The sequence below is a fragment of the Tetrahymena thermophila genome, assembly GCF_000189635.1.
Source record: "Tetrahymena thermophila SB210 genomic scaffold scf_8254359, whole genome shotgun sequence".
Taxonomy (NCBI): domain Eukaryota; phylum Ciliophora; class Oligohymenophorea; order Hymenostomatida; family Tetrahymenidae; genus Tetrahymena; species Tetrahymena thermophila.
Genome location: NW_002476143.1, coordinates 1 through 144,179, shown reverse-complemented (window position 1 = coordinate 144,179; position 144,179 = coordinate 1). Strand labels below are relative to the sequence as shown.

Here is a 144,179-nt window from a genome sequence, read left to right as displayed (position 1 = left end):
GGACATTCCAGGATGTAAACTGAACCATCCTCAATTTTAGCTACTTAGCACAATGCAAGCGGAAATGAGGCTACAAATAACCTTTATTAAATGACATTTAACAGTAGCAAGTATAGGAAAGAATAATAGTTAAGCTAATAATCATAGTTTTAGAATCATACTTAATTGATTAACAATTAATTTAATTTTACTGGATAAAACCACCAAATATCCAAGTAGTAGTAGCAAAGTGCTGTCAATACAAGTGCACAGAATACCAGTAATTCAGGAATATAGTCTAATTAATAACAAAATAGTAATGCCTAAATGTAGTAACAGCAGCATACTTCTTAAAATATGTGTTCTACTCATTAAGGATAATAACAATAATAAGCTAACAACAATTCAAATGTTACCATAAACTTAAATTCTTAAAAATCATCTTCTAGAGTTAGAAGCAATCACTCTTACTTGAGTGGCACATAACAGAGCGCTTAGATAGAGTCTTCAGTGAATTAAGGCTAATCGCGCTTCTTTCAACCTGCTTATGATCTTTTCTTTGAGATTCAACGCAAATTAGACAAGGTAAATATTTTAGTGTTGCAAATCAAAGAATTTTGAAAGCATAAAGAAAGAGATAGTATAAATTTCCTTGGAAAGAAAGCTAATCAATTGAATATATAAAGAAGTTTTGCGCTTAATTATAAATAAATCATTCACATCAACAAAGATATTATTTAATTATTAAGAGGATTGATTTATAATTGTGGGATAATAAAATTTGAATTTTAAATTACTTGAATTCATTTTTAAACAAACAAACAAAAACAATATTAAATAATAAGCACGAATCGTCTCCAAAAAATTATTAACAGATTTAATTTCAATTTCAAATCTATTATTAAAATGTTTGTTTTTCATTGATATTTTTAAATGAAAAATAATATAATTAGATTGATGACTTTTTTTTAATTTAAAGCATTGTTAAAATTAATTTAAAATTATTTTTTATTAAATAAAAAAGGATTTAGCTGAGCGACTCAAAAGACAAATACCAATAGAAGAGAAAAAAGAAAAAATATACAAGTACGAAGCAGCAAATATCATAAGTTTTATAAAGATAATGTTTGAAGGCATCCTTGCTTAAAATTCAGATTTAAAAGTTCAAATTATTGAGTTATAAAATGCAAATAAAATAATAAGCGCTTCTTTGTCAACCACACACCATAATACTACAAATTAATCAAATGGAAACATGATTTGTGAGGAAAATAGTGTAGAAATTACTTGTAAATACTGTAAGGAGTATGAACAACAACTTTAGAAGCTTGAAGGAGATATCAGGCAGCACATTAGAGTAAAATAATTTTTAATGATATATATTTTTTAATTGGAATATTAATAAATATAATAGATACAACAATAGCTGAAGATCAGCATAGAAAATAATTAAAGTAAAATTGAAGAATCTGACAGGGATAGTATTAAAATGACTGAAAAGATAGCTCAGATAACAAAAGTAAATTTATTAAAAAATGATTTTTATTAAAAAAATATTTATTTGTTAAATAAAAAAAAGGAATATGAAGAAATTAAAATAAAGTTAGAAGAAAAGACAAATGAGATTTAAGTGAATTAAGTTCAAAAACAAAATTTGGAAAAGCAATTAGAGCAACTTTATGAAAAAAATAAATTACTGGAGAATAGATTAATTAGTGGAAGACCATCAACTTCTAATCTGCACATTAACATGAGTACTCTTCCCTCAAATCAGCAGTCTTCTCATTAATCATTTATAAAGACAAAAAGTGTTGTAAATAACAAGCACATTCTTGATTCTTTTGTTGATGATGGCCTTCTCCATGAAGTTGATAAAAGCTCTTCTTCAAAAGCAAATTTTAGTAGTCTCAGCACTGCTTAATAGCTTTAAAAATCCTAAGAACTACAAAAGATGCATACATAGTCTGATTCTTAAAAGTCAAACTCAAACTTAAATAACTTCTTGTAAGGAAAGTAAGCAGTTTAATTAAAATGATTAAAAATAAGCTTATTAAAATTTTATATAGTAAATTATTTGGAAATGAGGCATTTACATTCGACGAGAGTGGAATTAGACGCGTAAATCCTCAATAAGAAGGGGAAACTTTATAAAATAATATTTAAAACCTAAGTACCAATAGGTTGCCTATTAATCATGAGTTTGTTTCTAATGAGAACGAACACCTAAGTTGTGAGAACAAAAAGGATAAATAGTCAGAAGAACTTATCAATATTTAAAAAAAACTGAAAAAACTTTAAAAAATATCAGAGTCAAAACTATAGAACTAGCAACACTCTCACTCAATATCACAAAATTATTAAAATAACTTATAATAAACTTCTTAGGACATCTCTTTATAGTAAAAATAATTCAAATTTTTAATTTTAAAATAGAATTTCATTTAAAAAAAGGAAACAATTAACAGAAAGAAACGGCTCTGTAGAAAAATACTAAAAACCATACTAGCTTTCATCAAATACTTAGCGCCTTAATACAATAAGCAATCTAGTTGGCATATCTAGAGAAATACCATCTAATAAACAACCAGAAGAAAAAAATACTTTGAATTCATCTCATTAAAATCTTAAAATGTAGAATAATAGCTTCAGCACTTTGAAGAATTAATCAATACAGTAATAGTAATTATAGTAAGCTCTCTAAGGAAATACAAGTTAAATGCAATCAAACGCTTATGGCACTATAAGGAATGTATAATAACAGTTAAACAGACCTTCCTCCACATTAGGATAAAGAGATATTAATAACATTAGCAATAATAGTATAACAACCTCTAAACCTTAAAATATAAGCTAGGCTTAAATTTAATAAAATGTTTAACAGTAATAAAAATTAAATAATAAATCAAGTAGTTAAATCTCCAATCATGCATCAATAAACAACGATAAAAATTCATAAAACACTAACAAAACAAAAATACCTAAAGGCAACAGTAATTCATAGCAATTTGTTTGTAATATAAACATAAACTCATAAAATTAAAATTCATCTCAATACAATATAAATCAAAATCATTAGAATACTCAATAATCTTTATCTTCGCACCAGCATTAGAAGCAATCTTCACTAAGCAAATAAAGTTCCTTGTAGCTAAAATAAAATGATAGTGTCTTAAATAGAACTAACACTTCTGGAACAATCAATATTAATAATTATGTTAATCCATCATCATAAAACTAAGCAACAGGACAATCACCTTAAAAAATTTTTTCGGGAAGGTAGAACTATACTGGAACAAACAACAACTGTGATACAGACAGAGAAAGAAATACATCTAACCAAAGATAAAATGGCGTAGCTTAAAATCATCAAAGCGTTTCTTATAATAATAATGGTCACAAAACATTAAATAATTAAAAATCATATGAAAAACTAAGAGCATTTATGAACTCTCCAAAATTTAAAACAGATGAAGTAAAATAAAAAATTAATTAAAAAAATTATTTGAAAATTAATATTTGTTAATTAAAATAGGATGTTTAAAGCAATACAAGAAGCTAGAGTATGGATGGGTAATCTAGTTACCGCAATATAAATTAAGTGTAAACCTAGAGATCTAAGCACAACATCCCTATCTAAAATCAAAGCAAACCCGTTCAAAAATTATAAAATCAGTCAAGCTCAATTCACTACTAAATAAATTTGAGCATGAATAATAACAACAATAATATAAGCTAATTGAACAACTCAATTCATAATAGAAGTCATTTTTGAATTAGTATTTCAAAGAAACAATAAAGATGTACTCTAAAAGTAATTTAAAATGATTTAAAAATACTACTCAATATGTTGATTATCACCCTACAGATAACTTACTTACTTACTAACTAACTAATAAAAAAACAAATAAAAAGTTTTGAAAATTGTATAATTGCTAACTAATAACTAAAATATTAAATAAAATAATAAATTAATTATAAAATTTATAAAATAAAAAATAAACTGTAAATAATAAATAATTCATCTTATATAAAAATAAATAAATAAATATTCTTGTACTTTGAATGTAATTTTACTTTAACACTAATCAAATATGAATGCTTGAAGAAAATTATCACTTTCTAAAAATATTTTATATAATAATTTCTTTTAGTTTAGTCAAAAAAAATGTTTTAAAATTATTTATTTTTAGTAATTAAATAATTATGAAATTATTAATGAATTTTCCTTTATTTTTTGATTAAAAAAATCAATTTTTTATATAAATTAAGCTCAAAAGAAAAATAAAATAAATATTAATTTAATAATTTAATTTAATAAAAATATTAATTTTATTATTATATATTTAGATTGCGCGAATGGAAATAAAATAAATAAAACATATTTGCATTTTATTGATTTAAATGGGGTAATCAATTATTAAGAAGGAGAATACAGTGAAAATGGCTGATTAATTAGTAGGAAATATTAAAAAATAATAGCAAGGATAAAAGTGAGTGGGTTGAATTAAATAAGAAAAAAAGTGGGAGAAAAAGATATGGAATGAAAGAGAGCTGAAGAATTAATTTTATTAATAAGACGAATCTCCTTGTATTGATAAAAATAATCAAATACGAAAATAATTTAAAGAAAAAAAAAACAATCAAGCAAATATTAAAAATCATATAAAATATTAGAAATGAACTCTGGTAGAGCAAATCAAAGAAGCAAGCCCATGACCGGTTTGATCAATGACAAAAAGGAAAAGATCGACGCTTATCTCCCCAGAAAGTGTGACTGGAGCAACAAGCTCATCTTCTCCAACGATCAATCTTCCGTTCAAATCGCTATTGCTGAAGTATATATCTTATTCATTTAAAATGATAGCATTTAGAATAATCAACCATATTTTCAAAATCATCCTTCTATTTTCAATTTCAAGCAAACTTAAGCTCCGAATTTTTGTTGTGAGAAGCGAATTCTTACAATTTTATTATGAAAGAATTAGTCTTTGCATTTTATGAAAGTTTAATGACTGCTATTGGTTATCCAGAATCAAAATATATATGAATTTGGTAGAGAAATAACATATTCAGAGTAAAAAACGAATAAACTTGATTAAAGTTATTAAATGTCAATTAAATCTCAAGATAAATTAATAGGGAATCTACAGCTTTAAATAGTTTGTGTATTCGGGTGTGATCAATTTATTCTTAACTTTTAAGAATGAGCGTGTTTTTGCTTTTAAAGTAGGAATTAGTTGACAAATTCAGAATATTTATAAAAATAGAGATTAAATAAAATTATGAATAATTAGAAAGAAAAGTTGAACGATAGAAAATAAATATTAAATATATGCAGTTTTCATTAAATGTTTTAACACGGGGTTTAGGTTTAAAATCAATTTTAAGTGAACTTATTCTATTAGATTGTAAAATATATTGAGCAATATAACAATTCATATTAAAAGTAAATAAATAATTCGCTTTTTAGAGATAATAGAAAAATTCGAACTTATCTTATTATTTAAAATCGAACATCTACAAAAGTTAATAATAGAAATCTAGTAACCAACATAATTATATATACTTGGAATTATAATAAACATAAATAAAAATTTGGTTTGAAATATTCATTAGAATATGATTGAAAATTTGATTGGATGATATTTGTCTACATACAACTTTTTAAAATATTCTTTATTAAACTTATATTTTTATAATAGGTTGGTGAAAATGGTCAAGCTACTGGATCTAAGACCAACGTCGTCCTCTGCGGTTCTGTCAGATCTAAGGGTGAAGCTCATATTGCCTTAGAAAATATCCTTAGAGAAAGAGGTCTTTACCCCATCTAAGAATGATTAGACTAATCTACTTTACTTTAAATTTAACAAAAATTAACAATTGATAAATATATAAATTAATTTTAAATGTAGATTTATGTTTTTTGAATTGCAATTTATTTAAATATGCTTTAAATTTATACTCTTCAAAAATCTTTGAATGACTCTTCAATTAAATAATGAATACATAAATAAATAACTTTATAAATAAATAAATGAATTTATGTTTGTATGAATGTATATTTGTTTTATATACTGTTAAATATTTTGCTACTGTTGTTTTAAGCAAAATGACTGTAAAATGAATTAGTATTGACTGCATATTAATTAATTAAATAAATAAATAAACAAAGCTGATTTATTTGATTCTTGCACTTTTCATTGAATTAAATTTAATTTCTCATACTTAAGGAAAATTGATCAAATTTGTATTATTTAATTTTATTTAAAAATTAACTTTTACCAAATCTGAAATATTTAAAAATCTATTATATTATTTTCAATTAATTACATTTATTAAAAAACTAAAAATATATTTATTTATTTTAAAAATCTATTTCACATATAAAAATATGTTTCAATTGATTTTTATATTACATGCTTAATATAAAGTAAATTCTATATTCAAAATACAATTTTATGCTTTTAAATTAATTTGTTCATTCTATAGCTTCATTCATTTAAACATATTATTTTTATCAAATTTCAAGAGAATTTTCTAAATATCTAATGTTTTTTCTCAAATTTTCAGTGTAGGAAGGGTAAAAAAAATTTTATACATATCTATACTCTAATACAAAGAGAGGTGTCCAAAAAAAGGTAGTATTCAAGAATGCTTGCAATATATAAATTTATTAAGTTTATTATTTACAATTAGATTAAATAAATATCTTTGTACAGTGATCAAGGAGTATTTCTAATTTTAATGAGATATCAAACAGAATATATTCAAACATTCTGACTGAAAATTATAAATTTTAAATTCGTTTTTTTGAATAGAATATTTTAGAATAAATTGTAAGAGATCAATTATTAAAACAAACAAAGAATTAAAATATTTTATTTTGATAAAAAATAAATTATCAATTTTCTAGCTATCTTGAAGGGAAAACTACATTTAGTTGCTAAGCTTGAGAAATGTTTTGTTCATGTTCAATTTATATTTCGTAATCATCAAATTCATTTAGTCTTGATGAATTAGTAATAATATTGCTTTGATCAATCTGTTTATTTAGGCAATCAGTAATTTTTTAAATATTTTAATCAGTAGTTTATAGAGGGTTTGTTTAACTGTGTAAATTGTAAGACTTCTATAAAGAGTCTGAAATAGTAAATTATTGAGAAATCTGATTTTTTTTATAGCAATGCTAATTAGTGCTGATGCTATTAGATTATTATAAATGCTTTTATAGTGTAGTAATTCCTTATTAATCAAAGCCTTACTTTTCAATAAATTGACTAGATCTTTTACCTAATAATGCTGATTAATTAACTTTTTAAGGTGAAAGCTTATGAGGTAATTTGATATTAAAAATAGATTTCCTTCTAAATTAAGATATTCCTTTTTAATTTTATTTATAAATATCCTTATAGATTTTATTATACTTATAAATATACCATTTTTTATCAGACTTAGCCAGATTTAATGTTTACAAAATAAAATTTAAATTATTTAAAGGAAAGTAATATTCGAAATTTCTAAATACTTCAAACTGTTCTTATATACTTTAGTTAAATTATAAATTGTTTAGAAGAGTTTCTTTTAATAAGAAAAGTTAATTTTCGAATTGGTTGGCTTAATTATTAGTTAAATTTTCTTGTTTGATTTATGAGCTAAAAATTGATGACACAGCTTTACTGTGGCTTTTTATTTAAAAGCTTCCTCTTATTTGAGGAATAGACATAATTTTTTTTAAATTTTAATCCTAAATTTTTTATTGAGAACCTATACACTATGATGAATCAATCTTATTGAGGGTATTTTTATATTGTTAGAAAGAAAACTCAGATTTTTCTGCTTAATCCTCAGAAGAAAAATCATTTACGTTTAGTTTGCTCTTAAAATATTTTTTAGAACTATCCATCTATTCAATGTTTGAGTAAATTTCTTATAGAGGTGCTTTAAAATCGTCTTTGTCTAGTTTACTATTTTAATTTTAATTTTATAGATCTAATTCTTTTGTCAAATTGTTATTTGTAAGATTCTATTATGAAATATTCCTCATCTCATTTTAATTTGGTTAAATTGCGTCTTCAAGATTTTAGAAAGAAATTTCATTCCTTAAGGAATATGGCAAATATGTTTTAATATAATAATCTTCCAAAAAATCCTTAATAAAGAAATAAATTAAAATGTGTATTTAAAATAATAAAAAATTTACTTTATTATTATTTTAAAAGCATAAAATTGAAAATTTTTCTGGATTTATACCTTTAATTTTATAAGAATAATTTTTTCTTTCAAATTCATATCTTTATTTTAAATTTTAATGATTAAATCTAGCAATTATGTGTTCTTTGTTAGGGATATAATGAGTATCAGGACAGAACTGCAATTAGTGAGAAGTACTTAGGCAAGACAAACAATCTTTTTTTATTAAATCTAAATTATCATATAACATTATATTATCTTTAATATAGCAAAACTTCTCATAGTCGCTTTGATATTCTTTTAGCACTTCTAGAAAATCTTATCTTTTTATAAAAAGAAGTTTACAAAACTCTTTACTTCTCACTGTATAACTTTCAGAAAAACCAGTAAAAAACCCAACCATTCCAAAGCTTTTGCCTTTACCTAAAGTTGATATAATTTTTGGTTTTTAGTATATTTTTTATTTATCTTCATCTTCTCCTTCCATAATAATATCCACTTCACCTATTAAACAAATTTAATTTAATTATGAAAAGTAATGTAAATCAAAATAAAAATATTTATTTTTCATTTAATTAAAATTGAAAAAAATACCAAATATTTTTGAAAGCAGACATTTAGTTTTTTTAAAAGGGTTTTTATGTAATTAAATATATTTATCTAATATTTGTTATTACTTTATTTTACATTTTGTTTTTAATTTAGTTAAAAAATGTTAAAAGAATAGAGTAATTGAGATAAAGTATGATTAAATGATAATCCTCTCTCAGATTATTATATGGAATAGAAGTATTCTTCTCAGAAAAAATTGCTTATGATTCAGACCTTAGATTGGAATTATATTAAATTATTTAGTCTTTATTACTTTGATAATTTTTATTTTAAATTACTTGTTTATTTTTTTTTAAATTTTATGATTGATCATTCTTCCAAAATTAAATTTATTTATTTCTTTATTTCTTTCAATTTTGGGTGTTTTTATATTCAAAAAACCATAATTTTATTTAATTTTAAAAAAATTTTTTCTTTGAATTTCAAATAATTATTCAATTTTTTACTAAATTTTTATTTTTGTTTTAGAAAGGATTAATTAAGCTTTTTAATATTTTTAATAATGAATATCAAGCTAATAAATAAATAATACCTTTTTCTATAAAAAATATTTATTGCTATATATCTCCTCTTTTAAAAATTTTCTCTTCAGGTGTACATGTTAGTTATTGTATTATGTTTAATGTTTTAGTGATAACGTTTGAGCTGAAATTATGCTTAAATATTGGTGAATCTTTGAGTATTATTCTATTAGAATCCATTAAGAGTTACTCTCTTAGCTATTTGCTTAGCTGTTAGTTGATTATATTTTCTTGTTGCTTGGAATCATCTATATCATTTTCTTACCAGTAGTATTCTAGATATTCTCTTATTTGATATTTTAGAGCTTTGTTTACATTCTTTTTTATCATATATTTGTTAATTAAATATATTTTATTTTGTGTTTCCTAATCTTTTTTAGAAAATTCCCTTAATAATTATCCAATCGTATTTATTGAATACGCAAACATTTAACTTGACATTAGAATTGAAAATAAGCTCCAAAGAAGTTCTATTTCAGAAATAGGAGTTATATCACCATACCCTACTGTTGACATAGTAGCTAATATTAAGTATTTTATAAAAATGATATTTATTAAAATTCATAATTTTAGCAAACAAATAGACAAGCAAATGATAATGATTTAACATTTTTAATAATTTACTTATAGAATAATAAAGAGCGTGAAGATAAATATTTTAAATTGGTTAATCTTGTAAATTAGCTTTTGTTAACCAATTTTAGTTATTTAAATTGTAGTTTATCTGAATCTTTCCAAGTAACACCCAAGAGCAGGCAAACAAATGGCAAACAAAAATCATAGTTGCTAGCAGTTTGCATAAAGAAATAAAATTAGTTGTATTTGGGGTAAGTAGAATCCTATTTTATTATAACAATAATAATAATAATTTATTCAAAGCTTTATGTTAATTCAAGAATTTTGGGAAGGGAAAAAATTGAGGAAAATATAAATTAATTAATTAATTAAGCATATAAATAAGACTAACTAATTATGAAGTTTTAATTTTTAATTAGCAATATAAAGATAATACATTAATTAAAACAAGTTGTTTCAGTCTATTCAACGCTTGTTAATTAATTTTTTACCTTTCTTGAATTTTGTTAAAAGTTCTGCTAAATTGAGTCATTTTTAAGAGACATAGCAAAAGCAGAAGCTTGCCAAATGAAAAATCAGTTGTGCCAGTATTTCCATTTACAAAATGGAAGTGCACAAAAATAGGAAGTAAGCTAATTAAGTCAATTAAGAAGCTCGATTTTAAATAATTATTTAAAATTCTGAGTTTGTCGTTGATATAGTGACCTTATTCAAAATACCCAGTATTAATATTAATAATTATATCAACAATAGACATTATTTTATATAAAAATACAAGGTAATCAGGAAAAATAATATTAAACTGAACTCCTGATGCAACATAAAAAGGAATAACTATTGATATTACTAAGTTAATCATAAGCTAAATTAAGTCCCAAAAAATTTTAAAGTGACTAGAAGGATCAAATATAGGTATTCTTTTAAATAACTTTAAAGCTGCCTAGCCTATTTATTATAACTTCTATATGAATAGTAAGAATAAAGATAGAATAAAACTATAAATCAAACGAATATGATTATACTAATAACTTGACTTCTAAAGTTACTTTTTGTTTTTTGAGTCTCCATTCAGTTTATCTTAATGCTTTTAAATAAAACAGTCTTCTAATTTCTATTTCTTGGAATCATAAAATATAGATTGATCATTAATTATATTTATTTATCTCCACTGAATAAATTTAAGCTTTCTATGTCTTAAATTATTTATTATTTACTATAGATTCATTTTTAACTTTAAAAAGCTTAGTAAGTTTGTCATAACAGGAGATTTTTCATTTTATAGTTATTAATTATTAGTTTCAAAGCTATTGAACACATGGTTCTTTTATTTTTCATTCTGAGTTTCTTAAATTTATTCTTTACAAATTACAGAAAAATTAATAGATTAGCTTTTTTTATAATCAGTTGTCATATGAGTCAATTTATTTTTAAAAAAATTAATTCTTCTTGATTTTATTTATTTATTTATTTATTATTAATTTGTTCTTACTTAAGATTAATAGTTGCTAAGTTTAAAACCAAAGCTAATGTTGATCAATAAATCAACTTTTTTAATTAATTTTTTGTAAACGAGTGAATTAATAATTACCACATCTAATCAGTGAAAAGTGCTTCTCGTTTTTTAACATAACCAATATTAATTGAAACAAAAATTTACTGTAGGGCATTATTTTTGTAATTTTTTTTTTACCTTTTTTAAATTTTTTTACCTTTTTAAAAGTTTATCCTTCCATAACAATTAAATAATTTAAAAATATTTTTGATTCATAATTATTTCATATAAATTATTACTTATTATTTTGGCAATTTTTTTATTTTATCTTTTTTAAATATTAATCCTAAACTTAATTTAATTAATTAAAAAAATATTTTTTGAATAATTATTTTTAAATAATTAAATAAAAATTCTGATATCTAAAAAAATGTTTACAATTCTTGTAATTTTTTAAATATAATTAGATCTTTCTTGTATGTACTTTTCTAAATAATAAAAATACAATTTAAAAAAAAAGATTAAAATCATATTTTTATTTGCAAGTGATCATAACAAAAGTTTATTATTAAAGTTAATTAAGGTAGCTAAAAAGCTATAAAAAGAAGGGAATTTTATTATTCTAAAAAATTAGCTATTTTCTTTAATTTTAAATCTTATTTTTAGTTATTTTTTTAATATTTAATATTTATTTTAGTTTCAATAAAAAATAAAAAATAATTTTTTGAATCTAGTTTTTCATAAATTAATTTTATTTTATTTTTATAAAATCTTTTTCTGTTTTAAATAAGATTTTTCAAAATAAAAGATATTAATAAAAAAACAAAATAGACAGACAAATTATTTTAATTTCAAAAATTTTTAAATATTTGCTTTCATAAATAATATCAATAAAAATTTTGTTAATAGTAAATTTGAAAATATCATTTAAATATCTATAATTTTTATTTGTTTTTTTGATATTTTATTTCATTTTGTTTTGTTTGTTATTTTTAATTTTTTCTTTCATTAATTTATTTATTTATTTAATTTTATTTATTATCTTTTTTTTTATTTAATTTATTTATTTATTTATTTTTAATTTGTAAGTTTTTTCTCTTTAAAATTTAATGCCATGATCTCAATCCTTCCTTCCTTCTTTCTTTCTTTTTTCTTCTTTTGTTGAATTTCTTCCTAATAAAAAATATTTTTATATAGATAATACTGGGTAATAGAAGAAGCGGAATAAGAAGGATCCGGGAGTAAGAAAATCCTCAAAGGTATTTTCAAATTAATATTTATGCTTTTGAATTTTAAAAATTAAGTTGGAGGGATAATTTATCATTCTATTAATCTATTAATTATTTGTTTATGGCTCAAGATTTCAAGTAGAATGCTAAACATCAAAATCACGAGGATGAGATTGATTGGATGTTAAAAACTAGATTAAAAAGCATAAATATTCTGCAACCATTTTTAAAAACTTAATGCTCATTTTTAAAGCACTTTTTTAAGAAATAGGTTTTTGTTAGTTTATTTCTTTTTCCTTTATTTATTTGTTTGTTTTATTTATTTATTTATGAATTTTATTATTTCCAAAAATTCAATTTTCTTCTTGCTATAATTTCTTATATCACAAAAGAAATTTAAATTTTTCAAAGAAATTTTTTTATAATAATTAAAAATAAAATAAAATTCAAAATTAAAGAAAAGAAAGAAAAGGAAAAAATTTAAATTCTCTTCTTCTTAAGAGTTTCTTATAACTTAACAAAGAAAAGATTAGCAAGTTTTTAAATTTGGTAAAAAAGGATATTCCTTAAAAAATAGATTCTTTATTTAAAATAGTTTTTAATATCCCCTTCTATTGTTAGTAACTATATAGTAGTTTCAAAATTTACTCTATCCATTTCAAACTTTAACCCATTTTGTTTGAAATATTAGAATTAGTTACATCAATAATAAATAAGATTCCATAAATTTTTTAGTATTCAAATAATGAATCTATTTAAAAATCCTTCCCGGACCCTTCTCTTCCGCATCTTCTATTACCCAGCATTTCTTGAATAAATTATAAAATATATTAAAAAGGCCTTTCCTTATAGTTCTCTCAATTAACCTCAGCCTATAGACCTCCTAAGAATAAATATATTTAAAAAACTAAAAAAAGCAAATAAATAAATTAATGAAATATTAATAATAAAATTTAAATTTAAAAAGTTAAAAATAAATAAATAAATAATTGAATAAATCAACATAAAGAATATAAAAATAAATAAAATATAAATATAAATAAAATAAATAATTAAAGAAAATAAAATATAATAAACGATTAGATAAAATAGAAATAAGTTTTTTTTACTATTCGGTTGCTTATTTTTAATTTTTAAAATATAAAATAAGGGATCTTGTTATAATAGAGGTATTGTTTTAATAAAAAAAAGCAATTATTTATGTTGATGGCTCAAGGAAAAGGATTTAATGAACATAATATTTTAAGAAAATTTCTATCTAAATATAAAAGCTATTAAATACAAAAATATAATTTTTTGGTTGAAATTAAAAAATAAAAATGTAAATATGGGTTTCTTATCTTTTATGAATGATATCAAAACTGCCAAATAAATTCTTATTTGTTAAAAAAAACATTCATTCTTTGCTTTAAATAATATTTTAGAGGTTAGATAAAAAATAAGTTTTGTAAAATGAAATATTTTGATTATTATTAAATCAATTCAGTTATTAAAATTTTCTATTGAATTGAAAATATAAATAGATAAATTTATATATCATTCTTTACTAAACAAACTGCATGAATAACTTAATATGAAAACTAATAAATAAAATGTAACTAAATTAAAATATATTTATAAATTTAATATACCTATGAATTAGTTGATATATTATTAAGTTTATATTTGTTATTTATTAGCGTATGAATATAACCACCATAGAAAAATGGTTTTTTTGAAATTTTTGATTCATCAATTACTATAATTCATAAAATTTATCTATGTCATTTTATTTTTTTAGAGAAATAAAATAATTTTCAAAAAACCAACATTTTATGATTTAGATATAAATATACAATTTTTGCTTAATTAAAATCTTTTGATTTATTGTGGTGTTAAAAGTAGAAAATTTTGTTTTGATAAAGTTTTAATTCAAAATTATTTAATACTAATTAATATATTATGAAATTTTTAGTAGTGTCCAAAAGAGAAGATATCGAAATGAATACTTATTTATAAATTAATTAGTAATTAAATAAATAAATATATAGATAGATTATATAAAGTTAAATAGAATTTTATATTTATTTCATAGATTATTAAGCATTTTTTTAATTGCCTTTTCCATGTATTTGTATAAGTAACTATATTGCACGTTTGTATAGACCATACCCCATCTTTATTCTCTTAATCTCCTTACAGTACCAAATATACTTATCCTGAATTCATCCTTTTGTTTATCAGTAAGCAATTCAAGTTTTTAGCTAATTGGACCAATTGCTTCTATAGCATTATAGTCATGTTAGTTAATATCCAACTATTTTAGAATCAACAGTTTTATTTAATTTGCAAAATATTACAACGTCATAGTTAAATTCACTAAACTTAAAATTGTTCCTGTTCTTCCTACTCCTGCACTAATTTTTAATAAAAACAAAAAAATAAAATATTCCATAAAATAAATTTATTTTATGAGCATTTAACACCAAAAATTACTTCAATTTTTTTATATTTATAACTTTAATATCAATTAATTTATCATTTTTCCACTTCATTTTTGAATGAACTAAATTCTATCCAATCAATTTCAATTTATTTTTTTTAACTCAATTATTTATTTGACTTGTTGATAGTTCATGAACACCAAATTATTTTTAATTTAGGTTAAAGTTTTACCTGCAATGTACTACTGTTCTCTTTCCTAAATTGGCATTTTAGATCATAATGTCAATAATTTCTTCTAGAGTTTCATAGCTGTCGTCGTCAGGAACGCCATGATCGGGCCATCCAAGCCACTAATTTGATTTTATTAAAATTAAACTTAAAAATATTTCCTGCTAAATATGATTTACGTGATATTAAATAACAATCTTAGTTTTAATTTAATCATCTTCTTCTTTAGAAATATTTAATTTTCTAATTATGAGCTTGTCTTTGGTTTATTCATCTTCTATATTAATTGTAAACTGTCCTATATATAATGGTTATCTCTGCTCTTCTTAATTATCTGGCCAATATTAATCACACTCCACCTTTTAATAATTATTTAGATAGGATAATTATATACTTTAGATTTATTGATCAAGCTCATTTTAGATAAAAGCTTTATAAAATTAAATTTATCATTGATTGATTACCCTTTCTTATTCCTATTTTATTTTATTATTAAATTGAATATAATATCTTTTAAAGAATATTTTACTATCAAGCGACAAAGCATCACTACAGACTTTACATCAGAATACCACACCATTTTCCAAAAATTTGCTATTGTATTCTTCATAGGTCCTTACGTTGCTATAAAGATTTTCTTTCTATTGAAGCAATCCTTGCATAAAAATAATTTTATAGATATTGCAAAGGTAAGAAAAATAAAGCATTTTAAAGAAAAATAAGTTTTATCAAAGAATAAGTAAATTTAGTTGTTACATTGATGAAATTTGCATTTATATATGTACTTGCTTTTGAAGGCAACCCATTTAGTCCATCTATATTTTATACTTCTGATAGATCATCATCCTAATCAGAAAAAGAGTCTGGAATATTTGATATAATGCTATGTTTATCTAATAGTTAATAAAAAACAATTGAGTTCCAAATTAATGCTATTTCTATAACTTTTAATTTTTGCTATCAATTTTAGTTGATTCATAATCTAAATTTTTTATTTTACAGGGTATTATATTGTTGTATCTATTATGCTTGTTTGTCTCAGGAGAGTACTCTTGTAGTAGGTTGTTATGAAAAACCGTCTCTGTTATTTTTCTAATCACCTAAATAAAATAAACAATTTTATTGATATATCAATTCTATCTTTAAATTAGATTAGTAGCTAAACAAAATATTCAACACAATCATAAATGAAATCTGCTTCATAAATATTAGTTTAGAAAATTTAATTTTGCAATTTTTCTTATTGAGCTAGATAAACAGAATAATATTTTAGTCCAAGTTTACTTACTTTAAAAATATAGTAAATAATATTATTTTTACGCGAAACTCCATATCTTGTTTTCTATCCTTGATTCCCTCTGCAAAATTAAAAATAGGAATACCCTTTTCAAGCTTGTTGATTTCTTACATCTAATTTACCCATTCATAAGAAAGATCTGAATCTGGTTCTTTTCCTTCTATAATAGGAGGTTAACTATTGCTAAAATTATTGTTTTCCATTTTTGTTAATTGCTTAATTTAATCTTAAAATAAATATATCAAAGTTTGTTTTTGCAAATTTAATTTATAAATCTCTACAATTAGCGCATTTAATTAAATCAATCAAGATAAAATGCTTGCATAGGCAATAATATTTTAGTTAAATTGTGCAAGATATTGTAAATATTATCAACGCTAAATTAAAGCTAATTAATTATTATTAAACCTTAATAACTTTCATTTTTGCAAATATATTTTTTTAAGCTTCAATTTTGTTTATCAATAATTTTCAAAAATAGGTGGATGGATGGATGGTTGGTTGGTTACTCAGCTCATTAACTAATTTTTTTACATTAAAATAAATTAAATTTATTATTTAATTGTGCTTAAACTACCTTTAAAGTTGAAGTATTTTATAAAATATATAGATAAATAAACATTTAGGATATGACTTATAAAAAATTCTAACAAATGAGTGATATTAATTTTTAACAAAAGTACAATTGCATGTAGTCTCCCATACTTATGAATTAAAATAGTATGAAAAAAAAAAAAATAAGCATAAAATAAATAGCTGATCGAACTCAAGTTAAATATCTATAGTTTAAGAAAATACTTTATTATTTGATAAAAGTGATAGAACTTTATTAAGAATACTTATTTATGTATGACATTTTATTTTATTATAAGAAACTTAAAATTGAATTTATTTAAATTTAATTCAATTTATCAATAATTAATTCAATTCCAATAAAACTAAATTTTGGAGAATAATTTAATTGAAATAAATAAAATAATCTAATTTTCAAAAATAAAAAACAAAATTTCAATTATTAGTGTTTCTTTTTGTTAAATATGAGAAGAAATAAATAAATAAATACCTTATTCCTTCTATTAAATTATTTAATAGTATTATTTTAAATTAGCTAAAAATTTTTAAAAAATTAAATATGGTCTTAATTAATGATGATTTAAAGTATTTCAGAAATTCATCAGTGAAAATGAATCAATACTACAGACAGACTATATTTTATTGTTTTATACAACTACTGATAAATTAAATTCATTTAGAAATAAATTTAGATTATTACATCTTTACTTATTAAATTTATGCTTTTTATAAAATACTTTTATTAAACGATAAAAATTAAATAATGAAGAATAATTCTCAATTTATTGAATTTATTAGAAATTTATTAGAAATATTTAACTTTTAAGAATAAAGATGTGTGAGAATAAATATATTTATTAATTAAAATAAATATATTTTTTTGTTTGTTTGAAAAATTTCATAAATAAAAACATATTTAATTTGTTTTTAGCATTTAATAGAATTTAAATTAATTAAATAGTTTATTTGATTATTATAAAATTGTTAATATTAAAATAGATAAGAGTTACTTAAAATAAAATATAGAAACAAGTAATAAGGTATTATTTATTTATTTATAGATTAATAAATTAACCATAATATTTTTTAATTTATCTTAAATTAGAATTTTAATAATATTATAAAATCAAATAAGATCAAGCAAATCAATATTTTTTTATTAATTTTATTAAAATGAAGGCTATTATGGCTACTGCTACGGTGAGAAAAATTATTACTGTTGCTGACAAAATTATTATTGGTTGCTTTAATTGAAATACTATTATTATTAGATATTTTACTGGTTAAAATTAGGTTACTAATTCTATTGGTTTTGTGGAGACTTAATAGTGTTAAAGTTGTTATATTGATTTTAGTAATTAAATTATTATGGAGTAAATTACTAATTTGGTACGCTAAAATTCATATCATTCATCTAGCTTTAATTGTATACATTTGGCTATTAAAAGCCTTAGTTGAATTAATTTTAATAATTGATATTTTATGATGGATAAAATTGCTGCAAATCTTAGGTACTGTACTAGTTGTTTGTTTAGCAATTAAATTAATTATTATTATTCATTTAATTACAGTTGTTATTATTATTGTAATTCATATTTAAATTATTTTACTATTAGTTAAAGTTATTATTTTATTGTTAACTAAAGTTATTATTTTGCATATTACCATTATTGCTAAAATCACTAAAAAAGTCATCAAATGGGTTTTAGGTTTACTATGCAGATTTTGAGTGATGTTAATGATGATGCTAATCTTAAATTTACTTCTAAGATTATGAATGGTGATTCATATTATTCTATTAATTAAAATCTGAAACTTGCTTAGGATCATAGCTCTAATACTGATTTTGATTATATGTAGGCGATTAAAATTCAAGCTGTTTGTTAGCTGATCTATCTTAGTTGTTATTTTGGATGGGAGTATTATTGAAAGAGCTGAAATCAGCAAATTATTTTTACCAATAGTCTTCATTTTAGTTAGAATTACCTCTAACCTATGGTAAAGAAGCTCTTTTAATCTGAATTTAGCTAGATTTATTATTTTCTTTATCAGATTTTTAAGGTACCTAATTTTACTATTATTGTTACTATTATTGATTGAACTAATTATTGTTGTTTTAAGCATTCCAAAAATTAAATGGGTCATTGCTATTGTTTTAGGTTTTTTAAGTTTTCTACTCTTATTGTTTACTGTTTTCTTATTATTCTGGTTTGAATTATTAGAAATTACTTTTATTTTATGTTGGTTTCTTATCTTAAAACGGTTATGTAGGAAAGCTTCCATCCGCAGACTTAAAGCACTGCATAAAATTCTCATCAAAAGGATCTGGTGATTTAGATACATGGTTAAAACTATTGAATTATGATGATTTCGATTCCAAGTTATTATCAGATCCACCCTACAAACTTTAATTTTAAGGAACTTCCAATTCATTTCTACTTTAAGGTTAGCTTTACTTTTTAGTGTCAGAATTCTTGTTCATGAATTAACTCATGTCCCACATCATTTAAGCATTATTCTTTGGTTTTTAATTTGAGTTATTAACTACTGCGCTAGGCTTTTAGATAGGAGGTGGTTGAACTCCAATTTGATATTACTTTGAAGGAATCTTATTAGAAGGATAATTTTTTTATTACTATTAAGGATTTGAAGTTTTAGTAGGAGAATTATTGTTTAATTACTAAAAAAAATCAAATTATCCTGGGCTCGAAGAAGGAATATTGCTATTCGCTCTTCTTTTATCAGGTGAATCTCCTTAAGTAAATCCTTAAAAGTTGTTTCTAGAATTAGGATTTTCTTATCTTTTTATGATAAAATTGAATAAATAAATGCATGGATTTAATTAATTTAATTTGTGAATGCTTTTTAAAAGAATGTTTTAAAAACAGCTTAACATAATAAATAAAGAAATTATGCTTGTTTTAAAATAATTTATTTGATAAAAAATTATTTAAAGGTTGAATAAAAAGATTCTTTTTTTGGATAATTCTTAAGAATAAAATTTCAAGTTAAAAATTAATTCCTATTTGCGTTGAATCATAATTGATTTTCTTGTAGATATTGACTAGGCTGCATTATTTCTGATATAGTAAAATTGAAAAATTATATAAATAGTTTGTTTGTTTATTTGTTTTTTTGTTTACCCTTTTCCACTTTTGAAGAAAATTTCACCTGGACTTGGATCTTTTTGGTTTTAGACATATCGCTTTTCAAGATATTTCTATCTTACAAACTCTATTTTATTGTCTAATGGACTATCTTAACAAGGTTTTATGTGAGTATTTTTCAACTTCGCTTCATAATATTAATTTGCTAATCTATTTCCTACGCTAAAAAATACATTTGTATCTTTTTCTACTAAAGAATCTATTTTGTAGCTTCTAATTCTGCTAACTGTAGGCCCTAATCTTCTATGCCCACCTTTTTAAATTAAAATATAAATTGATAAAAATGATCTAGTAGCTTCTTTATTTTTTAGCTATTTTTCACAATCTGATTGCTATTTAGATTTTTTACTAAATTAGTAAATAATTTAAATTGAAACAAATGTCTTAGCTTATTGAAAAAATAAGATTTACCAGAACAGTCTAAACAAACAAATACACCTAAATCTAAAGAGCACCAAGTAGGATTTTTCATTCCACAGTCAGCGCATATTGTGTTTTCAGAATCCTGCTCAATAATTTATTTAAATAGCTTTTGTTGCTAAACTTCACTAAGCTTGTTCATTTGATAGAGTTTGCCCAAATAAAGAAGTAGAAAAAACAGCAGATAAAATAATACTTTAAATAAATTGAGCTTGACTATTGTTAATTTTATTATGGTTTGTAGAGCTTGACGTTTAAAATGATTTATTGCTATAAATGAATTTATTTTAAAAATGCTATTCTCCTTTTATTTTTTTGTTAGGTGGATGGATTGATGATTTCTAGTTTGAGATTAATTTATATAAATTAATATTATGCAATTATTAAAAATAATTAATAATTATCTAAACAGATATCAAAAAAAGCTTTAACTTAATGCTAATAATAATATCTGTGTATCGTGATATTCAATAAATAACCTTTTGCTTCTAAAATTTTACAATATTATATATTTTGCATTTGATTGACTGAATAATCTGTGGATTTTTTTGCTTATATTTTATTTAGATAAACATAAACTAACTAAATAGAATTAAAAGTATCAATTCTATTTTATATGAATTAGAACCAATAATCTATAAATAGTATGGTCAATTACTTTTATAAAAGTCGCAACTAACTCTTAAACTCACCATTAACACAAAATATATTAATATAGATAAATTCACATATATCCTTACAATATTTAAACTGAAATAAATACTTCGAGATGCAAATTCATTAAATAAAACATCAGTAAAATTTCTTAAAGCTATTAATATATCTTATATCTATCTTATTATATTAATTCTTACTTTCAAAATATTGAAATTCTTTAAGGTAAACTATAACTTAATTTAATTTATCAATCTATCGCTTGGGAAAAGAAAAAGTTTTTTTATAAATTATTTAGAATTAGATTTAGAAAATAAAAAGATATTTATTTATTTACTTTCTAATCATAATAAATAAATAGCATCCATCATCATCATTATTTAATTTAAAAGCATTTCAATTTAATTTATTTAAAATGGCTATTTTAGCTTAAACTGAATTTATTAGAATTGCGTCCTCGTCTTACTGCTCTGATTATGAAAATAGTTGGTTTCTTTTGTTTTATTTAGCTAAATCTCTCATTTGCTGCAGTTTAGTATCCAAGTATTAAACTTTTTTTGAAATTTTTATTATTTTTTATTGGTCGTTAAGTAGCTCACTTTCGTCTATTTTTTTCCAATCATCGATCTACCTTTCTAATTTATATTTTTATTTAACATCTTTCATATAATCTTTGTATTTTTTTTGATTTAATTAGTCTAATTTAGAGCTCTATAATTCGTCATTTTAATTATGGGTTATTTCACTAGCCGATCTACCAGATTTATTCTTAATCTACTTAAATTATTTATATAATTGTTAAATTTATTCGTTTTCTTGTAGTTATTATTAAGATTATTGCACATTCTCAGACTTTAAGTTTACATTATTTTATGATTTTAAATTTTGCTAGGATCTAGCTTTACTCTTAATTATATTTTCAGGTGAGCGTTTTTTTCTTTTTGAAATTTACAAATTTTATTCATCTGATCTGTCTTAAATTTCCTCGAATATTTAAATTTCTGGAATATTTTTGTTTTTTTCTGTTTACTTTTTTTAATTTTCTTCTTATTTCTCAATTCTCTTCATATCTAAATGAGCGTTTTGTCTTGGTTATTATTATTTATAATTTAACTTTTAAGGATCTTAATGCTCTTTATCATCTTTTTAATCAGTTTTAGAATTCAATTATTTTTGATTTTATGTTATTTAATTTTATTTTACATTTTTATTTGCTTCTTTAACTTCTTACTAGAAGTGAGCTGTTGCTGATGGTATATTTTAACTTTTTTAGTTTTAATCAATATTTTAATTTTTTTTATCAGAAATTTGTGGTTTATTCGTCACTGCTCCTTAATTTTAGAAAGATTCTAAATCTTTCTAATGAGATATATTTAATTTAGTCTATTCTATTACAATATTTTTATTGTTTTAGATAAAATTGTTTTCACTTTTTTAAACTTCCAAATTATCAAATGAATTTTTAATTTTTTCATTTTTTTATTATTTTTATTCTGTTATAATATTTTTATTATTTGGAACTTAAATGTTTGGAGTTTTAGTTCTATTATTGCTCAAAGAAGTTTATTCATTGTTGTTATTTAAATTGAAATCATTTCTTTACTCCTAATGATCTTTATGCTTTTATATCTTTATAGGACTGCTTTTTATAGCGTTACTTGATCTAGAGCTAGTTTAGTTTATGTTTGTATCTTTACTATCTATTAACTAAGAGTTATCATTTTTTTATTCTTTTGCGTTTTGCTCTTATTTAGTTTTATTAATATTTTAGTTTTAATGACTTACTTCTTATTTCTATTCAACATTTATATCAAAAGCAGATGTAGTAATTTGAGGTTCTCTTCTGATTTAAATAAGATCCTAAGATTGGTTTTCTTTGGATATTTTTTTCTTCTCTGAAGAGTAAAGATCATCTGTGACGAAAACTTCTGGAAGTGGCGAATGCTCTCCATGAAATTTTTAAGTTAATATTTTCCTCTTTGATCGCTTGTTGATTTACTATTCGATACTTGTTTATTTATCTGAATTCAATGCCAGCATAATTTCTGAAAGAGATTAATCAATTGATCCTTCATTTGTTTTAAAAACTTTTTCTTTATTTGCTAAGTCTTCTTTATGATTATCTATCCTCATAAGTTTTTTTTCTTTTTCTGTCAATTATTCATGATTATTGGAGGAAATATAGTTAATTTATGACTATTTTTTATTGCTGTAATCATTATAATGTAAATTTATACTCTAACTAATTTCAGATGAGGACTGTGATCTTTTCATCCTTGATGAGTCTGAAATGCTAGGAAAATAATTTCTCTGCTTTTAAAGAAGCACCTTTTGCATAATTTCTTTCTTTTTCTAATTCTCTTTTTTTTAGTGCTCTTCGTTGAGCACCTTTACATAAGTTTGACTTTAAGTGTATCTTTCTTATGAATATTATCTTATTTCTTACTAATTTTTAAATATCTTTTCAGCTCTTTGCTACTCTTTTTCCTCTTTTACTCCTTCATACATCTTTTCATGATCTTTGAAAAGTTTGATAGGATCCATTCTTTTTCTGTAGAATTCACTTCTTTATTTTATTACATCATTTCTTTACTAGATTTCAGGTAAAACGACACTTGATTAGTATTTCTCCTCCATTTTAACATAAAGAGGCTTTTGATTAAATGTATACTGATCTTAAGAATAGTATTAGTTAGCATCCTAATTAAAAGGATTTCTTTCTTCGCTGTAAAACAAGGACTCGTCTTCATTATTCTGATCACTGATATTTGAAATCATTTATTCTGATTTTTAAAAACTGTTAAAATTATGAACGTTTTTTTATTCCTTAAAACCAGAATTTTGTTCAACTAAATTCATTTTTTAAAATAAATCATTGTTCTAATAAGAGCTATTATGTTTCTTTAATTAGGACTCACTTATACTTCCTTAATATTAATAAATAAAAAAGTAATATATATGTTTATTTTATAAGACTTTGTTAAATTTTATTTACTTTTTTCTCTTTTCGGCTTCTGTTTGATTTAGCTAATTTAAATCTATTATTGGTTGTGCAGAATATTATGCTTCATTTTAAGCAAATCTGCTATCTATTTATGCATTGAATTATGATATTCTTGCATCTCTTCTCTTTCAATTTTAGCTTTTTCTTTAATTTCTTTTTGGGTTTCAACTATTTCAATTCTTAATAAATCAATGGTTTCATCTATTTTTTAAGCATCTTAATTTAACTTATTTTGTAACTTGTTTAAGTTTACTAAAATCATTTTTTATCTTCTTTGTTTTCCATATTCTATACTGTTAATAGATTCTTATCTCAAGTTATCATGATTAGAGTATTTTTATGGAATCTAGGATACTTTTTATTCGCTTTTCATTGGATTTTCCTTTTGATATTCGTCTACTTCTATTTATTATTAGCTTTACTTGTACATCTCTCTTTCTTCTTACATCCTTTTCCTATGTTTTTCTTTGAGTCTATCTAATTATCTTTAAGTTTCTATAGGAATTTCTGTGATAAAATGCTCTTTTTAAACTTCATTTTACTAGTTTTGCAAATCATTGGCTTTAATTTAATCCTTTTTAAAGTTTTGTTAATGATCTTCAGTTTCAAAATGCTAGCTTTTTATTTAGATTTATTTTGCTTAGCTTCTCATTAAAGTGAATTACTAAAAGTAAGTTGAAAAAAATAAAAAAAATAACTTTAACTTCAACCAAATATTTATTAACAATTGATTATTTTGATTTACTTTTTGCAATTGAGTAAATAATAATCATCCGTTTAATAATTATTGACAAGACTAATTAAATAGTATATTTAAATTATTATATTTGACATAAAATTAAGCAAAAATATTCTAGTTTTAATAAAAAGATTTCATTACTAAATAAAAATAAATTTACTAAACTTTTTTTATTTTATGAAATATAATAAATCTTTTATAGAAAAAAATAAATTTTAAATTAAATAAAATATAATTTGATCTATAATTATTAAAAAACATTCTAATAAATGAAGATCATTTTTAGATAATAATTTAATTTATAAAATCCTCTAATTTGTTAAAATATTTTCTTAAATTCCAATTAAAATTTGCTAAAATGAAAAAATCTAATTTAATTTCTTTAAAAACTTTCATTATTTAAAATGCATTGTTAATATGTTTCATATAAAGCTAATGAAATTATCCTTTTTATCAAAAAAATTGAGTATTTATTTTTTTGAAAATTTTTTTATTTAAAAAAAATATTTACAATCATTTTTTATCAAAATAAAATATACATTTTAATTGAAAATATTATAATTTGACTTAAATCACTACTAAGTACTAAAAAGTAATTAAATTAAAAGTGAAATATAAAATTTACAACTCTCTAACAAATATTTTTAGAGAATTAATTTAATTAAAAAATCTCTAATTTGTTAAAATATTTATTTAAATTCTAATTAAAAATTGAATTAATTAAATAAAAAAAACTAATTTATTTTCTTTAAAACTTTTCATTCATATTCATAGATAATATATTAATAATATTTTTAATATAAAATGAATGGAGCTTTCATATTTTATCATAAAATTAGTTTATTATTTTTTTAAATAGCTGATAAGGTAAATGATAAATAAATAAATATATGTGATTTAAGAATTAAATCTACTTTTTAAAAATTTTTACTTTTTAGAAGTGCTTATTAATAACAAATATCTGATTAATAAATACACTTTTTTTTAAGTTTGATTTAGTGGCTTTAGAATCTAATTATCTTTTTTAGTTGATTTACAAAAAATCAAATAGAAAGCTCATTTATAAATTATAACGAGCTAATCAAATAAGAATTTTGATAAAGAATTTAAACTTCTTGAAAGTTAATTTTTCAATAGTGATTAAAATAATTAAGGTCACTACCTTATTGTTTATTTATTCAAAATGAATATTAGGTCTCAACGGCTGTAACCTATGCAATATGAATTTTATGATAGTAACTAAAGATAAGAGTCTGCTTTGAAATAAAATTCATTTTCGAAATTTAACGAAAACAATGATGAAGATGAATTAGATTCTCTTATTTAATTTTGTAGTTCTTTGAATAAAAATTCAAATAATGTTGCTAAACTTCCACCTAAATTGATCCCTGTGAATTAAAATATTGTTAGATACTTATAATTTAAACCTTGGAATGGTGTTTTATAAGATAATGTTTAAGACAGTGGCTATTATTTTAAGTTAAACAATTGTAATATTAAACTAGTAAGAGGGCTACTAGAAGAAAATGGATTTAGAGTATTTTTTAGCTTTCTTTAAATGGCAATTATTTTAATAAAAACTAAATGATTATTAGGAAACCATTGACAAAGATTGGACAATTATGTGGGTCGTTGGATCTATAAAATCGGAAATATATCAAACCATGATGGCATATTAAAAAGTAAATATATTTTTTGTTAGTTTTATCAATATATATATTCGGGGATATTTAAGAAAATCAAATTAGAATTTGAATATTATACTTTAATAAATCAACAAAAATTTATAGTTTGAAAAGACAGCATTAAAAACAGCAACAACAATGCAAAATATATATTATTCAAATAGGTTAACCACTTTCCTAAGAGTATTGAAATTACTAGGAAAGATTTGATGAACAGAAATATAAGCAAGATGTAAATAAGATGTGGGTTATCTAACTTTAATTTTGTTCCTAAAACCTACATTCTACCATCAGAGTAATCTCTGCTTATAGAAGATTTTGAAAAGATTAAATCCACAAAGTAATTATTTATTGTTAAACCTTAGAATGGTTCATAGGGAAAGAATATATTTGTTACTGATAAGCTAAACGATGTAATAATAATGTATTTTTTTAATTATTTACATTAAATGATTATTAAAAGATTCTGAGAGCAAATGTCGGAAGCGGTTTAGTTGTCAGCCATTATGTAGCGAATCCTCTTTTAATTAACAATTTAAAATTCGATTTGAGAATATATGTTGCAATTACTTCTATTCATCCTTTAAGAGTATATATTTATGAAGATGGGCTGGTTAGGTTTGCAACTTAAGAATATCATGCTGATATTGATCTACTTAAAGATAAGTAATGATAATATTAATTAAAGTAGTTTTAATATTTTGAAAATGTATAAATAAGGTACGTCCACTTGACAAACTATAGCATTAACAAAAACAGCAATAATTTTGTTAGTAATAAGGTAAATAAATATTGCTTTCATAACAAGCAACTGATTCAATATAATAAATTATTTAGGATGCTTAAGAAGATTTTAAAGGAAGTAAATGGTCACTTGCATCTCTTAAAGATTACTTAAGAGTCAATGGGATTAATGTGGAGCAACTATTTGATAAAATAGAAGACATGATAGTAAAAACAATCATCTCAATTGAGGGATAAATTTTCAGTTCTTTTGAAATGCAAGTTCCATATAGAAATAATTGCTTTGAAGTATTAGGTTTTGATGTTTTGATAGATGACACATTAAAACCCTACCTGCTTGAAGTTAATTTGAATTCTTCTTTAAATACTGATAGTCCTTTAGATTTAAGAATAAAAGGTGAAATGTTAAGCGATTTATTTACTTTAGTTGGGATAGTTCCCTTAGACTAAAGGTACTCAATCGATTAGTCTTTCAACTTTACATTAAATAGTGCAATAAATGAAAAATAATATGCTAACATAGTCAATTCGTTGACATCTAATTGGGAGTAACATAAGAAACAATTAACAAAACTTGAAAGGGCAGTTTTAAAAGAAACTGAAGACGAGCTCAAAAGGTAATCTAAACCACTTATCAAATAAATGAAATTAATTAAAGATAAATATTTTTAATTATAGATGTAGAAAATTCAAGAGAATTTATCCAGGTGAAACGTGCTTTAAATATAAAAATTACTTTGAATAAGATAGACCTTTTAATATTTTATTGAGAAATTGGTAATAATCATTTTTTTATGAAAATACATTTAATATAAATATTTTATAAAAGGGAAATGGATAAGGCAAAGAAAAATAATATAAATCAAAGTTTAAACAATCATAAATACAGTGCACCTGTGAGTAGACAAGCAAATCATAGTTCTGCACAAAAAACATCACCATCTAACACAAGCTATTACTAAAAGTAATCAAATTTAAATTTTTTAAAGATATAAATAATCTAATATAAATTCAATAGTACTTCTTTTAATAAAATTGGAGCCTCCACTTTAGGATAAAGAAATAGTTCTTTACTTAAATCAGTAAATATAAAAAGAAACTGAAATTAATTAATTAATTCACTAATCTATTTAAACATTTTATTAAAATTTAACTAAACACTTAATTAAAAATGCTTCTATATAAAATAGTAAAATATAAAAAATAGCATATATATTTACATAGATAATTAATTAAATAAAAATTAAAATTTGAAGATCAAACAATTTAATTTATTATTATATTATTTAACAAAACATTTATTTGTATAAAATTAATTCGTAATAAAGTTTACAAATTAAATCTTGTATAAGCAATTATTTTATAGTTTGTATAGTAAATTCTGAAAATCAACCTAAAAAATTAATAATAATTTAAATAGGTTTTTAGTGTATTTTTTATTGATTATTTATTGAAATTATTTGTGGCTTTTTCAGAAAATTCCTTTAATAAAATTGAATACTCCACCATAATACAAAAGAAATAGTTCTCTTTTTAAATTATCTCATTAAAAAAGGAACTTGAATTCATTAAATTCGTCTATTTGAACATTCTCTAAATATTTAACTAAACTCTTAATATATAATGCTTTAATAAAAAACAATTAAATATTAAAAAAATAATAATAAAATTTAAAAAAAATAAAAAATAAATGATTAAAATTGAAAGATTAAACAATTTAATTTATTTTTTTGTAAATTAACAAAATATTTATTTACATAAATTGAATTTACAAAGATAACAATCACAAATAAAATTTGTATAGAAGTCAGATTTTTTTATGAAATAATAATTAAAAAATAAACATAACAAATTTATATATTTTAAATGTATAATAATCATGTATTTATTGATTACTAATCTAAATTATTTTTCATACATTAGGCTGTTTTTAGAAAAATGTATAATTTACATATTACTTTTATTAATTATTAATATATTTAAAATATTTTGCTTTCTATTATTTTAACTTATATTTGATTTTTTTGATTCTACTTTCAAAAATACAATAAGACATTAAAATATATATATATATATATTCAGTCATATATATAAATTACTTAATAATATTTATTAAATAAACTTCGAAATTAATTGTTGCAAAAATTAAATAAGTAATATCTTTTTGAATGTCTAGTTAAGAACAATAGTTATAACAACCTCCATCTCAAATTTAATAATAAATCAAAGATAACTCAAATATGTTTGGAGGATTTACTATGAAATAAGACCCTTAGCAGTAGAAGTACAAAAGTATGATAAAAATTCATTTTAAAAGTATTTCGCAATTGATTAAAATAATTTTTTTATAAGTAAGATACTCCTAACTTTACTTTACAAGTAGAAAATGGATTTCTCAATGACAATTACAAGCTTAAAAGCAAAGTGGATTTATTTGTTAAAGTTTTTATTGAAAATTAGCATTTTAGAACTCATATTTCTGTGGATTGTGGTAGAAATCCTGTTTGGGGGAAGGAAGCAACTTTTCCTTTTTTTGAAAATCAATTTGTTGAAAAAAATTATCTGATGTAGGTTGAATTATGGAATTATGAAACGGAATTAGGGGATGTTTAACTTGGTATAGGAATGCTTGATTTAATGGAATCTTTCAACAGTAGTCTAAAATTAAACAAGATCCCCATTTATGATTCTAAAAATATGCAACAACAAATAGGGTTTATATCAGTAATCACAAAATTTGCTTATAATTTTATAGGAAAAATAAAAAAAGAATAAAATGTAAATACTTATTTATTTATTAGTTTTTTTATTAGAAAGCTAGTGTCCTCATATTACTTATACTTTAAAATTATTTAATAAAAAGAAATATGGTTCTCCTTTAAAATTCACTAAACCAGTGATAATTGAAGGAAATAAAATTACAAAAAGTGATGTTTAAGAGAGGCAGATAAGCTTCGAAGAGAGGATGAAAAATTTAAAAGAAAAGTATAATATTTAATAAAGTAAAAAAGATACAGTAAAATACATGGACATAGAAGTAGGCAAAGATATTTATAAAGCTATTCATTAAGGGATGGTTTTAATTGGAAAAAACAGGTAAAATAAATAAATAAATTTTATAAATTATAAATATCAATAAAATTATTTTATTAATAAAGACCTGAAAATCCAATAAGAGAGCTAGGATTGTTCCTTTACAATTACTAAGACTAAGTTTAAAACTGAAGATATTATTTTAAAGAAAAATAAATACAACTTTTTATGGTTTATATCACAATTATTTTATATTACTCTATATGATAAGATGAAATAATAAATTATAATTTTTCATTTTTTTTAAGACGAAACATTATTTTTCAATTAACATCACATCTCAACTTTCACAACTAATTGTACTTAATGTATTACAATATTTTTAATAAATAATCACAATATACAACATAATCTTTTTGGTATATCTTCAAATATTTTATTAATAAAAACAACACTAATTAATATTAATACTAATACTTAGATTTGCATGAAATCTCTAATTTTCAATGAAAAAAAGTTAAATATTTTCATTAGTTTTTGAATGAGAAAAAAATGCCATAGATTCTTCCTTTCTCCTCTGATATTCGATAACTGATTTTCCTTGTCAGGTTTTGAACTTAACGAAGCTGTTTTTTTGGAAGAGTGTACTCTCGAAACTCAAATTTTGGCTAAAAAACATGATAACATTTATCTTCAAGTTGGAAAAGAAGAGTAGAATAATTTCATTCCTCCCTAAAAACTACATATATTTATTCCAGGTTTCAAATATTTATATAAAAAATGATTAAATGACAATCTACATGTTTTTTTTTCTTTTTAAATAAAAATTTATCATATTTACCTTTGTTTTAAAACAAAGTAGGGTATTTTAATTTAATTAAATTTTTCAATTATGCCATTTATTTTCAAAAAATTTTTGGGTGTGAGTGGCCTTAATTAATGAGGAATTACAGTAAATATATAAAACAGATTTTTTATTCTTAGATAATTTTTTGATATATTTCAAGCTTGATGAATATTATTTGGTTAATAAGAATTTAGTAAATAGATTATCTCAATTTAAGGTAATTAATAGTTGAATTATGAAGTAACAAAATCAATTATTCTATAATTTTAAGCATTTGAAAAAATAAGGTCACTAAAAACCAAAACTAACAAAAACGATAATATTTATTATATATATATATATATATATATATATATATATATATATATATATTACATAATGAGATTTATAATTTTATTATACTCTATTTTAGTTTTTTAAAATCTAATGAGCAATCCTTTATCTAAAAATAAAATAATAGAATATTTAACTTTTTGCTTAAAAAAATATTTGATAAAAAAAATGATGCAATTTAAATAAAATATGTTAAAAAAATTCAGCTATCGAATTATATGTCTTGTCAATTTTTTTATAAATCGGATCTAAGCAGTCATGGATTAATAAAATCAAAACAAATTAAGTAAATGTGTCCATTTATTTTTCTGAAAAATTATTCCACTAAATACAATTGCCATACTTAATAGTTAAATTAAGAAATAGATCCAATAACTCACCTTTTGCGTGTAAATACAAAATTGAATTGATTTTAATCCATATTGATAATTTTCATTATAAAAATGCATTACGAAACATAAATAATATAAAAATAAATAAAAAAATAAGCACATATTTTTCATCTTCTTCATTAATCATGATGAAATAAAAACATATCTCCACTCTTTTTAATTTTGCTTAAAATATTTTAATGCACTCATAAAATATTTGATTGAATTTGTAAGCAAATTTTAATTATTTATAAAATTTTTTATCAATTTTAGTGCTTAAATTATATAGAATAGTATCAAAAATATATTTAGAACTCTACAATTTAAGGAATGTTAGATGATAAATATGTTTTTTAAATATTTAGAATTAAAATAATTTATATTCATTTTTTATAATAAAAAAAATTAAAAATAACAAGTATTGATATTAATAAAATAACAAAAGAATAATTAACTGAATAAGAATAAGAATAAGATTTAATAAAAAGGGTTGATAATAAATTAAATATTTAACATAATTTAAATAATTTATTCATATGTAAAAATAAAGGTTGTAATAAAAAATTTTAACAGTCATTAAATAAAATTCCTCAAATAGCAAAACATATTTAACAAAAGAAATCAGAAAATTTATAATAAATATTTTTAAAATTAAATGTAGAAAAAAAAAGAAAAGTAAGTAAGATATTTATATGATTTTTGCTAAAAAAAATATTTTTTATTCAATAAAAATTACTAAATATATTCTTATATATATATTAAAATTTAATTATATATTTATATTTAAAGTCAGAAAATTATTAGTAATTTTTAGCAAAATCTGTTCAATAAGGGAAACAAATAGCTCCGAAACATTTTCCTTCGCAGCAATCACTCGTATATTTGCAGCTTTCTTCTAATATTTTACAATAAAAAGGTATTTTTAAAGTAAAAAATACCAAATAATTATTGCTAGAGAATTTAAATAGGTAGTATAAAAAATATTTATCTTAGTTGGAATAATATATTTTATATAAAAATACAATTTTTACAAAATTAGCTTAAAAATCATAGCTTTTTCAATATAGATAAATAATAACTAGATATCCATACTCATTTTTTGAATTTGAGATATGTGTTAAAAATCAAACTGTTTCGTTTTTAATTTAGATATTTTTCACTAAGCTGATTTTTATATTTAGATCTAATTCAAGCATTTACTTTGTTTACTTAATTTAATATTTTTTAGAGTAATTTTAAATAGGAATTATTTTAAAAGTTAACTTATGTGTGAAAAGGGTTTTATTTTTTCTTGTTTATTTTTAAAAAGAAAATATAAATTTCCAGCCAGAATAAAATTATTTTTATAATTTTTGAATCATTAACAAATTTAATACTTTTATTCATATATAATCATGAAGGTTTATAAGAAAGTAAATTTAAAAACAATAAAATATTAAATTGAGATAGCAATGATTTAGATACTAAAAACTTAGGTTAATAATTATTAATAAAAAACGTACTTTTTTTATAAAAGATTAAAACCAAAATAGAAATTTTTTAAAGAATCTTTTTAAGCTTAAAGTATATTTGTTTTAATTATAATATATAAAGAAAAGTGAATGCAGGCGAAACCTATCTTTGTAAAAATTTTTTTCTTTTTCAGATAGACTTAAATGTTTTAAAAAATATACCTATTAGGCCTCCTGTGGGGATCTGTGGATAGAGCTATCATTGATGATATTTTTGATGAATAATATTTGGTTAGAAAGAAATTTATAAATAATATATCTCAATTTAAGGTAATTAATAGTTAAATTATGGTGTAACAATTTCAATTATTCTATAATTTATAGTATTTGAAAAAAATAAGGTTACAACAAGCCAAGACTAACAAAATCATAATATTTATAAAATATATTACAAAATATGAGATTTACAATATTATACTACGTTATTTTAGTTTTTTAAGATAGATCTAATATGATATCCTTTATCTAAGAATAGTTTAATGGAATATTTTATTTTTGCTTTGAAAAATACATGATACTATTAATGATGTAATTTAAATAATCTATGTTACAAATATTAAGTTATCGAATTATACGCTTTAAGTTTAAAATCAATCTCACATATCTTTTCGAATTTTTTATAAATCTGAACTAAGCTGTCATAGACTAATAAAATAAATTCAAATTAAGTAAATGAGTCCATTTTTTCTCAAAAATTATTCCGCTCAATACAATTGTCATGTTTAATTGCTAAATTAAGAGATACATCTAATAACTCACATTTTGCTTGCAAAAGCAAAATTGAATTGATGCTAATCCATTTTGATAATTTTCATTATAAAAAGCATTTCGAAACATTAATAATATAAAAATTAGAAAAAGATTAAGTATTTTCTGTAATTATGAGTGCAAAACTTTCTTCTTCTTCTTCTTCTTCTTCATTAATCATGATGAAATAAATAAACCTCCTCTTTTTATCTTTCCTCTTCAAATATTTTTAACATGCTCATAAAATATTTGATTGAATTTATTAGTAAATATTAATGATTTGTAATATGTTTTAGTCAATTTAAAGCTTATATTATATAAAATAGAAAAAGTATCAAAAATATATGTAGAACTGTACAAATTACTAGGAATTTAAGATGATAAATATGTTATTTTCATTTTTAAAATTAAAATAATATATATAATATCTATATAATGTAACATAGGTAGTTCCGCACATGGCTCCTTATTTTACCCTTTACTTTTAATTACAAAACTTATTGAAGACTTGCAGTTGATTTCTTTTTGTGTGGGGATCTGGGGATGGATCTATTATTTTATAATATATTTGATGAATATTATTTGGTTAAAAAGAAATTAATAAATAGTTTTTCTCAATTAATGTAATTTATAGTTAAATTATGATGTAACAATATCAAATATTCTATAATTTAAAACATTATAAAAAAATAAGGTTACTAAAAGCCAAAACTAACAAAAATCATAATATTTATTATATAAATTATAAAAAATAAGATTTATAATACTATTCTATGTTATTTTATTTTTTAGACCTAATGTGCTATCCCTTATCTAAGAATAGCATAATGTAATATTTTATTTTTTGCTTTGAAAAATACATTAAACAATAAATAATGTAATTTAAATAATCTATGTTACAAAAATTAAGTTATCGAATTATATGATTTAAGTTTAAATCAATCTCAGATATCTTGTCAAATTTTTTATAAATTCGATCTAAGCTGCCATAGATTAATAAAATCAATTCAAATTAAGTAAATGAGTCCATTTTTTCTCAACAATTATTCCGCTCTATATAATTTTCATGTTTAATAGCTAAAGTGTCAATCTATTTTGATAATTTCAATATAAAAATGCATTTTGAATAATTAAAAATATAAAAATTAGAAAAAGATTAAGTATTTTCATTAATTTTGAGCTTAAAAATTTCATCTTCTTCTTCATGAATAATGATGAAATATATACATCCATCTTTTTATTCTTTCGCTTGAAATATTTTTAACAAGTTCATTAATTTATTAGCAAATATTAATAATAGATAAATATGTTTTAGCCAATATAAGTGCTTAAATTATGTAAAATAGAAAAATTACAAAAAATATATGTAGACCCTTTCAAATTACTAGAAATGTTAGAGGATAAATATATTGTTTTAATTATTTAAAATTAAAATAACTTATATACTATATATATAATATAAAATAGGTGGTTCCGTACATGGCTCCTGATTTTACCCTATATAGATAAATAAATAAAATTCCTCAAATAGCAAAACACATTTGGACAAAAGAAATCAGAAAATTTATAATAGATATTTATTAAATTAAAAAAAAGAAAAGTAAGTAAGATATTTATGTGAATTTTACTAAAAAAAATATTTTTTAATTTATAAAAATTACTAAATATATTCTTATATATATATTAAAATTTAATAACACATTTATATTTAAAGTTAGTAATTTTTAGCAAAATCTGTTCAATTAGGAAAACATAAACCTGCGAAACAGTTTCCTCCTGAGCAACATCTCTAAGATTTGCAGCTTTCTCCTTATTTACTACAGCCATGAATAGATTGTTCTTTAGTGCTTTATGTCTATGATTTTAGTGCTTTAGCTTCAACTTAAGAAGAGGGGTTGGAGCAGATAAGAAGTACAAAGACTAATAAAATCAATATTGCGTTTTTGAATTGCATTTTATCAATTTTTTTTTCTTTTTTCAATTTTTCAATTTTTTGATTTATTATTTATTATTAATTTTTTGGGGATGTAATTTAATATTTAAAATACATTTTAAGACTATTTACAAATTCATTTATTTTAAATTTTGATCTATCTTATTATCTGGTTAATAAAATATCAGAAGTTTAAGATTGATAGCTAATTACTTACTTTGATTATAGATATAAGATGAGATTCATTTGAATTTTCAATCAAAATTTTGTTTTATATAAAGCTATGTGGCTTAAAATTATTTATATAGGAATATTAAAAGATTTAAATTATATTTTGAGGAGTTTTATATATATAAATGACTATGATTTTCTAATATTTTACAATAAAAAGGTATATTTTTATAATAATTAATACCAAATAATTATTGTTAGAGAATTTAAATAGGTAGCACAAAAGATATTTATCTAAGTTGGAATAATATCTTTTATATAAAAATACCATTTTTACAAAATTATCTTAAAAATCATAGCTTTTTATATATAAATAAATAATAACTAGATATCCATACTCATTTTTTGAATTTGAGATATGTGTTAAAAATCAAACTGTTTCGTTTTTAATTTAGATATTTTTCACTAAGCTGATATTTATATTTAGATCAAATTCAAGCATTTACTTCGTTAACTTAATTTCATAGTTTTTAGAGCAATTTTAAGTAGGAATTATTTTAAAAGTTAACTTATTGTGAAAAGGATTTTTTTTTTTCTTGTTTATTTTTAAAAAGAAAATATAAATTTCTAGCCATAATAAAATTATTTTTATAATTTACAAATCATTAACAAATTTAATAATTTTATTCATATCTAATCATGAAGGTTTATCAGAAAGTAAATTTAAAAACTGCAATGATATACATACTAAAAGCTAAGGTTAATAATTATTAGTAAAAAACGTACTTTTTTTATACAAGATTAAAACCAAAATAGAAATTTTTTAAAGAATCTTTTTAAGCTTAAAGTATATTTGTTTTAATTATAATATATAAAGAAAAGTGAATGCAGGTGACACCTATCTTTAAAAAAATTTTTTCTTTTTTCAGTTCCAAGTTTAAAAACACTCTCCAGTGAAGTAAATTTATAACTAAACAGAAAGATATTAAGATAATATATATTTTTCATTTAAATATATCTAAAATAATCAAATTTACTTCAAAAACAATATTTTAAAACTGATTTTTTAATTTAAGGTAATTTTTTGATTTATTTTAAGCTTGATGAATACTATTTGGATAATAAGAAATTAATAAATAAATTATCTCAATTTAATGTAATTAATAGTTGAATTATGACGTAACAATATCAATTATTCTATAATTTAAAGTATTTGAAAAACTAAGGTTACTAACAGCGAAAACTAACAAAAACCATAATATTTATTAAAATATATTACTTAATATGAGATTTATTATTTTATATTAAGCTATTTTAGTTTTTTAAAATCTAATTTATAATCCCTTATCAAAGAATATTATAATTGAATATTTGAATTTTTGCTTTGAAAAATATTTGATAATATAAATGATGTAATTAAAAATAATCTATGTAACAAAAATTCAGTTATCGAATTATATCCTTAAAGTTTAAAATCAAAATCACATATCTTGTCAAATTTTTTTATTAATCGGATCTAAGTGTCATGGATTAATAAAATTAATTCAAATTAAGTAAATGAGTCCATTTCTCAGGACAATTATTCCGCAAAATACAATTACGATGTTTTATAGCTAAATTAAGAAATACATCTAATAACTCGCATTTTGCTTGCAAATACAAAATTGAATTGATGTTAATCCATTTTGATAATTTTTAAAATGCATTTCATAACATTAATAACATAAAAATTAGAAAAAGATTAAGTATTTTAAGTATTTTTTAGCACAAAGTTTTCTGCTTCTTCATAATCATTATGAAATAAATACATCTCCTCTTTTTATTTTTCCCCTTCAAATATTTAAACACATATCATAAAATATTTGATTGAATTTGTAACCAAATATGAATTATTGATAACATTTTTTTGCCAATTTAAGTGCTTAAATTATATAAAATAGAAAAAGTATCAAACATATAAAGAGAACTCTACAAATTACGAGGAATGTTAGATGATAAATATGTTTTTTAAATATTTAAAATTAAAAATAATTTTTATAATTTTATTTATTTAATATAAAATAGGTGGTCCCACACAATGCTCCTTCCTTATTTTACCCTATATATTTCAATTATAAAAATTGTTAACTCTTTATTTTAGAAGAAAATTTTTTTTTATTAATACATAATTAAATTAACATATATGTATTTTTCTTAATTTAACAATTTTATTTATCATATTTTTTTCCATTTATTTTAAAAAATATTTATTTATTTTGAAAGATAATCTATGAATAAAAATAGTAATATTACATAATATTTTATTTATAATTTTATACTATTTTATTTTAGTTTTTTAAAATCTAATTTTCAATCCCTTATCTATGTGTAGTAAAATGGAATATTTTATTTTTGCGTAGAAAAATACTTGATTATATAAAAAATGATGTAATTTAAATAAACTATGTTACAAAAATAAATTCAGTTATCGAATTATATGCTTTAAGTCTAAAATCAATCTCATATATCTTGTCAAATTTTTTATAAATCAAATCTAAGCTGTCATGGATTAATAAAATAAATTCGAATTAAGTAAATGAGTTCATTTTACTCAACAGTAATTCCTCTAAATACAATTATCATGTTTAATAGCTAAGTTAAGAAAAGCATATAAAAATTCACATTTTGCTTGCTAATACAAAATTTATTTCATTGGCGTTAATCCATTTTGATAATTTTGACTATAAAAATGCATTTCGAAACATTAATAATTTAAAGTTAGAAAAAGGTTAAATATTTTCAGTAATTTTGAGCTTAAAGCTTTCTTTTTCTTCATGAATCATAATGAAATAAATACATCCCTCTTTTTTATTTTTCCACTTCAAATATTTTTATTAAAATCATAAATATTTGGTTGAATTTGTAAGCAAATATTAATTATGAATAATACATTTTAATCAATCTAAGTGCTTAAATTATATAGAATTGAAAAAGTATCAAACATATATGTGTAACTCAACAAATTAATAGGAATGATAGATGATAAATATGCTCTTTTAATTATTTAAAATTAAAATAATTTATACTATCAATATAATATAAAATAAATAGAGTTTATGTAATAAATCTTGTAATTGAAATAAATAGGGTAAAATAAGGAGCCAATTGCAGAACCACCTCAAAATCAACTTATCACTATTGTAATTTTTAAAAATATTTCAAAAATTTTAAAAAACTCTTCAGTGAAGTAAATTTATAATTTAAACAGAAAGTGATTGAGAGAAAATACATTATTTATTTAAATATCTGCCTAAACTAATCAAATTTATTTCAAAAACAATATTTAAAAACAGGTTTTTTATTTTAAGTTAAGAAATTAAGAAATATATTATCTTAATTTAAGGTAATTAATAGTAATTAATAGTTGAATTATGAAGTAAAAATATCAATTATTCTATAATTAAAAGTATTTGAAAAAAATAAGGTTACTAAAAGCCAAAACTAACAAAAATTATAATATTTATTATCTATATTACATAATATGAGATTTATAATTTTATAAGACATTATTTTCGTCTTTTAAAATTTAATTTGCAATCTCTTACCTAATAATAGCCTAATGGAATATTTTATTTTTTGCTTTGAAAAATACTTGATTTTTTTTAATGATTTAATTTAAATAATCTATGTTACAAAAATTCAGTTATCGAATTATATGCTTTAAATATAAAATCAATATCATATATCTTGTCAAATTTTTTATAAATTGGATCTAGCTGTCATGGATTAATAAAATCAATCCAAATTAAGTATATGAGTCCATTTTTCTCAACAAATATTTCTCTAAATACAATTATTATGATTAGTAGCTAAATTAAGAAATGCATCTAAAAATTCACATTGTGCTTGCAAATACAAAATTTAATTGATTGATGTTTATCCATTTTAATAATTTTCATTATAAAAATACCTTTCGAAACATTAATAATATAAAAATTAGAAAAAGATTTAGTATTTTCAGTAATTTTTAGCATAAATTTTCTTTTTCTTCAGTAATCATGATGAAATTAATACATCTTGTATTTTATTTTTTCCGCTTCAAATATTTTTAACTCGTTCATAAAATATTAAATTGAATTTGTAAGCAAATATTAATTATTGATAATATGTTTAAGTCATTTTAAATGCTTAAAATATATAGAATAGAAAAAGTATCAAAATATATGTAGGACTCTACAATTTACTAGGAATGTTAGAAGATAAATATGTTTTTTTAATTATTTAAAATTAAAATAATTTTAATACTATCAATAAATTATAAAATATGTGGTTCCACACAATTGACCTTATTTTACCCTATATATTTCAATTATAAAATTTATAACATAAACTCTATTTCAAAATCAGCTTAAAATAGAGAAAAAATAAAAAATCACAACTTGATGGGTACTTACTTGCTGAGTTGAGACAATATTTACAAAATGTGTAAAAAAATTTTATAAAAGATTTTATTCAAAATAAAAGTATTTATTCTAGTTGCTTACATTTCATTGATTTTATTCGATTTGCAAAAATGCTCGCAATAACAAAAAAAATTTGATTTCATCAAGGAAAAGATACCATGATATAATATATTATGGAAATAAACCTAAAAATTAATAACTATTTAAATGTTTTTTTTGAAATTTTTATTGATTATTAATTGAAATTATTTTTATATTTTGAGGCTATTTTCAGAAAATTCTTTTAATAAAATTGAAGACTTACTTCACAAAAATACGAAGATATTGTTCTTTACTTAAATTAGTAAATATAAAATAAAATGAAATTTATAAAATTCATTTATCTAAACATTCTATCAAAATTGAACTAAACACTTTATTAAAAATTATTTGATAAAAATCAGTTAAATATAACATAAATATTTATTTCATTGATAATAAAAATATTAAACAATTTAATTTAATTTTTTGTAAATTAATAAAATATTTATTTGTATAAATTCAATTTACATAGATAACATTCTCAAATAAAACTTGTATTCAAAACATATTTTAATATGAAATAGTAATTTATAAAAATGAACATAACAAATTTAAATAATTTAAGTAAATTATTATAGTGTTTTTTATTGATTATAAATCTAAATTATTTTTAATGCTTGAGGTTTTTTTTAGAAAAATAAATAATTTATTTATTGCTTTTAAAATTTACATTATTTTTAATATATTTTGCTATAATTTTAGCTTATATTTGATTTTTTTGATTCTACTTTTCAATATCAAAAATTGCAATAAAAAACTAAATAAATATATAAATTTTCAATCATATATTACTAAATATTTATTAAATAATATTTGAAATTAATTGCTGCAAAAATTAAAAAAATAATATCTTTTTGAATATCTAATCAAGTAGAATAGTTATCACAACCTCCATCTCAAATTTAATAATGAATAAAAGTTATTTTTGGAGGATTTACTATGAAATAAGATCCTTAGCAGTAGAAGTACAAAAGTAAAATAAAAATTAATTTCAAAAGTATTTCGTATTTGATTAATAAAATTTTTTAATAATTAAGAAACTGAATTTATTTTAAAAGTAGAAAATTGATTTCTAAATGAAAATTACAAGCTTAAAAGCAAAGTGTATTCATTTTTATAGTTTTTATTGAAAATTAGCATTTTAGAATTCATATTTCTGTAGATTGTTACAGAAATCCTCTTTGGGGGAGGAATTAATTTACCTTTTTATGAAAATGAATTTGAAGAAAAAAATAATCTGATGTAGATTGAATTGTAGAATTATAAACAAAATTAGGGGATTTTTAACTTGGTATAGGGATGCTTGGTTTAATGAAATCTTTCAACCGCAGTCTAAAATTAAATAAGATCCCTTTTTATGATTCTAAAAATATTCAACAATAAATATGGTTTATATCAGTAATTACAAGATTTGCTTATAATTTTTTTGGAAAAATAAAAAAAGAATAAAATATCAAAACTTAATTATTTATTGGTTTTTTTATTAGAAAGATACTTTCCTCATCTTATTTATACTTACAATTATTTAATAGAAATATGGTTGTTCTTTAAAATTTACTAAATCAGTGATAATTGACGGAAATAAAATCACAAAAAGCGACTTTTAAGAGAGGTAGATAAGCTTCAAATGAAAAATTTAATCAACTAAAAAAGATACAATAAAATAAAAGACATAGAAGTTAGTAATGATATTTATAAAGTAATTCATTAAGGAGTGGTATTAATTGGAAAAGACAGGTAAAAAAAATAACTTTTATTAGTTATAATTATCAATAAATTATTTTATCAAAAAAGACTTGAAAATCCAATAACAGAGCTAGGGTTTTTCCTTTACAATTACTAAGACTAACTTTAAAACTAAGGATATTATTTTAAACAAAAATAAATATAATTTTTCTGGTTAATATAACAATTAATTTATTTACTGAATATAATAAGATGAAATTCTACATTAATGATAATATAGCTTAAAAAATATAACTCTTTTAGTATCAAAAATTATAAAAAAAATCTAATGTAAAACATAAGCATTAGTAATCTAAATAATAGATACCTCAAAGCTTTTAATTTCATCATTATTTATTGAAATTGAAAGTAAAACTAAAATTGATTTATCAAAAACTAAAAACCTCGGTCGTATTATGCGAGATATGAGATACGAGTGTGGAATTACTACGGTGTTTGTTTTTTAATATGACCGAAGAACAACAGAAATTATTTAGAGCCATTCATGTTGTTTTAAATTTTAGATCAAATACTATAAAAAAATTTCAAGTGTGAAGATCGTAATCACCATGTTCTCATTTTTCAGATAATGTGCTAAAAAAACCCATTAATTTATGAAATTATTGATAAATAAAACAATATCTTTTTAAAATGTTTAAATATGTGACATCAAATTTAAATACTCAATAAATATTTATTCTATAATATGAATTAATTTTTATTCAATAAATCTAAAAAAATATTTGTTTTCACTTTTTTATGGGTAAAAAAATAAACAAAATAAATTTTTATATGTTTTTTTTGATTTATTTAATTCATTTAAAAATAAATTACAATTTATTTTATTGATTATGAAATAATAATTATTGATATGTGAAATGACAATATATTTTTAAATAGATAGTTACAAAATGATTTAATAAATTTAGCAAGACCTTACATTCAGAAGTCTTAAATGCCTTTCTCGAATAAACAAATAAAGCCAAATTAACATTACAGCTTGCTGTTGGAATTGCACAGTTTTTACTTAAAAATTCATAATTCTGCTTTAATTACCTTATGATAAACTGATTAAGAGTGGTTAGATCAGATCTAAAGATCTAAGTACTAAAACCAATAATATTAATTTTGGATTTTTGAGTTTCATTTTATTAATTTTTAAAGAAAATATATTTTCTTTTTTTGTTGTTATTATTAAAACTTTTAGATTTTTAAGATTTAAATCTAAATTTGCGGTGGTTTAATAACTATTGCTAAATCAATGTGCATGTTATTATCCATTAATATTTAAAATAAATTCTATTTCAAAATCAAAAAAGCATATTATATTTTGTCTTTAACATGATTTATATCAAAAAAAATCAAACAAGAAATTTAGTATAAATTAAAAAAAATATTATCAAATTCAAATATACATTAAATCATATTTCGAGGTTCAATTTCTTTTCTGAAATATTTTTATTATATTATAAGAGGACTTTATTCAAATTTTTTTAGAATTTAATAAATAGAAATAGAGTGAAATAAATAAACAAAAAAATTTTAAAATAGAAAAAGAAATTTCTCATAAATATCTTTAAAAGTTTAAGTATTTATTTTTCACAAATCGTTTTTTATCCAGTTATGACTTCTAAAATAGAAAAAATTTGGTAGATAACCCTAATGTATTTATTTTAAAATTAAAACTTGAGTTTTAAATTAATTTTTACTAGATTATTACATTTAGCTATGGATATTTTTGCATAACATAACAGATTAAATAATATCTAATTTATGCGTTATTAAATAAAATTAATAATCGTCTATTTAAGACAAAAATAAATAAATAAATATTTTTATATTAGTTTATTAATTAAAATTAATTAATTAGTTAATATGTTAATTAATTATATTAAATACTTTTAGCATTTAATATTATTTTATGATATTCTAATTCAATAGATTATGCATTTGTATATATACGTAAGTATTTACTTTAGATCCTCGTATATTAAGGCTTTTATATTTCAAGCCGATTAATTGAAAATTGAAAAATGTAAACCTCTAGCAGCAAAAAATTCAGTACACGCAGTGAGGGACAAGGTTGAGAGGCAATACGGAATTATATTAAATAGTTATAGGTGTAATTATCACTATTTATCTCTGTATTACCAAAAAAAATCAGCAATTATAAATAAATGTAGAAAAATAAGAAAAGTAAGTAAGTAAGGAAGATATTTATGTGAGCTAAAAAAATATTTTTTATTTAATAATAATTACTAATATATTCTTATATATGTATATAAAAATTTAATTATATATTTATATTTTTATATTTATAAAGTCATTAAATTATTAGTAATTTTTAGCAAATATGTTCATTCATATCACACATCTCTTAAATAAGCAATGTCCCATGCAACATCTCTAACTTTTGCAGCTTGCTCCGATCATACCACAACCACTAGATTGTTCAGTGCTTTATGCCTATGATTTTAGTGATTTAGCATAAACTTACGAAGAGGGATTGGAGCAGATAAGAAGTACAAAGACTAATAAAATCAATATTGCGTTTTTGAATTGCATTTTACAATTTTTTTTATTTATTTACTTTTACAATTTTTTTGATTTATTAATTATTATTATTTCTTTGGTGATGGCGTTTAATATTTAAAATAAATTTTTGATTATCTACAATTCATTTATTTTAAATTTCAATTAAATTTTTTATCTATACTGTTAATAAATCAGAAGCTTAAGATCAATAACTAATTACTATTTTAAATAATAGATATAAGATTAGATTCATTTGAATTTACAATCAACATTTTGTTTTATATAAAGATATATCGTTTAAAATGATTTATCTTGGAATATAAAAGAATTAAAAACTTATTTGAAGGGTTTTATAAATCAAAATAACTTTTATTTTTTAAAATTGTTACAATAAAAAAACATATTTTTAAAATAATTAATGATAAAAAATGATTGGTAAAGGATTTAAATGGTAAGCAAAAATGAAATAAATAGATCTAAATTGGAATAATATGTTTTATATAAAAATACAATTTTTTACAATATTAGCTTAAAAATCATGTCAAATTCGATATAAATAAGCAATAAGTAGATATCCTAACTCATTTTTGAATTTTAAATTTGCGTTTTAAACTCTAATTATTTGGTTTTTAATTTAGGTATTTTTCACAACGCTGATTTTTATATATAGAATCAAATTCAAGCACTTTTTTGCTTAACTTAATTTAATATTTTTTAGAGCAATTTTTAAAGAAATTATTTTAAAAGTTAACTAAGTGAAAAGGATTATTTTTTTCAAGCATATTTTTAAACAGAAAGTATAAATTTACAGAATAAAATTATTTTTATAAATATGCAATTCATTAAAAAATGTAATAAATTTTATTCACATCTAATCATGTATGTTTATTAAAAAGTAAATTTAAAAACGTTAAAATATTAAATTGAGAAACCAAAGATTTAGGTTTAAAAACTAATGTTAATAATTATTAATTTATAAACAAATATTTAATAAAAAACCAACTTTTTTACAAAGATTAAATAGCAAAATTTATTTTTAAAGTATCTTTTTTAAGCTTAAATTTTATTTCTTTAGTATACTCATAAATTCGTATATTTTCATGTAATTCGAAAAGCCTTTAATAAAAAATATTAAGTGTGCAGATAGATATATAGTAACTTAATTAATAAGGCTCTGATCTAGTCATTTACTAATTTAATTATTTTTAATTAAATATTTTTTTCCCTTCTATAAATAATAATCTACTTTGAAAAAAATGGATTTAACATGATGAAAATTTTAAATTTTTAATAATACAGCATTTCAGCAATATTTAATTTTATAATAGTATAAGTTAATTTCAAATTAAATATAAGTATCTTATTTAGATTGACTATAATTATTTACAATTATAAACTATCTAAAAATATAAAATCAACTATTTTAACTCAATGTGATTAAATTAGCGTTAAAAGTAAATCAAAACTCAAATTATTTTTATAATTTTAAATTTCAACTCAAAAATTTGCCAGGATTGATTGATGCTAGATGACTTTATGTTCTAAATTTTTCTAATATAAAATAACATTATTCTTAAATAGTTTTTTAAGAAAATTAGAATAGCTTTTTTTATTTGAAATTTTGATTTGCTAATTAATCAAAAGAAAATTGTCAAATTAAAAATATATGACTAATTAAATTCACTAAAATTCGCATCATCTATTCTCAATATTGCTTCTTTTATTCAAATTTTGAATGAAAAAAAAATAAATCTATTCTGTTTAAATTCATCAATTTTACAAATTCAATCTATTAAAAATTATAATTTTAAATAAGTAATTACCATAATTCCTTCCTCTAAAATTGCCCCAACCAGGAAGTGAGGAGTTATTAATTTTTTTGAAAAATAAGTAAAATTTCTCAAAAATGTAATATATATTTAACAAAAGAAATCAGAAAGTTTAGAGTTAATATTTATTAAATTAAATGTAGAAAAATAATAAAAATATGTGTTTTTTGATAAAAAAATATTTTTTATTTAATAATAATTACTAATATGTTCTCATATATATTAAAATTTAATTATATATTTATATTTATACAGTCATTAAATTATTAGTAATTTTTAGCAATATCTGTTCATTCATATCACACATTTGTTAAATAAGCAATGTCCAAGACAACATCTCTTAGATTTGAAGCTTTATTCAATTACACCACAACCATTAGATTGTCCAGTGCTTTATGTTAAGGACTTTAGTACTTTAATTTAAACTTAAGAAGAGGGGCTGGAGCAGATAAGAAGTGCAAGGACTGATAAAAATTTTTATTATCTACTATTCATTTATTTTAAATTTCGATTAATTTTATTATCTATATTGTTAATAAAATATCAGAAGCTTAAAATCAATCAATAACTAATTACTAATTTTAACGATAGATATAAGATGAGATTCATTTGAATTTACAATCAAAATTTTGTTTTATATAAAGCTATGTCTTTTAAAATAATTTATCTTGTTATATTAATGAATTTAATTGATACTTTGAGGGGTTTTATTAATGTAAATATCTTTGATGTTGTAAAATTTTACAATAAAAAGGCATAATCTTAAAAAAATAATTGATAAATAATTATTGTTAATGGATTTAAATAGGAAGCACAAAAGAAATTGATCCTAATTGGAATAATATATTTTATATAAAAATATAATTTTTTACTATTTTAGCTTATAAATCCTAGCAAATTGGTATAAATAAACAATAAGTACGTATCCTAACTCTTTTTTGAATTTTAAATTAGCGTTTTAAACTCATATTATTTGGTTTTTAATTAGGATATTTTTCATAACGCTAATTTTTGTATAAAGAATAAAATTCAAGCGTTTTTTGTTTAAATTTATTTAACACTTTTTAGAACAATTTAAGGTAGAAATTATTTTAAAAGTTAATTTAGAAATGATTATTATTTTTAGTTTATTTTTAAACAGAAAATATAAAAAAATTCTTGTATAAACTTATTTTTTTATATTTTAGTCATTAAAAGATTGAATGAATTTTATTCAGGTCTAATCATGAATGTTTGTTTATAAGATAATAAATTTAAAAATGTTAAAATATTAAATTGAGATATTAATGATTTTGCTATTAAAAACTAAGATTAATTAATTTATCGAAATATACTAAGAAAAAACCAACTTATTTTACTAAAAAAAACAAAATAAAATAGATATTTTTAAAAGAATATCTTAATCCTAAAATATATTTGTTTGTTTTTATTTTACTCACAATTTCTTATTTTTCTGTAATTAAATTAATGATCTTGTTTTTAAAAACTAAGGTAAAAGATTATTAACTTATATAAATAAACTTAAAAAAAACCTACTTGTTTTATTAAATATTACATAATAAAATGGATATTTTAATAAATCCTTTAAGCCGAAAGTATATTTGTTTTTACTCATAACTTCGATTTTTCTGCAATTAAAAATCTTTAATAAATTAATATTTAATTTAGCTGTTTTTATCTTCTATAAATATTTTAATAAAAAATAATACAGCAGGATGTATAAAATAAATTTTTGAGTTTATCTATTATACTTTTAATGTATCTTAAATATAATAAGAGTCAATAAATTTTATATGAAAATTTATTTCAAATTTAATATTTATATTTTTTTGGGTTTATTTATAATAAAAAATTTATACTTAATAGTTATATCTGCTATTAATTATGATTTTTATATGGTAAAAAAGACAAACATACATACAAAAGGATATGTTTTTAATAGCATAAGATTCATTATTAATCTTTTATTTGATTCTGAGTTTTATATTATTTAAATAACTCAAATTTTTATATCAAAATGAATTCAAGCATTTAATCAAGGTAATTTTTTAATTTAGCTTTTAAAGATAATAAAATAAAACCAATTACAAACACTTATAAATAACACTATTACTCAATATAATGTAGTTTTATCCACATATTTATTTCAAAAGTAAATTACTTTTTTCCTATCTATAAAATTCTACTTTAAATTATAAAGTAAGTTATGCAGCCATTTTTACTCTAAATTAATATTAAAATGAGAGAAAGTCGATTTAAATAAAAAATCATTACCAAATATCAACTTCTTAGTATTTTAGCATCGCATATATCTAATCCTCCTTCCAAATAATTTATACTTTTATTCAAAAAATAAAATGTAATAATTTTTAAAAAATATTTCTTAAATTTTTGAAATAAGCAAACTAAACAATTCATTTTGTTTGCAAAACATTTCATTTTTAAAAACATATAATTAAATTAAATTTATTTAAAGCTTTGAAAAATTGTAATTTATTTAATAAAAAATAATAATTTTTCTGACTAAGTAATGAAATTATGAGAGTTACTTTGAATAAACAATTTAAATTAAATTTCATTAAAATATCAAATAAAATATGATATTCCACTTGATGGATATTCTGATTCATTTAGTTATAAAATTTTATTAATATGACAAGATAATTAATTAGTTTTAAGGGATTATAGCAAAATTAAATTCAATTAAGATTACCGCCAATAAAGAGATAAGACATGAATGATATTAAAGAAAGAAATATAAACTCTTATCTCAATTAATATCAAACAAACAGATAATATCTTATTATTATTTTTTAAAATCGAGAAATATAAAGAAAGATTTAAGTTGATAAAAAGATAAAAAATTAATGAAATTTAGATTAAAAATATTAATTTAAAGATCAAAAGAAAAGATAATCGAATAAACATTTTTAAAGTTTCAAGAAATTTTACTAATGTACTACGATTATATATCATATATAATATATTTTTTATTTTATTTTATAAAGTCATAACGTAACTAGGAATTTTTAATATTTGCCTTGTTCATTCAGACTACAACACATTTTTTGAATAAGCAATATCCAGCACAGCATGACTTAGACTTGCAGCTAGTATAAGGTAAGGCACAACTAGCACTAGATTGTTCTTTAGCGCTTTATGCATATGATTTTAGTGCTTTGGCTTAAACTTAAGATGTAGGATTGGAGCAGATAAGAAGTACAAAGACTAATAATATCAATATTGCGTTTTTGAATTGCATTTTACTTTTTCGATTTTTTTTTTTTTCAATTTTTTTGATTTATTATTTGTTATTAATTTTTTGGTTATGGTATTTAGCATTTAAAATAAATTTTTTTATCATCTATAACTCATTTCTTTTAAATTTTGATTAATTTTATTATCTGATTAATAAAATATCAGAGGCTTAAGATCAATAGCTAATTACATATTTTAATAATAGATGTAAGATGCGATTCATTTGAATTTACAATCAACATTTTATTTTATAGAAAGCTATGTCTTTTAAAATAATTTATATAGGAATATTAAAGGATTTAAATGATATTTTGAGGGATTTTATAAATGTAAATCGTTTAATATGTAAAAATTTACAATAAAATGACATATTTTCAAAATAATTAATGGATAAACTAATATCGATAAAGGATTTAAATGGGTAGGATAAATGAAATTGATCTATATTCGAATAATATGTTTTATATAAAAAAATAATTTTTTACTATTTTAGCTTAAAAATGTTAGCAAATTATATATATAAATAAACGATAAATATATTTCCTAACTCATTTTTGAATTTCATATTTGCGTTTTGAATTATTCAACTCAAATTATTTGGTTTTTAATTTGGGTATTTTTCATAACGCTGATAAAGATAAGAAACAGATTCAAGCAATTTTTAGCTTAACTTAATTGAATGCTATTAAGCAATTTTAAACAGAAATTATTTTAAAAGTTAACTTATATATGAAAATGATTATTATTTTTTGTTTATTATTAAAAAGAAAATATAAATTTTTCAAATAAAATTATTTTTATACATTAGGAATCTTTAAATTATTGAATAAACTTTATTCATGTCTAATCATGAATGTTAGTTATTCAGAAAATAAATTAAAAACGTTAAAATACTAAATTGAGATATAAAGATTTATATTTTTTAAACTAAGGTCAATGATAATTAATTTATGAAAGTATACTTAATAAAAAACCTACTTGTTTTATTTAAGATTACAACGTAAAATATATATTTTTAAAGAATATTTTAAGCCTAAGGTTTATTTATTTTTATTATACTCATTAATATGTATGTATTTTTCTGTAAATTAGAAAATCCTTTAACAAAAAGTATTAAGTGTATTAATAGATAGATATATAGTAACTTAAATAATAAGGCTCTGATCTAATGATTTACTAATTTAATTATTTTTAATTAAATATTTTTTCATTTCTATAAAGTAGATGACTTAAATATATTATTTTTTATTTTAATTTTAATAATAAAATCTTTTTTTTTTTATGATTTTTTAATTGAATTATGTAATTTCAGATATTAAATTTTAAATCTATAATAGATTTTTATATTATAATATAATACACTTAATTATTTAAAAGAAAATATTAATTATTTAGTTTGCAAATAAATTCCAAATATATTTTTGGGACGGATGATTGTAATATATATATTTAACATAAGAAATCAGAAAATTTATAGTTAATATTTTTTAAATTAAATGTAAAAAAAAGAAAAGAAAATGATGAAAGTAAGATATTTATTTATGTGATATTTGATAAAAAAAATATTTTTCTTTATTATAATTTCTAATATATTCTTATATATATATGTATATATATATCAAATTTAATTATACATTAATATTTATGTATTAAATTGTTAGTAATTTTAGCAAGTCCTGTTCACTCATACCCATGGCACACATATTTTTTTGTAGCATTTTCCATCGCAACATTTCGAACTTTTGCAGCTAAATCCAAACTTAGCACAACCACTACTAGATTGTTCTTTAGTGCTTTATGCCTATGATTTTAGTGATCTAGCTTAAACTTAAGAAGAGGGATTGGAGCAGATAAGAAGTGCAAAGACTAATAAAATCAATATTGTGTTTTTGAATTGCATTTTACCAATTTTTTTTTCTTTCCTTTTTCAATTTTTTTGATTAATAGCTTATAATTAATTTTTGATGATGGCATTTAATATTTATAATAAATTTTTTGATTCTCTGCAATTCATTTATTTTAAATATCGATTAATTTAATTATCTATTCTTTTAATATAATATTAGGAGGTTAAGATCAATAACTTATTACTAATCTTAATAGTAGATATAAAATGAGATTCATTTGAATTTACAATCAATAATATAAAGCTATGTTTTTTAAAATGATTTATCTTGGATTATTAAAAAGTTTAAATGATTTTTTGAGAAGTTTTATAAATCTAAATATCTTTAATTTTGTAAAATTTTACAATAAAAAGACATATTTTTAAAATAATTAGTGATAAATCATTATTTTTAAAGGATTTAAATTGTGGCACAAAAGAAATTCATCTAAATTGGAATAATATTTTTTATACAAAAATATAATTTTTTACTTTTTTAGCTTAAAAATGATAGCAAATTAGATATAAATAAAGAATAAATAGATATCCTAACTCATTTTTAAATTTCAAATTTGCGTTTTAAGTTATTCAACTCAAATTATTTGGTTTTTAATTTGAGTATTTTTCACAATTCTGATTTTTATAAAAAGAATCCAATTCAAGTATTTTTTTTCCTTACTTTATTTAATACTTTTTACTGCAATTTTAACTAGAAATCATTTTAAAAGTTAATTTATGTGTGAATAGGATTATTATTTTTAGTTTATTTTTCAACAGAAAATAAAAATTTCTAGAATAAACTTATTTTTATGATGTAAGAATTATTAAAATAAATGGAATAATTTTATTCACGTCTAATCATGAATGCTTATCAGATAGTAAATTTAAAAAACGTTAAAATATTAAACGGAGATATTAATGATTTTGTTATTAAAAATAAAGGTTAAAGTTATGAAAATAAACTTAAAAATGACCTACTTGTTTTATTAAAAATTAGATAATAAAATAGATATTCTAATAAATATTTTAAGCCTAAAGTATATTTGTTTTTATTATACTCATAATTTCGATTTCTCTTCAATTAGAAAAACCTTTAATAAATTAATATTTAATTTAGTTGTTTTTATCTTCTTTAAATATTTTAATAAAAAACAATCAGCTGGATGTAAAAAACAAATTTTTGAGTTTATCTACTTTTAATCTATCTTAAATATAATAAGATTTATTAAATTTTATATGAATATTTATTTCAAACCTGATTTAATTCATGAGGTAAAACATGCTTTTAAATTAGAACTTTCTTTTTATTAATTGGTGGGTACTTAAATATAGTCAGGTGACAGTAATTTATATTAAAATAAAAAATTATTTAAATAATGGTAAGGATTCAAATAGTTATTAATATTTTTTATTTGTGCATTTTTATTTGATTTTCCTCAGTAATATATTTGATCATGAGAAATATAAAAACTAAAGTTGATAAAATGATGAAATAAATTAATGAAATTTAGAATAAAAATATTAATTTTTATATAAAAGAGCAGAAGAAAAGATAAAGAAATAAACATTTTTTAGTTTCAAGAAAATAAATGTACTAGCACAGAATTTTTTATCATATATATTATATTATATTTTTTTATTTTATAAATTCATAACATAACTTGCAATTTTTAATATAGTTATCTGCTCATTCAGCCATAAACACATCTTTTTAATAAGCAAAATCCAATACAACATGGCTGAGACTTGCAGCTAGCATAAGGTTTAGCACAACTAGAACTTGATTGTTCCTTACTGTTTTATCCTTATACTTTTAGTGCTTTTGCTTAGACTTAAGAAGAGGGGTTAGAGCAGATAAGAAGTACAAAGACTATTAAGATCAATATTGCGTTTTTGAATTGCATTTTATCTATTTTTTTTCTTTTCTTTTTTTTAAATTTTTTTGATTTATTATATATTATTAATTTTTGATGATGGCATTTAATATTTTTAAAAAATTTTTTATTATCTAATATTCATTTATTTTAAATTTTGATTAATTTTATTATCTGGTTCATAAAATATCAGAGGCTTAAGATCAATAGCTAATTACTTATTTTAATGATAGATATAAGATGAAATTTTTTTGAATTTACAATTACCATTTTGTTTTATAGAAACTATGCTTTTAAAAATGATTTATCTTCTAATGTTAAAGGACCTAAATGACACTTTGGGGGATTTATTAAAAAACTTTTTATTTTATTACAATAAAAATACATAATTTTAAAGTGATTAATAATAAATAATTATTGTTAAAGGATGTATGTAAATGGGTAGCACAAAAGAAATTGATCTAAATTGGAATAATATGTTTTATATAATAATACAATTTTTTACTATTTTTGCTTAAAAGTCATAGCAATTTCAATATAAATAAACAATAAGTAGATAGATAGATATCCTAACTCATTTTTGAATTTCAAGTTTGCGTTTTAAAATTATTCAATTTAAATTATTTGGTTTTTAATTTTGGTATTAACTTTATAGATAGAATCAAATTCAAGCATTTTTTTGCCTAACTTTACTATTTAGCAATTTTAAGTAGAAATAATTTTAAAATAACTTATGTATGAAAATTATTATTTATTATTTTTATTTTATTTTTAAAAACAATATATAATTTCTAGAATAAAATTATTTTTAAAATTTTAGAATCATTAAAAAACTGGATAAATTTTATTCACATCTAATCATGAATGTTATTCAAAAAGTAAATTTAAAAACTTTAAAATATTAGATATCTAATGATATTTAGTAAAATTATAATTTTTTTTTTACATCTAATTCTGTCTGTAATTTTTTGTAATAATCTTAATTTCCATGGAAACATCTCTTCATTCTTTAATATATTATGAACGGATGGATACTTATGAGACTCTAGAAGAATTACTGATATATGAAAATGACAAGATATTTATTTATACATTAGTTAAAAAATAATATAAGAAGTTTAAAAGGACTTCAAATTTAGATGGCGACTAAAATGAATTTTTTGAATAAACAAATAGAGCAAGGGTAACATTTCTCATTTTTATAGTTTGCATTTAGAATTGTACAATTTGTACTTAACTATTCCTTATTGTTTTATGAATCTGTATTAATTACCTTAACATAAAATGATGAAGAGTATTTTGTGCAGATCAAAAGTATTAAGGCCATTAATATTAGTATTATGTTTTTGAGTTTCATTTTCAATTTTTAAAGAAATATCCGCTTTTTTGTTTTTTTGTATTCTTTAAAAGTTATGGTTGAAAATTATTGCTAAATTAATATATATGACATTGTCCATTAATATTGCATTTCAATATTTTACCAAACAAACATAATATATATTTTCTTATACTTTATTTGCATCAAAAAAAATTAAAACAAGAAATTTTATATTAATTAAAAAAATACTATCAAATTCTGATATACATTAATTAGATCATATCTCATATCTCGAGGTTCAATTTATTTCCTGATATATTTGTATAAAAAGGACTTTATTTCTAAGTCTAACACATTTTTTTAGAATTTATTAAATAGAAATAGAGTGAAATAAAAAAAATTTTAAATTAGAAAAAGAAATAATTAATTCACAAGTATCTTAAAATTAATTCTTAAGTATTTGTTTTTTTTACTAATAATTTACTATCAAGTTATGTTTTCTAAAATAGAAAAAACTTGATAGATAATCCTAACGTATTAATTTAAAATTTGAATTTGCGTTTTAAATTAATGTTAATTTATTATTTGGTTTTTAATTTTAGGTTATTTTTGCATAACGCTTCAGATTTTAAAAAAAATATCTGATTCATGTTTTTATTTATAATAATAAAATTAATTATCTTCTTTTTGAGATAAAAATCAATAATTAAAATTGTAAACAAATTTATTAACAATTTTAAACTCAAAAAAAAATTATTTTTTTTATTAGTTTATTGATTAGAATGAATAAATTTGATATTTTGTTAACAATTATTTTAAATTATTTTAGCATTTTATTGTAAATCTGTAAATAATGTATTTGTATTATATATACCTTAGATCTTTTATCATATTTTAAGACTTTTTTTATTACGGAAGATTTTTTGAAAATTAAAAAAATGTTACAACCTAAATTTTCTAAAAATTTGAATTTTCCTTATTAAAGAAGGTAAAATTAACTTCAATGTTAAAGCATTTAAAAAAGATTATATCTGTAAGAGAAAAAAAGTTGTTGACACAAATTTATTAATGAAAATAAAGAAAATACAGTGTTAGTATTCAATTTTTACAAAAACAAAAATCATTAATTTTGTTATTTATCTAGTTACACTACAACCACTAGATTGTTCAGTGATTTATGCCAAGGACTTTAGTGCTTTAGCTTAAACTTAAGAAGAGGGGTTGGAGCAGATAAAAAGTACAAAGACTAATAAGATCAATATTGTTTTTTGAATTGCATTTTACCAATTATTTTTTCTATTTCTTTTTTATTCAATTTTTTTTCTGATGATGATGTTAAATGTTTAAAATAAATTTTTTGATTATCTACAATTCATTTATTTTAAATTTCAATTAATTTTATTATCTATATTGTTAATAAAATATCAGAAGCTCAAAATCAATCAATAAATAATTAATAATTTTAATGAAAGATATAAGATGAGATTCATTTGAATTTACAATCAACATTTTGTTTTATATAAATAAGATATATCTTTTAAAATGTTTTATCTTGAAATATGAAAGAATTTAAATGATATTTTGAGGGGTTTTATAAATCTATTTATCTTTGATTTTGTAAAATTTTACAATAAAAAGGCATAATCATACATCATTATTGTTAATGGATTTAAATGGGAAGCAAGCACAAAAGAAATTGATCTTAATTGGAATAATATATTTTATATAAAAATATATTTTTTTACTATTTTTGCCTATATCCTATCCTAACAAATTGGAAATAGATAAGCAATAAGTATGAATCTTAACTCATTTTTGAATTTTAAATTAGCGTTTAAACTCATATTATTTGGTTTTTAATTTGGGTATTTAAACGCTAATTTTTGTAAAGAGAATAAATTTCAAGCATTTTTTGATTAATTTAATTTAACACTTTTTAGAGCAATTTTAAGGAGAAATTATTTTAAAAATGAATTTATGTGTGAAAAATATTATAATTTTTAGTCTATTTTTAAAAAGTAAATAAAAAGATAGAATAAATTTATTTTTATAATTTTTGAATCATTAAAAAGTTGAATGAATGAATTTATTCACTTCTAATCATGAATGCTTATTTAAAAACGCTAAAATATTAAATTGAGATATTAATGATTTTGTTATGAAAAACTAAGGTTAAAGATTATTAATTTATCAAAATATACTTAAAAAACTCCAAATTGTTTTAATAAAGATTACATAATAAAATATATTTTTTTAAAGGAATATCTTAATCCTAAAATAAATTTGTTTGTATTTTTTATACTCACAAACCATTTCTTACTTTTCTGCAATTAGAAAAAGTTTGCCTACTTTTAATGTATGTTTAATATAATAAGATTTATTATATTTTATTTGAAAATTTATATCAAACATGCTAATCGATGAGGTAAAAATAAGCTTTAAAAAATAGTCTAAACTATAAATTTTTTAATTAAATAATATTGGTTAAAAAATTTTAAATAATTAGTTTTAATGGATTGTAATAAAATTAAATTCAATTAAGCTTACTAGCGATAAAGAGAAAGACAGACATTAGTTATTAAAGAAAGAAAGAAATCAGATATATAAAATGAAAGATAAAAAATTAATGAAATTTAAAATAAAAATGTTAATTAATAAATAAAAGAGCAGAAGAAAAGATAAAGAAATCAAATTTTTTTTAAGTTTCAAGAAAATTGACTAATCTACAATATATATCATATATATATATTTTTTTTTATTTTATTTTATAAAGTCATAACATAACTAGCAATTTTTAATATAGTTTTTTTGCTCATTCAGACAAGAACACATTTTTTTACTACGCAAGCTGAGCCAGGGCAGCATGGATTAGACTTGCTGCAGCTAGCTTTAGGCTAGCCACAACTAGAAGTTGATTGTCCTTATACTTTTAGTGATTTGGCTTAAACTTAAGAAGAGGGGTTGGAGCAGATAAGAAGTACAAAGACTAGTAAGATTAATAGTGCGTTTTTCAATTGCATTTTAACAGTTTTTTTTCCTTTTTTTTTTATTCAAATTTTTTGATATATTATTTGTTTTTAAATTTTTGGTGATAGCATTTAATATTTAAAATAAATTTTTTGATTATCTACAATCTATTTATATTCAATTTCGATTAATTGTATTATCTTTTCTATTAATAAATTAGAAGCTTAATATCAATGTAAGATGAGATTCATTTGAATTTAAAATCAACATTTTGTTATATATAAAGAGAGATATGTCTTTTAAAATGATTTATCTTGAAATATCAAAGAATTTCAATGATAATTTGAGGACTTTTATGCATCTAAATATCTTAGATTTTGTAAAACTTTACTTTTAAAAGGATATTATTCAAATAATTAATGATAAATAATTATTGTTAAAGGATTTAAATGTCGCACAAATGATTTTTTTTTAGATTGGAATAATATGTTTTATATAAAAATACAATTTTTTACTATTTTAGCTTAAAAATCATAGCAAACTCGATATAAATAAGCAATAAGTAGATATCATAACTCAATTTTGAATTTCACGTTTGTATTTTAAAATTATTCAACTGAAATTATTTGGTTTTTAATTTAGTTATTTTTCATAACGCAAATTTTTATATATAGATCAAATTCAAGCATTAGAAATTTTAAGTAGAAATTATTTTAAAAGTTAACTGATGTATGAAAATGATTTATTTTTTATTTACTTTTAAAAAGGAAATATAAATTTCTATAATTATTTTTATAATTTAATACTCATTAAACAATAGAATGAATTTTATACACACCTAATCATGAATGTTATTAAAAAAGTAAATTTAAAAACGAATCTTTTAAATCTAAAGCTTATTTGTTTTTATTATGCTCATTAATTTGTATTTATGTACTTAGAAATTCCTTTTATTAAGTATATAGAAAGATAGATATATAGTAACTTAAATAATAAGACTCTGATCTCATCAATTACTAATTTAATTATTTTTAAATAAATATTTTTCCCCTTCAATAAAAAGGCAGTTCGAGTCATTAAATTCTTGTGGACATATCAACACAAAAATTTAATGGCTGGATTTGCTAAAAAGTAGATTACTTAAATATATTATTTTATTTTTATATTATAATCTTTGTTTTAAGATTTTATAATTTAATTTTTTAATTTAGATAATTAAATTTTAAATTAATAAGAGATTTTTATTTTATAATATAAAATTTTTAATTATTTTAAAAGAAAATATTAACTATATGGGTAAAATGCATTTTTTGAATAAAAAAATATAGCCAGGGTAAAATTTCTCAATTTTATAGTTTGTTATTGTAATTGCACAATTGGTACTTAACTATTCCTTATTGCTTTATGAATTTGTTTTAATTTCTTTGGAAAAACTGATGAAGAGTGAGTAGTCTGAGCAGATCAAAAGCACTAAGGCTTTAATATTAGTATTGCGTTTTTGAGTTTTATTTTCAATTTCGAAAGAAATTATATATTCTACTTTTTTTTATATTCATTAAAACTATAGATTTATAAGATTTAAATCTACATTTTCTTTCTGTAACTTTATTTGCATCAAAAAAAGTCAAACAAGAAATTTAGTATAAATTAAAAAAATACTATCAAATTCTTATAAACATTAGGTAATATCTGAAGGTTCAAATTTCTTTTCTGATATATTTTTATTATCATATAAGAGGACTTTATTTCTAAGTCTCTCAAATTTTAAAAGAAATTGTTAAATAGAAATTTAATGAGTATCATTCTTAAACTCTAAATTATTTTATTTTTAGAGCAAAATAAAAAAAATTTTTAATTAGTAACAGAATTAACTCATAAGTATCTTAAAAAGCTTAAGTATTTGTTTTTTAAGTAATAATTTTCTATCCAGTTATGATTTCTAAAATAGAAAAAGCTTGATAGATAATCCTAACGTATTAATTTAAATTTTGAATTTGCGTTTTAAATTAATGTTAATTTATTATTTGGTTTTAGTTTTTGGTTATTTTTGCATAACGATTCAGATTAAAAAATATCTAATTCATGCTTTTATTTAGTAAAGTTATAATTAAAAAAATAAACCAATTTATTAAAAAATTTAAACTCAATAAAAAATTAATTTTTTTATTAGTTTATTGATTAAAATGAATAAATTTAATATTTTGTTATATAAATACGTTTATTATATACTTTAATTCCTCATATTTTAAATATTTTAAGACTTTTATATAAAGGCAGATTTTTTGAAAATTAAAATAATCAAAAATATATTTATTTTTGAAACTCTTAAGGTTTTAATTAAAAACCGACTATTTTCTTGTATTTATTAATATAAATAAATAAATTGATTTTCATCGTTATTTTAAAATAGAAAAATGGTATGTTGTTTATGGCTATTAAATAAATCTGAATTAGAATTCCAGTTAATCAGTTAATGAAGAAAATTATAAAAATATTTTGATAAATTATTTTAAAAATGATTTACATTATTTATTTATTTATTTACTTATTTTATAATAAGATATATGAAAATATATTAGCACACATTTAATATTTAATTCTTTAATGATATCTGCAATTTTGCAAAAATATTGTTTTAATGTTTATAATATTTTTAAGTTAATGTTTGATTTTAAAATTTATTAGTATGTATTATCTTTCTATTTATCTAAGAATGTTTCTATCTATGTATATTTGTAAAAATGTTTCTCAAATCTTTTACTGAAATTTATTTCATTGAGGATTGGCAACTTCTTCTTTTTAACTTTCTTCTTTTTTAATTTCGAAATTAATTTCTCTAGGTTCTTTAAGGAATTACTCGAACTTCCATTCACCTTTTCCATCAAATCTTAAAATATATTCATGGTACTTGAATAAAGATAATCTATGAGAGACTGTGAAAAGAGTGATTCCTAGTAACTTACAGTGAGAGTATAACAAAGCTTCAATTTCGAGGGAGACTGCAGATGTGCACTCATCTATTATCATTTATCAAGACAATTATATTATATATTACCAATAAATAAAAAATTTACCTAAAATAGCGAAGAGAGGCTTGTGGTAGAAAAGACGAGCCATAGCAATACCTTGCTTTTCACCTCCTGCTAAAATATTACTCCAATCTTCGACTCTATCTAAACCACCAGGCTTATCAGCAATGTAGCTTAATTAAACAGTGGCAAGAAGTTAAAGTAAATGCTTATTTTAATAATATAGAATTTTAATCATTCATTCATTCATTAGTTATAAATAAATAAATTGATTTTACTTAATCAGTTATTTTTTTTCTCAACATAGTCAATTTACTGTGAGGATAAATAATTTAGTCACGAAGGGTACCTCTTGGAAGATAAGGACGTTAGGGAATATAGAAGAGTTTGTCACTAGGAGGACATACTAATTTTCCTTCGAAAAGAGGCCATAATTCTCCTAAAATTCTGAAAAGTGATGATTTACCACAACCATTAGGACCACTAATAACTACATTCATTCCAGGTTAGATTGTAATGTTCATGGGCTTAACCAATTTGTCACCATTGGGAGTAACAATTGGTAAATTGACGAATTAAATGTAGTCTTTGGTAGAATCTCTCTGTTTTAATTATTTTGAATTTTATTTTTAATTAGCTAATTATTATTCAATAATTGTTTGTTTTATTTATTTACTTCTCCTTGTTGTAAGTTGATGATGCTACCACCGAAATGACTAACACTTTCACCATATACTTCACTTCCAGAAATCAAATTTCTTTGATATTTGCCTGTTAATTTATAGCAGAAATAAATAAATATATTTTTTAAATGATTTTAATGGTGTACCTTAATTGAGATCTTCAAGGGAGTTACTAATTTCAGAAACAATAGTAGTGTAACCAGCTAATTGTTATATTTCTTTGTAACTAATAACTAATCTACCAATAGCTTTAGCTAGATTGATCAAGAGGGAAGAATTTCTTACATAATCTCTTGTGATAGCAGATGGATCGTTGTCGATTTTCTTAAGATATTCTGCTGATCCAGGACCGAAGACTGGTAAACCAACAACGGCATAACCAATAATGACTGCACCATATTTAACAAGAAGACTGTCAAAAGTACCCATGAATAAACGCTTAGACATAATATTTTCAGTGTGAGTAATTAAATCTTTGAAAGAAGATAAAATTCTAGCTTTTTCCCAGCTTGTTCCTTTGTAGAATGCTATTTCTTCAGCATGGTGGGAAAGACTAGTATGGCAGGCTCTGTATTCACCTTCAAGCTTTTGAGCTTAAGCTGTTAATTTACCGAAGGCAGGAGAAACCATCTTGATGATCATACCAGAGAAGAAATACCTTTTTTTTAAATTTTTAAAATTGCATTTTAATAATATTTGGTTAAATTTTATTTACCAAGCAACAACAATAGTTGGTCCCATCCAACCTACAAGCTCAGCTAATTTTTTGGAGAAAAGTAATATATCAAGAACGGGTTTAGTAAAGTTAGAGTAGATAAGAGAAAGAGAATTAGCCCATTTTTCAATATCTGCAGTCATTCTTTAATCAGGATTTTCGACACGGTTATCAAGGTTAGTTAATTGATAGAAAATCATATCCTTCAAGTAAATTTCAGTTAAATGAGAAGTAAGCTTAGATCTAAAGTAAATAGCAAGCTTCTTGTTCAAGTATTCGAGGAAAGAGTTAACAAAAGAAGCAGGGACAGCAATCATACCAAGTTCAAGAATCTAATTATAAAAGTATAAGTATTTTAATAAATTTAGAATTCAATATTGATAATAAATGACGCAATTAGCATTAAAAAATTTTAAAAATTAAAGTAACGCTTTTACAAAAAGTGAAAGGATATTTACAATTAATTCAAAGTTGAGGAAATTTAAATTTTAATATTATGAAAAACCTAAATAAATTATAATATAGTAAAAGCTAATAAATTTATCCCAATTTATTCGATTTGTTTTAAATGCAAAAGATAATATTATTAAAGTGTATTTTTTAAATTAAAAAATATCTAAATAAAATTGTATCTATCTATCTATTTATCTATCTTCTAAATTAAAACTACTTAGAAGTAAATATTCGCTTTAAGCTGAGTATTTAACTCAATTAAATTTTCAATTTTGTTTTTTATACCACTATCTCCTTCTGATAAAAATAGAAAAATAGAATGTTAATAACAAATTTTTATTGATTGATTGACTGAAGTTGACATATATATTTTTAAAAATTCCAAAGTGGTTTTATCCATTTTTTACTAAATAATAATTGCATAACTTGCTAACAAATATTTACTCTTTTTAAGAAAGCCTTAACATCTAACTTGATAATAGCCTTAACAATACGTCCATTTGCTCCTGCAACCCAAATTGATAAATAAGTTCTAAAAACTAAAAAGACAGTCAAGAGCACTATATCAGCCATTGCAGAGCACTTCCAAGTAGGAAAAACAATTTTTAAGAGCTTAAAGATTCTTTAGAAGAATACAGAATCTACATTACCTTTTCCCTATTTTAAAACAACAATAAATTGAGACTTGTAACTTTATTTCAACAATTAATAGTTTAAATAATAATTTTCATTATCTTTTAATGGACTAAAAGAATTTATTGAAATTTGTTCTCAAATAAAAGTATTGAAAACCTTTAATTTGCATATTGATAAATTTGAAATTAAGATGTACATATTGTTGATTTATATATAACAATTTAATCTTTTACCTTCTTTTATTGTTCCTTTTGTGCTTGAGCATTTGAAGGAGCAGAACCTCTCAATCTTCTCTTAACTAAATAAAGAATGACAAGAAGGAGTGATCCACCAAAAATCTTTAAATTTTATAAAAAAAAATAGGTTTTTTTTCTGATTTTTTATAGAATGCATAATCTCTTTAGGCTGATTTAAAAATAATTTAATAATGGCACTCTAATGCTCATTATAATTGAGTCTAAGTTTTAAAATCACATTTATTTGGATCCATTTCTTTTATAAACAATTAAAATCTTATTGAAACAAATTGTCAGCCTAACTAACTAAACTTGACTTAATCTAAATAAAAAATAAAGAGCTAATTTTATACGGTCTTCTTGCTATTCTTAAATAAAGAAGAGAAGAGATTTAACCACAATTGGTCATTTTATAAAACTTTTGATTAAACTGGCGCCATTCGTTAAATCTAGTTTTCCCCTCAAACTAATGCTTTTAATTTTACTTTTTTGTTTTATCTTTATTTCTTTAAAACAGATAAGACTTGCAATACTTGAAATTAATTAATTTTAAGAATACGCAAAACAAAACAAGAGTAATTAATTAGATAGATTTTTAATTAATTTAGGTATTTGCATGTAAAATCTCTTTAAATTTTAACTTCTATTTCTAAAATGATATTTCATCGAAAAAATCATCCAACCTATTATTTGATTTAAGTTTTTCTTTTATTTGATAGCTTTTTCAATACCCCGCAACATTCATGACCTCATCTGAATCATACCCTCTACTTTTAATATCTTGTTTGCATATTTTTAAAATTCACTTTTGCTGATGTTGATCTTCACTCACCAAAAGATAGCTCAAAATATGACACCATCAACATCTTACTATCTAGATTGTATTTTTTATATGTCTTTTAGTTCTTAAATAAAAAATATAATAAAATAAATTTTATTTTTTTATAAATAATATTATAATTTTTAAATCTTTTTTGAAATCTTCTAGAATTTGAGAAATAATTTATGCAAAAATTAAATCAAATTAATAGTAATAGCTAGAGTTTTATTGAAAATACAAATCTTTACAAAAAGGATTTTTAGCAAAAAGATTTTATATATTTATATAAAAGTTGATTAACTTTAAAGTAATTGGAATTCTCTAATAAAATCTTTTACTCTATCAATTATTATTTTTAAATTTTTAATTAAGAGAGTAACAAGCGAATATAACTTATATGAAATCAATAAGAGTATACATTATAATTCTTTCTTAGATTTAGACAAAGAATTAAAATAAATTAATACTTTGTTCTAAATTAAGGGAGAAAAAGCAATAAATAGTTAAACCGATTTTGATTTTTTCAGCTTTTGATTTTGTGAAATAAAAGTTAACCTTTGATAAAATAATGATTTGAAAATGGTAAAATTACAAAAAAATGATAAAATTTTATAAAAATAAATTTTTTTAAAATCCGTTGTGTTCAAATAAAAGCACAAAATTTACACTCTAAAAACACATTTATTTTTATAATTAAATAAATAAAAACAATTTTGATTTAATTGAGTGATAAAAAAATATATTTTTCAATTTGGTTTTAAATTAGAATTAATTAGAAAAAATAAATGTTCTCTAAAAGTAGATAGATAGATAATATTTTAATATGAAAGAAGAGTAGATATTTTTTAAAAATGTAAATGGAATTTAAATATTAACTGAAAAGAAAATTATAAAAATTGATAATTAGAAGCTTAAATAATAAAAAGCATGCATGAAATATTAAGTTAAAATATAAATAAAATAATAGAAAATTAGATTATTTTAAAATATAAATAAGTAGAAGAAAATAACAAGTTAATTGGATATAAGTGACTTGGTATTGTGTATTTAAGTATATTAATAATTTATTTAGATGTATAAAAAAGCCACTAAAATTTGCTATCCCAAATATCTAGTTAGCACTCCAAAAATTAATAGAATATAAATTAAGTTGATATTAAACCTTTAGATAATTTTCAAATTATTTTGTTTGAAAGATGAGCTAAGATAAACATAGTATAGACTGGGATTAAGATTAAGAGGAAATTATTAGATTTTTTCTATAAGATCTTTAAAGTCAAATCCATATTCCATTTGCTTAAAAAAGAATCATTTAAGGAGTTGAAGAGGATCCTGAAAGTAATTATAATATCATTTAGTTTTTTTTTTTGAGTTTAAAATTTTTTGTTTAAAATATTAGTTGAGCTAAGGTTTGCTGTTTAAGAGGTCATTCAAAGGGAAGAACAAATAAAATGCCTAATTGAAATATCTAGTAACAAAAGATATAATATAAAACATATTACAAATAACTTAGCAATATTTTGTAATTAAAAAAGATAGCTTATTGAACAAAATTGACGAATAAGCTCTAAAGATAGAAGATATACAGCATAAGCTAGATAGTCAAAATTAATAAATACAACTCTAAATTGAATATGTTATTGAATTATAAGTAAATTGCTTTTCTTAATGAGCTTTTATTTACTTTTAATTTTGTTTTATTCTAACAAAATTCATTTATCTAAGAGGAGAGTAGACGAATAGCGAGATTAATATAATTAACTGGAAGAGAAATTTAATTACACAGAAAACGAGCTTTGTTAGAAAAAGATAGAATTAGTAACTGCTAACAGCAGTCTGTAAAAGTTAGAGAGAATAGAATAAAAATACTCTGTAATTTATTTAAGTTATTAAAATGCTTGTATAAAATAATTTTTATTTCAATTGAATAGGAATTTGAAATAAAAGAGCAATATGACACCATCACTTTATCTATGTACAAAGTTAAAGTTGATTAAATTTAATAAATAAATTAGTCCATTGCTCATAACTTAGAATTGACTAAGCAGTAAATGATAGACTAAAATATTATCATAGAAAATCAAAAAGATTAAATCAAACTATTAGATCTTCAATTAACGAGTATTAATTATTTAAAAAATTAAATCTCATTGATTTCAAATACTTATTCAATTATGCTATTAATAAATTTATTTATTTATTTATTTAGATGAAAGACAATAAAATAAAATTTTGAGCAGCTAAATCGTAACACTTGAATCATAAATAATCAATTAAAGCCATGATTTTGAAGATCTTTTGGAAAACCAAGGTGAAATATTTAAAATAATTAATTCAATTTTAATTGACTAAATTATGAAATAACTCTAGCTGAGTAAATCTAATGCTAAAAAATATAAGGCGAGAGAATAGATAGATTATAGCAAAGATCCAATTCTTTAGACCAGAGTTTAAAAGGTTATAGCAGTTAAAAAGATAATAACGAACTTTTTAGAACAAACGAGAAAAAGATATAATTACTCAAACACAATACTTCAAATAACAAAAAAAACATATGTAATTCGTGCCTTAAAAGATTTCAAGATAACTTTAATTAGATAAACTCAGAAATAGTTCAAAACAGTAATAATAGTAAATTAAATAACAACAGTGGTAATGATTTTTCTAGAAATTATGGAGGACTACTCAGCGAGTTAATTCTTGAAGATATTAACTTGTATCATGATAAATACTCTTCATCATCTAAGAATTAACAAACTTTCTTAAAATAAAATTACAAGAATCACATTGACAAATTTAATTTTAGACTTAAAAAGAAAAAATAGCTAATAGAGAGAATATCTGGAAATAAAAACTCAATGTCTGTACCAACCGATGATAATTAAGGGTTATATTCTTCTTAAGGGCTCACAAAAAGTGCATCAGCATCACACTAGGAGATTTCTTTAAATGAATTCAATGAGAGTAATTTAGCATAAAACGATGAGCATACGAAAAGTCATAGCAATAAGCATTATAGATAAATTTTAGATAAATTTAAATCTGATCTGTAATATGAACACTCTATCAAAAATAGACTTCAGAAAATATCTGAAGTTTATGTATCTGATTTTTCTAGTTATGCAGATAATTTAAATCAATTATAATAAAATAATAATTAATCATTTGAATCCATAGTCGTAGTAGATTCCAAACCAGAAATTAAAAATAGGTAAATGAAAGTTATTCTCATGCTAATATACGTTTTAATTAAACACCCAAAGTGCTTACAATTGCTAACTACTAAACTTTTTAAGGGAATAGATTTGCAAAGTAGCACATAAATACCTAAGAATCTTTTTAAATTTAATTTACCATAATAGACAGCTCATTAAAATAATAGTTAATTTTAACTACAATCCTTCATTCTAAAATATATTAAATATATAATTTACTACTTTATCTTTTAAATGTTCTCTGCAACATTTAGAATTTGATTTAATCATGAATTCAAAGCCAATATAAACAAAATGACCTAAATCATTTATCAATCTATTAAAAAATTCAATTAATAATTTATACGCTTAATTAATAAAACAAAATGAAAATATTTTACTATTAAGTCTTAATTATTTGTAAATATCAATAATAATTTTACACTCATTTTATATTATTTATTTTATAATTTAATTAATTGTTTACTCTATAAAATCCAATATAATTAATTTTAATGGACTTCAAAATGGTTTTTACCTTGCCATCAAACTATATATATTCATATTTAATTATTTTTTTAGATTATCTTAGCTAAGTATAAATAAGAAAGTTCAAAAAGTAATTCAATTTAATTGAATAAAAATAAAAAATGGAAAATTATACAAATGAAATAGTGACATAAATTAAATTTTTTGGGCTGGTCTGGGTAGGTCATAATAAAATTTCGGGCTCAATAAATATCAAAATCTTCCCCAATTAACTTACCAAAATATGATATTTATTAAAAAATAATAATAAATAATCTACCTATCTATATTTTAGGTTAATTTATCCAATTACAAATATAAAAAATAAATCATACTATATTAAAGTATTCAAATATATTTATATTTATCTGTCCTTTTTTCACAACTATTTTATCATCAACTTTCTAATTTTAAGGCAACTAATCTTATTGACTTGAAACAATTAATTTTCAATTATTTTGATCTATAGATTTGGTTGTTACTTTTAATATAAATTAGTGTAAATTACTAAAAAGAAATAAATAGAATAAAATTTTAAAATAAAATATTTTATTTTAAATCAGTCAACAAAAACCTTTAGCATAATAAAAAATAAAAAGAAAGCTAATAAATAAATAAATGAAAAGAGTTAGATTTATTATTTTTAAATCCATTTTTATATTCAAAAATATCATAATTTAAAATAAAACAAATAAAATGTTTTTACGAAAGATAAAGTGCCAAATTTTAGAGATTAGTGCACTTTCCTAAACCAAAACTAAAGCCTGATGCACCACTTGTACCAATTTTATTAAACCTTTTTAAATATTAAAGAAAAAATATATTGTTAATTAGTTAATTAGAAGGTAAAAAATATGAAATAAATAATAAGAAATGATTTAATTAATAATAAAAGCAAAAGTTGAAAATAAAAAAATGAATTAAATTAACAGAAAAACAAACAATCAAATAAATAAATAAATAAAAAACACAATCAGAATAAAATATTAAAATAAAATAAATCAATAAAAAAGCAAATAAATAAATGAAAAGAGTTAGTAAGGCATATTGTTTTAAATTCATTTTTAGAATATAAAAATATCACCACCCAAAATAAATCAACTGTTTTTACCTTAAATCAAGTGTAAAATTTAAGAGATTAGTGCACTTTCCTAAACCAGAACCTAAACCTGAAGCACCAGTTGAACCAATTTTATTAGACCTTTTTAAATATAGAAGAAAAATATTTAGTCAATAAGTTAGTTAGAAGGAAAAAATTAAGAAAATATATGAAATAATAAAAATGAATTAATGATAAAATCAAAAGTTGAAAATGAAAAAATGAGTTAAATTAACAAACAAACTAAGAAATAAATAATAAAAAAAACATGATCAGAATAAAAAATAAAGAAAAATAAATGAAATAAAATAAATAAATTAAAAGAGTTAGTTCAATTGTTTTAGATTCATTTTTAATTCAAATATATCACAATCCAAACAAAACAAATAAACTGTTTTTACGAAAGATGAAGTATCAAATATGAGAGATTAGTACACTTTCCTAATCCAGAACCTAAGTCTGATCCACCAATTGCACCAATTTTATTAGACCTTTTTAAATATTGAAGAAAAATAAAATAATTAATTAGCTAGTTAGAAGGAAAAAATGAAGAAAAAATATGAAATAATAAGAAATAAAATTCTTAATTAATTAACTATAAAATCAAAAGTTAAATGAAAAAATGAGTTAAATTAACAAACAAACAAACAAATAAATAAATAAATAAATAAATAAATAAATAAAAAACATAAGCAGGATAATAAAAAAAATCGATAATATATAGATTAAAAAACTTATTTACATTATTTTAAATGAATTTTTATATTAAAAAATATAACAATCAAAAACATATAAACTATTTTTACGAAAGATGAAGTGTCAAATTTGAGAGACGAGTGCAATTTCCTAAACCAAAACCTAATCCTGAAGCACCTTCATCACCAATTTAATTTCCACTTTTTGAATATTGAAGAAAAAATATACAGTTAATTTGTTAGTTAGAAGGAAAAAATGAAGAAATAATAAGAAATAATAAGTAATTAATTAATTAACAATAAAAGCAAAAAATGAAAATAAAGAATAAGTTAAATTAACAAATAAACAAAAAAAATAAATAAATAAATAAAAAACACAAATATAATAAAAATAATAAAATTAATCAAATAAAAAGCTAATAAATAAATATAAGAGTTAGTTATATAATTTTAAATTCATTTTCATACTCAAAAATACCACAATTCAAAACAAATAAACTATTTTTACGAGAGATGGAGTGTCAAATTTGAGAGATTAGTGCACTTTCCTAAACCAGAACCTAAGCCTGATGTGCCTTCTTCACCAATTGAATTAAACCTTTTTAAATATTAAAGAAAAAATAAATAGTTAATTAGTAAGTTAGAAGGTAAAAAATATAAAATTATAATAAATAAATTAAAAATAAAAGCAAAAGTTGAAATAAAAAAATGACTTAAATGTATAAACAAAGAAATAAATAAATAAATAAAAAAATACATGTAGAATAAAAAAAAAAATATAATATAAATCAAATAAATAAATTATAAAAGTTAATTATATTGTTTTAGATTCATTTTTATATTAAAAAATATCGCAATCCAAAACAAATAAACTATTTTTACGAAAGATGAAGTATCAAATTTGAGAGATTAGTGCATTTTCCTAAACCAGAACCTAAGGCTGATCCACCAATTGCACTAATTTTATTAGACCTTTTTAAATATTAAAAAAAAAAAAATATTTTTAATTAGTTAATTAGTAAGTTAATTAAAAGGAAAAAATAAAAAAGTATGAAATAAAGAAATGAATTAATATTTATAAAAGTAAAAGTTGAAAATGAAAAAATGAATTAAATTAATAAACAAACCAACAAACAAAATAGTAAATAAATAACAGAAGAAGAATAAAAAAAGAAAGATAAATCCAAAATAAGGCTAATAAATAAATTAAGGGAGTTAGTTATATAGTTTTAAATTCATTTTGATATTAAAAAATATCATTATCCAAAAAAAATAAATTGTTTTACTAAAGAAAAAGTCTCAAATTTGAGAGATTAATGCACTTTCCTAATCCAGAACCTAAATTTGATGCATCTTCATCACCAAGCTATTTACCGCTTTATAAATATTGAAGAAATATTTATAATTAATTAGTTATTTAGAAGGAAAAAATGAATAATAAAATAAAATAAAAAAATAAATTAATAATGAAAACGAAAATTGAATGAAAATTAAGTTAAAATAATAAAAAAATATTTGTAGAATTAAAGTGAATGAATATAGATTATAATTTTAATTAGAAAAATAATATTGGTAATTAGAAAAAATAGCAATAATAATAATAAATCAAATATACCAATTTTTCAGATCAATAAGGAGATCCTAAAACTATTAATGTGAAGAGCTTAAAAACTTATTTTATTTATAAAAATAATTTAAATAAAATTAATCTAAAAATAAATATTTACATGTTCTAGACTGTAAATTTATGAATTCTTTTATATCATTTATTTATTTTTCAAAAATATCTAATATAAACTTATGGATATTTTATTAATTATAAGTTTTTTAATAAATTAATTTACGTTTATTTATTTATTTCAAATTAATTTTTGTAAAAAAAACAAATAAATTTTAATAATCAAAAATACAAATTTATAAATTTGCTTTTAGGAGGAGAAATCAAAAAAATTTTAGTGTAGCATTAATTATTAAATCTTAATATTTCTATTAAAAAATTAACACTAACAAAAATAGCAAGAAATAAAGATAGGTAGTCATATATATGCTGATAAAATTCTATAAATTAATGTACTTAAATTTTGATGAAATAATTATAAGTTATTAGATCTTTCTTTTTTAGTTTAGTAAAGAGGCGAATTTTAATATATGTATGAAAAAATTTTTAATACATATTTAAGAAATTAAAAGATTTAAAATATCTCAAATTATTCTAAAATTCTATTAGTTTTTTTTTCCAAGAATAAGTTACTTAGGTATATATATAGGTTGTGTGCACCCAACCAAATTAGGGCTTTTAACATATTTAGATAAATGTCTAATAATTGATTAAATATTAAAATAATTTTTTTAAAGTTCTATATGCCTACTGTACATATATACATTAACTGTTAAATAAAAATATATTATTTTTGAATAAAATAATAATTTAAAATAATTTAAACAAAATTGGCATAATATTTATTGTTTAATAAAAATAAGCAAAAATATCATAAGATAATTTCAATTCTAGATTAATTCTTTAAATTGCTATTTAAATTTCATAAATATCTCAATAAATAAATAATTAACTAATTTTTATTACTTTAAGATTAAATTTTTTATTTTATAAATATAATTTACACTAAAAAATATTTTGTAAATACATTAATTAAGTTTAAGTAATTTAATTAGAATAAATATTTGAAATTGCAAGAAAGACAAAAATTAAAATTAGTTTTCATGAAGTAATATTATTTTTATTTATTTATTTATTAATTCTTTGATTTTGTATTTTTGATTGTTTTTTGCTTACTTGTATTTTGTTTGTATTTGCATTTGTTTGTTATGTGCTTTAGGATAATTCAATATCATCTTATTTATTTTTAAAAGTAGCTTTGATTGTTATTTTACCCTATAGAATTGCTGTTAAATTAAGAATTGTGTTAATTAAATTACTGGTTTTCACTTTTTTAGTTAAAATTTTAATACAAGTGGTGTTATTATGGTTGTTGCTGGCTTAAATTATTTATATAGGCTACCTATTATTAATTAATATTACTCTAAAGCTCTTTTTAAAGAGCTTATTGTTATTGTTGATAAGAATATTAGACTGCTTAATTATTAATTCCATTGTTAGGATATTATGATGTGTTATTTACAACTTAATTTTATTATTTTGTGGGGTACTTACTTTACTTTTATTTTAGGTAATCTCTAATTTTTTAGATTTAGTCAAAGCTTTATCCACTAAGCCTATTTTAATCGTTTAGATCGCTAGTACTTTATTCATTTGTACTTCTTAAATTAGAATGGATTATATTTTATTAGTTCATTAAAGGCTTAACCAAATTGTCTGCATACTTGACTTGGCTATAAGGGATTTACTAACCTTAATTTAATCCGTTATCTTCAGTTTTTTATTATAAATTATAGGAATTATTAATCATTAAATTTTAGAGAGCTTAATTTTAGCCAATTTATTGTTGCTTTTGATGAATATAGTTCTAATTTTACTATTATATAAATTAATAATCTCTTAAATTTGACTTTGAACTGCTATTGTCTTTCCTTCTTGAACTTGATTTATTATTTAGCAGACTTTTAATAAAAAAAAATTATTAAAAATACAAAAAAATTTTTTATTTATCTTTTTACCTTTATTTTGATGGGATTTTTTAAAGAGTATTCAGACGGTTATTTAAATAATGAATATCGAAATCATCATCATTGTTTGAGGGTTCTGTCTAAACCCTTGAATTAAGGGCATTTCCCTTTTAACTTTATATTGAATCTCTCACGTTAGAATTTGTAGAAACTCTAACCTTGGAATAGTTGGTTGGATTTAAATTGTTGATATTTATGTTTGCATTTATAATTGAAGAAATTTGATTATTTTGAAGAGACTGTTTCACCTTTGGATCATTTTTGATTTAGCTGTTAATACTTGAAGGGACATTAATCAAGTTTGAACTACTTGAGCTGGATAACAACTTTTTTTTACTGTTTGAGTTTATGCTGTAGTTAGAAACTATTGTGCTCTTGTTGTTAAGGTTAGTTGTTTGTGAAGTTTGGATGGAGGAGATATTGCTTGATTACGCATTTTAGTGGAAACTATTAGCATTTCTTCCTTTTAATTTAGCAGCATTTTAATAACTTTAGCTATTGACTTTGTTTGAAATACTTTAATTCATTGATATATTTTTGGCAACCTAAAAAGAATTGTTGGTATTATTATTATTATTTAAATATGGTCCTTTACTGAGTAAATTCATTATGTTTTGTTAACCTGTTGGAGCCTTTGATGGTGCTTTTTCATCTCTTTGCTTTAGTGTAGAATTTTTCCCATTGTCAATCTTGAAACTTTCTAAATTCTTTGAATAGCTATTTTATAATATTATTTTTGTTAAATAAATTTATAAAAATATAAAATAAATAAATAGTTAAATAAATAAACAATTTACTTCATTGAATTTGCAATGTTTTGCTTCTGAGTATTGTTGCTCAAGGCAAGTTTATTGTAATTTGGAATTGAAGAAGTTACTGAAATACTTGTATTGTTTTTATTTGAATTCGATCTTTTTCTGCTATTATGCTCTTAAGTAGGATTAATTTGATTTTATAAAGTTTAATTGATGCTAGGCTATTTACTAGAAAAGTTTTCTATACTTTAGTTGAGATAATTCCCACTTGGCTTTTTAGCATGATTTCCTATTTGAACAGTAGAATTACCATCGTAGTTTGTATGGGAGGTTTTGCTAGATTATCTAACTTTAGAAATATTGTTGTTATCTTATGGTTGTAGTGTGTTTCTGTTTGAGGATTATTGATTAGGCTGATTTACAGAACAATTTTAAGACGAGTATAGATTTTTATAGTAATTTGATTAACTTGTGGTAGGACGAGATTTGTAAGTTAAATTTTTAGTAACAGAGTTACAATTTATGGTTGCAGCTGCAGCAGCGGCGGCAGCTTATTATATTTAGATCTGGAGAGTCTAGTGAGTAGAATGCTAACTAGGATTCTTCTTCTAATTATTGTTAGTCATAGAATTTGTAATCTGATTGCTGTTACTGATTGATGTCGATTGTCTGCTGTGAGAGTTTTTAGAGTTCTTTTCTAAAATTTCCATGATATTCTTATAGTTTTTGGAGTTAGAATTCTCTTAGTTAGTATTTTATGATTTGGATGTCTGGTGATTATACGATTTGTTGTTATTTTTAGGTGGAGAGGCTGTTTATTTATAAGATTAAATTTTAATATCATCTAATCTGGCCACTTCACCTGAGTCATTGTCTGAGTCGTCTTAGAGAGCTAATTCAAAATTCTCTATTGTTTCGTCTTCCTCTCCATCTTCGTGTTAATAATTGTGTTGAGTATGAAGATGATGATTGTGGTTATTTAAATTTTGTTAATCGTAATCAATATCGTTTCCCTCTGTTTTCATTCTGCGACCATTTCCATTCATCTGAATTTTATTTGTATTTTAAATATTTTGCTGCTTGTTCAATAAGATATTCTTAAACTTTTAAAGCTATTGCTGCTTTTAACTGTTTTATTTTTCTGCTGAGAAACTATCTTTCATGCCTTGGTATAGCAATTATTGTTATTTTTATTGCAATTATGCTTTTTTATTTGAGCCTGAGATGTTGTTATTGTTTTAATTTGCTATATTATTTATACTTTCTTCTAACTTATTTTTCAAATTATTTTAAATTTTAGATTGCTCAATCATTTCTTTTACTTTTTAAGACTGCTTTTAGTTTTGTGCATTTTATGTCAAAGTACTCCTACCAACACTGTCTGAATCATATGCCTCCGTTTTAACAACTTAAGATGACATATTAATATTATGATTACCAGGTTACTTCATCTGTAAAAGAGTATTCTGCTGTTATTAGAATTGCTGGCGTAATTGCTAGATTTATTCATTTTTCCTTTCCTAATTTTGCTTTTCATACGAATGCTATATATAAACTTGCTGCTAAACCATTTTTTATTAACGTAGCTGATGCTGTAATCTTTCCTTTTCAATTATTTCTTCTTCCTCTTTCTCAAGACGTAATTGCTCTTGTGCTTTAAATTTTTCCATTTGATCATTCATTTACTCTTACATTTGCATATATTCTCTTTAATAATTTTTCATATTTTAAGCATGCAAATTGTAAACTGTGATTCCATCAACGGAAAGTAAAGAAGAATTATCTGAACTTTATCCATCTGTATCTTAATCATATTTAATTATTTTGTGCCTTAAATTGTTTCTAGGAAATTAAAAATTTCGGTTACAATCGCTTTTTAAAAATCTATTTTCAATTTCGATGCGAAAATCGCCAGGCTATAAAGATGCCAAGTACTATTACTATATTAAATATTGTTGCTATTCCTATAACTGCAATGCTTGCTGCTAATCATTTATGTTGATAGAAGAATCTTGCTCTTATTGCTACTAACTAATCCTTAATTCTTATTTATTTCTTTCATATTAAATTAATGCCTCAAATTCCTACTGAAGAATCAAATCTGTGTCAACTTCTTCATCAAAATCCTAAGCATCTTTGTCATTTAATTCAGTATCCAATCTCTGGCATTAATTGTATTTTTATTCAAGAGTGTCAGATTAGTCTGCTTGAGTTGCACTTCGTTAAGCATCTCTAAATTCTTTCAATCTAGTTACAATATCGCTAGATTCAGATGTATCTGTGTTGCCATTTTATGCATATTGGTCTTTCAAATTTTATGTTAATTTATTCGTTAAAAATTGAAATACCAAAGAATCTTAATCAGCTCCACTAAATTATTTTTCTGCCTCATACTTGCTATTATCATTTATATTTGCACCTTAGCTTATTTTTTTCAACTTATTGCTCATGTAATTCCCACTTTGGGTTTATTAGCTAGTTAAATCTGCATTTGGATTATTCTAATTCATGTTGTTATTGTTGAAATTAAGTGATTAATTATTAATTCCTCCTTGAGATTAATTTGAAAGATGATTGTAACTCTCTGAAGATTTGTTAAGGGAATCTTTCAATTTTTTAGTTATCTAGTCTTACATTTTAATAAAATAAATAAATTTGTAAAATCACACTCCTCCTTTGACTTTTAAGTGCTTAAACTGTGCCTATTTGTGTAAGCTTTTATTACAAATTTTTGAAATTAAATGTTTCCCTTTTGATTGTTTGATTGTTTGTTTTTTGGTTGGAGTGTGCTTGCTTCTTAATATATAAACTCCTTATATTAAATATAAAAGCTTTGATATTGATTTGAAATTAAAGAATTATCAAAAAAATAATAAATTAAGACAACTTGAAAGGTAGGTACAAATATTTATTCTTTCTTCTTATTATTATTATTAATTAAGTTTTTTCTTCTTTTTTATTACTTAATAACTACTAACTAATTAGTTTTTGTCATTATCATTTGATTTTACCAAACAAACAATCAAACAAAAAAACATACATATAAACTAACAAGCAGACAATCAAATCAATATTTTAAACAATAAATTGAATTAATTGTTAGATTATTTATTTATTAACTTTCAATTTCTTATTAATCACCATCATCCATAAATGTTTGTTTGTTTTTTTGTTTTTTTATATAAAATAAATAACATTTTTGAATTATTTTTTCAAAAAATGAATGTGTTCAAATTATGCTTTCCTTTAATAAGTAATCTAAATAGATATCAATCATTTATTGCAAATGCTTTAATATTCACTTATTAATAAATAGATTTCATAAATTTTTTGTGAAAAGATAAAATATTGTTAACGAATCCTTTAATAAACAAATATTCTTATAACTAACTAACTATCAATCAATCTAACAATTTATTCACCCTAGTGAAAACCAAATACACATACATACATACACATTTATAACTATCAGATTTTTTATTAATTTGAGATACTCATTTTTTTTACTAATAGCCATCCAATAATAAATTAAATTAAATAAAAAAGTTGAAATTATAGCATTACCATAAATCATACAGTTACTTACTTACTTAAAAACATACATACAAACATCTAGTATCTATCACTTATATATTACATATTTTTTCAAACTAAAACTACTTTTTGATAGTTTTTTAAAAATTTATATTTAATATTAATTTTTTAAATATTTTTAAATCAAAAATTTAGTTGAAGAAAATAATTAATTAATTAACTAATGAATAATGTTGTTTATAATATTTATAAAGATAATTGCCAAAAAGTATTTATGGATGTGATTAAAGGTAATATTTTTATCTTTAGGTTTCTATTATCTTTTTAAAAAATCTAATATAATAACTTAGTTAAAATTTGAAGAAGTAATTTTTGTATTTAATGAAATAAAAAAATAAAAAAAAACTTTGAACAATAAAAAATTTTTTTAAATTCTATATAAAACAGGATTTATTAATTGATAATAATTATCAAAATAAACAAATTATATTTTATCAAAATTATACTGAAAAATAATAGTTAGCAAGTAATAAACAATAAAGCAGTAATCTTTTTTTAGTATAAACTATGTAAAATCAATACTGTATGTATTTTACTCAAAATAAAAAATTGTATCCAATTTTTCTATTTCATTAGAATTTTCTTGGAAATTAGTATTATTTAGTTTAATTATTCTAAAATCTTTTTTCGATTACCAAACGGAAATCGCCTGGCTCTAATGAAGCCATATACTCTTAGCATTTTTTTTCATACTCCTTTAGCTACATTCTTTACTTGAAATTCATTTTTTAGTTTGGTTACTGCTAATTATTACTATTTTGTTCTTTAAATAGTCTTTCAAATTATAGTAATGTCTCGAATAATGTTTTCTGAGCCTCATTTGATTTATTATAATTTTCATGCTCTAAAGCACACTAATCAATAGAATAATTACTTAATATCTAATTTTAATTCTAGCTTTAATTAAGTATAAAAGTTTAATCCGATTTTGTGGAAGTTTGTTATCCATTACTACTTTCGTTTAAAGTTAAAAATTCGACAGAATCTGAAATATCTAGGATTAAGTTACTTTTTATAGAAGAGTTTTCATCCTTATTTTAATCTTACTAATTTTTTAATATAATAGAATAATCTGATAAATTCTCATTATCTTAAAATTAAAGTTCTGCATTGCTTTAACTCACCTTATACTCATTTTCATTTTTATTTTAATTTAATGTCATGTACTTATCCTCGAATTGTTGCATGTGAAAAAAATTAGAATTTATTAAATATGTTTTTTTTTTAGTCAATCTTTTTTTACAAATTTTAGAAATTTGTTTTTTTTTTTTTTAAAAATTTCTTCTAAAAATTTAAATCCTTGAAACAATTTAAAATAATTAATTTTTTATTTGAATAAAGCAAATATTTAAGTAAAAATAATTATTTTACTTAAGAAAAATGAACAATTAATCATTTTACTTCTTTGACATTAAGTTAACTTATTCATTAACTTATAAAATTAAATTCAATATTTATTATGAGAGTTTCAATCAAAAACACTTTAACATCATTTTATCACTTCTATTGAGAGTTTTTATTTATTTAAAATAGACAACTATCAGGTATTAATAACTATTTTATTTCGATATTCTTTTATAAATATATTGGATTAGAAGAATAGCTCTTTATTTTTCTTATTTTTTTCACAAATCTTTGATCAACTAAAATCAAATTCTATCATAATATACTCTTTATAAATTAGTATTTTTAATTTAACTTTAATAAATTTAAAATTTAAGAATAATTTTAGCAAAAGCTGCATAAACAATTAATGATAGATACTAGATAATTTATAAATATTTTTAATCTACAAGCATATAAATTATTTATATAATATTTATGCAATAATCTTTTTACACTCAGTTCTCAAAATTTATTTATTCGAAAATTTTTAATTAATTATTTTATGTCTTGAAAAAAGTAATAATAGTTAGTAAGCATTTTATACTTTGAAAAATTAGTATTTACAATTGTAAATAGTTTATATTTTAAGTGAAGATTAAATTGAAATAACTAATCACATAAAGGAATAGTCTAAATAAAAAGTTGGCAAGAATTTATCTTCTTTGTCTATTTTTTTAATTAAATTAACATTTGGTATTCTTTTTTTTGGCTATTGACTTTTACTCTTCTATTCAGAATGGTGTTTAATTGACTATTTATGCTGTATTCGATATAGATTCAAGAGAGGTAGATCATTTTAATCAAGCTAGTATGATTGTTTAAATATATTAGCTATTTCTTTACTCTTTTAATTATTTTCTTCTTAATTCTACAAATTATCCCCTGAAAAAATTAGATTTTTTAATTTGTTTTATTGCTTTTTAGTAAAAAATGAATTTTTTATGTTAGAAAAATTTTTATCATTTATTTATCTAAATTAAATATTTGTAGGACTTTGATTTGCAGAGACAATTTAGTGGTGATATAATGTAGGTTCTTTAGATCTTTATCCAGAAGTTTATGATTTTATATATCGTTGTTTTGCAGCACTTTATTAATTTTCTGTACGAGATGTTTGTATTGAATTAAACTTATCCAAAGATTAATCTTCGATTCTCATTTTATCATATATGTGTTGCATACGAATCATAAAAGGATATTTTGTGTGCTTTTAATTTGACAAATAACTTTAATTTTATGATAATTATTATTGTCGAAGCTGCTAATTAGTGAGAAAAGGACTGATTGTAGATTTTCTGCTAGGACTCTAACTACACTTTTATTGAGAAGGTGGTGTATTTATAATCAAACTTTTTTATGATTTAACTATTTATTCTTCCTTTTAGCAATCTTATTATAAATTCTTGGGAGAATTTGACTTTTCTTTAACATCTAATATCCTTTAAGTATCACAAAGTTTATTGTAGTTAGTTATTTTAACATTTCTCATTTTTTCAATTGAAGAAAAGTTATTTAAAACTTCTTCGTCATTTTATTCTTGAAAAATTGATTCTTTTAATCCATGACTTATAAAAACACTTTAAGATTTTCTCCTATGCAAGTTATTAATAAATAAGCTAATACTATTTTACTGCTAATTGCTATCAAAAACTTAAGCTATCGAATTAGTGCTTAATGTTGTTTAAGAGTTTTAAATAAAATGGTTTCTAAATATCTAAGAATTGTTTCTCGTATTGTCAGTAGTTAACTATGAAGTATTATTATGATTGTTATCTACTTCCAAATGATTTTTAGCTTAAATAATATTATATATTTTGTTATTTAAGCTAGCATTGATAGATTGACAATTATCATAAGAATTATTTAAGCTACTTTATCTTTGACTTAAAGAAGAAAACAATCTTGTTCGCTTATGAAAATCAATATCAATAGTGCTCTACTTTTATTTTGAATCATGCGAAGTAAAGACATTAGTCCTGCTAAAAAACTTTTTGTCTTCTACAGATTTTGGTACAACATCGTAAGTTTACTCAACAATAGTTTAATCTACATACAAACCCATATTTTTATTTGTCTTTTTTTATGTGTTTGTTGTTATTTCTGTTAGTATTTAATCAATGATAGTTTCTTTTTTCTTAAAAAATAGTTCATTTTACTTTTCCATTTCTTCATTCATCATTTTTATTTATTCTAGATGGCTTTGCTAAAATTCAGACTTAAGTTTAGAATTTCTTTCTAAAAGTTTAAGAATATATTCATTCAAATCTGACTATTTTTTTAGATCCTAAAAAAAAATTATTTTATATTTAATCACATTTTTTTATAATTCTAATTAATATAATATACCTTTGCTTTGAAATAATAAACACTTGCTCCTTATTTAATTCTGCATTAAGCATCAGTCCTCCTAGATATTCCTAATAGAGGTTCATCCCCAAAAACTTCAAATTTAGATAAAATTGCAAGCTAGTTAAAAAATAGAATAAATTATTTCAAAAAAATAACATCTGTTGTTATTGATTACCTCTACTTTTGTTCTGTATTATTTTTTAAGCTCCTCAGAAGGATGAATTTAAATAGTAACTTCTCCATCATTAATCACATACAAATATTTTGGAGAAGGTTCGTTTTCCTAAAATATGAACTCTTTGTATTTATAAGATTTTTCTTTCACGTAATGAATGAATTACACAAGATGCAAAAGAGGAGAAGAAGGAAGAAGTTGCTTGAAAAAACTAAGTTTTTTTTTAGATTTTTCATCCAAGGCTAAATCAATTAGATTTTCAAAGATGTCTTTATAAATGGTAATAGCCTATATAAATTTTAAAATAAAACTAGAATATTAATATAAAATTTATTTTATTTTACTTACTTTTAAATTTTAACAAGCTACATAAACACTGTCTTGTATTACTTTTTACTCTTTAGGCCAGCGAGAGTCACCAAAATAATCACCAACTCTTAGTTTATTTGTATTTTTTACTGTAAGCACACCTTACGATATATATTCTAGCTTTCTTATATTTTTTTTAAGAAAAATTTTATCATAAGCAGATGTGCTTTTCAATTTATTTTTTTTAAAATTAGCTTAATCCTAAAGCAATTCTTTGTTAGATTTATCAGAATAAATAACAACTTCTCCATTAGCGATAATATATATTTTATCAATCGAATCTCCTTTGTGAAATAGGATGTTTCCTTCTGTAAATATTTCAATATTTAGATGTTCCAAACATATATCAGAAAAGGTTTTAATCCTGCATTTCTAAATAATATCTTGAAAAAATTTAAACTGATTAAGCTATTCATTGACAAAATTTCTATCTTAAATATCCATAATAAAGCCTTAATAAGATCTTTTAGATTTGTACATTAAATCAAGTGCTTTCTTTTTCAATTTATGAAAATTGCATTAGAAAACTAAAAAAATACCTCATAAAATTTTACATTTAAATTTATTTCTTTTTCATATTTAATTCTCAAAATTTCAGATTCGCTTCTCTCTAATCCATCTTCCTGATTTTTAGATTCACTATTTATTTTATTTGGATATGTTATTTATTCTTCAATATGATTAGAGTTGCTCATATTTATTTATATCTTATATTCTCAAGATATTTAATTAAAGATATAAGCAATCTATAAAATAACTAAAAATATTAAATATTAATGGTAATTATAAAACCAAAAATAATTTATAATCAATCAATAATGTTTGTTCGTGTCTTTAAGCTCATTTGTTTACCAACGATTAAAATTAATGTATAATATTTCTTTTTAAAAAACTAATAAGTGTTAAAAACTTTTTTGATGATGAAAATTTGAAAAAAATAATTTATTTTTGATAATTATTTTAATTTTACTTAATAAAATTGATATAAACTCAACCCTATTATAAAACTAATTTTATAATTAAAATAAATAAATAATTAAATAAATAAACAAAGATATAAAAAATAGGTTTTTTGAAATATTTTTATCGAAACAGATTTTTGAAACAACTTTATTTCCTCTTAAAAATATTTTTTTTTAAATATGAAAATAAAATAAAATTTTCTTCATAAAAACTAAAAAAAATTAAAAATAAAATCTTTTCATAATTTAAAAGAGTCTATTGAGATTTCAAAAAGAAATGAAAGCCCTCTTTGTGAATTTTAAAGTAAAAATTCGTTTAGCATTTGAGATATTTCATGAAATATTAAAATTAGATTAGCTACTTTACAAACAAACAAACAAATCTTATTATAAAGATATTGAAAGTAAATAACATGCCATGGAACAAATAGAAATCAAAATGGAAATGAAATGAAAAAGAGAAGAAATATAAAGATGTTAAATTGTCTGTCTGCCTTGTTATTGAATAAATCATTTATGATTTCAATGAGAATACGAAAATTGAAGGAAAACAAGAGGGAAAGAAAAAAAAGGAAATAAAACACAGAAGCAAGATAATTAAAAATAATAAAAGAAAGGAAAAAGAAAAAAATACAAAAAAATAAAAAAATTAATTAAGGGCAATAAATATGTTATCCAAAATTACTCAAAACACCTTGAAGTCTCTCTCCGGATAGGTTAGTTTTTTGATATTAAATAAAAGGTTTTGCCAATGAGCAAATGTTGAAAAGGCAGATAAAAAATAGAGAAGATGCTAAAAATGGCGTTCATTACAATAAATAGTTGATTAGAATAAACTTGAACGCCATTTGTTTAAGGGTTTCGCTTCTCATTTTTTTCAACCTTAATACTTGATTAATTGTCGCGATTTAAATTAATCTCAAATAAGAAGAAAATTATATATAAACAAACAATTTGCTCAAAGGCTAATTAATATAAATGAAATCAAAAACACTAAATAATCTTTTTTTAAACAAACTTATTAGTGCAAGCAAGCTTTCTCTGTTAGAAAAGCTTTCTACGACTTCATTTACAAGGATGACAAGTCTGCTGAAACCTACAAGGTTACTACTGCTGACCCCAGAACTCCCGTCTAGGTGATTGATCAATTTAATAAAAAAATTAATTATCTTTATAGAGAAACGCAACTAATTTGGTATAAAGGAAAGAAAGGTCTAACTAATACTTGCAAATAGCATCAATAGTTTTATCGTAGGCACATGCCATAAAACGCCATTCACAAAGGTTCACTTTCTTTTTGGATTAGCTGTAGGAGTTGAAGATATTCAAAAAAGAAAGTTAGGATAGATACCTTTAGTTTTATTTAGTTAAAAAAGAAAAGAGATATTTTATTTTCTCTTTTCGCTTTTTCTTTTAGGATACACTTAACAAATAAATAGCTTAGATATATAGATATACCAAAAATTAAATTTTATAGATACAAATTTGCTTCTAGCAACTGGCAATAGAATAACTGAAAAAATAGATAGCATTTAAATGCACATTTTAATCATTAAATCAGCCTCTGACATTTTCACAAGTCTAGAATTTGGTTTCTAAATTGGATTTATTGTTTTTCTTTTTCTGCAGTTCAAACAGTAAATTTTAATCTAAAAAAGAATTAGATAGAAACATCATTAAAAAAAGCAACTAGCGAAAATGACTTTGTTTAAAACATTTTAATTTCAAAAATGATTAGGAGAGAAAATAGATAAATAAATATAAAAAGCATTTTAGCAAGCAAGACCAAGCATTTCTTTATCAAATACCAAAGATAGTTTTATGAATTCTCTATAAAAATAATATTAAAAAGTCAAAAATATCTAGCATAATAAACTAAACTGCTTTTAACATATTTATAGGGTTTCAGAGGCCAAACTGCCGAAGACGTTGCTGCCAAGTACGAAGTCACCAAGCTTGCCAACGGTGTCACCATTATCACTGAATCTTAAACTTTCCCTTCTCAAGTTGATATGGGTAAACAGCACATTTCAAATTAAAATATCTAAAATTTTCAAATATAAAAATTGACTTAAAATAAATGATTGAATTAATAAATATTTGTTAAAAATTAAGGTATTCTTTTGGACGTCGGTACCAGAGATGAAACCAACGAAACTTCTGGTTCTTTACTCTCCATCAAGAACACTTACCTCAAGACTGTCTTGAACACAAACGAAACCATTAACTAGTATATATGATTAAAACCAAGCAAACATTAATTAATTAAATAAATATTTGTATTTGTAAAACAGCGGTGTTGTTCAACAATCTGGTGGTTCTTTCGAAATGGAATATGACTAAGAAACTGCTTACTTCAAGGCTAACTGCCTCGCTCACGATGCTACCGATGTCTTCTCCATGGTTGCTGACTGTGCTCTTGAACCCAGATCTACCGTCGCTGCTTCAGTCGGTGTTGAAAAGAACTAAAATACCCACAAGCTCGAATCTTACCTCAAGACTGGTGAACTTTTCAACGAAAGCGTCTTCAAGTAATTATTTAACTCAAATAAAAATATTTTAATTAAATTAATTCCTTAATTAATTAAAATATTAATTTTAATTTTATTTACATAGGACTGCTTATGGTTTGAAGGGCTTAGGTTTACCCCTTAAGGGTTTAAGAGGAAACGTTAAGAACTTGTCTTCTTACACTTTATAAAAGTTCTAATTGGAAAACATCACCCCCAACAGAATCTTCGTCTGCGCTGCTGGTGTTGAATCCCACCAAGAATTCGTTGACCTCGTTCAAACCAAGCTTGCTTAAATCCCCTCTGCTGAAGGTCAAAAGACCCACCAAAGAGAAAAATCCGAATATCTCGGTGGTGAAGTTAGAAACTTAACTGAAGAAAGCAACGTCACCCTTGCTTTATTATTCTAATCTGTTCCTTGGAGCTCTGCTGACATAGTTGCTTTCAACGTTGCTGCTGCCCTTCTCAACAACCTCAGACTCAAGAAGAACCGTAAACCTTCTTAAAATTTAAAAATGATTCATAATCAAAGGATGAATGATAATGTTTTAAAATAAATAAATCTCAAAAATATCTTTAATCAAAAAATAAATAAATAATGATTTTTCTTTTAATGATTTTTTAGTTCTTAATTGAATAGAATATTTTTTATTATTTATTTTTAGTTTAAGAGATATTATAATAATAAGTGTTTTTAAGTTATCATTTTTTCTAATTTTGATTTATTTTGCTTGAGTGGTTAATAATTTATATTAAAATCGATTTCGAAATAATATAGTCTTATAAAAGTACGCTTACTTCGATTAAGCTGAAGCCTTGAACTTCCACTTCACTGACTCTGGTTTATTCGGTCTCAGAACTTCTGGTTCTGCTGATAGAGCTAAGGACATTCTTAACCACAGTATTGCTGAATTGAAGGCTATTGCTTCTGGTGTTAATGCTGATGAACTCCTTACTGCTAAGGCTGCCCTTAAGAACTCTGTTCTTTCTGCTCTCGAAAGACAAACTGACAGACTCGAAGAAACTGTCAAGAATGTAAATAAATAAATAAATAAAATAAAACATTTAAATAAAAAATAAATTAAATTATTAAAATAGGTCAGAACTTTCAATAAAATTCAACACACTGATTACGTTAAGCAAATTGATTCCGTTACTGCTGATCAAGTCGCCAAGGCTGTTGCTAAGGTTTTGACTTCTAATCCTACCTTCGTTGCCCAAGGTAGTCAAGTTAATGCTCTTCCTACTTATGATGCTATTAGAAACCTCCTCAAGTGATCATGATACACTTTTTTATAATTTATTGATAAAATTAATAATTGCAATATAGTGCTACGTTATTGATTATTGCTCTGTAGCCTCAATTTGTATAAAATATTAATCATTTTAAAGTATTCTACATAATTGAGTCAAGAGTTTTATCATTCGTACAAACTTTATCATGCTGATGACAATAATTGTTATATAATTGTTTCACTCACCATTTTTCTTTTTCGCTTCAATTTCCTTCCTTCTATGCTTATTAATTTATTTATTTCTGCTTTTTTTAATAAAATATTTATGTTAATTTTAAAATCATTCAACCAACAGCAAATTTAAAATGAATTATCATAAAATGTTTATTTTAAAATAAAAAAGAGTTTATAAAAATTATTAATTAATAAATAAATAAATAATATTTTTATCGTCTAATATTAAATAAATAACTAAAGCACAACAATCTTCTAAAGATATCCTTTAATTAAAGTTATTTTTAATCTGTTTTTAGTTTATGAATTTATTTTTAATCAAATATCTTGCGGAGAGTGAGAGAATCAATATTATTTCAAATAATAGCCAATCTTAGAAAATTCTTACTTAGCTTAGTAGACATTAAAAATTTGAATTTTGATAAGTTAAAATATTTAAATTAACATGAAAAGATTAACACATTTAGCATAATACCATTTTTCTTTTAATTATCCTTGTCCCAGAAAGCTCAGAGAAGTTGTTAAGCTTTCTCTTTTCGAAAAAGAAACTACTGATAAATGCATAGATTTATGGACCGAATATCATAATACCAGAAGTGAAAATATTTCTGATGCTATATCAAAAAAAGAATATGATATCTTAAAAAGACAGTAAAAACAAATACTTATTTTCAATAAATCAAATAGATATTCTTCATGTTTTTAAGCAATAAATACTTATTGTTTATGATTTTTAAAAATTAATTAGGTATACATAATCACCTATGTTTTTAGTTCCTATCAAGAAGAAAACAGGTCACTTTCTTCTTTTGGGTTAAGCTCAAGAAAAATCTATTGTAAAAATTTTTAAATGAATTTTGAAAATAAATTATCTGAAAATATTTTAAAAAATATTTTTTATCTGCTTTTTAACCTTAAAAAATAAATAAATATTTCTACTGTTTTTAAATACAAAATTATTTATTTTATAACAATTCCTACTTTAATTAAAAGTTATTCACTTACCTTGAAGACTATAAGTTGAAGGGAACAAAGGCTACACCCTACTTTGTCATTACTCTATTTGATGAGCTAATTCCTACCAAATGTACTGACTGAATTAGATTTTTTGATCAAATAATGATTTAAATTTATTTTTTTTAATTAAAAATAATAGAATTATCATTAGTTAGAGGAGATATTATTAATTTTATGATAACTAAACCTGAAGCTAATGTAGTATGGAATTTAACTTTAAAGTAATACTTAACACCAGATTTATATCAAGATTTCGTTTTCAAATTTAATCACAGTCCTCATGAATTCAACTATGAAGCTTATAGTTAATTCTTTTAACTGCAAATCTGAAAGAGAAACTAGAATTAGAAATATTACAGTGATTGGTTGACGAGCTAATTAATTCTATCCATGCTTATAAAAATAATATTTGCAAATTTATGGTCTATCAATCACAGAAAGACCAAAAAACTAAATTATTTATAAATGTAATTGTGTTTTATAAAGTAATCTATTAACTTAGTTAATTAAATAATTAATTAATTAAATACAAAACCAAAAAAAAAGAATCAACTTTATTTCTGTATAAGTAATAACATTCATTTTTTAATCATAACAGCTAGCTCTACTAGTTTGATTACAATCAACTCAAATTAATTTATTCTACTATCTATTCTCTTTTGAGGTCTATTACTTTAAATATTTGATATTATTACACTGACAATAAGCTTTGTTCTACTAGTTTCTATCTGCAATTCTCAAACAAAATTATAATTTATTTATTAATTGATTAGTGGTTCATTAGCTTTCGTATTAAAGCCATTAAAAAATGCAAGAAAATTATGAAGTTTAAAATATTTAAAACAATAACAATAACAATAACAATTAATAAGACAACTAAAATGTCGAAATAAATCTTTAGAATATTGCCATATAAATTGGAGCAAGAAGAAACTCTTAAAATAATAACTTTAGCAATGACGAAATATTGATTGTAAAAGAAATTTGTTTTCTGTTTTTTTGTGTAGGTGTTGAGGAAATAGCAATACTCGAGTTCGTATAAATTAGCGGGGTTAGCTAATTTATCCCATTAGGATTGTTAGGCAGCTATCCACTCTATAAATTTTTAAAATCTATCTTCTCGAAAGACTGGTAAACAAAGCAAATAAACTAACAAAAAATAAAAGAAAGAACTAAAAAATATATAATAATTTAATCAAAATTACTTCAAATAAAATATTTATAATATTATTAAATAGTGAATGCCAGTCACAATCTGTTTATATAGTAGACTCATTTCTAGAGTGTCTTTCTGTTCTTTTAATTTGCTTATACTTTAAATATTATTCTTTCTACTTCAGTTTTATATGCATTCCTATGTTTATATCCTTGTTGCTCAAGTTAGATGAAGTGAAAGTTGAAGGAAATGGTGAATAAAAAGACTTTATTCACTTTTGCAAAATAGTAATTTTTATTTTTCATAAATAAAATGAACTTAGTCCAAATATTTTTACATCTATATATAATATATTTTTAAATAAATTTTTAATTAATTACTTTAGGTAGGATTTATTATTTATGCTGCAATATGGGTTTAACTCTTGCAATTTAGTCTTAAAATGGATTTCTTTATTTAAATGTAATGGTAAGCATTACTATGGCCATTTTGGGTGATATTTGCCTTAATATCACTTTTTATCATATTTTTTTTGTATGAAACTATGAAATTTACTGCTATTAGCCACAAAACACATTCTCATAAAAAAGAATGTAATAAAAAATTTTTATTTTATATTTTTCTTAACTTTTTTTAAATAGTATTAGGATTTTTTATTATTTTTTTGGTGCTATCGCTTTTCGCTACAAGTCTACTTCTAACATCATTAAAAGCATTGAACTATCTCTAAGATCCTTCAAAACTATGTAATATTTTATGTTTCCCAGAATTATTTAAACTCCATAAAAATGTTAATATAAAAATAAAGTTATTAATTATTTGATTACTATTTAAAAATTTTATATATTAATATTAATTTTAATCAATAGAATTAATAAAATTTTAATATGTTAAAAATTTAATTATTTTAAATGTTAGATTAAGATAGCTATAGCCTAGTATTTTGCTTTGCTGCCACACCACTTATTTCTCTCTTAATTTTAACATTTAAGGGAGTAATCACAGAAACAATAAAATTCATATTATTTTATGGTGAAAATTCTTCTTTAGATAATCAAATTCATCAACAACAAGATGGGTAGCAAATATAAAGAGAAATTCCTGGCTTAGAATTATTTGAGTAAAAATTTGTTGGTGATGTAATAAAGTTGAACATAAACTAGAAAAAAAACCCAATATATTTAGTAAAATTTATAAATTTAAATTTACTTAGAATGAATTAAATTTATTTATAAAGTAAAAATAATCAGCTACTTTTTTCTCAAAGTCGATAAATATAAATAAAAACAGAAATGAAAGCAACTCAAAGTAAAAGGAATTGCTAAAAGAATTTAAATGCTCAATAAAAAAATCTGTTTCAGTTGATATTTAAAAAGAAGAGCTAAGAAAAATATCATAGGCTGCAAGACACTTACTTGGACCAACAATTCCTACATTGGAGACAGATATTGCAGAAAATAAAGCAACAATAAACCAAATTCCCTTTAAATTTCCAGTTCTATCAAATAGACTAAAAATTGAAAATAATTTAGAAAAAATTGAGTAGAATCAATTTTTAAACAATTAAGAAATATAACTTAGCAAAGATTTTCATGATATATTTAGTGAAAAAAACATAAACGGTACACATAGAAAATCCGAAAGTTGTGCTTTCAGGAAAGAAGATATCAAACGAAATATCTATGATAATTCCTAAAGTAAATTAAAAATATTTTATGTGAAAAAGAAGTTATTTTATTATAAATAAAATAAGAATAAGAAGAAGAAAGTAAAAATACAAGCATTCAAAATTGTCTGGTTTGCTTTGAAAACTAACCAGACACAGTTTTTATGAACTGTGGACATGGAGGTAAAGTTTTTAATATAAATAAATAAATAATTAAAATAATTTATTTTAATAGGAATATGCTATGAATGTGCTCTTTTAATATGGAAAAACACATAAGAATGCTACTTATGCAGATAGGTAAAATAAAATAATTATAAGCAAATAAATAAATAAATTAAATAAATTCAAACTATTAAAAATTAGAAAGTTGAGTAATTATATCAGCTAGAATACAACTCTGATAATAAAGATAATGTTATGAAAGTATTATCTAAAACTATTTAAGCTAATTAGTTATGTTGAAAGCTCTTGTTGTTAAATAATTTAATAAAATTTCAATAAAATAACGTTTAATTGTTACAGTATTTATATTTATTACATTATATTATCTCTAAAAAATATTATATACTTACTAAATATATATTTATTTAAAATATATTATAATATTTAATGCATCGTTTATTTATGTTTATGCATGTGAATTCATTGTGTACGGCTTCCTTCAGATTCAATTATGAATAAATTAAATTTAGCAGCATACAAACTTTTTATAAAAATATAAACCTCAAATTAATTGTTTAAAAAGTATAATGAAATATAGAATAATTCAGTTTTTATTAAAAAATAAAATTAATTTCTGAATTAATTTACAAATAAGAAAAAAATCATTTTTTTTACAAATTAAAAAAAATTTAGAAATAAAAAATCATACATATAATACTATTGATGACATTTAAAAAAAAATAAATTTATCGATTAAAAGTTTATTTAAAATAAAGCAAAATTCAATCTATAATATTACTCATACATTATTATCATCATCGTCTCCTAAACAATCTTATTCACTAGATTCGTTTAAGAATAAAATAGAGTGAACACCATTATTGTTATTGATAATCTTTCCTACCTATGTGAGTTTTTCTTCTGGTTTTCCAATTATAACTTTCAGAATAAACTCACCATATAATCTTTTGTCTTCTAGAATAATAGTTCCTTAAACAGTTTAATCTAACTTCTTAAGTGCTTTTATAACTAATTAAGTTCTACCTTTATCATCAGTCTACACCAGGCAGTTATCATTCTCAAAATATGTATTTCCTGGAAGCTCTATATCTATTCTTTTATATTTTTAATTATTTTTATCGAACTCAACAACAGTATAATTAATTGCATTGATGATCCTTCCAAAGACATCTAAAGTAATATCCTTAATCCTATTAATTTTTAAGTTTTCTGACAATGAAATTATAAATTCATTATTATTAGCTTCTTTTTTAACTAATGTTTTGTCAAATGTTTTAGGTTGATCAACAAATTCAATGTAATTTGGTAAATAGTCATTCAAAAACTTAGTAAATCTTTCGCTTATGCAAAAAGATTTGTTACGAGAATGCAACTAAATTTTCTATCTAATATATTCTAAAGAGAACTAATTAAAATAATCTCCTGCTTCGCTTTTGTTCTTAAAAATAAAAACAATAAATTTCAAGAGCAAATAAAAATTAAATAAATTTATTTATTTACATTTGCAAAAATAATGTGGACAACATTTTTATATCTACGATCAATATAAGCAATTTTATTGTGTTCTTTATTTGTTTTTAATTTAAGATCAGGACTGTGGATTGCAAGGGGGAATTAGTACATCAATGAATGCTCAATGTGATCTTATACATGTTTAATTTCCTTTATCTCTTTATAGTTGTGAACAACAATAATTTAGCAACTTAGTTTTCTATCAATTATGCTTGATATAAGTTTTTAATCTTCAATAGAAAGCATACCAACTACAATAATAACTATTTCACAGCTTTATAGCAGAAACTCTTATTGCAATTATTCAGTAGCTTTAATATCGAAGAAACTTTAAATTACCTGTTCTTACATCTAGCTAAGGAACTTAGCTTCATCTTCTTCATTTCTAGAATTTTTATTTTTGCTTTTATATGCATCATTCCAGTTGAACTTAGCAGGTTTCTAAACACCTTCAGAGTCTAAATAGATTTTAGTAGAGCTGTCTTTAATATCCACTTTTGCGCTTATTCCTAAAGTGCTCTCGTAGAAGGCAGAAGGGAATTTTTCATCACTTAGTTAGTTAAGTAAGAATGTTTTACCCCTGTTTTTAACACCTTAGAATCCTATTATAGAGCATTTTTATTGGGAATCTATTATTTCTTTAGTCTTATTTGGCTTCTCAAAGTATTCAATTTTGCATTACTTGTTACTTAAGTCATACATTGAGTTAATAGAAATGAGGACATCATAACTGTTCGTATTTTTAGATTATCCATAGAAGTAATCTTTATCTTATCTTGATACCTAATTCTAATTATTTAGTTACTTTTGACTTTCATTTATTTTTTAAATAATCGATTATAGCTGCTATTTGTTAATATTATCGCTCTAATCTTGCAAGAGTTTGCTAGTTTCATTCTAAAATTAAACAAAAAGACTCTATAAATTTCCATATTGATCTTCTAATTTCTAGTACTTTGCTTAAATGTCAACTTCTATATCGTTAGAATCATCTTTTTAAGTTTCTACCTTCTCTAAAACAGGTATTTAATCGTTAATTTACTATTAGTTAGGTTTTCTCTCATTTACTTCATCTCCTAAGGCTTTTTAGATTTCTTTGACATCTAAATTAGGATCGTTTATTGATTACTGGTTTACTTAATTTATCTAAGGATTACTCATTTATTTTTACTTAATAAGCTTTTTGTGATTTATTATTATTTATCAATTTGATTAATCAATTAATTATTTTTTAGTGAGAGGATATTTTGAATTTTATTGCAAATAAAGATATTCTATAAAAAAAAAATGTGTAATTTAATCAAAAAAAAATAAACACACATAAAAATATTATGAAAACACCACACATTTATTTATTAATAGATGCAATTTAATATTACTTGCCAATCAATATAAAAATTGTAAATGACTTTTTTGTAGATTATTTCATTTATTTTATTATTCTATGCTTAAAGTGTATTCTGGTTTAGTTATTTCGAACTCGCAAGTGTAGATACCTCTTTTTTCAGTAAATTTTTTGGTTATTTTTAAATTTTCTGTTGTTTTTCCTACTTTAATTTTGTGGTAGACCTACCCAAGATTTCTGTTGTTAAATATTTCTTAAATTCCTTATTAATCTTAGTACACTATTTATTTATTCGCCTAAATAACCATGACTTAATACTCATCTTCTTTTATAAGAGAAGCTTTTGTCAACTTGGTATCTCCTGGAAGTTCTATTTCAAGTATTTTCTTATAACCCTACAAATGGATGGAGTAATTAATCATGTTTCTAAATCTACCAAAAACATCTAAAAGAATGTCTTTGGTTCCTTAAATTTCATATTCTGGGAGAAGGGTTATTTCATCACAGGTTTCTTTCTCTTCGATGCTTAGAAGCACATCTGAAAGTGGAACCTTAAGATTCTTTTTCTCTTGAGAAGAGTAGCCTATATCTAGAAAATCACGTAAACACTTATTAAGGAAGTTTGAAAAATCTTAGGCAATATTCATCGATTTCTTGTTTTCATTTAGCTATATTTTTTGTTTGATGTAATCATAAGAAAACTTATTGTAAAATTCACCTGCGGGAGTATCTTTCTTTTTAATTAAAATTGAAAGTTGTGATTAATTAAGTAATACAATTGAAAAAAAAGTTAATTTCTCCTATAAATAATTAATTTTAGGTTATAGTCTAATTATTTTCTCGTATAAGAGAATTAATTTAAAATTCTGTGAAGGAAGGCTAAATTAATTTGCTAAGTAAGATCAACAATAACAAAAATAAGAATGGATAAAAAAAATTGATATATTTTTATGACTGACGTAGTAAATAAGAGTGTGTAATCAAAAATATTACACTTTTTAATTGTAAGTGAAGAAAGAACAAATATTTATTATTAATATATATGATTACTTTGGCCAATACGCAATGGAAGACTCTTTCATTTCTTTGATCTTGATAAACAAATTCATTTTCTTCACCTGCCTTGTTAAAAAGTTGAATTCCTCTACGTTCTAGAGGGAACAAATCATAAAGATTGTTTTCTATCTCATTTTTTACATGTTCGCATCTTGAGTATTCTTTTAAGTTATGAACAACTATAATATCTTTATCGAACATTTCACTAATGACAGAAATAATTTTTTGTTCTTCCAAAGAAATAATTCCTACAACAATAATAATAGTTTCTGAGTGCTCAAGCAAAAACTGCATTTAAATTTGTTCTGTGCTCTTTATATCTTAAAATTTTTCTGTCACTTTAGTTTAGAAATTCCTCTTAAACTAACTCTCTGCATAATTGCATGAGGCATCATCATTCTCCTACTTTAACTTAATATAGTCCTAAAAATCAGAATCATTACTCCAATTATATCTAGCAGGTTTATTGATTCCTTCAGAATCCAGATAAACTTTGATATTATTTCTATCTGAGTTATCAATTTTCACACTGATGCCAGAAGTTGAGTAGTGATATCCTGATGGAAAGTTTTCATTGTTTAGCTCATTTAGTAGGAAAGTTTTTCCTTTATTTTTCAATCCTAGAATCGCTACAAATGAGCAGTGCTCCATTTCTTCTAAACATTACTTAGTTATTCCTCTCTCCTAAGAATAAATGACTCTGATAGGCTCTTTTTAGATATTCACTAACGATTTTATATCAACAGTTATGTCATACTATTTATCCGAATCATTACTTTCGTCGTATTTCTTTTTTTTTTGTAATTCTTCTATCTCATTTCTCAGCTAGTTTATCTCAGTTTACTTTTGTAAAAAAATATCATGGAAGCCCTATTCTTACTAGTTTAAGGCAGTTTAAAGAGAGTCCTTATTAGCTTTTAATTCGCTTATGGTTTTTTTTGCCTTTTCTAATTCTGCTTTGGCTTAATTTAGTTACTATTTTTATGACTCTATTGTCTATACACTTGTATAAATGGAGTTAATAGCTTCAGCAAAACAATTGACAATCATTTTAGGAGATTCACTTTTTCTAAAATCTACTTTTTTATCATAATTCTGTTAAATTTAATTGACCATTTCATTTATTTTCTGAAATAAATTATGTAATTATGGTTCCTAAAAAGGACTGTTAACATCAATAGAGCTAGAGAGTTATTATTTAAAAATGTTGTTGAAATTTACCTCACTCATACTTCTTTATTGTTTTGATAGAATATTAAAGTTTTTTATTTAATTTAATTATATTTAATTTGAAAACTAGATATTTGCAATTTAAATCTTTAAGCTCGCACCATCAAATATATCTTCAAAGTAGTTGTATTTCAATATATTTATGGGAAATGATATTACTTATTAATTTTTGATAAAAGAATTTTAGTAAATAGCAAATGCAAATCATTGATAATCAATACATACATATCAATACCTTTGAATAAAAGTAAGTAAATTATATCAAGTATTTTATTTATTTATTTACTTACTTACTTACTGAAGGTGGTCACTACATTTTTCAAAGCAGAACCTTAAAAAATAATCAATTATCTTATCTTTTTTGAAGAGGTGATTTCATTCATTTAAAAAATAATTACAATTCTAAAGATAAAATAAGATACTAAAAATCTAAAATTTATTTTTAAAAATGATTCAATAAAAATGAAAAAATGTTTTTAACAATGAAATAATGAATTTTTATGTATTTATTCATTTATTCATTCAAAAATGAATGTTAGTTTATATGTTTCTTTCAAAATTAAATTACGTAAAGAAGAAATGATTGAAAAAAAAAAACAACTTACCAAAAATTTAAAATTATAATTGATTATTAACCTAAAATTTAGATTTTTATAAGATTTCTCAATAAAATAAAAAAAATAAAGCTGTTGAGATAAATTACTTAAATTAGGATTAACCTTCGACAACCATACAAATTATAAAAAGGAATAGTAATATAAAAGGTTCAATCAAATGGATAACGTTTCAGAAGCATCATTATAGGAAGATTCAATTATTGAATTAGAGCATGCTATTGGTTTTAGCGGAAAGATTCCAAGATGTGTCTATTTCCATCCTAATGGTTAAGATTTTGTATATATATCTGGCGCTTGCATAGTTATCACAGATTTAAAGGATCCTCATAAGCAAAGCTTTTTAAGAGGTCATGATAATTAAATAACATGCTTAGCAATATCAAATAATGGTAAATTAGTAGCTTCAGGATAACTAGGTGATAACTCTGATGTAATTATTTGGGATTTCTAATACAGGAAACTTAGATTTAAATTATCCGAACACGATCATGAAGTTGCTATAGTTTAATTTTCAGATGATGACAGATTACTATTTAGCTGTGGAAATCCATCAGATAAAAAGATATTTATATGGAATACGATAAATGGGTATATTTAGTTATTTCTTTTTTGAAAAATAAATAGATTTATATGTCCATAAATAAATTAGAAATTATTGCGATGCATCTATTCAATCTTTTTTTAAATATTTTCAAAATGAAAATGAGTTTAAAAGTGAATAATAATGTAAAATTGACTAATTTATTTGTTAATAAATAGGTGTATTGTAGCTAGTTGTTAAATATATCCTGAAAAGATTATTGCAATGAGATGGGGTGGATTCGCTAAAGATATAAAGCTTAGAGATACAAATAAATATTAATTTGCAACTGCAGGAAATAAATAGATATGCGTTTGGAAATTGGATGCTCAATTAGGATAGATTTAGCATGAATTTATTAACACAGGATCAGTAATTAGAGAATACAGATGTCTAGAATTCTCCAAAAATCGTGAGGATTATTTATTTGCAGGAACATCATCTGGTGATTTTCTATGCTTTTAAATGAAAAATAAAGTATTAGCAGCTGTGATTACAGTCTCCGCTTAAGGAGTTCAGAGCATACAAGCTGTAAATCCATCTCTGATTTTAGTTGGTAAGCATTATAAAATATTTCAATTCTATAAAATTGTTTTTTATTAACATATTTTGTATTTACTAAAAGGATGTGGTAATGGTATTATAAATTTATTTAAAACCGATGGAAACTAAATTGATTCTGTTGTTAAGAATTAAATTATTGGCAGTGTTAACAGTATTTCTTGCTCACCTAACTTATAAGAGTGTATGTGTGCAACAGATAGAGGTTTTATTTACAGAATTAGAAACACAGACCTTGCTAAGGTAATATAATAAATACTTAACAGAAAAGAATGATTCAATATTAAAATAATTAATCGTTATTATTAAATAGATTTTACATTGTGAAAACCATACAGATTCTGTTGTATTTTTAACTTATCCTCCAGGTATATCTGATAAATTTGCATCTTGCAGTGAAGATGGCTCTATTCGTTTATGGGATATAGGATCAGATTACGTCGTAACCACTAGATGCTTTGCTAATAATGCAGGATCTCCTTTATGTCTAACCTATAATAGCGAAATAGTGTTGAGCGGTTGGTAGGATGGCAAAATTCGTATGTTTTCAAGTGAAAATGGTAACATAATTTGGTAAATGGATAATGCCCATAAAGATGGTGTTTATAGTATTTGCCTAAGTAAAAATTTTAAATTCTTCTGTTCTGGAGGCTGTGATGGTGAAGTTAGAGTATGGGAAATGCGTTCAAGAGAAATGCTTTCTCATCTTAAAGAGCATACTTCAAAAGTAACTAAAGTCAAGCTTTTAGGAGAAAATGAAAGCTAAGTTGTGTCATCATCCAAAGATAGAGCTCGTAATTAATACATTTATTTATTTATGATTAGATTTTACTAAAAATATAAATTTTATTAATTAAAGTAAAAATTAACTTAAAAAATAAAATGTAAGTTTTAAAGATTGACTTGTATTAATTGGAATAAAAATTTAAAAAAGCTGAACTTTTAAAGTGAAGTCAAAATGTTATATTTAAAAAACAAAATTTATTTTATAAAACAGTTTTATCATGGGATTTAAAACAACAAAAAAGAATAAGTGCTCATATTTAACGTATGGGTGGTATAAATTCATTTGATATTGCTAATGATAATCAAACAGTAGTTACAACTGGTTAAGATAGAAAAATAACTTACTGGAATTTAAATTAAGCAAATCCAATCAGAATATTAGATACAAACAATAACCCTAAGGCTGCAGACGAATGTATGTCTCTCCACTTATCAAGTGATGGTAGATATTTTGTTACTGGAGGCTCAGAGCAAATAGTAAAAGTTTGGGATTTTGCAACTGGTAAATTGATAGCTTAAGGCCGTGGACATTCAGGCTGCATTAACACTGTTACCTTCTCACCTGATTGCAAGTAAGTAATTTCAGGAGGAAGAGATGGAAATATATTAGTGTGGAATATATTTGACTGACCAAAATTATATTTTGTATTACTTTTATTTTTTATAGAAGTTTTGTAATTTATAAAATTATATAAATGCATCGAAATCAGCTGAGATTTAAATATTTTTGGGTTATTTTCAACACAAATAATCAATAATTGCATCTTAAAATATTATTTTAATTTTAAAATGTTGTTATGAGTTCATTTTTTTAATTAAATTTATCAAAATTCCTATAAATATTAGTTGGATGGAACATTAACAACTATTTGTAATTTTTTAGTAAATATATGAAATTTAAATTTAAAGTATACTTAGACACAATATTATTTTATAAACTAATTTAAAGCTATCTATGTTATATAATAATAAGTAATTGTTTTTGCTATTAAAATTTTAATTATTAGCAAGATTTTATTTTTTAAATTAAGATTTTTGCAATAATTATTTATTGAACATCAGACAGACATTATTATTGTTTTCATTTTATTTTTAAACTATCACCTTAAATCCTGCATGCGAGTGTACCAAATTTTAATTAGTAATCGGTATAAATATTTTTAGATAAAAAATAAAAATTTTAGTATTAATTTTTTAGTGACTATCATTTCCTTTATTGATCTAACTATATAAGCATTCATTCAAATTTGAATAATAAACCAATTAGAGTTTAGCTCTTTTTTAACTACAATATATGCTTAGTAGAAGGTAGATTGATAGATATTCATCTATTTTATTTTATCAAGGTGAACAAAGAAATTATATTTAAAATTTGATTTCATATGTAAATTTAAATCTTATTTTAATTTTTGTTATACTTTTTTATTAAAATAATTTGAAAAATTAACTTCATTTTGATAGAAACTTTAACTTTCTGATAAAACCTGAAAAGATTTTTCGTGTTTGGCTATTTTATTCTTCTATAAAAATAAAAAATTTACAAAGAAAGGATATTTTTAAAAATAAGTATACATCAGAACTAGTCATCAGAATATTTATAAACGATAACATAAGTGAAAAAAGATAAATTGAAAATCATTAAATTTTTTATAAAAACTGCAGAAAAAAATTGTATTAAGATAATTAAGGAGATCAATTAAATTTATTTAGCAAATCTAAGAATAAAATGAGCGATTACGGAGATTATGATGATAATTATTACGATCAAGAAGATTATGGTGACCATGATGAACACGATTATCATTACGAAGAAGAAGAAAAGAAGGCTAGTGATTAAAAGCTTAGTAAATTAGTTAGTTAGTTTTTTCATTTTTTCTAATTAATTTATACATTAGCTAGATAACAATTATAAATTATTAATAATGAAAAAAAATAAAAAATCCTTTTTATTTGAAAATAAATAGCTTTTGGTTAATCACATTAGCTTAGGTTGGTCAAAGATTATTTATTTTGCAACGAAATAAAAGAAAATATCAAAACTATCTAAGATACTTTAGGTATATCGTCAGGAAAGGCTTTATGGTTATTTTAAAAGGTAAACTATGATCTGAATTTGGCATAAAATCCTACATAGAAATTAATTGATGAAGTTTACTCTTCAGCCAAATAAGCAAAGAAAACTGTAGATTCTATTATTATTGTTTATAATCTGTATTAACTCATTAATTTATTATTTTTAAAGTCTGAGTGCATCCTATGCTGTGATGATAGAAACCTTTATAGCTTAGAATGCAATCATGAATTCTGTTCAAACTGCTGGTCATAATATTTAGAAGCAGGAATTAAATAAGGATGTGAATTTGCTTTAATAAAGAAATGCCCAATGGATAAATGCAAGGTAAATGATTTAAATTAGCTAATTTTGCAAATAAATAACCTAGGTAAAGCATAATTACAAATTAAGATAATTAGCAAAACAACTATTAATAGATTTAACTATTCAATGAAATAACTATAGATATATTAAAATAATTAAATTCTTTAGAAAGATAATTAATCAAATAGTTAGAAATTTTTAGATGTGTAAATAAAATAAGTATTGCAAAAATATTTTATTAAAAGAAGCATTTTAATTGTTTAAAAAAAGATTCTTATTTATTTAAAAATATTAATTATTATTTTTTAAATTAAGCAAATAGTAGATTTAGATGTTTTTAAGAAATTCCTGAAAGACTCTTCATATAAGCTATTTGAAACTTTCTTATGTTAAGATTTTATGGCTAGAAATAAAAAAGTAACAACATTGTTTTATTATTTTTTATAGGATTAAGCTGATTTTTTTAAAAAGGCTACCTGTTGTCCTGGCAAAAAGTGCTAAAATATAATTATTTTAAATTCTTACAAAGGCTCACTTTAATCTTTTGATGAAGCTTTCTTTAATGTTTCCTGTGATTGTACCTATTCATTTTGTTCACTGGTATATATAGTTCATATTAGATTATTTTTTGTAAAATTTTTCTTTAAAATTAGTGTCGTGACGAAGCTCATAGACCTTTAAATTGTTAAAAAATGAAAGAATGGTCAAGCTTAGTAGGAGGAAAAACTTCTGAAACAATTGATTAATTGTGGATTAAATTAAACACAAAGAAATGCCCTAAATGTAAAGTTGACATAGAGAAGAATTAAGGTTGTATGCATATGACGTGTAGAAAATGTACTTATGAATTTTGTTGGCTTTGTATGGGAGACTGGAAAAATCACGTTGATTGCAATAAATATTCTGAAATTCATAAAAAAGAATAAGACTAAATAAAACAATAATCTGAAGAAGAGCTGAAGAGATTTACATTTTTCTCTGAAAGATTTATCAATCATAAAAAATCAATAGAATTTGCAATAAGGAAGAAGTTTGAAATAGAAAAAATTTATAACGATATTAATACTAAGTTAGATACAGTAATTAATTTTGATTTCTTAACAGAAGCATTATTGACTATTATAGGTAAAGTTTATTTATTTATTTATTTGTATATATTTACATATCTTAAATTTAATTTTGATTTATTATAATGAAAATAGAATGCAGAAGAGCTGTTGCATTCAGTTATCCTTTGGCTTATTATATTTCTATAAGCAAAAGAAATTTAGTTGAATTCCTTTAGAAAGATTTAGAAAATAACTTAGAGAGATTAGATCATAAAACGGATTAAAAAATATATGAATTCCTAAATGAAAAGCAAAGAATGATGGAAAATGAGTTTTATGACTTTTAGAGAGATGTTAAAAAGCTCACTTTAACACTTAATAAATATTTTGGAAATATGATTGACTCATTTGAAAAAGGTAATTAATTAAATTCAATAATTTTTAAATAATTGTAAATAATTTTAATCTATTAAACAGAAATGCCTGAGTTAAGTAAGGTCTCCTCATATAAAGAAATACCTACGTGGACATGTGATTATTGTGGAGTTCCCAACTAGATTGATCATATTTTTTGTGAAAGTTGTTTTATTGAGCGTAAATGAAAAATAGTTAGTTACACTCTAATTTTACATAAATATTTTAATATTAATTCCTATAAAAATATTTTTAGTTTTTTCTGTAATAACAATTTATGTCTTAAAACCTTAATTTTTGTATATTTATTTTACTTAATCAGATTATTTCAGTAAAAATTATAACTGTTTTTTAGTTATTACTAAATCGATAAGTTTTTTTTAATTATTACTAAATTTATATATTTGTCAATTATTACAAAAAAAATAAAGTAGTTTAGTTATTTTTAAATTTTAAGTATTTTATTTTTACTTGCCAATTTATAAAGTAAATGATAAAAATATTTTATGCTAATTTTAAATTTAAATAATGAAAATATAGTTTTGGAATGCTATCAAGTGTAAAATTAATTATCAAAAATTTATCTTAATTAAAAAGTGGCTAGCTAGTTCTGAAATGTGGAAGACACATTTAGGTGATTAATAAAATTAAATGATGAAAGATCTTTTAATTAGTTGAGATAGATGTTATTTTTAACTATTTTTGTAATTTATTTTATTAGAAAAATTAATAATATTCTAATTAATTTTAAGTTTTAAAAAATTTATATATTTATTAACAAAAAATTATTTATTTATTTATTTTAAATATATATTAAAATATGCGTGCGCATTCGTATTTTGAAATATACAACACTTTTAATTAATTAATTAATTAATAGGTTATATTTCACATACTTAATTCATTCCTTTAAAAACAAGGAGATTTTAAAATTTAAAAAAAAAAAAAAAAAACAGAAATCAATTTAAAATATTAAAAGTTTGCAAAATATTAAAAAAAAAAGATATAAAAAATGTTTGGCGGTCTTTACCCTGAAACAGGTGGTTAAGAATTATTATCTGACCTTACTTTAGAAAAAATAGATTATGATTGGATTGAAAAATAGAATAAGCCTAATTTCTTAAAGAAAGCTATTAAATTAATTGAAGAAGATGGTAAGATTTCATTTATTTAACCAAGCACATAAATATTTATTGAATAAATATTTTTAATTAAGGTAATTACTTTGTCGAGTTAAAGGAAGCATGCATTCAAAAACTAAGAAAGTTAGATCCTTCTAAAGCGTAACTTTAAAATATTGAAAATAGCCAAATATTTAACTTTTACCATACTTAAGTCCTAAGGTGTTTGACAACAATGTTAGTGATAAAGAAAAACAAACTTTAGAATCTGACATTTATAAATGGGAAGAGGAACTTTAAAAAAAGGAACAACAAAAAGAAAAAGCAGCAAAGATTTTTGAGATTGAATAGCAAATTTAGCAAAATGAGACATTGACTGAAGAATAAAAAAAAGCCAAAGCAGAAAATGAAAAAAACAAAGGAAATGAAGCTCTTAAATCAAAAGATTTTAAAGAAGCTATTGAATATTACACAAAAAGTATTGAATATGATCCAAAATTAGCAGCCTCTTATTGCAACAGAGCTTTAGTATATTTAAAGTTAAAGGAATACGATAAGGTTATAAAAGACTGCAACAAAGCCATAGAAATAGATCCTAACTATCTAAAGGCTTATCACAGAAGAGGAAAAGCTCGTTTTGCATAGGATAAAGTTTACGAGGCTTACAGCGATTTTAAGTTTATCATGGAAAAAGACCCAGAAAACAAAGAAGTTAATGGAGATCTTAAGGAATGCTAAGACTTACTTAAAAAATCAAATACAAATCCTGAAAAAGGTATAATGAATACTTTTTATTTATATTTAAATTAAGTATTTTTTTTTTAATTTAGGCTTTAAGAGAGTTTAAATTGTAGAAGAAGAGGAAGATGATGATGAATAAGAATAATAATAATAATAAAATAACACTGAAAAGCTTGATTTAGAGGTAAAATATTATTTTAAATTTATGTAAACATTAAAGAATTTTGATTTTAGAAAAAGAAATTCTATGACGATTAAGTTAATTAAATAGAATCTTAAAAAGAAGTTGCAAATGCTCATATTAAGAATGGTCTTTTTGATAATGCGTTACAAATTTTACAAACTTGCATTTCAAAGTTGACTTCAATTGGATCATTCTCAGCCTCAGCAGAAGACCAAAATGAATATCAAAGAAAAATGGCTAACTATCTTAATAATGTTGCTTTGTGTTACAAGCAATTAGATGATAACAAAAGTGTAATTAATTACACCAATTAAGTTATCTAAATGAAAAAAGTTCTTTCTCCAGACGTCTTGGTAAAGGCTTACTTAAGAAGAGGTAGAAATAAATCTAAATTAAATTTATATTTTATTATTTTTATTATCAAAAAGCTATGGCTTATGAAAGGTTAGAGAAATATAAAAGATCTTTCAGAGATTTCCTTAAAGTTAAGCACTTAGACCCAGGCAATTTATAATCTTCTTAAGGTATGAGAAGAGTATAGTAATGCTGTCAATATGACAAAGAAGTTCTAAGTGAATCAGAAGATGAAAGCGAAAATAAGCAAGAAACAACTTCCACTCAAAACAAAAGTTAAGTAGAGATTGTGGAAGAAGAAGAAATGGTTCTTGTAAAAAAGAGCGATAGTAAATAAAATGAAACCACTAACACTGAAACAAAGGTAAAGTAAAGTGCAGAAGTTAGTAGTAAATAAGATAAATTGGATCGTCTCAGTAAATTAAAGGAAGAGGGTAATGCACTATTCACCTAAAAAGATATTGAAGGTGCTCTCAAAAAATTTAGAGAAGTTGCTTTAGAAATAGAAGTCAACTACTCCTAGAGACTAAATAAAAAAGATCCAGTAGTTATTTAATTATATTTATAAGTTCTTAGCAATCAATCTCTTTGCTTATTAAGCTAAAAGAAGTATGAAGATGTAGTAAAATGTACTACTTCTGCTTTGTATTATCAAGAAGAAAACATTAAATGTTTATACAGAAGAGCCTAAGCAGTAAGAGCTTTGGGAGATGCAATAAGTGAAGAAAAAACTATTGAAAATTTGAAATTAAAATATGAAAAATACGAAAAGGCTCGTAAGGATTTAGAAAAGGTAAACCAACTTGACAGCAACAACCCTGCTGCTAAGCAACTCCTTTAAGAAATTTCTAAGCTGGGAATTGAAGTCAAGCTCTCATTGAGACACTTAGAAACTGAAAAATTAAACTAGAAAAACTAAGAACAACAATAAGAATTAGATTAGCCCATAAAAACTGAATAAACAGCAAAAAAAGAATCTGATTAAAATTAAATTACATCTAATCTTACAACTTAAGATATCAATAAAATTACAGAATAAGCACTTCAATCAGCTGCAGGTATTTGTTTAATGATTTATTGAATTTTATTCTTTTTTTCGAATTTATTAAAATTTTATTAAATTTTTTTTTTTTATAAGTATTTTTTATTTATAAAAATTAAATTAATTATTTTATTATTTAATTCACTAAGATAACATGTTAAACGACTTCAAGCTCCCTGAGAATTCTACAGTGTTTGAAAAAGACTTTAATTAGCTCAAAAATAACCGTGATAAATTTTATGCCTATATTAAGCAGATCCCTGGCGACCACTATGCAAAGATTTATGATAAAAATGACATACCTTCTAATATTTTATTGGCTATCGTACAAGTTCTTTAAGAATGTGGAATTGGGTATTTTGCAAAATTAATTAATTTATTTATTTATCCTATTTAATTTAAATAATTTAAAATAGTGATAATAAAGAGATGTGCCAAAATATTGTAAGAGGTCTAACAAAGACATCGAAATTTAATCTTTGTGTTAAATTTTTAACCAAAAAAGAAAAAAAAGGTAAAATTTAAATTGATATAAAACCCTTTTTAAATTTAAAATTAATTAATTAGGAGTTAAGGATTTGCTAGAAGCAATAGACCTTGGATAAGCTACAGATTTACTAGAAATATTTAAATTGTGATAATTCAATAATTATTTTTTCAATTAAGACTATATAAAAGTTGTATTAATTAACTAATTTTATTTTCTGTTAATTAAATAATTCTAATTTAAATATTTATCAAAAAAAAATTTACTTTTTTAATTTATCTTTTCTTCAATAATTCATAATTTTAAATTAAATAAATCTTATGAGTATTAAGTTATTTTAAGTATAAATTTAATCATGTTTTATTTAATTTTATAAATTAAATTAAAGCAAATATTCAATTTAATTTAAAAATAAAACCATCAAAAATAATCATTGGTTAAATTGAATTCTATTATGGAGATATTTTTTAATGATTTTTAAAACAATGAGTTTTTAAGAACGAGGAAAATATTTTCATTTTTAATGTTAATTAATTAATTATTTAATTTGATTTGTGGATAAAGCTTTAAAAATATGATCAATAATTAATTAATTTATATCAAATTTTTATACTAAATTCAATATAAACTCTGCTTAATGCAAAATACTCTAATTTAATTATGATAAAGTTTTGAAAGTGGTTTCAAGCATAATCACTGGCTTATCTGTTTTAAGTGTAAGCTGATCCTTTAGTTTGGACATCACCACCATACATTTGTAACATTCTTTGCTCTTTTTCAATTTATTCTTATGTTTTTTGCTTAGTAGGTTGCTTTTCTTATTCATTTTATTTTTTGTTTCTGTTTTCTGCAACACTTGGAATTACTGTTTCAACAAATTCTTCTCTTCTACCGGTTGAAGGACTATTTGATTTTAAATTTAATGATTAACATTTTAGTTTGAAAAAAATAAATTACCTTCTTCCAGACTAGGCAATTTTAGAGATATTTCCACTTAATGCTGTTTTATAGCTTTAGGGTATTCTTGCAACATCACTTTTACTATATGCAACAGCTTAGTCAGCTTATCTTCTTCTAATTTCTTCTTCTATTCTTTATTCTCTCTGCTTCATGGACTCAATTTTACTTTATTTAAAAGAACACATTAAAAGAATTCTCATTCATTTTTTATTAATTTACCTCTTGGCCTTGTTTTCTTCTTTTGATTTAGATCTTTTATGCTTACGGTCACGATCACGATCACGTTCACGTTCACGATCTCTTGATCTACTTCTACTTGATCTTTTTTTATGCTTTTTGTGTTTATCATGACTCCTTGATCTGCTACTATGCTTTTTCTTTTTATCTTTTGATCTGCTTCTTTTTCTTTTACCTGATTTTGACCTAGATCTAGATTTTCTTCTTTTTTCCTTTTCTACAGATCTTGATCTGCTTTTGCTTTTATAAGATTGGTTTTTATCTTCATTTGCATCATCAGAGTTAACAAGTTCAACTTCACCAAAATTGATTAATTCATTGCATCCTTCAAAGTTTTTGTCTGGTAAAAATCTAACTTAAACAAGCTTTCCTTCAATTTTTTCAACAATACCTTCATGCCATTCTCCATCAACACTAGAAATAGCAATGACAGGAGTTTCCTTTTAAAATTTAGAGATGTTTTCTAAATTACTTTATTTTCTATCTCTTTTCTCTTAATTCAAGACTAGTTTAGCTTTTATTTTAGTTTCAATTTTAATAGGAATTCTTGGAAGTCTTGTCCCATAATATTCTTGATCACTTAACAACTTTTCTACATAATCTCCGATAGTCATATTAGGGGAGTTTTTATCAGCACCAGGTTTAAATTCTATTATTATAAAATTAATTAAAAGAAATCTAAGTCTAAAATAATTAATTACCTTCGTCATCAAGTAAGTGTTTCTTAAACCAAGCAAACATATATTTAGGATCACAACAAAATCTTATATATAAAAAACCAATTGCACGAACCATTGGACTTTGCTTGTACTCTACTAAACCCTTTACCTATTTTACTTTTATAGAAAATATAAACTTTAAATAACAAATTTCATAAATTAACTACCTGTTAATTTCATAAGCATAAATTTATAAAGACAGCAGAAAAGTGTTGAAGGCACACCAGTAGGACCTATGGCATAGGGTTCAGCATGATTAACATGCTTTTAAATTTCATCAATAACTTCATGGTAAGTTTTTAAGCTGAATAAATCAATTTTAAAATAGCTGCTATTCATAATATTTGTTTTAAGCTTTGGATTTAAGGTACCAGAGCTATCATATTCCCAAATACTAAAAATATTATTTTCTCCTTTTTCAGTAGAAGGAAGCACTTCAATCAATTCAGCGTCTAAATCGTCATCCATTTTATCCTTTTTTTCCTTAAAAAATAATATTAATAAATTCTATAAATAAAAATTTGTCCATCTAGCATTTCAGAAAAAAGGAAGTTTGATCATTAAAACGAAACAACCAACCAACCAACCAACAAGCAAAAATTTGTTTGAAATAAATTAATAAACTAACGAGATAAAAAAACTTTTTACATTTAATTCTTATTTATTTTAAAACCGAAAAATTTGGTTTTTACTGAATTAAAGTGATATATTTATTAATTTACTCCATAACTCATTCCTGAAATCAGATGCACAATTTATATCCTTAAATTTTGAATTCATAAGTTATTACTTGGTCCTTCTATTCCTTGCTTTTACTTTCTTATTCAGCTGCAATTTTTCTGCAAGTTCTAAATTAAAAAAATAATTAAAATGTTTTAAGCTTTACTTATAAAATTAAACTTTAGTTTTACCTGCAAGATTTAGAAATTGCAGTTGGATGAAAGCTGCATGCATTTTTTGGTTGCGAATTCTTTAGCTTTTCATTATTTTTGCTGAGAACTTATTCTAGAATCATATTATGTTATGCAGAAGCAGATTGTTGCTATTGGGGTTGCAAAATCGGAAAATTAGGAGGAGGATGCATCATGAATTACTGCTATTATTAATTTTGATACATAGATTATTAGTCAGGTAAAAATCCTTAAGGTTGTTGGAAATATGGCTAATTTGAATATTAATTATGAGGTGGTGGCTAATTATATTGCATAGGGTTGAACTAAAACTATTGATTCTATGGCGGTTATTGACCATTTAAATGATAGTCCATCACTTTATTTTTATCATAATAATTATTAACTAAACTTAAATAATTGCTTTATAATTTACTATTTTAATTTGGAATCATTTATTTCTTTGCTTATCCTAATTATGTTGTGATATTATTTATAATTTCACTATCACCTATTTAATTATATTGAAAATTATTAATGATTCTTCAAAAATAGAAATTATTTTTAATTAAATCATAATAAATACTTATTTCTAAAGCTTTTTAAATTTAACATTTTTTTATACATAACTTAATTTAATTTGCGTCTACTCGCTCGTTCATATAATCAGTCAGTTATCACCAGTCAGTCAAAGCCATTTATCACAAAAATTATCTTTTCTTATAATATAATTAATTTATTTCATACAAAATTAATTTATTTTAAAGTCATAGTAATTTATTTGTTAAGTTTTTGCTAAAATAATTTGAAATGTTTTTTGGATTTATATTTAATTTTACTATCCATTTAAATATTTGAAATTTAAAATAAATTAAACTGTTTAATAATTAAATAAGTTTAAATGCAATATAAATTATTAAAAATGGTAGTACATTTGTTGAATAAAATTACTTTGTTATGGATTTTAATGATATTTGAATATAATTTGGAAATTTGTTAAATTGTTTTAAAGAGAATAAAATTTGTTAAGAAATATTAAAACTTTTTATGGGAGTGTGATAATTTTTATTTTTTTGTCAAATTTTTTCTATGATTAACTGGTTTCCTAGATATCTGATAGGTTCTCTTATTTACTAAATGAAATTATTAAGGTGATTAGATGAACTAATAACCTAAATTAAATGGTTTAATTGCATTAATTGAACATACTTTTTTGCTTGTTTTGCTATTTGGTTTTAAGTGCAAAGATCTATTTAATATGATTACTTAATAATAATCCTTATTATAACTTTTATTTTAAGTTTTATCAGAAAATGTTTCATTCTAATTAGTATAAATATTGCATCGTATATACTCTTTTCATCTTCAGCATCATGAATTGATAAAATTATATTTTCTATTTATTCTATGTCATTTTTTTAATCATCAATTTTGCATAGATTTTAGCCATAGAACTTAAAAATCAACTTCCAAAATACTAGAAAAAGATTAACAAATTTAGGGTTATTTAGTTAATCTGTTAACGAATGAAATTGTTTAATAAATACATTATTTACTGTCACTAGTTTAGTCTCCTTTTTCAAGCTTGCATCAGTGTATTTTCTCAAAATTTCTATAGCCTAAATAACAAATTAATGTTATTTAAGTAGGTCTTTCTTTTAGTTATTTGCATTTTAAGAAGAATACTTTTTATATAAATCTTCCTAAGAAATAAATGTTTAGGTTGGTGTTTCATCATTCTAAAAACTTTCTTTGTAAAAGTTTTTGCTATTTTAAGTAGCTGTGTTTGTTTAAAAGTGTTTTCTTAGAAGCAATTCAAAATCATTTAAAAAATTTAAGTTAATATCTCCAAAAGAATCAGACATTAATTCTTCTTAAATATCATTGTTAATGTAAATCGAATACTTGTTTGTCTTGTTTGGTGATATTTTTTAAATGAGCCCTACTACTGTTTTAATGCAGCTCTCAACTTTGTAATAACTCTAATCACCAAATTATTCATGGATAACAATCTTTAAATTCCATTTAGCTTCCTAAAACTTTTGATATAAATCTTTTAGGTACAAATCTTGATCTTTAGTGTTAAATGTTTTGCTTAAAAACTTAAGAGCTTCTAATCTATCTTAGAGATAATATCTTTGATAATTTTCAAATATCTGAGTTATCAACTCTACTTATTCATAAGTTTTTTATATCTTAGAGTTATTTAACAAGGCTTTTAAAAGCAAAAATTTCTACTAAAAAATTTCTAAAGGAATATTTTAGTATGGAGATTCTTATTTTTATTGAGCTGGCTTATTGAAAATAGAGAGATTTTTACCTCTGTTTATAATATTTTAGCTTGCAATTCTCTTTAGTCTGTTTTCTATTTAGGGAGAATCTTCTTTCCAGCTATTTCTCGGTGAAGACATTTTCTTTTCTATTTTTAATGGAGTAAATAATTTTATTCTATTGTCTTCTTGTGATCCTCTGTCAGTAGTTTAAAGAGTTAAATCAGGTATTTAAGTTATTTATTAAGGATTAGGTAATTCAAATATTGTCTTAAGAGTTTCTTCTGTTCCTTATTTGATAAAAGGAAGTTCAGGAGTCCTTGCCTGATGTAAAGAATGATTATTTTAATCAAGTTCAGTATTTATAGAATACATTTAATCTTAAATATTTATGAATTTATTTTATCTTTCATAAAAACTAAAATGAGTTTGATCAAGTGTTTCTTGTAAATTTTAAGGTTCTAAATAGCTTAAGTTGGTGTTATTCTAATTATTTATTTATTAACAATTTGAAATATTACATAAACTATTTTTTCTAAGAAATTATTTAGAATTATTTTTTTAAAATGAACACTCTTAAAAATTATTATCAATAATATTTGATGATGGAACTGTTGGTAGATTTTTAGTCAATTCTTCAAGTAAATGTAATGGCTTTTATGAGACTAAGGAATTTTATTTTGGGTTTATCTTATTCAAAATAAAAGAATTTTTTATTGTGGTTTATTCAGAGGATGGAATTTAGCTTACACAATTTCCATTTGAAAATTCCTCTTCCTCTTGATCTTAATTTTATTCTTCTACTTTTTATATTTTTTCAACTATCTCAGAGTTATATGAAAGATTTTTATTTAATGAAGGCTTTTTAAATCTCTTTGATAAAATTTATGGTAAAACTTTTTATTGTGCTTACATTTTGTTATAGCTAAAAACTGTTTTAAAAGAATTTGAAATTAAATGATTTTCTTCTTTTTATTTATTCTTAGTATTCATTTAATTTTTTTTCTCATTCAAGATGTTATAAATATGTTATTTTTGATTATTAAAAGTGTTAACATTTAATGTAATTGAAGAACTAGATTGCTTTATTGGTGGAATTAAACTCGAATGCTACTCTTCTACACCGTTTAAAGATACCTAAGTAAACAAAGTGAGTCTTTGATTTTTGTTAAATTTAAAATCTATTTATGACAAAGGTGTTTGAAGCTAACTTTGATTATTTTAATCTGCTGTAAAAGTCATCATTCCTTAGTATTTTAATGGGGAACAACTATTATATTCTGATTAGTATTACTTAGTATTCTCCATTTATATTAGAATATTTTAAATGTTTTCCAAAAATTAATCAGTCTTTTCTTAATTTTTATCAATAAAGTAGCAAGTGCATAATATTACATAGCACAAGCAATCTCGTTTCAAATCAATATCAAGAATTTAAATTATTTCAAAAATCTATTTTTCATAGAACTAAAGCTTATTGTCAAAAAACTCTTTATATTACTCCTTATTAACTAGTTCTAAAGCACCTTTATATTTTTTAATATTAGCATGTAAATATTAAATAATTCTGCTCAATTTTATAAAATTAAAATCCTTGAAGCTATTAAATTCTTAATCTTATTCTTGTTCATATTATTTTTATTGTTTTTTTTCAAATTTATGAAATTCTTATTTATAGCTTTCTTTAATTTCATTATTAATAATTTCAATTGATTTTTCATAACAATCAATTGCTTCATCATATCTTAATTCTAAAAGATGAATATTTCCAAGGTTGTTTAAACTAATTCCATGAGCTCTGTAATTTTTTATATTTTCGAAAAAAACTACAGCTTGTGCCCAATGAAGTAAAGAAGATGCTTAATCTCCTTTAAAATAGGCTTCATTTGCATATTAAATCGTTTAAAATGTCTAGCGAAATGTTTCAAATAAGCATTTAAGTTCTTAACAAGACGAAAAACTCTCACTAATTTAATCTAAATCTTGTTATAATTCATAATTAAACTCCTTGTTGTGAGTTTCTTTTGTTTCATTGAAAATATCTGTTCTTATATTTTAGAGAATTTAAGTGAGTTCCTCAATTGGTTTTTCTGTCAGTATCTAAATGTTAATCGCATGAAGAAAAGATATTATTAAAATAAAAAAAATGACAAAAGCACAAACAAGATAAGAAACTAAAATAAATCTATTCACATCGTCCTTTAACTTATTTGAATCCTCTATTAACTGATTTAAATCAATCCACGAAATAACATTATATAAATTGTAATAGGAAGTTTATTTAGATTTTTATTCTTTAAAATTAATTACAATCATCTGAAGCAAAAAATCTTTAGGGCCATTTAAAGTGTCTATAGTTTTTTAAATTCCTCTTGATCTAATATCATAGTAATCTTTAGATTAGTTTTCGGATAATTTGAAATCTTATAAAATTTATTTATATTAACTCTCTGCGCTTTAAATACCCTGTGGAGAAATTTACTCAGTTTATAAGATAGAAGTAAAGTTATCGTTTGGAGTTAGAATTCGTTTGTTGTTATTGTATATTTATCTTTATGATGATGGATCTCTATTTTTTAAAAAATATGTGTTATATGTTAAATGTTAACTAAAAATGGAATAAAAATAATCCAAATTAGTTTGTTTACACAATTAATTGTATATTTATTTGTTTATTTGTGTTAACATTTAATGTATTGATTTTTTATTAAATTTGTATTTAATTAAATGCTAATGCAAGAGTAACTTGTTTTAATTTGTTATTAATAATTGCCGTTGATTACATTTATATTAATAGAGGAAGACTGAATTTTTACTTTTATTAATTTTAGAAAAGAATTTAAATGCTTACACCACAATAATATTAAGTCCAGAAGTTTGATTGATACTTGTGAAATTGCTGAATAAAATTTATAGAGGTATTTCTTAACATAAAATAGAGTGAGTATTGTTTACATTTTCTTAATTTCTATTATTATGAAACAATAAAGTAAGATTTACTTTGAAAATTATTTTATTTTACCCAAAAGTTATTGAGCAAAGATTCGAAAATTGTTTTTCTAACTCATATTCTGTTGGAGAAGTATGCCAAAAGCTATTTTGTTAATAAGTTTCCGAAAACTGATTTTAGCAGCCTTTGAAAGTAACATCTCCAGAACATTCATCAACCATAGATGTTAAGTATTCTGTATCATTAATTGGGGGAATTATTTTTAGTAACTTGCTTTTTAGAATATATTAGCTATAAGAGCGATTACTGAAGTCCGTTTTTCTTGATTAAGAGCTTGCCCTTAAAATCATTGAGGTTAAGCTGGATTACAAATAATCTTTGTAAGCAATTGAAGAAAGTTAAGAAACATCGTTTTATCCCTATTTATACCTTTTAATTATGATAAAAAGGAAAAGCTTTTAAGTTACAGTTAAATTTCAGAAAGAAAAAAAAATTTTATAAAAAGAACAATAAAAAAAGTTAAAATAAACCTAATTGTGCTTTTATTAGTAATTTAAGTAATTATTTGCATAAAATAAAATTCATTTTGCAATTAAACTATTATTTATAAAATCATAGAGTTATTTTAATTTTTTATAAATATTTTTTAATTGATTATCAAAAATAAAATATATTATTTTTAATAATTTTAATTTTTTAATAATAAAAACATTCTTTTATAAAATTCATATTAAAATTGATGTAAATTACCAGAAGTCAAATAGAAGTTTGTTTTTACTGTAGAGCTAACTTTCAAGAGGAGATATTTTTCCTGATTAAAATTTATTTAGATTGAGAGAAGGAGGTTAAAACATTTTATAATTTAATAAAATAGCTCCATCTATTATTTTTTATTGAAATTAGGAAGCAGCATACAATTCAGAAACTTAAGATCCATAATTGATCTCCAAAATTTATTTGATTCTTGCTAATTGGCTAAGTAGCATACTGTTTTTGTCACTGCCCAAGCCTTATTATATAAAATCTATATTTATTCCTATCACTTTATAGTTGAAATATAAAAGGATTGAAATCGATATGATCATTAGAGCACTTGGCGTTAAAAACACGAGTAGCAAATTGCGTTTTAGACTCATTTTATAAATGTCTAATAATATGCGATATAATACTTATTTATTTAATGTTTTGTTAATATCTTAATTTGTGTAAAAATTTACAAATGTAAATTTGATTAATTTTTTATAAACTATTAGCTTTGATATAATTTGCTTAATTTCCTTTTTGTCAGCTTATTTCAATTCTATTTTATAAGGAAAATATTAATTTCAGAAATTTGTATTTAAAAAGGTAGAATTCTTGTTATTAAAATTTTTAATTGAGGTAAATATTTAGAAATTTCGTAAATATTCATCAGAATAGAACTTAGCAAAATTAATTTTGTGTAATATAAATCTGAATATTTTTAAATTAATTCAAGCTTTGCTTAACAAAAATGTATTATTGACTGATGTTAATTACAAATTTACACATTAAAATGTGCATTTATTTTCCAACAAAAAAGCTGACTAAAAATAAATAAATATATAAGTATTTATTTTAGAATTTTCTTTTAAAATAATTTATTAAAAGTAAACTTAAAGTCATCATACTTTGTTTGATGCCAAATTCAAGAAACTTAATAAGCGAATTTTATAATTTTGAAAATAGAGTAAATAACAACAATCTTGTGGTTAATTAAAAGGGTCTTATAATTTCTTTTGGAAAAAGAAATTTAATCAGAAACAAGTTTATTTTACACTCAAACATTACTAATTTTTTATAAACTCAAAATATTAAAATATTATTTTTTATTAAAAAACATATTATTTTTTAGGTTACTTTAGGAGCCAAACGTTTATAAATGTTCAGGAGATCCTTTTTTCTTTTATTAAAGAGTAATTTCATCTTTTAAAGAAATTTGTGATAAACACGGAGAAGGATCAGAAAATATATTTCTTGAATTTGTATGAGTATTAATTTTTTTTGTTGATGAAAGAACACTGTTACAATTTCTTTACTATTCTTATTATAGAAAAGATTGTTCAGATTTTGTTTTTTATTATAAATTACTATTAAAATATTCTTATTCAGTTTTTAAAAAAGTCTTCTGAATTTAATTTAAAGGTGAATAATATATTAAAGGAGAATCCAATTGATTGTGTTAATCTTTATGCAAATTATTCTTATTTTATTATTTTCTTTATCTTGCTTAACTTTCTTCAATTATTGCAAAGTTTTTTTAATTTTAAGTATTTTATTATTTTTCGTGATCATTCTGATTTACTTAATTATGGATTAATAATTTTCTTGCACTATTTTGAGAATAGTCTGATCTAGGAGTAAGCATATCTAAACAAGCTGATTATTCTTTTAAATTCTATTTATAAAGATAGGCATTAATTTTATCTTGTTGTCTCATCATGAAACCAATATTTTGTAGATTACCTTTAGTTTCTGAATTCGAATAGTTTTTTAAATAATAATTTTACTGTATTAGAATCTTTTTATTGCTTACATTTACTTGTCTATTTTGATTATTTTAAATTGGTATACATATTTTTTTGGGACTGATACATTCCTCTTAATTCTAACTACAATAAAGAGAAAATGATTATTTTTATTTCTAAGAATTATTCAAAGAATTAAAATTTTTTTAGTTTCTTTCATAAGTATTTGTTGTATCAATTAGAGCAGAATTATTTAAAGATAGATCTTAGAGCAAATAACTTTTAGGTTTTGAATGGTTTTCTATAAATTTAAGTCCTAATTGCAAGTCTTATTCGAATTGGATATTTAATTTTTATTGTTTTTTACTTTCTAGCTTATTTGAATATCTCTTTTTAAAAATTATCTTTTCAAAACATTTAAATTTCATGAGCTATTTTAAAATAATAATTTAATAGAAATCATATTATAAAATAAGTTAAATTTACTTTTTTTATAAAGTAGCTTCTACGAAAAACATATAAAATAGTATTATTTTGTAAACTCTTTGCGATATGATCTCTATACTAAAATATTATTTATTTTATATTTATTTTTATTAAAAAAATTATTTACTGTGTTTGATAATATTTCTTCATAACCTAAGAAATCAAAAGTATTTAACTCTTTAATCTACATCAATAAAAACATCATTAGATTATATTTATTTTAATTTTAGAAATTTACCTTTGTATAATAATTAGATTTCAACAAAGATTAAAAATTAGGTTTGCCGCTTTAAAAAGTATTTTAAAAGTTAATCTAGTTTTTTGTTTGTATATTTTCTTCTTAAATTCCAATATTAATAATTTTGATCTATTCATTATCTATGAAATTTAGTTCTTTTTATATCTAACCAACTTATCTTCCTTTAAATATCTTTTTTTAAAATAATTTTAAAAAATTAATTAATTTAATTTCATTAAAAAATAAAAATATTAAAAATTAATAGGGATAATTTAGAGGGTAACAGTATTTGGGATTTGGTTTTACTTTTTTAGATCTCCAAAAATCATTTTAATAACTAGTGTATTTTTTATTATTAGGGGTCAAAAATTAAACCCCTCTCATATTAATTATTTGTTTATTTGTTAAAAATTAAAATTTGAGATCATTTATTTATTTATAAAATATCCTTTAAGTCTAAGTATAAAACTAGTATTTTTTAATTATCCTATCCTTTAATAAGACAAAGATCAAATAAAAAATACTCCAATTTTTCCAGATTTTATTATGTAAAACTCATCAGGTTTAGAGAAAGTATTATATAGGGTTTCATTTAGTGAAAGTGTTTAGATATCCATGTTTAACAATAAATCTTAAAATTCATCTAAGCTTAATTATGAAAATAGATCTATATTTTAAAGAAAAGAGATTTCATCTTCTACTGCCTGTTCTTCTATCTCTAGAAGGTATTTTCTAAAAATCTTTTTATCCAATTTTGCAATTAATGTATGTGAATCAGAAATAGCAATATCAGTAAAAGGTCTCTAAAAGATAATATGATTTAAATTAATACAATATCCTTTTTAGTATTGTTTGATAAAATTAGCTTTTGATTGCTCCCCATTACTAGCTTAATTACAATCGTATATGCTAACTTTACCTTCCAAAATAATGAATAAATAGCTGTTATCTAAGACTTCTATATAATTTATTAAATATTTAGTTAATATATTTAGACTGTTTAAGTTAAATTTAATAAAATTATATAAAATAATTTATACCATTTGATAGAACTACTTAGTTTTTCTAGAATTCATAACCAATTAGCTTTCCAGATATTTTTTTTATTATTTCTTTTTTTACAATCCCAATATAATGTTTGAACATTTCCAGCTCTTTTACATATTCGTTTACGCAATCATGTTATTTATCTGTTCTACTTTAAGGGTCTTTCAATAAAATCTACCAAGTATTCTAGTTACAATAGTAAAATATTATGCCAGAATTACATTAAATTGATTAAGTTTAAAATATTAAGAAAACTAATTTTATTCTTGTTACCTCAAGGGATACTTCGATTTCCTCTTCATCTGAATTATATGATACCTGTTGACTCAGTAGTAGAGATTATTGATAGCTAGCTTCTTTTTTTATAACCTTTTGGAAAATCTTAGGAGACTCAGAGTTTTACTTGCTTAGATTGATACCATTAACAGGGGACAAAATATTTTAGAGCTTTGGTAAAACTAGTGATAGAGATGTCTTCATCATAAATACTTTGGGTTCTTTTATTAATATTAGCTCGTTTAATATTTTTTTATTCAATTAATTAATTAAAGATACTGATTGATAGATATTTAATCAAACAAATAAATATTTGCAAAAATTAATAAGCCTGCCTGGATCTTTAAATCCTACTATTTAATTGTAAATTGTAATTAAAAATCCTCTAAAAATCTACTTATTTATTTAACAACTAATTAAATTATTTTTCAGGTTCTAACCTTAAATCTTTGTCTTTAGTCTGAATATCCATTCAAAATTAACTGAAAAGAAAAATAAAATTTATAAATCAAATACTCGTAAAAAAGTATTTACAGAAATAAAAAATAAGTATTTCTTCCTTATTATAAATTTTGAGTTTGTAGAATATTTTATGAATTAAGAAATATTTTATATTAATCTATCTATATATTTTTTAAACAAATTATATTTATTCCTCATATATTCATTTAAGAGACAATTTTTATAAATTAATTTAATATTCTTCTTTTTATTATTGTAAATTATAAAAGATTAATGATAATTTGAGTCTAAGCAACTTATACAATTATCTAAATCTAAATATCCTGAATTGTATATATTTACACAAATTAAAGATTTACTTAAGGTAGTTATAATCATCCGAAAAAGGTAGAGATAAATAAAGATGCAAGTAGTATTAAAATATTTTAATATGCATTTATTTTTTCTTAAAAAGGTATTTTGGACTTAAAATATTAAGTAAAGTAAGAAACAGAAATTGTTAAGATCAGTGACTCTAACGATTAATAAAACTATAAAGGTTTTAATTGAATCTATTGATTTACTTGTAATACATAGCTAATTTCCAGAAAACTAAATTTGCATGATAAAATAATTAGGAATAGTAGTTGCAAAATATTTTAATATAGAAAGTAGTTAAATATGATTATTTATAATTTTAGATACTATTTTGGGTCTATAAGACTATTTTAATTTATGAATAAATAATTATTTTTAAAATATTAAAAAAAAAGATATTGCATATGTTGAACCTTAAAATTAGAAATTCAGTTTAAATATAATTTATTCAATTAACTTAGCTTAAAATTAATCAAAAATATTTTTAATATAGCAAACATATGTAGGAAAATTTTTTTATAAAATGGAAAAATAATTGGGAAAATTTTCTCATTCAAATATTCAAATGAGTTTTTCCAAATTTTCCTGTATCCTGTTTTTCTAATTTGAAAGGCTTAATATACATACTTTTAAAAGCTATTTAATTAATTACCATATTGAAATTATCTTATATCAATAACTAATATAGCCAAACGCCTAATTAAAATCTAGTGGTTTGGATATTACTGAGTTTAAGATTAAATAAATATATAAATGAAATTTGTAGTTCTAAGCCATTTTTTTTTATGACAAATTTTGGTGAATTCTGACAAAATTAGAAATGCCGATTTGCTGATCTGCCACTCTTCCGATACGTGGGTCAGAACTCTTTATATCACATATATATAAAAATTATAAAAAAAAATAATTAAATTTAAGATGTATTCTGAGTGCATTTATATGTGCGAGTATTTCTATTCTATAACCAATTTTATTTTATCTTTTTAAATATTGAAGAAAAATATAAAATCAATTAGTTAGTTTAGAAGGAATAAATATGAAATTATAAGAATGAATTAATCAATAATAAAATTAGAGCTAAAAATCAAAAAATGAGATAAATTAACAAATAAAAAAGAAAAAAAAAATTAAAAAATAAACCAAATAAAAAGTAATAAATAAATTAAAAGAGTTAGTTATCTTGTTTTAAATTCATTTTTATATTAAAAAATATCACAATTTAAAATAAATAAATTTATTTTACTCAAGAAATAGTGCCAAATAGGAGAGATTAGTGCACTTTACTAAACCAAAACCTAAGCTTGATGCACCTTCATCACCAATTTCTCATTTATGTGATTAAAGCAGAAGTATTTTTCTTATAAATTAAAAAAAATTGTCTGCTCACTATAGACATCAAAGAAAAAAAAAATTTATAATAATAAATAAAAAATAAAAAAAATGTGTTTATTCATATACTTAATCAACACAAAAATAACTTAAAATATATAAAATTATAAACTAATATATTTAAGATTTATTCTGAGTGCATTTATTTGTGCAAGTATTTCTTTTCTATAACCAACTTCATTTTATCTTTTTAAATATTGTAAAAAAATATAAAGAGTTAATTAGTTAGTTAGAAGGAAAAAATGAAGAAATAATATGAAATAATAAGATATTAATTAATTAAAAAAAAACTAAATTTGAAAATGAAAGTATGAGTTTAATTAAAAAATAGAAAGTAAAAAAAACACAATAAGAATAAAAAAAAGAAAAATAATCAAATAAAAAGCTAATAAATAAATTATTATAACAAAATAGATTTCAAGTAATTATCTTAATTTAAAATTTTAAAGTAATTTATTTTAAATTTTATTTAGGATAAATTAAAATATAGAAATTTTAACAAAATATTTTTACAATTTACATTCAAACATTAATTTATTTTTTTTTTTGCAAACTATTAATATTAAAAGTTTATATTTTATTTTAAGACATGTATTATTTGGGATTTGTTTAGTAATTCAGCATTTATATATGGTTAAGAGATCCATTTTTATTAGGAGAAAGATTTGTTTAAATTTATAATTATCTTTATGACAAAGCAAGAGAAGGATCAGAAAATACATTTTTTGAATTAATAAAAGGAATATTATTTTTATCTGATGCTAAAAAACTTTACTGATTTCTTTATTATTCATAATTTTAGAAATATGATTCAGGTTTTTGTAATAAATTACTACTTGATAATTATTATTCTGTTTTTAAAAAATTCATCGAAATTTACTTCAAAGATTAAGTTTATTTTAATGGCGATTCAGATTCTAAATCTAATTATAAATTAAGTTAAGATTTCATTTTCTTTCTTCTTCCTTAATTCTCTTCTGTTTTGGTGAAACTGATTTCGTTTTTCGTAAACTATTTATCTTCTAAATTATTATCAATTACTTATTAATTTTTTAGAATGTGTTTTGGATTTTGTATAGATTAGTCTGATTTGAAATAAGGGATGCTTAAAGAGTTTAAATTTAATTTATGACTTTAATTTTGTTTTTAAATATAAGAATCTATTCTCTCTTATTATCTCATTATAAATCCATTATTTTGTATAACATCTTTAGTTACATTTTGTTAACTATCATTCATATAAAAACTTTATAACATAGGCACCTGTTTATTAGTTATATTTCCTAATTTATTTAAAATATTTTTATTTGAGCTACTTATTTTTAAAGGACTTAAAGACTCTTTTTAGTTTTTTATAAAATTAACAGATTATGATTTTTTTTCTTTCCTTAAAAAAATATTTCTTGAATTGCTTAGAGCAGAGTCATTTAAAGATAATTCTTAAAGGAAAGAACTTTTAGTTGGTGAGTGATTTTCTATGACTTTAAGTCCAAGCTTAAGATCTTGCTCAAATTGTATACTTAAATTTTGCTACTGTTTATTTTCTAATTTTTTAGTAAATCTCTTTTGTAATATCGTTTTTTCGAAGCATTTTTTCTTCAAAAGCTTTATTTTAAAAGTGAATGCTAAGAATAAATAAAAAAATAAAATGTTAAATTTACTTATTTTATAAAGTAGCTACTGCGAAAAACATATATAATAGTATTATCTTATAAACTCATAGCAACATGATCTGTTTTCTAAATGAAATTTATGTTATATTAAAATTTAGTTAAATTTATTTACTTTGTTTGATAATATTTCTTCATAACCAAAAAAATCAAAAGTGTTCAGTTCTTGAATCTATTTTTTGTTTAAATAAGCATTCGAGATATAAAAAATTAAGCAACTAATTTACCTTAGTATGTGTTGATTTGAATGAGGTATAAAAATTTGAATCATGTATTTAGTGAATTGTAGACTGATGTTATAAATTTCTTTTGCTAATAATTTCTTCTTCATTATCAAAATTAGATATTTTAAAATAATTTTTGTCATTCTCTTCTATGAATTTTAGCTTTTAAATCTTTGAAATAGAATTTTCTTTATAAATCTTTTTTTATTAATGATATAAAAAATTAATAAATTATTTTGTTTTCTTTTTAAAAAATAAATAAATACTCCAATTTATCCAGATTTGATGATGTAGAAAGCAGTAGGTTAAGAATGAGAACTGTAAAGAATTTAATTTAATTTTAATTTTTAGATATCCAAGTTCAATAATACATCTTAAAATTCATCTTTATCTAGTTCTGAAAATAGATCAATACTCTAGAGAAAAGAAATCTCATGATCTACTTTTTCTTCTTCTATTTATTGAAGGTATTTTCTAAAAATCTTTTTATCCAACTTTGCAATTAAGGTATTTGAATCACAAACAGCAACATTAGTAAACGGTTTCTAAAAAATAATATTATTTAAGTTAATAGACTAACCTTTTTATTATTTTCTAATAAATTAGGATTTCATATGTTCTTGATTATTAGCTTAATTTTTTTCGTAAATGCTCACTTCTCCTTACAAAATGATATTTAAAAAGTTTCCATCTGAATCTATTACAAAATTAATTTAGTGGTGATATTTTTACTTTGTAACGCATTTAAGCTTACAAATGAAATATGCAATAAAATAAGTAATTAAATCATACCTGATGATAAAGCAATCTAGTCTTTCTTGCACTCAAAACCTACTAACTTTGAAGATATTATTCTTATTAAATCTTTATTTCCTTCTTCAATATACTGCTTGAATATTTCTAATTCAGATATCACTTCATATACACAATTATGTTCTTTGTCTTTTCTAACCTAAGGGTCTTTTTACAAAATATTCCATGCATTCTAATTATTTTACAATAGTTTTAGAATTAATTTTTGATTTACTAATGAAAATGAAATCTGAATAAATAATTTTTGCTATGTTGTTTTGAGTTTTATAATTACCTCTAATGTTATTTCTAATTCTTCTTCATCTAATATTTATGATGCCACTTTATTCATTATTAATTACTGATAGCTCATTTATTTTTTTAACAAATTAGATTAAGACTTTCTTGGAGATATGGAATTTTAGCTCTTAAGGACCATAAAGTTGATTGAAGATTGTGTCCTATCTAGCTTTGGAGTTGCAAATTTAGATTATGTTTTAATCATCTTTTTATAAAAATATGAAATTCTTTAGTTTACCTTAAAGCTTTTATCAAAGTTATTAATTTTTTTCTAAAAAATAACTAGTTAAAATCAAAAATTGTAAATCCTACTTTTTCTAGCTGAGTCAACCAATATTAATTAGTAATTTATCTAAAATTGATTCGCTAATTACACCAATTACAAAAATAACCATAAAATTGTGCATATTATGATTTTATAATAATCAATGACTCCTCGAAATTTAGGAAACATAAAATTTTTGTTAAGTAAAAAATTTGGTTAGAAATAAAAAGATTGAAACTATTGTGATATCTCATAAATTAACTAATCGACACTTTTATAAATTTAAAATAAAGATTTTTTGCAATTGCTAAACCACCCTATACTTTTATCATTTACTTAAGTTTGCATTTATCTGAATCTATAGTATTTTTAAAAAGTAAAAATTAAAGCTTGGCTGCATATTTAAATTAAAAAATGAAATACTTTTAACATTACAGATTCATGAAAAGCAAATTTTACTTTTAAAAGCTTTAAATTTTATCAATTATTATTATTTATTGTCTAAAATCATGTAGAATATTTAATGCAAAATTAATAAATTTATTGATATATAATATTTGAATTTATTTACATTTTAATAGTTATTTTTTGTATTTAACATATTTACTAAAAAAATTATTTATTTATTTATATTTATAAACATTTTAGCTGAGTTATGTTTAAATTTTTTTTTTTTTCAAGAGTAATTTAGAATATTTTGAAACAAAATTAATAAATTTATAGTATAAGAATAATTTAGAGTTTATTAAAATAGTTGGTTATCTGAAATCAATATACTTACTAACGATATTAGTGTTTATAATATATTCAAAATTTTGTAATCAAAACTTTTTTTAAAATAATAATGAATTTCAAGCTTACACAACATTATAATAATTTATAAAGAATTGACTAAAATAAATAAATATTTTTTTCTGAAAATGAATTTGAGATTTAAGATTAAACTTTTTATAATTTTAAAGGAATAAATTTAAATATTTCCATTTATTATTTATTAAAATTTATGCTATTTTAAAAGCTAGATAATATATTTAGATTCCCAAAATGAATGAATGATGAAAATAGTACTTTTAAAGAAAATCTTTTAAAAAACTATTTTATTTTAAAAATTTTATAAGTCTATAAAATAAACTTTTTTTCAAACGTAAAGGATTTTTTATAAAATACTTTTGATTTTTATAATTGTAAAGAATTACTATTTATTATACTGCTTTACTGAAATTACATTTAAATTGAATCTAACAAGATTTTAACAATAAAAATTAGATTTTTTTAAATTAATAAAATGAATTTTTAAAATATATACACTTCTTAAATTCTTACAAATCATCCATCTTTATTTTATAATAAAAAATTACCTAAAGCAATTATTTAGGTCTTGGGTAATATTTATGATAAGTAGATGCATACTTGTATGTTATTAGATAACTTTATAAAACAAACTCATAATACTTTTTTACAGATTAAAAATTAACATAAATTAAACTGTTGATATGAAAAATAAAGTTAAAAATATATTTAAAATTAAAAATCAATCAAAATTTCTAAAAATATCTTAAATTGTTTTAAATATTTAAAAATTTTGTTTGCATTTTTTGTGAAAAGATAATTCTTAGTTTTATTTAAAATTTAAATCACTTTAGATAGCATTTGTAGTAAAAACGCAAATCTAAAAAATTTTAAAATAAGATACAAACAACCAAACAAAATAAATTAAAAATATAAGGAAAAATAAAATTTATTTTGTTTCATAAAAATTTTATCTTGTTAGATTATTTTAAAGAAAGAATAAAATCTAATTTATAATAGTTTATTTTTTAATTTAAGATGCATTTATCTTATTCTTAATTAGGTTTAAACTACATTTTAATGATAATTTTTCATTTTTCATAGTAATTGCTTATTAAAAATCATATAATTTTATCTGTTTATCTATGATGGTTATTGAAAATAAAAATAAGCAAAATGTTATGTTAATGCATTTATATTTTAAAATATTTCAACTATATATCAAATATAGTGACAAATTTAAGAATATTCATACTTTTTTTAAAAATAATAAGCATTTTTTTAAGAATATACTTTCAATATACTATATTTTAGGCTATTATCTGAGGAATTATAAAATTATAATTTGATGAGAAATGAGATACATGTTTGAATTAATCATGATGGAAAATAAAACCATGCATTTTTCCAGTAAAAATTTGAAAATTTAATGGCAAAAAAAAATATTATTATTGGATTTGCAGACAAATTTTTAAGAGCTAACATGTATGTGAAGAGGAATTTTTTTTTTTAGAAAGTTAAAAAAAATAATTGACATAAAATATATATACAAATGAGTTGTAAAATAATGATTTTAGTCAATTTGGAATAAATTATATTTTATAGTAGTATATTAACACGTTTTTTTGGTGCTTTAATGTTAATATAATACACTAAAAATTAATTTTATATAATATATTTATTTTATATGAAAGTTTGTAAATATATATTGAATTTTTAATTTAAGGATCCTCAGTTTTCACCTTCTTCTTCTTCGAATTCACCTTCTTCTTCAGCGGTAGCATCTTGATATTATTGATATTCGGAGACGAGATCGTTCATGTTGGATTCAGCTTCAGTGAATTCCATTTCGTCCATACCTTCACCAGTGTACCAATGTAAGAAAGCCTTTCTTCTGAACATAGCAGTGAATTATTCAGCGACTCTCTTGAACATTTCTTAGATAGCAGTGGAGTTACCGACGAAGGTAACAGCCATCTTAAGACCCTTAGGAGGAATATCACAAATGGAGGACTTGATGTTGTTGGGAATCCATTCAACGAAGTAAGAAGAGTTCTTGTTTTAGACATTAAGCATTTATTCGTCAACTTCCTTGGTGGACATTCTTCCTCTGAAGAGAGCAGAGGCAGTCAAATATCTACCGTGTCTGGGATCAGCAGCGCACATCATGTTCTTGGCATCGAACATTTATTGGGTTAATTCGGGAACAGTGAGGGCTCTGTATTATTGAGAACCTCTGGAGGTAAGGGGAGCGAAACCAATCATGAAGAAGTGGAGACGAGGGAAGGGAATCAAGTTGACAGCGAGCTTTCTAAGATCAGAGTTCAATTGACCAGGGAATCTGAGACAGCAAGTAACACCAGACATAGCAGCAGAGACCAAGTGGTTAAGATCACCATAAGTGGGGGTGGTGAGCTTAAGGGTTCTGAAGCAGATATCGTAAAGAGCTTCGTTATCGATGACCATACATTCATCAGCATTTTCGACCAATTGATGGACGGAAAGAGTAGCATTGTAGGGTTCAACGACGGTATCGGAGACCTTGGGAGAGGGGACGACGGAGAAAGTTTCCATGATTCTATCGGGATATTCTTCTCTGACCTTGGAGATAAGGAGGGTACCCATACCAGAACCAGTACCACCACCGAGGGAGTGGGTGATTTGGAAACCTTAGAGGCAATCGCAACCTTCAGCTTCCTTTCTGACAACGTCCAAAACGGAGTCAATTAATTCAGCACCTTCAGTGTAGTGACCCTTAGCCCAGTTGTTACCAGCACCAGTTTGACCGAAAACGAAGTTATCAGGTCTGAAGAGTTGACCGAAAGGACCAGCTCTGACGGAATCCATGGTACCAGGTTCCAAATCCATCAAAATGGCTCTGGGAACGTATCTACCACCAGTAGCTTCATTGTAGTAAACATTGATTCTTTCTAATTGTAAATCAGAATCACCGTGATAGGTACCAGTGGGGTCGATACCGTGTTCATCGGAAATGACTTCCCAGAACTTGGCACCGATTTGGTTACCACATTGACCACCTTGAATGTGAACGATTTCTCTCATCTTTTTTAAGTTATTTTTTTAGGGTTATTTATTTTCCTTTTTATTATATCTAACTACTCTTTTAAAAAGCTACGCTTCTAAATTTATTATATTATCTTTCTCCTCTCTCTAAATTTCTTTGTATTTAAAGCTTCTTTCCCCCTTATACAGAAGTTTCAAAATTCAAAAAACCACACAAAATCAAATTATGAAATAAATAAAAAATAAATATAAAGAAGTATATCATTTCTTTTTTGTTTTTTCTTGTTAATTTCAATTAATTTTTTCCTACTGCATAAACAAATTCTTAACATCTTTCTTTTATTCATATTATATATTTATATATATCTAACATCAACTTAGGAATAAAAAAGATATCCTTTTAAACATTGAAAAATATAATTTATATGGCGAACTTCTTTTCGAATAAAAGAATGTATTTTTAAATGAAATTTTATTATTTGTGACTTTGCCTACCAGCATCATTTAGAACCAGTTTAAAAACAAAAAACAACCTCTCTATTATTTCTAATCTTTTTTTATTGATGAAATAAATAAGTAATGCATGTCTCTTTACAACAAGATATCCTGACCCCCACATAAATACAAATAAAAAATAAATAAAACTCGAAAATATATTCAATATCAATAAAAACTAATTAAAGGAATCAGGCAGCAGTAGTACTTTCTTAAATAACAATTTATTTGTTTATTTATTTTCAATTGATTTCAAAGTAAATGCACACATTTCTGGAGTTTTTAAAATTACACAAAACAGAATAGCAAAAAATAAGCCAGTACTACCCTTAATTGGTATTCCATATTTTTTAAAAGAAATGAAACCAAATTTTCTTTGTTTGTCTAATTTCGTTTATAAAAATGAGACAAATAATTTATAACCTATCCTAATATATTTATTTATTTCTTGATAGATAGATTGATTATTTGATTATATGCTTTCTAGTGAAAATATATGCTTTTAAATTTCTTCAAATGTGATGATTATGATAATGTTTTTCCTTTGTATAATTAAATCATCTGAATACAATCAAATTAAAAAACATTCAATAATTAATTAGAAATTATTTGTTTGTTTGTTTGTTTTGAATTTTTCAAACAATATTTTTATTTGCTTTGCATTTCATGATGATTTCAAAGGAATTCACCCTTTTCCATTTAATATTTTGTAATTTATTTTAAAATAACCAATAAATAAAATACTTCAATATTTCTTTGTTATGTTCGTTCTTTCGTATTTTTGTAAAGTATTTAAATCTCTATTTGCGCCATAATCAATTAACTGAATATAAATCTGATTAAACAATAACTAACGTTTTTTATTGTGAATATCTATTATTGTAATTTAAACATTTGCTTTTTTTTATCATTTTTTCAGAACATAGTCTTTTTAAAAAATATCTCATCTTAGTAGTTACTTTGAAGTTAATATTTTCTCTCCTTAGCTCACTAATACAATTTTAAAATATTATAATATATGTAATTTAACATAAAATAATAAAAATTGATTATCCACAATCAATATTGATATTAAACCATAAACAAACAATACTTATATTTTATTAAATTATAATAAAATATCAGTTGCAAAAACTACTTTACTAAGGAAACAAACAAATAAACAAACAAACAAACATTCTATATCAAAGCAAATATCAGCTGACTGACTTATTCAAATAAGAAAAATTACAAATTAAAAAAAAGCGGAAAATTATGAATATTGGTTAAAAATAAAATATAACTAACAAAAAAAACAAGAAACTCTTGTCAAAGGTAATCAATAAATTTTATCTTCTGATATTAACTTGAGTATTTCAAATTTAATTTTAAATTTCAATCAATTAATTTATTTATTTACTGACTATTTACAAAAGCAAGTAGAATTCATTTCAACATTTTTATCATTAAAATAAGTTACAGTTATTAAATTTTATGCAAGAATACAATGATGATATTTCCAATATTTTTACCTTTATGATATTTATATATCTTTCATATTCAAATACAATAATACTAAGAGATTACACATTAATAGTTGTAACAGAGTTTTTGTTATTTTTTTATGATTAGCATGCTACTTTTAGAAAATATGTATCAAATACAATATATTAGCTACTAAATTTTATGCAATTCTATTATTTCTATGCTTCATTTTACTTATTAATTAGAATTCATAAATACTTTATAGCGTTAGGATGAACTTTATTTATTTAAGATAAAAATTTATTTGTAAAAACTTTCATTAAATATATAATTTAAAAATGAAAATTAGATAGTCATCAAAAATGTTTTGAAAATTTGAAAAAAAGTATCTTGTTTATAGAGTTATCATTGTAGTTTCAATTCAAATACAAATATTAGCTATTAAAATGAGCATTAAGCTAAAATATTTGAACAGAGCTTACAAAACTATTTTGAAATTGCAAATTATTATGTTTTTGATTCTCAATAAAAAATATTATTAATGAAAAGCATTATTGTTAATTTATTATTAAAAAACTATGTCTAAAACTAAATAAACAATATAATATAAGTTTAAACAAATATCTTATGCTTTTAAGAGTGATTTTTATTAATGTTACACTGTTGATTTTGTTTTAAAGTAGAATGGATTAAGCTGAAATTCAAATAATTTTCATTAAAATAAAAATAAATATAAGCAAAGGTAAATCATAATCTATATCTTAATTATTAGTAGCTTAAAAGTATTAATCGTAATATTTTATTTCTATTCTTATTATTTATATTATTATTATATTTTTAAGCTCTATAATTCAAGCTTAAAATTAAGCCAATAATTTTCATAAAATATTTAAAATGATAATATGTTTGAACATTTTTATCTAATCTACTTTATTTTTTAATTTGTATTTTTAATTTTGATAATTCAAATGATACAACTACAACTCAAACATCTTACAAACTAATCATTAAATTAAGTAAATAAGATAGATAGATAAATGATAACTTAAACTAAGTATATTATTTCATAATTTATTAAAATAAAAAAAGTTAAAATTTATATTATTTATAAAAACCCATAATAAAATGAAATTTAGTAAGTAAAATTAGAAAAATTATTCATTAAAAATGAATAAAATATCTATTTATAATTATTAATTAAAGGAAAAATAATTATGGTGGCTTATGATAATTATCATTAAAATCCTCAAATTTAATAAAAAATTACCAATGATATTTAATAAATCAATTAAAGTATTTTTATTAGTGTTGAATTTGCAGATCTAAAAAGTTATTTAGAAATATAATTTTTTTAATTTACTAAAAGATTTAAATTTTCATATGTGCCAATAATACTTCTATAAAATTTTTATTTTTAAAATTATAATTTACTTAAATCTAGCTAAAGATATTACATTTAATTATTTAGAACATCATATTAAAATTTATGACAAAAATATGATAATTTAAAATTATTTATAATAATATTGTATGTATTTATTATTTTTTTTACAAATATAAAACATAAATAGTTTTACATATATATATTTTTATTCAATTATTATAGTTTGCTCGTAAGCCAATATTTATTTATTAAAATAATTTATCTTGTTAATCCTATAGGAGACGCTTGCTTTTTAGGCTGATAAATGATCTTAATTTTTATTAGATTTTCTTTTTAGTATTGCTCTTTCTTATCTAGACTTTTAATATTTTTCTTCTTAAACAAGTTTTTAATGAAGAGTTTCATTAAGTCACATTCAATTTTACATTTGAATTAAAATTCTTAATTTTTTTTAACAAGATTTAATTTTATTTTAATAATGTTGAATTCTTTTTTTCCTCTCCATCAGCCACATAATTGTTTTTAATTCAAAAATTTTACATTTACCTTATAAAATATTTCTTTATAATCCTCTTTATTCCATATAATAATAAATATACATAAAAAATAAAATCTAAAATAATTTGCCTGTTTCAAATATGAAATGATATTTTCAAATATTCTTATATTTTAAATGGTAGTATAAAAGTATATAAAATTAACTAATGGATATATATATTTTTTTAATTGCTTCACTTATTTAATTTATTTATCTTATCATTTACAAAAAAATTTCTTTATACCAAAAAAGCATAATACTCCTACTTCAAATGTACCAGCATAATTGACTAATCCAAATTTTTTATAATTTTTAAAAATTTATAATTTGGATATTTGATAAATTAATTAATAACACATATTTATTAAGTTTTAAGTGTATTAATTATTTAATATATAAATATACTGATACTACTACTACTAATATAAAGAAAAAGACTAATTAATATTAAATTATTTTATTTATACAATTTTAATATTAAATTCTTGAATTGAACTATTATTTATTATTAATTAATTATATTTGTTATTTATTTTTTGTATTTTAAAAATTTTAAATATGAATGAGTAAATATTTTGTTTTCATTATTATTCTGATTTTTCTTGAAGCTAAATTTACTTTAAGTAAATTAGTTACTCCTCCTCTAGATTCTATTAAAAGCTTTTACACTAAAATAATTTGGTTATATAAATCTAAAATGAATACATAGCTTTTTCTACTTTAACATAGTAGTGTTAGGATTAAATATGAATATAATGAGCTATTATTATTCCTGCTGTTATATCTATTGTATAATGCACTCTTAAAACTATTAAAACAAAAGCTGTATAAATCATAGTTATCATAGCTATCCAAGATATTTTTTTCCATCCTAATGCCTTTTTGTTTAAAATATATTTTTAAAAAAATTGAATTCTAATTTTTAATTTTTAAACTTAAAATATTTGTTGAATAAAAGTATTTATTTTTTAGGAAATAAATTAACTTAGATTTTATATTAAAAAATTATTTTTTAATTATGTTTATTTATTCACTTTATAAAATTGTTGATTTCTTTTGATAAAAAGCTTGTTTGCTGATAGCATTAAAATAGATTAATGATAAATTATTTACCCTTAATTCAAAAAAGCATAAGGTAAGAAATCCGCAATGCCCCGAGAAAAAAAAATCAGAAGTTCTTCCATATGGGACTGTAAGAGAGGTTATAGTTGGTTCATTCCAGTTATAGCCCATAGGAAATCTCATGTGAAACATGTGCAAATGGACAGTTCTTAATGAATAAAAAACTATAATACTGATCATAAAGCGAATATTTCTAACACATATTAACCAATATGAGTAAGTGCCTAAAGCTATGCAATCAATCATAAAAGAATTAGTGACAATTAGTAGGTTTGAATAGTAGGTATTTTCATTAACATATTTATTCCAATTATTAAAATAATCATGAACTACATCTACTATGCAGTGGACATCATCTTAAGGTATTCCCTTTAACCTAAAACCAAACAATACCAGAGCAGCAATGCCCATGAAAGTTAACTTTCCGACCATATTCTCAGTTATTGAATGTGCTGTTTATCTATGTTCCTATTCATGTTAATGAGTATTATTTACCTCATTAACTTATTAATCTGGATAAGCTTATTGCTGATTCATAAATACAAATTAATATTTTTACTAATAAAAAGTGAAATTTTTTGGATTATATTTTTATAGGTAAAAAAACAATACAAATTAGATTTTAATTTGAGGAAGAGAAATTCTTAAAGAATATTATACGTACATACATATATACATACATATAATGTTATTACGCTCACTTCTACAAGATTAATTAATAAATATGTTAAATGTAAATTAAAAATGTAATACTACAAAATTTTAGGAAAATGCAATAAATATTAAGTAAATATTTATTTTTTAGATAATAAATTCTATTATTTAATTCAAAATTATTATTTTATGATTTTATATATTGAGCTATAATTAATTTGCGTCAAAATTCGAGATGATAAATAATTAGTTTTAACCTTTATTGAATGACTGAGTTTATTTAGTTAGTTAGATTGCTTTTCTTGCTTGAATTAACAACATTAAAATTTTTCAGAAAATAAACATTTTGATTTTTGAATTAATTAATTAGTTAAGTAAGCTTAAAAATTCAATCAATCAATCAATCATTTATTATTTAACTTCGATTTGATGATCTTTTGAGAATAAACCCTTTTAGTAATTTAAATAAATTTATTTTTCTTTCATGCCAATTACATATTTATAGTCTTTAGAAACAAATAAGCAACTAAAATTCTGTGGCTCATAGTATATTTGTCTAAAATCAACAAATAAAGGATTTGTGTCATTTAAAGTGAATACAAGTATTCTATTTTTAGTTACTTTTAATAAATTTAAAGCATGTTAATTTAGTTGTTTTTTTTATATAATATTTACCTATATAGATATCTAAGTCAATTGAGAAAACATTAACTATCTCTGAAGGAGATAATTTTAACTCAACAGTAAGGATATTTATGTGGCTTTCACTGTTTTTAATTTCTAGTCCTGTAAATCTCAGCACAAAATTATTATCAATGCTTACTAAAACATGTTCCATAAGAGTTGAATACACAAGTGGTCCTGTTTAATTAACATGCACTCCTAGTGTATAGTAATATGCCATCTATTTTTAAATAAGAGGTATTAATAGTGTTTAAATCTATTCATATATATTTTATAAATATAGAATTTTCTGTTAAAATTTCTACTGCTATCCATAAAATTTTAAAAACCATCCTTTTTTATTTTATAAAAATTTTTGCTTTTTTTGATTTTGATCTATCAGAATTCTTTATCTTTTAAATTAGAAAAAAAGTGCTTACATCAACATACTTTCTGAAGAATTTGCCAGGATGTTTATTAGTATTGTAAGCTTCTGATATGTGATTAATAATTGTTTGATCTATTTTCCACAGCTCTATGCCTCCATTTTCTCTAGAGGATAAAAAATATTCATAGCTTGGATGCCACGAGACTGATAAATATTTACCAGGTCCACTACTGCCTTAATTTCCAAATTAAGCAACAATTATCCCATTTACAAAATTAACTAGATAAATATGCTCTAACTAAGATAGAACTAAACACAAATTTTCATGTTAAAAATAGCTATTCTCTTAAGGTGTTATAATTTGCTATATTTATCCAGTGCAAACTTATCTACGAGAAATAGAAAAAGAAGTGCCCACGTCTTTTAGGACAAAGATTTCTCCAATATCTCCTCCTAGTAAAAAGCAAATCATAGGCTCTTGGCTCACAGTTGCTCCCTCATTAAATTATGGATAGTAAAAAGTCTATTCACAGCAAGTTAGCTTTTCACTATGAGATTATTCTTGATATATAACCTAAAACTGCATTTTTACTTAGGATAAAAAGTTTAAATCAACTTAGCTTTCATCTGTATAAATTTCATCTTTTTAAATTCCAAATAAGTTAAAAGTAACATCTTATATGATTATTATAAAAATAAATTCTCCCAATTCCTTCATAAACATAGTTAAAGGCTTATCTTTGATAATCAAGTCTTTTAGCTGAACATCTTTATCTAAATTATTTTTTGCAATATGTTTTTCTTTTAAAGTGATTTTATCGTAATATGTTTGATCTTGCTTTATTAAATCAGCTAATTACACTTTCCTTTTGATAGGTTTGACATCGCTGTATTCGTCTTAAGTCTTACCAATTTTATTTAACGAAGATTAAGTATCTATTTTTTAACTTCCCTACTAATCGTTCTCAACCTGTAGATACTTTAAGCCTTAAACGAATAATTTTATTTACTATTCTATCTCTATGAATTTCAGTTTATCATCAATGTTTAATGTATTTTTGATAGTTTCATTTGCCTAATTATTTTTCTGGCTATGTTCAATAACAGACCTTTTTTAAGGAACTCCCTACATAATTCAAGCTAAATCAATAATATTTAAAAGACTTACTAAATTTTTAAAGATATTAAAAAATCAAATTATTTAATCAGCTATTTTTGCGGGAGTTTACAAAAAACCAACTAATATACAAATTGAAATAATAATAAATGAACGAGTTGAAAATTATTTAAATCAAATTATTTTTCAAAATAATAATTTAAATAAAAATAATAAAAATTTGAAAATAAAATATTTTTCTCTTTTCAAATATTTAAATAAAACAAAATAAATGAATCTAATTCTAAGTATTTTAAAAAAATAAAGAATGATTTGTTCATGTTTAAATTTTCGTTTAGGTATGAAAAACATAAATAATAAAATAGGATATATTAATATAGGTAATGTCAAAATATAATATTTTTGCTTTTTATTCAAATTTTATTATTTTGCATAAATTTTTTGAACTAAATTTAAACTACATTTCAATGTATTAAAGAAAAAATTAAATTATTTTATTCTGTTTTTGAATTATTAAAAATTAAAATCATAAAATATTTTGAGTCCATCATATTAAATTATTAAATAAATAAGTAAATAAATAAATTAGCAAGCAGGTGTGGATTAATAATTTATAAAGTTTTATAAACAATTTAATTACACTAATAATAATATTCAGTTTTTTGAAAAATAAAATTTGATTTATCAATATAATTTATTTTGGAAACCTAATTTATTAATCTTTTGTTTATATTTACTGTACTAGCAATTAATTATAAATAAAGTTTCAAAGGTTATACATTAAATTATTAAATAAATAAATAAAAAAAGACTTTATTTTAAATTAAATATTAACCTATTTTTACTTATAAAACAGAAATTAAAATAAATATAAATGTATACTTTGTGTTTAGATAAATGAGTAGTTTTTTATATATTATATTTATAAATTATTTATAGTTAATTGATAATAAAGTTTATTCACAATTTTACACTAATTTCAATAAAATTCGCTTTGAGATAGACAATCATTTTTGTTTTAAAATTCATTCATTTATTTTCTATTTTATCAAAATTACATTGGAGGTTAGCTAATTTTACTTGGAATAAATTGTTTATATTTTTGTGTGTGGGTATGTATTCTTTTTAGGTGTTTTGTATTTCTTATTTAATCAGGCAAATCACTATCAGTCAAAAGAGGCTTACTCAAGTAATTTTCGTTATTATCTATTTAAGGTTGGAAGCCAATCTAATTAACTTATTATTCAAACTCTTTTTTTAATATAAAATTTAACTTAAAAATAATAAATTAACTTAACAACTTACATTTTTGTATGTTCGAGTAAACTTTTTCAAAGTTCTTTTTATCTTTTTAGAATTTTTATTTGTCATAATCGTCGTCGTATTTAGAGAAATTCGTTTTTAATTATTTTTTGGTATCTAATTGTTTCTTTTCATATTACTCAAGCATTTTGGAAAGTAATTTATTTTATTCTTCAATAACAGTTGTAATTTTCTCTTAGTTGATTTCCTTTTTCATCAATGCTTAATTATACATATTAATTGCCATCAAGTTTGCTAATTTTTCTTGAGGCATATTGTTTAAGATTTATTTTGCTAGAGAAACCATTCCCTGCTATTTTTATTTTTTTGCTTTTTTCATCTTTTTTTAGCTCTTAGGAGATGGCTAGTCAATTGGGGAGAAATACATAACTGGCTATTTTATTGCAGGGAGTTTAAATTTATGATCAGAATTAGTATTTTGCATATTCTAAGATTTTGATCTCTTCTTTGATTACTTTTACATTTAATCAAGATTATTTTTGTATAACTAAATTTACTTTAAAGTTTAGTTTATATCAAATATTTTTTGATCATATTTATTTAAAAATTCATCATTATCATTTCTCTAAACAAAACATGATTTATTTCTTATATTTCCCAATTGAGACTCACTTCTCTATTCTGTAATTTAGCTCTGATTAAACTACGGATTCAAATTTTAATTTTAAGGAGAGCCATTACCATCTTCTAAATTGTTTTTTGATTTGAATCCACTTCTAGTGTGGTGAAAAGGCTAAAAAGGAATACCAAGAGGAGATTTTTTCTAAATATTAATTTAGGATTCATTCAATATTTCTTATTTCGCATTAGATTCCTTGGATTTGAGCTAATCTATGTTTTCTTTAGAAAATGAAAACTGTTTAAGCTGCTGTATCTATTATTATTTATTGGTACTATCTTAGTTAAATGCTATATTATCAGTGCTTAAATCTTTAATCTTTGTACCAAAATCATGACTACTTTATCTAGTATTGTGCTTGGAGTAAAACTAAAACGGAGATACATTAAATGTGATGCTTTTAATATCTTATTAAGAATTTTTTTGAGGAACTTCGCTTACTAAAGATGAGTAATTTTTATATCCTGATTTTGGTTCTTGAGATTAATATGGAATCTCAAAGTTGGATCCTATTCTCTTAAAACTATTTACAGATTGTCTAGATTTCAAATTTTATTAATTTTTTCTAGGTGTATTAAAATCATGGGCATCTATAGTATTAATATCATATTATTCGTCCATATTTTGATAAATAAATAAATAAACAAACAAACAATTAATTATTAACAGCAAACTATATTTCTAATATTTTACTTACTTATAATTACTTAAATGATTTTCTTTGTTATTACTTATACCACCTCTTGATTAATAAAATTAAATAATATTTTAGTTAAAACATAACAAATACGCAAATTAACAAAATAAAATTTGAAGCAATGGTTATCCTTTTCTAAATTGTTTAGTTTGAAGTAACATATAGGATATATTAAATAAATAAATTTATTAAATTCCTTCTAAGCAAATATTTTAATTATTTGATATTTATTTTTATTGCATGTTAATTTTAATTTTTTTATTTTTTAAAAGAATAATACAATATTAGAGAATGAATTTAAAGAGAAGTAAATGTTAAGATATTAATAATATTTTAATTATTAGCTTCATTAAATATTTGGAAAATACTAAACTAGAGATTATCAAACTATTTTACTATATTCTATTAAATAATTAGTTTATTTATTAATAATAATATTTTAAATAAATTGTAACAATATTAAATATTCAGATAATAATAAACTAGAAAATATTAAACTATTTCAACAATTAATTAGTTTATTATATTTATTAATGATAATATTTTAAATTGTAACAATATTAAATATTCAAACAATAATAAAATAGAGAATATTAAACTATTTCAATAATTAATTAGTTTATTTTATTTATTAATAATAATATTTTAAATTTTAGCAAAATTAAATATTCAGATAATAATAAACTAGACATTGTTAAACTATATTTCAATATTTAATTGGTTTATTTTATTTATTAATAATAATATTTTATGTTAAGAACATTAAATATTCAGATATTATTTAACTATTTTATAGTATTTCAGATATTTTATTTATATAAAAATATATTTAAAGGTATTTTTTTCATTTAAATTAAAACAGAAATGTAATTAATGTTCTGAAATTGTGAGAGTTTTTTAAATATCTATAATTAATTAAGCACATTAAGTATATAATCAAATATTTAATAAAAAAGGAGTTAAAAATCTATTTAAAAAATAACTTGAAAAATGTATTTTGAAATGAACAAACTAGTAAATAAAAAATTTTGTTAAAATAGTAATTTCATTTTAAAAATAATCTAAAATATTTTCATATTTAAATTTTTTAAAAAAATTAATATTAAATGGATTTATTAAGCAAATAAAATTAAAATAAATCAAATTTATAAATTAACAAAGAAAAAGAATAATATAAAAATATTTCTTTTGATGGATTTATTGAAAAGTATATTCAAGGTTAAAATTAAATTAAGAAATGGAAGAAGGGATAAAAAGTTTAGCTTATTAAATAACCCTTTAAATTAATACTTTTACATTTCATTCATAAATATTTTTTTAAATATAAAATATTTTTTAATGTGAATTCTTGAAAATATTAAATGCGAAAAGAGAAACAAATTACTTTTATTTTCTATCATATCTATAAAAAAACTAAAACTATTTGAATAACCTAAAATCTTTTTGTATTTAATTCTATAAACTAAAATAATGCTTTGAGTTTTATTTGTAAATTGGTTATTTAAAAATATCTTAGGACATGATATTAGAATAGCAATAAATATTTATTTAATTTTTATTTGTATGTTTTAATTTATGTAAAAATGATATTTTATAATTTATAAATGCTAATATTTTTTTTGAATTGAGAATAGTTATCTATCTATCTTTACTTTACTTTAAAGATGGCTTTTACTTTATGTAAAACAATTTAAAAGATTTATCATATTTTATAAGACGAGACATTATAACTTTAAGAGATGGTAATATATTTTTTTTATAAAGTAGACAAAACTTAGAATTTTTAAATAATTGAATCAAACCTGATCAAAGAACTTTTGACCTTTGATTAATATAATGAAAAATGTTTATATATTATTTACAGATTCATACAAATAAAAGTTATTCACTCACACGTGTGTTTTATGTGACTTTCAAAGCTTTAAGTAAATCAAAGGTAATTTAAAAATATTTGTATATATTTTTGAAAGCAAAAAAAAAATAAAAAATAGAAAAAAAAGAGAAGGTTAATAATCTCATAGAAGCAAGTCAAATAATATATTATTATAAACATTAATTAATATTGCTACATTTGTGATTTGATTAATTAATTATCATTAAAATCCATATAATTTAAATATTCATCAAATTTCAAACTAAATTTGTTTAAAACTTACTAAAAATATGAGCAATTACACATCAATTTTTGAATAATAAGATGATAACTAATATGACTATCTTAGCAACTCAAAAGCCAATACAGATTTTTTTAACTCTCAAATGAGCGATTAGGATTCTCTTCATCAGGATAATCTAGAAAATTATTATCCTAAGGGATTTTTTGATAATTTCGATTAGTCTAGCTATCAATAACTTCAGGCTGAGCAAGAAAATGAATTCAAATTAAATAATAATTTAAATTCATAATCCGAGTATCAACCAACCAATGGAGTTGAAATAAATTAGACTACTAATAATATTCAACCCACAACTAATACTAGAATGCCCATTAAATAAAAAGTACTTCTCAGAAAATAAAAACTTTAAGAGCTATAAAGAAATGGTTAAATAAACTAATAATAACAACAACAAAAACCTATAAAATAATAATAATAAATAGAGGAGGATATTCGCAATCAAAATTAAGAAAGCGCAAGTACTGATATAGATAAAATCATGGACGAAGAATTAGAAAAAGAGTCAAGCTCTCTCTCAGAAAAAAGCAAAAAAAGGAGCAAAAAGATTACTAAAAATAAAGATAAGGAATAAACTTAGCTAAATCAATTGCTAGAAAACGACGAAGAATTTTAAAATTTAGATAAAAAAACTTAATAAAAAATAAAGAATAGAATGTCTGCTTAGAGGTCCAGAGATGACAGGAAAAAAAAACTTTTGAGTCTTGAAGATGAAAATAAAAGTTTAAGCGAGCAAGTTAAATCTTTATAAAAATAAAATTAAGAATTGAGTTCATAATTAGTAAATAATATATGTTCTAAATGCAAATCTCAATGTAGTACAGAAGATACTTAAAGTGATTATATTGATTATATTGAAGATACTCCCTATATTGAAAGTAGAAGACAAAACAACTAATACAATATTTTCGGCGCAAATGCTGCTTTAATATTCTTAATTTGCTTTGTTGCCATTTCAGTTCATAACACTAGCTTTGATAATACAGAAAGAAATATAAATGTTATGCTTTAAAGATATGAAGCTCCGTAAATCGATTCATATATGGGAGAATAAACTTGTGTTAAAAACCCCTCAATTATTTAAACTGATTAAAATATGTTAAGTGTGTATACAGGAATAGACTAAGACCTCTTTTAAGAATAATAAATTGTAAATTCTAGATTGATCAGCGAATTTGGTAAACCAGGTTCAAGCATAGACACTTTGGATCTATTATAAGATAAATAAAATGATGAAATAATATGTCCAAATTCTTATATACTTTTATATGGCAAAAACCCAGCTTAAAAGCATAATATTATAAATCTAACTTTAACAAACTAAACAAATTTCTATTCAGCTTACGACGGTTAATATTATCCACTCTATTAAGATAACTAAGGAAATCAAATAAAACTCACTTGTCTTATACTTAAATATGAATAAATTTAAGGAACTTAATCAAATCTTTGAGGATTTTCATTGATTCTTTATTAAAAACTTTTAAATTAATAATATTGATGATAATAATTTATTTTCTTTATTATTCATTATATTATGAACTGTCATACTAACTATTAATAATTTATAATTCCATTATATAATTTAAATAATTTAATTGCATTAAAATATCCAAATCTATCTGATATTAGTATAAAAATATTCATTCATATATTGTTTATTTTTCTTTAAAAAAACTTTGTTTGTCTTAAATTCTAATTATAAATAAAATTAATTACATTTAAATAATTTCTAATTTTGCTATCAAAATTCTTTTCTAAAGATTTTTTAAAAACTTAATGAGAATATATAAATAAGTCAATCAATTATAACAAGAAATTAGGTAAAAATATAATTATATTTATCAATCATCTCAGCTTCTAATTATTAATTCACTAAGTCTTAATTAGACTATTTTAACATATACAAAAATATTAATTAAAAAATGAAAACTTAAATCTTAATTTATTATGTGCATTATTTGCTCTTTGACAAAATAAATAAATAGATACTAACATAAATATATTTTAAATTAATCAATAATGAATAAAATACTTACTATCAGATACAATCTAAATATTTATTTTTAAATATTTTAACTTTGTTAATTATGAATTAAACTAAAATAGTAGAAAATTCTATTCAAATTATATTTATGGAATTGTAAAACAAAATCCATTTAAATATAAAATTAATAAAAAAATGAAATCAAATAAATGATGCAAAAAACAGAAAAAAGATATCAAGAAATATCTCAATAAATAAATCTTGTTTTTAAAAAAATGTAAATAATGAGGGGTTGGGGTTGGGGTTGGGGTTGGGGTTGGGGTTGGGGGTTGGGGTTGGGGTTGGGGTTGGGGTTGGGGTTGGGGTTGGGGTTGGGGTTGGGGTTGGGGTTGGGGTTGGGGTTGGGGTTGGGGTTGGGGTTGGGGTTGGGGTTGGGGTTGGGGTTGGGGTTGGGGTTGGGGGTTGGGGTTGGGGTTGGGGTTGGGGTTGGGGTTGGGGTTGGGGTTGGGGTTGGGGTTGGGGTTGGGGTTGGGGTTGGGGTTGGGG

At 21.7% G+C, this 144,179-nt stretch overlaps 36 protein-coding genes across 36 annotated transcripts in view; 13 read left to right on the top strand and 23 right to left on the bottom strand. All coding sequences in view use genetic code 6, as the record gives it.

The window, feature by feature from the left end:
* TTHERM_00837940 (hypothetical protein) overlaps positions 1-3,751 on the top strand; it is a gene marked incomplete at both ends in the record, with an annotated part of 3,823 nt that extends 72 nt beyond the window's left edge. The window contains 7 exons of the mRNA XM_001025268.3: positions 1-564; positions 1,004-1,336; positions 1,394-1,498; positions 1,559-1,992; positions 2,046-2,378; positions 2,431-3,451; positions 3,512-3,751. The exon at positions 1-564 is cut by the window's left edge and continues 72 nt beyond it. Of these exons, the coding sequence (XP_001025268.1) occupies positions 1-564; positions 1,004-1,336; positions 1,394-1,498; positions 1,559-1,992; positions 2,046-2,378; positions 2,431-3,451; positions 3,512-3,751 (3,030 nt within the window). The remainder of the gene's footprint in view (positions 565-1,003; positions 1,337-1,393; positions 1,499-1,558; positions 1,993-2,045; positions 2,379-2,430; positions 3,452-3,511) is intronic.
* Positions 3,752-4,707: 956 nt separating this feature from the next.
* On the top strand, positions 4,708-5,958 carry TTHERM_000837939 (hypothetical protein; the record flags this gene model as incomplete). Its single annotated transcript, XM_012800360.1, has 2 exons — positions 4,708-4,814; positions 5,682-5,958. 2 exons carry the CDS (start codon positions 4,708-4,710, stop codon positions 5,956-5,958), a joined length of 384 nt encoding a protein of 127 aa, XP_012655814.1.
* A 922-nt stretch (positions 5,959-6,880) lies between these two features.
* TTHERM_00837910 (cation channel family protein) lies at positions 6,881-10,946 on the bottom strand (the record flags this gene model as incomplete). Its single annotated transcript, XM_001025265.2, has 7 exons — positions 6,881-7,359; positions 7,657-8,128; positions 8,180-8,673; positions 9,314-9,823; positions 9,927-10,141; positions 10,370-10,839; positions 10,908-10,946. The coding sequence occupies 7 exons, from the start codon at positions 10,944-10,946 to the stop codon at positions 6,881-6,883; spliced, it is 2,679 nt and encodes an 892-aa protein (XP_001025265.2).
* Positions 10,947-14,667: 3,721 nt separating this feature from the next.
* Positions 14,668-16,751, bottom strand: TTHERM_00837880 (tyrosine phosphatase; the record flags this gene model as incomplete). The annotated part of the gene is made up of 8 exons (XM_001025262.3): positions 14,668-14,995; positions 15,255-15,373; positions 15,431-15,610; positions 15,716-15,727; positions 15,781-15,906; positions 16,008-16,144; positions 16,252-16,351; positions 16,572-16,751. 8 exons carry the CDS (start codon positions 16,749-16,751, stop codon positions 14,668-14,670), a joined length of 1,182 nt encoding a protein of 393 aa, XP_001025262.3.
* Positions 16,752-18,247: 1,496 nt separating this feature from the next.
* On the bottom strand, positions 18,248-21,072 carry TTHERM_00837870 (ARF GTPase activator; the record flags this gene model as incomplete). Its single annotated transcript, XM_001025261.4, has 3 exons — positions 20,700-21,072; positions 20,265-20,541; positions 18,248-19,922 (listed from the first exon to the last, which is right to left on the bottom strand). Exons 1-3 carry the CDS (start codon positions 20,848-20,850, stop codon positions 18,248-18,250), a joined length of 2,103 nt encoding a protein of 700 aa, XP_001025261.3. The 5' UTR covers positions 20,851-21,072.
* Positions 21,073-21,758: 686 nt separating this feature from the next.
* Positions 21,759-25,123, bottom strand: TTHERM_00837860 (hypothetical protein; the record flags this gene model as incomplete). The annotated part of the gene is made up of 2 exons (XM_001025260.2): positions 24,358-25,123; positions 21,759-24,289 (listed from the first exon to the last, which is right to left on the bottom strand). The coding sequence occupies exons 1-2, from the start codon at positions 25,016-25,018 to the stop codon at positions 21,759-21,761; spliced, it is 3,192 nt and encodes a 1,063-aa protein (XP_001025260.2). The 5' UTR covers positions 25,019-25,123.
* Positions 25,124-26,288: 1,165 nt separating this feature from the next.
* On the top strand, positions 26,289-28,637 carry TTHERM_00837850 (tubulin-tyrosine ligase family protein; the record flags this gene model as incomplete). The annotated part of the gene is made up of 9 exons (XM_001025259.3): positions 26,289-26,642; positions 26,701-26,787; positions 26,955-27,203; positions 27,254-27,456; positions 27,511-27,571; positions 27,628-28,151; positions 28,213-28,311; positions 28,364-28,498; positions 28,553-28,637. The coding sequence occupies 9 exons, from the start codon at positions 26,289-26,291 to the stop codon at positions 28,635-28,637; spliced, it is 1,797 nt and encodes a 598-aa protein (XP_001025259.3).
* Positions 28,638-29,702: 1,065 nt separating this feature from the next.
* On the top strand, positions 29,703-30,759 carry TTHERM_00837840 (C2 domain protein; the record flags this gene model as incomplete). Its single annotated transcript, XM_001025258.2, has 4 exons — positions 29,703-29,826; positions 29,891-30,312; positions 30,398-30,630; positions 30,693-30,759. 4 exons carry the CDS (start codon positions 29,703-29,705, stop codon positions 30,757-30,759), a joined length of 846 nt encoding a protein of 281 aa, XP_001025258.2.
* Positions 30,760-36,114: 5,355 nt separating this feature from the next.
* On the bottom strand, positions 36,115-36,555 carry TTHERM_000837801 (hypothetical protein; the record flags this gene model as incomplete). Its single annotated transcript, XM_012800359.1, has 1 exon — positions 36,115-36,555. The coding sequence occupies one exon, from the start codon at positions 36,553-36,555 to the stop codon at positions 36,115-36,117; it is 441 nt and encodes a 146-aa protein (XP_012655813.1).
* An 8,534-nt stretch (positions 36,556-45,089) lies between these two features.
* On the bottom strand, positions 45,090-45,293 carry TTHERM_00837800 (transmembrane protein, putative; the record flags this gene model as incomplete). The annotated part of the gene is made up of 1 exon (XM_001025254.2): positions 45,090-45,293. One exon carries the CDS (start codon positions 45,291-45,293, stop codon positions 45,090-45,092), a length of 204 nt encoding a protein of 67 aa, XP_001025254.2.
* A 4,848-nt stretch (positions 45,294-50,141) lies between these two features.
* On the bottom strand, positions 50,142-50,354 carry TTHERM_000836782 (hypothetical protein; the record flags this gene model as incomplete). The annotated part of the gene is made up of 1 exon (XM_012800358.1): positions 50,142-50,354. The coding sequence occupies one exon, from the start codon at positions 50,352-50,354 to the stop codon at positions 50,142-50,144; it is 213 nt and encodes a 70-aa protein (XP_012655812.1).
* A 1,680-nt stretch (positions 50,355-52,034) lies between these two features.
* Positions 52,035-52,250, bottom strand: TTHERM_000836771 (hypothetical protein; the record flags this gene model as incomplete). The annotated part of the gene is made up of 1 exon (XM_012800357.1): positions 52,035-52,250. The coding sequence occupies one exon, from the start codon at positions 52,248-52,250 to the stop codon at positions 52,035-52,037; it is 216 nt and encodes a 71-aa protein (XP_012655811.1).
* A 5,993-nt stretch (positions 52,251-58,243) lies between these two features.
* TTHERM_000836760 (hypothetical protein) lies at positions 58,244-58,447 on the bottom strand (the record flags this gene model as incomplete). Its single annotated transcript, XM_012800356.1, has 1 exon — positions 58,244-58,447. The coding sequence occupies one exon, from the start codon at positions 58,445-58,447 to the stop codon at positions 58,244-58,246; it is 204 nt and encodes a 67-aa protein (XP_012655810.1).
* A 2,719-nt stretch (positions 58,448-61,166) lies between these two features.
* TTHERM_00836750 (ABC transporter family protein) lies at positions 61,167-64,586 on the bottom strand (the record flags this gene model as incomplete). Its single annotated transcript, XM_001025248.2, has 9 exons — positions 61,167-61,411; positions 61,469-61,631; positions 61,702-62,025; positions 62,100-62,194; positions 62,253-62,764; positions 62,822-63,153; positions 63,719-63,931; positions 64,144-64,248; positions 64,500-64,586. 9 exons carry the CDS (start codon positions 64,584-64,586, stop codon positions 61,167-61,169), a joined length of 2,076 nt encoding a protein of 691 aa, XP_001025248.2.
* A 1,576-nt stretch (positions 64,587-66,162) lies between these two features.
* Positions 66,163-68,442, top strand: TTHERM_00836740 (hypothetical protein; the record flags this gene model as incomplete). Its single annotated transcript, XM_001025247.3, has 7 exons — positions 66,163-66,304; positions 66,366-66,437; positions 66,502-66,617; positions 66,692-66,838; positions 66,898-67,087; positions 67,176-67,277; positions 67,337-68,442. The coding sequence occupies 7 exons, from the start codon at positions 66,163-66,165 to the stop codon at positions 68,440-68,442; spliced, it is 1,875 nt and encodes a 624-aa protein (XP_001025247.2).
* Positions 68,443-69,084: 642 nt separating this feature from the next.
* TTHERM_000836739 (hypothetical protein) lies at positions 69,085-72,248 on the bottom strand (the record flags this gene model as incomplete). Its single annotated transcript, XM_012800355.1, has 10 exons — positions 69,085-69,169; positions 69,395-69,484; positions 69,800-69,889; positions 70,189-70,278; positions 70,594-70,683; positions 70,991-71,080; positions 71,365-71,454; positions 71,769-71,858; positions 72,098-72,153; positions 72,210-72,248. The coding sequence occupies 10 exons, from the start codon at positions 72,246-72,248 to the stop codon at positions 69,085-69,087; spliced, it is 810 nt and encodes a 269-aa protein (XP_012655809.1).
* A 1,083-nt stretch (positions 72,249-73,331) lies between these two features.
* Positions 73,332-77,518, bottom strand: TTHERM_00836720 (hypothetical protein; the record flags this gene model as incomplete). Its single annotated transcript, XM_001025245.2, has 3 exons — positions 73,332-74,061; positions 74,119-74,844; positions 74,925-77,518. The coding sequence occupies 3 exons, from the start codon at positions 77,516-77,518 to the stop codon at positions 73,332-73,334; spliced, it is 4,050 nt and encodes a 1,349-aa protein (XP_001025245.2).
* A 1,527-nt stretch (positions 77,519-79,045) lies between these two features.
* TTHERM_00836710 (hypothetical protein) lies at positions 79,046-79,747 on the bottom strand (the record flags this gene model as incomplete). The annotated part of the gene is made up of 1 exon (XM_001025244.2): positions 79,046-79,747. Exon 1 carries the CDS (start codon positions 79,661-79,663, stop codon positions 79,046-79,048), a length of 618 nt encoding a protein of 205 aa, XP_001025244.2. The 5' UTR covers positions 79,664-79,747.
* A 728-nt stretch (positions 79,748-80,475) lies between these two features.
* On the bottom strand, positions 80,476-83,450 carry TTHERM_00836700 (cyclic nucleotide-binding domain protein; the record flags this gene model as incomplete). The annotated part of the gene is made up of 5 exons (XM_001025243.2): positions 80,476-82,146; positions 82,209-82,328; positions 82,387-82,674; positions 82,735-83,250; positions 83,310-83,450. 5 exons carry the CDS (start codon positions 83,448-83,450, stop codon positions 80,476-80,478), a joined length of 2,736 nt encoding a protein of 911 aa, XP_001025243.2.
* A 935-nt stretch (positions 83,451-84,385) lies between these two features.
* Positions 84,386-87,505, top strand: TTHERM_00836690 (M16 family peptidase, putative; the record flags this gene model as incomplete). The annotated part of the gene is made up of 8 exons (XM_001025242.4): positions 84,386-84,433; positions 84,743-84,853; positions 85,619-85,733; positions 85,833-85,947; positions 86,012-86,248; positions 86,334-86,719; positions 87,006-87,262; positions 87,326-87,505. The coding sequence occupies 8 exons, from the start codon at positions 84,386-84,388 to the stop codon at positions 87,503-87,505; spliced, it is 1,449 nt and encodes a 482-aa protein (XP_001025242.2).
* A 636-nt stretch (positions 87,506-88,141) lies between these two features.
* On the top strand, positions 88,142-89,043 carry TTHERM_00836680 (ATP11 protein; the record flags this gene model as incomplete). Its single annotated transcript, XM_001025241.1, has 4 exons — positions 88,142-88,347; positions 88,445-88,532; positions 88,690-88,783; positions 88,853-89,043. The coding sequence occupies 4 exons, from the start codon at positions 88,142-88,144 to the stop codon at positions 89,041-89,043; spliced, it is 579 nt and encodes a 192-aa protein (XP_001025241.1).
* A 478-nt stretch (positions 89,044-89,521) lies between these two features.
* Positions 89,522-92,000, top strand: TTHERM_00836670 (zinc finger, C3HC4 type (RING finger) protein; the record flags this gene model as incomplete). Its single annotated transcript, XM_001025240.2, has 9 exons — positions 89,522-89,844; positions 89,952-90,156; positions 90,255-90,462; positions 90,511-90,615; positions 90,788-91,053; positions 91,107-91,566; positions 91,623-91,718; positions 91,771-91,835; positions 91,902-92,000. 9 exons carry the CDS (start codon positions 89,522-89,524, stop codon positions 91,998-92,000), a joined length of 1,827 nt encoding a protein of 608 aa, XP_001025240.2.
* A 499-nt stretch (positions 92,001-92,499) lies between these two features.
* On the bottom strand, positions 92,500-94,394 carry TTHERM_00836660 (hypothetical protein; the record flags this gene model as incomplete). Its single annotated transcript, XM_001025239.3, has 2 exons — positions 92,500-93,159; positions 93,222-94,394. The coding sequence occupies 2 exons, from the start codon at positions 94,392-94,394 to the stop codon at positions 92,500-92,502; spliced, it is 1,833 nt and encodes a 610-aa protein (XP_001025239.1).
* Positions 94,395-94,512: 118 nt separating this feature from the next.
* TTHERM_00836650 (hypothetical protein) lies at positions 94,513-96,910 on the bottom strand. Its single transcript, XM_001025238.2, has 2 exons — positions 95,629-96,910; positions 94,513-95,312 (listed from the first exon to the last, which is right to left on the bottom strand). The coding sequence occupies exons 1-2, from the start codon at positions 96,862-96,864 to the stop codon at positions 94,659-94,661; spliced, it is 1,890 nt and encodes a 629-aa protein (XP_001025238.1). The 5' UTR covers positions 96,865-96,910; the 3' UTR covers positions 94,513-94,658.
* A 728-nt stretch (positions 96,911-97,638) lies between these two features.
* Positions 97,639-100,038, top strand: TTHERM_00836640 (WD repeat protein; the record flags this gene model as incomplete). The annotated part of the gene is made up of 5 exons (XM_001025237.3): positions 97,639-98,069; positions 98,241-98,617; positions 98,687-98,865; positions 98,936-99,416; positions 99,620-100,038. The coding sequence occupies 5 exons, from the start codon at positions 97,639-97,641 to the stop codon at positions 100,036-100,038; spliced, it is 1,887 nt and encodes a 628-aa protein (XP_001025237.2).
* Positions 100,039-101,134: 1,096 nt separating this feature from the next.
* Positions 101,135-103,436, top strand: TTHERM_00836630 (IBR domain protein; the record flags this gene model as incomplete). Its single annotated transcript, XM_001025236.3, has 8 exons — positions 101,135-101,252; positions 101,373-101,590; positions 101,651-101,806; positions 102,101-102,202; positions 102,257-102,385; positions 102,439-102,910; positions 102,988-103,251; positions 103,312-103,436. The coding sequence occupies 8 exons, from the start codon at positions 101,135-101,137 to the stop codon at positions 103,434-103,436; spliced, it is 1,584 nt and encodes a 527-aa protein (XP_001025236.2).
* An 824-nt stretch (positions 103,437-104,260) lies between these two features.
* Positions 104,261-107,328, top strand: TTHERM_00836620 (tetratricopeptide repeat protein; the record flags this gene model as incomplete). Its single annotated transcript, XM_001025235.1, has 9 exons — positions 104,261-104,402; positions 104,465-104,531; positions 104,585-105,144; positions 105,200-105,294; positions 105,345-105,669; positions 105,723-106,706; positions 106,840-107,044; positions 107,107-107,204; positions 107,258-107,328. 9 exons carry the CDS (start codon positions 104,261-104,263, stop codon positions 107,326-107,328), a joined length of 2,547 nt encoding a protein of 848 aa, XP_001025235.1.
* A 532-nt stretch (positions 107,329-107,860) lies between these two features.
* TTHERM_000836611 (PRP38 family protein) lies at positions 107,861-110,438 on the bottom strand (the record flags this gene model as incomplete). The annotated part of the gene is made up of 8 exons (XM_012800354.1): positions 107,861-108,080; positions 108,135-108,302; positions 108,357-109,023; positions 109,076-109,210; positions 109,261-109,576; positions 109,884-109,941; positions 110,005-110,362; positions 110,420-110,438. 8 exons carry the CDS (start codon positions 110,436-110,438, stop codon positions 107,861-107,863), a joined length of 1,941 nt encoding a protein of 646 aa, XP_012655808.1.
* Positions 110,439-111,059: 621 nt separating this feature from the next.
* TTHERM_00836610 (PRP38 family protein) lies at positions 111,060-119,940 on the bottom strand (the record flags this gene model as incomplete). Its single annotated transcript, XM_001025234.2, has 11 exons — positions 111,060-114,822; positions 115,105-115,221; positions 115,276-115,632; positions 115,954-116,245; positions 117,082-118,120; positions 118,176-118,253; positions 118,303-118,359; positions 118,414-118,605; positions 118,938-119,371; positions 119,454-119,646; positions 119,734-119,940. The coding sequence occupies 11 exons, from the start codon at positions 119,938-119,940 to the stop codon at positions 111,060-111,062; spliced, it is 6,729 nt and encodes a 2,242-aa protein (XP_001025234.2).
* Positions 119,941-121,646: 1,706 nt separating this feature from the next.
* Positions 121,647-122,080, top strand: TTHERM_000836592 (hypothetical protein; the record flags this gene model as incomplete). The annotated part of the gene is made up of 2 exons (XM_012800353.1): positions 121,647-121,705; positions 121,804-122,080. 2 exons carry the CDS (start codon positions 121,647-121,649, stop codon positions 122,078-122,080), a joined length of 336 nt encoding a protein of 111 aa, XP_012655807.1.
* A 386-nt stretch (positions 122,081-122,466) lies between these two features.
* TTHERM_00836590 (cyclic nucleotide-binding domain protein) lies at positions 122,467-125,135 on the bottom strand (the record flags this gene model as incomplete). The annotated part of the gene is made up of 7 exons (XM_001025232.2): positions 122,467-123,549; positions 123,606-123,683; positions 123,730-123,786; positions 123,842-124,036; positions 124,105-124,535; positions 124,631-124,823; positions 124,926-125,135. 7 exons carry the CDS (start codon positions 125,133-125,135, stop codon positions 122,467-122,469), a joined length of 2,247 nt encoding a protein of 748 aa, XP_001025232.2.
* Positions 125,136-127,715: 2,580 nt separating this feature from the next.
* Positions 127,716-129,047, bottom strand: TTHERM_00836580 (tubulin; the record flags this gene model as incomplete). The annotated part of the gene is made up of 1 exon (XM_001025231.3): positions 127,716-129,047. The coding sequence occupies one exon, from the start codon at positions 129,045-129,047 to the stop codon at positions 127,716-127,718; it is 1,332 nt and encodes a 443-aa protein (XP_001025231.1).
* A 4,242-nt stretch (positions 129,048-133,289) lies between these two features.
* On the bottom strand, positions 133,290-134,605 carry TTHERM_000836572 (PAP2 family protein). The gene is made up of 2 exons (XM_012800352.1): positions 134,003-134,605; positions 133,290-133,767 (listed from the first exon to the last, which is right to left on the bottom strand). The coding sequence occupies exons 1-2, from the start codon at positions 134,546-134,548 to the stop codon at positions 133,471-133,473; spliced, it is 843 nt and encodes a 280-aa protein (XP_012655806.1). The 5' UTR covers positions 134,549-134,605; the 3' UTR covers positions 133,290-133,470.
* Positions 134,606-135,061: 456 nt separating this feature from the next.
* Positions 135,062-136,848, bottom strand: TTHERM_00836570 (hypothetical protein; the record flags this gene model as incomplete). Its single annotated transcript, XM_001025230.3, has 3 exons — positions 135,062-135,285; positions 135,341-135,569; positions 135,769-136,848. 3 exons carry the CDS (start codon positions 136,846-136,848, stop codon positions 135,062-135,064), a joined length of 1,533 nt encoding a protein of 510 aa, XP_001025230.2.
* A 1,033-nt stretch (positions 136,849-137,881) lies between these two features.
* TTHERM_000836564 (hypothetical protein) lies at positions 137,882-139,480 on the bottom strand (the record flags this gene model as incomplete). The annotated part of the gene is made up of 2 exons (XM_012800351.1): positions 138,139-139,480; positions 137,882-138,084 (listed from the first exon to the last, which is right to left on the bottom strand). Exons 1-2 carry the CDS (start codon positions 139,394-139,396, stop codon positions 137,882-137,884), a joined length of 1,461 nt encoding a protein of 486 aa, XP_012655805.1. The 5' UTR covers positions 139,397-139,480.
* Positions 139,481-141,635: 2,155 nt separating this feature from the next.
* On the top strand, positions 141,636-143,099 carry TTHERM_00836560 (basic region leucine zipper protein; the record flags this gene model as incomplete). Its single annotated transcript, XM_001025229.3, has 1 exon — positions 141,636-143,099. The coding sequence occupies one exon, from the start codon at positions 141,636-141,638 to the stop codon at positions 143,097-143,099; it is 1,464 nt and encodes a 487-aa protein (XP_001025229.1).
* Positions 143,100-144,179: the final 1,080 nt, after the last annotated feature.